Source organism: Perognathus longimembris, chromosome 3, assembly GCF_023159225.1.
Source record: "Perognathus longimembris pacificus isolate PPM17 chromosome 3, ASM2315922v1, whole genome shotgun sequence".
Classification (NCBI taxonomy): Eukaryota; Metazoa; Chordata; class Mammalia; order Rodentia; family Heteromyidae; genus Perognathus; species Perognathus longimembris.
Window position 1 is genome coordinate 54,627,754 of NC_063163.1, and position 144,179 is coordinate 54,771,932.

At 42.6% G+C, this 144,179-nt stretch overlaps 2 protein-coding genes across 3 annotated transcripts; one reads left to right on the plus strand and one right to left on the minus strand.

The window, feature by feature from the left end:
• Positions 1 to 9,828: 9,828 nt before the first annotated feature.
• Positions 9,829 to 33,889, plus strand: Hsph1 (heat shock protein family H (Hsp110) member 1). 2 transcript variants are annotated; one of them, XM_048341556.1, is made up of 18 exons: positions 9,830 to 10,335; positions 12,724 to 12,781; positions 14,479 to 14,619; positions 15,439 to 15,561; positions 17,113 to 17,212; positions 18,856 to 18,989; positions 19,410 to 19,654; positions 20,263 to 20,491; positions 22,268 to 22,374; positions 22,600 to 22,733; positions 24,543 to 24,751; positions 26,507 to 26,638; positions 29,510 to 29,647; positions 30,742 to 30,867; positions 31,524 to 31,631; positions 31,731 to 31,850; positions 32,056 to 32,217; positions 32,991 to 33,889. In XM_048341556.1, exons 1-18 carry the CDS (start codon positions 10,229 to 10,231, stop codon positions 33,195 to 33,197), a joined length of 2,580 nt encoding a protein of 859 aa, XP_048197513.1. In that variant the 5' UTR covers positions 9,830 to 10,228; the 3' UTR covers positions 33,198 to 33,889. The 2 variants fall into 2 exon arrangements, with proteins under 2 accessions (XP_048197514.1, XP_048197513.1); XM_048341557.1 differs by lacking the exon at positions 26,507 to 26,638 and having other exon boundaries at positions 9,829 to 10,335.
• Positions 33,890 to 47,815: 13,926 nt separating this feature from the next.
• Positions 47,816 to 117,371, minus strand: LOC125347610 (WD repeat-containing protein 49-like). The gene is made up of 24 exons (XM_048340604.1): positions 117,270 to 117,371; positions 115,619 to 115,665; positions 113,431 to 113,549; positions 106,727 to 106,949; positions 101,452 to 101,569; positions 98,249 to 98,318; positions 88,816 to 89,059; positions 86,526 to 86,631; positions 78,018 to 78,169; positions 74,059 to 74,161; positions 70,516 to 70,622; positions 70,350 to 70,429; positions 69,453 to 69,507; positions 68,680 to 68,725; positions 66,980 to 67,039; positions 65,474 to 65,639; positions 61,784 to 61,879; positions 60,023 to 60,081; positions 59,599 to 59,740; positions 57,767 to 57,806; positions 57,125 to 57,213; positions 54,463 to 54,653; positions 51,972 to 52,069; positions 47,816 to 48,035 (listed from the first exon to the last, which is right to left on the minus strand). Exons 1-24 carry the CDS (start codon positions 117,369 to 117,371, stop codon positions 47,816 to 47,818), a joined length of 2,733 nt encoding a protein of 910 aa, XP_048196561.1.
• Positions 117,372 to 144,179: the final 26,808 nt, after the last annotated feature.

Genomic DNA, 144,179 nt, shown 5'->3' on the forward strand with positions numbered 1-144,179 from the left:
AAAAATATTAACACAGACCTGCTTTTTTGATAGATGTAGATTGTATCAGCATATTAGCAACACATTCTGAAAAATGAAGGTGAATATACAGTTTCACTGTTTACTTATTAAGTGGCCAGGGGATTAGAAATCAAGGGACTCTCAGACATGACTGCCATTTTTATGGTAGGCACTTGACTTGTGTCCCTGTAATACTGCAATAAAGTGGCTGGGATTTTTTTGTTTGTTTTGTAAGTGTGGGGGGGGTGGGTAGTGGGCTTGAACTAGAGTGTTAGCTCCTGCTTGACTTTTTCGTGCAAGACTTGTACTCTTCTACCTGAGCTATACCTCTACTGCTTATTTGCTGGTTAATTGGAAATGAGAGTCCCACAGGATTTTCTGCACAGACTGGCTTTGAACTACTGCTCTCAGATCTTCGTCCCTTCAGTTGCTAGGATTACAGGCATGAGATACCATAGCCTAGGCTTGTTTTTGTTTTGTGTTTCAGTGCTAGATGTCAAAGTCATGGCCTTGTACATACTAGGCTGGTGCTCCAACACTTGAGTCCTGCCTCCCTCTCAGCTTTTTGCTGGTTATTTTGTAGATGATGTCTCAAAGACTTTTCTCCCCGACTGTTTTGAGCTATGACCTTCTGATCTCAGCCTCTTGAGTTGCTAGGAATATAGGTGTAAGCCACCAGTGCCCAGCTCTGGCTTATTGCTTAGGCTATCCTTGAACATAGCTGTGATTACCAGCCTGATATTTCTTCTCTACATTTGACTAGTGGGATTTTTAAGGAGTTAAGAAATTTTGTCAAGAGAAGAATTAGGATTTAACAGCCTGTTCCATCTACACCCAATAGAGACCAAGGTATTGTCCTGTAATGACCATTGTCACCCAGTACAGAGGGCAGTCATGGCAGGCCCATAACCTTGCTGTGGAACTAACAGCTGGGCATTTCAGTGTTCTGAAGGTAGAGCTGTGGGCTGTTCACAATGATATCCCTGGCACAAACCAATGATCTGTCTACCACCTTGTCATCCAGGCGACTCGTGCAATGATTTGAATATCCAGAAAGTTACACCTGCTGGGCTTTTGGTCCCAGAGTGGAAGTATTAAAAAGTGAGGCCCACTGAATAGGAATGGGTTCCCTTTAACATTTCTCTGTTCTATTGCAATATATCCAAGATCTTGGACCTCCATAACTGTGAGATGAAGTAACTTCCTGCCTTTATAAATGACTTATTCTCAAGTACTTTTGATATAGTAACACAAAATGGACTAATAAAACTGGCTACTATATCATATACTTTTGATATAGTAACATAAAATGGACTAATACAATTGGTTTTTTTTTTAAATCATATGGCTCCAGTGGTAGAGCACTCACCTAGAAAAACAAGATCTTGAGTACAAACCTCAGTGCCTCCAAAACAAGAAAAAAGAAATTTTAAAAATGAGGAAAAGGTTTTTAGGCAATTTCTTTATGTAATCTATATAGATGAATTTAAAAGGATAACAATTTGACAGTTCAGTGCCTTGGTTGCTAATTTCATGAAGACCTGTAGGTGTTGAAAAAAAAAGCCACAGATTAAAGTTTCTCAGTATCACAGTCTACTCTCCACCACACTGCTTTCTTCCTTCCTTCCTTCCTCCCTGCCTCCCTCTCCTCTCCTCCCTCTCTCTCTCTCCCTCCCTTCCTCCCTCCCTCCCTCCTTCCCTGCTTTCTTTCTTTCTCTTTTTATTGTCAGTTGTGGGACTTGAACTCAAGGCCTGGGTGCTGTCCCTGAACTCTTCTGCTCAAGGCTAGTGCTGTACGACTTTGAGCCACAATTCCACTTCCAGTTTTCTGGTGGTGAATTGGAGGTAAGAATCTCACCAACTTTTTTGCCCGGGTTGACTTTGAAGTGTGATCCTCAGATCTCAGCCTCCTGAGTAGCTAGGATTACACCCATGAGCCACTGGTGCCTGGCTCTACTGTCCCTTTTGAGCACACTACAGGGCTTTTCCCTCAGCAACAGACACACTTCCCTGAGTAAGTTCCTGGCTCCACCTTCGAATGAATGGATGAATGAATATTGTTGTTGGAGAGTGCTCTGGGTCTCCTTGAAGAGTGGAGTCCCATACTTTATTTTTCCCAGGGAAGAGCTCTGAGTCTATTCAAAAGTATAGTTCCCCAACAGCAATAGGTGAGGCTTCTATTTCTCCAGAGAAGCAGAAAAATCTTTCATCTCTGCTCCTTCCTGGAAAGCCAAGCTTCCCATTGGAAAGCTTATTTATCCTAGCAAACAGAGGCTAGGACTTTTCTTGCTGTCCTGAAGCTGGGAGCAAAAAGAGGACAGGATCACTCTGCTGGGTGAGGCTCTCAGCCTTTAGCAGGCCAGAAGGAAATCAGATCAAAACAGAACCTACAAATATGACTTAGGAACCCTGGTAAAGAAATGTCAAGGTTGTATTTGGAGAAATTTAGGAAGCGCAACCAAGAGTCAATGATTAAGAAATGACAGAGAGCATGGGGAAGGAGGGAAGGAAAGAGGGGAAAAAGGAGAAGGAAATGGTCATTCCCTGATTCTTGTAATTGATGTTTATCAAATTTCCATAAAGAACAAAAGAAAGCAGACTTTGCAAGTAGCTCAAAGTCTCTTGGGGAATTCATAAGCAGCCTTAACCTGAAAACTCAGAACCCTAAGATTCTCAGCAGAGTTCCTCTTCCTAGGGAGTAGGGGCAGAAAGGAACCTCAAAGAGGCACCCTGTGTATAGGAGGCCCCATAAAGAGGCCATACATGCCTTGGTTATCTTCTCTAAGCAGCCTCAATATGACCAACTAGAGAGACACTTATGGTGGAACTTTTTGAAGTCTTTCCATTCTCAGAGCAGACACTTAAATCTGTGTGAATTTGTTTCCTCTCCTAGTCTGGAAGAATGGAGGGCACCTGTTGGGTGAGACTGTAATGCTGGCTTGGGGACCAACAGTACCTGCAGCAACTACATTGTGAAAGTCAACTCAACCAAGGGTAGCCATGGCAATAATGGCAGGAGAGGAAGGAGCAGAGGCCCCAGGGGGAGGGGCTGAAGGAGATGGAAAGCAGCATCTGGCTTCTGGGCAAGACAAAAGGGGGAGAAATAGGGAAAGGCTAGGGGATTAAGATACTGACTTTTCATTGCTGTTGTTCTGGTATTGGGGCTTGAACACAGGGCCTGGTCACTGTCTCTCTTAGCTTTTTCATGCAAAGCTGGCACTCTGCCACTTGAGCCATATCTCCACTTCTGGCTTTTTGCTGGTTAATTTGAGATAAAAAGTCTCATGGAATTTTCCTGCTCAGGCTGGCTTTGAATCATGATTCTCAAGTCTGAGCCTCCTGATTTGCTAGGATGACAGGTGTAAGCCACTGGCACCCAGCTTATATCCAGCTTTCTAACAGTATTTTTTCTAGAGAGTTAGGGTTATGTCTCTCCAATGCCTTACTCTTATTTAACCTTGTGTTCACTGGCGTAGAAGCACTGGGCAGGCACGGGTAAGTATCTTAGAGTGCCTCTCCACTCAGAATTGGCAAGATACTCTGTTTGCTATTTCTTCTTTATGCCAAGGAATTAAATAAAACAACCTTAATTGTGTGGCTTGTAGCAATTTCTCTTTCCACATTATTCTAGCTGTTTACCACCAGAGAGAATTAACCCTCTGTGAATAAGACCCATGCTTGCCAAGATTTGATTTTGCATGTAGGTAGTCAGTACTCTTGAAGGATCTGCAAAGAAAATTTTTATTTCACTTCGCACAGATAAGGTAAAAAGTATGACTTTCTTTAATAAAAACAGATCCTCAGATGTTGAGGCCATCTGACTATAGCATCTGTCAACTTATTGATCACCAACATCAACTGAGCTCATCTGGCTGGCTAGGTGGGTGTCCCCCCAAAGCTGCACACATGGTCAAAGAGGATGACCCTTTAGGATACAGGACTGTTCTTTGTCAAAGGTATAGGAACAATGCTTGGTTCTGTTGGCTCATGCCTGTAACCGTAGATATCAATGAGGAAGCTGAGATATAAGGACTCTAGTTCAAAACCAGTCTGGGCAGAGAAGTCCATGAGACTCTGATTTCCAATTAACTAGCAAAAATCCACAAGGGGAGCTGTGGTTCAAGTGGTAGAGAACCAGCTTTGAGTAAAAAAGTCAAGCAAGGACATGAAGTCCAGGGTTTAAGCCCCAGGTCTGGCACCAAAAGAAAAATAAATAAACAAGTAAGTGTGCTCCTTTTCTAGTACCACCTAATAAGTTTCCAAGATCCATTTGCAGATGAGCATAGGGAATCAACATTCTAAGATTACAGAAACCTCCAAATGTGCTGCATGTGACAGTTTGCCTTTCTTGTAAATATAAAATTCTCAAATCCTGCTGCTCCCACCTTTATAAATGGATTATTAATTACTTTGGGAGAACTAAAGGGCTTAATTGCTACCCAACAAAAACATCTATAATGATGCTCATATGTGCAGACATATCATGGTTCCAGAATCTATCTGACCCACAGAAAAAATTCTAACTCTTTGGTGGTTATTTCCCCATCAAAATGAAGACATTTTCTTTCAATAGGGCAAACCTGAATAGTCTGAACCAAAATGACTCCTCTACTATCTACAAAGACTTTGAATTTAGCCTGTTAAAAGTTCAGAATAGAAAAGACACCACATACCAGCCTTCTCTCCCTTTCCCTTTCTCTCACATTCACTGAGGAAACAAAGAATAGATGAAAAGAAGAATCTATTTCTGGTATATGATTTTAGTTCTTGGGGAGGAAAGCCAGAATATTATGTATAGCAGTAATGATCCTGGTTATCTGAAGACTCTCTGTAATAGAATGTAATAAAGATAAGAATTGCTTAATTTTCTTTAACTGTACAGGCATTTTAATTACTATTTCATAAGTAAGGGAAATAAGGGGAGTAACTACTGAAATAGTTGCGCATTTCTAAAGGAAATAACATTTTTTGATGGTCTGAACCCAGGTACTCTACCAGTTGATCCAGGTCTGCAGTCCTTTTGGGTTTTGTTACTTTTTAAATTTTCCAAGTAGGGTCTTGCACTTATTCTCAGGTAGACATGGACCACAGTCCTCTTATTTCCTTTAATGCTAGGATGATGAGTGTGAACTGCTGCATCTAGTTTTTTATTGGTTGAGATGCCTTGGCTGGCCTTGAGCTACAGTCCTCCTGATCTCTGTCTGCCTCTTGATTAGCTAGGATTATAAGCATGAGCCACCATGATTAGCTAGGAAATAATGACTTATAATAAAAGTTGCTTCTCAACCAGTCAATATTCATCCTCTCAGATTGTACAGTGAACTTTCTCCAACAGTGGGCATGTCCAATAGCCAGAAGAGAGTTATTTGTCCTGCCTCTTAGAAGGGGTCTATGTAGGCTGAAAGTTTCAAGCAGGTTCAGAGCTGGGGTACCTCCTCATCTCTTAGCTTCTGATTTAGAAAGCAAATAGGGTTCTATTTTTTCCCTCTAAAAACACATCTCCAAATTGCCCATTTTTACAAGACTTAGACTTAAGTTAGAGTTTCTGTAAGACCAAGAGCCATCTCTCAGCTACAGTTTTGTGCCTTAGGAGCATTTGTCCATTTCTGGAGCCATAATTGTCTGTTGCCACTACTAGATGCCAGTGTTTGTGAGCTGTACCCAACTTTGGGCACCTAATGGTAGTGGGCAGGGATGCAAGTAAGCATCTTAAAATGCACATGTTTCAAGGTAGATGACTCAAAGGATAAAGTTTTATAGTAAGTTTATAACTCAAACCTCAGAGTTCAAAGCCATAATCCTAGCAATCATCCTGGATGGGCTGTCCAGGTCACGTATCTATTCCTGAACCAATGACTGTGACCAAGGGAAATGGGAGGTGCTGATTGGCCCAAGGCTAACAGTGAACACTTTTGGCACTGGAGCTGGTACCAGCTTTTCTTTAATGACAGTAAAATTAGGTGTATCTTTGGGAAGGATAAGATGCTGACCAAGCAGGCAGCCAGAAGTCCAATTCCAAACACTTAGATGTAGGAAAGAAGTTAGTGTGCTTTAGTGTAGTGTTCCACAGGAAAAGCAGTTCCCAGATTGAAGGACAGCATAAACAGTTTCCTGTACATTGTATTTATTTATTTATTTATTTATTTTGGTGCCTGTTCTGGGGTTTGAACTTATCAGGACCTTATGTTCCTGCTCAGTTTTTTCATTTGCTTAAGGCTGGGAATCTACCACTTGAGCCACACCTCCACTTCCAGCTTTTTGCTGGTTAAGTGGAGGTAATAGTCTTTAAGATTTATCTTCCTGGCTGGCTTCAAATTGCAATTGTCAGATTTCAGCCTCCCTGAGAAGGCAGAATTACAGGTATGAGCCATCTGTATCTGACTACATTAGTTTTCTTCACCATGTTTGTTATAAAAGATAGCAGATTAGGAGAACAAACACTTCATATATTTTCCTAATATCCAGGCTGCTAGAAGATAAGATAAGGTCCATCTAATATTATATCTTTTTTTTAATGAGTTTCTGCTCCCAGCACAATTTTCCTGTGTTCCTATTCTTAGATGTTCATTCTAACATAACTTAGTGACAAAATAGATTTTAGCAGAAGCAATTAACCTTTAAAGTACAAGTTTAAGCATATGAGAAGAGAGCCAAAATCCTTAATAAAAGACTGGAAGACATTCAAATGGACAAGATTTTAGATATTTGAGCATTCATGATACATTGACATTATAGGAACATATAACTCTCCACCATCTGCTGCAGTGTTCAACACTGAGGACAGCAAGATACTGTGCACACGAGAAGCAGAAGGTCATGTGTACATGTGTGGTTATCTACACAGCCAATCCTTTGTCTATCTTTTCCTTTCAAGGAAGCTAGTCAGAGCTTTTTATAGCTACTGCCCGCAACTGCTTTCAGTAGCGTTTGGTTGGGGGGGGGGGGAGGTGCTTTCCTTCTTTCAATTTTACAATGTTGTTTTATTTTGGGGAGAATCTGTCTCTGTTTCTAATGCTGAGGGCCTTCTTACTCTCTAAAACCAATGGACTAGGACTCAGTAACTGCAATGATGACCGTAGCACAAACGATAAATTCACTTTAATTCTATGCTTACCTCTGGGTCTGCACTTACCAAAACACGGCTTTGTGTAGATTTTTAAAAAATTTTACTCTGCGTTTCAATTAGCAATTTCATTTTTGTGCGTGTGTATGGGTCCTAGGACTTGGACTCTGGGCCTGGGCACTGTCCCTGAGATTTTTTGCTCAAGGCTGGTGCTCTACTAGTTGAGCTCCACTTCTGCAGTTTGGGTGGTTAATTGGAGATAAGAGTTTCAAGGACTTGCCTGCTGGTACTGACTTTGAACTTCAAACTCAGCCTCTTCAAGCAGCTAAGATTATAGGCAGGTGTGTAAGAAAAAAAAAAATAGAATACATAAAGAAATAAAATGTCACAAAGTTGACCAGAATGGCAAGTATTTTAATTAAATAACAAATATGGCATCCTTCTATACTCTCATCACTCACCTATATGTACGTTAAGATGAACCAGTTATATAAAACAGACTACCACATTCTTGTACAACTCAGCATTCAAGACAGGAGGAGTTAAGATTTAGTTTCTGATGTTGAGTTTTCCTGAGCCAGTACTACTATCGTTAAAAGAATTCACCAAATTCTCAATACCATACTGTTTCATTTATATCCACTCTCCAAAAATTCTAGCAAAAATAGGTATTTACTAGGATTATGCTGACAGTAAGCAACCATAATGATATATATGCTTTACATACATTTTTGTTATTATATAAACCTTGAGGTAGAACACAGGAAAGATTAATAATTATCTTAAGGTCTTATAGCTCACAAATTAATAAGGACAAGCAAGACTAAAGCCCATGAACTTAAGCTCCAGGAAGAGCTGGTGCTCTTATAAGCTTGACTTTTATATAGTGCATCTTAGCAGTGAGTGCCAAGATTTGAACCTGACCCAAATCTGTGTGGCTCTGCTCTTCTTTCAGTTTCCTCATATAAAATGTGGAAAGCAGACCAAGTAATCGCAAAGGACTTTCTATTCAAAACTGTTGTAGTCCTATGTTTTTCTTTTTTAAGTTTTTATTTCTGAGGATTGAACTCAGGGCCTCATGCTTGCTAGGCCCACATTCTCCCACTTGAGCCATGCCTCTAGCCTCTTTACATTGGTTATTTTCAAAGTAGAGTTTCCTTTCATGCCCAGGTGGGCCTCGCCTGCCATCCTCCTACTTGTGCTCCCAGGTGTCCCTTGGTATAATAGGAACACACCACTGTGCCCAAGGCTTCCCTGTGGCTGAGGTAAGAGGCAACCACTACCATGATTAGGCCTTGGTTGAGATGGAGTCTCAAACTTTTTACTCTCCTGAACTGCAATCTCTGCCTTCCAAGTAGCTAGGATTACAGGAATGAGCCACCATACCAATTTCATGGATTTTTATAAAAGATTTCACACGGAAAACCTAAAAGGTTGTTTGGGGACTGTATAACAACAACAGCAGCAACAACAAAATCATTATAACCATATTTTCCAATTTAAGAATACAACAAACTGGAGATAGCTACTATTATGTCCATTGTAAACATGAATTAAACGAGGTAGATTAAGTAATTTGTCTAAGAAGCAAGTCAAACGATCATGAAGAAGCATATACAATTAATGTATGGTATAAACCTGGGCTTTGGATTTGCCTTACATTTAAGTCTTGTTGAAGGAGGACTGCCATGCTTTTCATTGAGTGCCATTTTCCTAACTCTGTATGACAACTCATCCAATTACATTTATTCATTAACACTATTGGAACTGTTCTCATTTCTAGGGGTGAAGGTAAACAGTGATCTCAGGCTAACATAATAAAAAGATTAAAAAAAAAAAAAGATATAAAAGACTTGGTAATACCAGCAGCCCAGTTCCATTTTCCTTCCTCTGCTTGTCTCTCCACTGAACACTTTCCACGCCAAGCCACCACAGCTGTGTTCGACCAGAGAAGTAAAAAAACACTAATTCATGGCTAGGAATGGCAGGATTGGAACAGCAGGGTCGTCTTTGTGCAGACACACCAAACAAAAGCAGAACGTGACACCACAAGCAGCCTTCCAAATTAGATCGCAATTAGAAATCATTTTCTTTTAGAACAGTCAGAATGCCTCAGTAGCGGGGGCAATGTAGATAACAGGAGCGCACACAAAACGAACAAACCAAGCAATAAAACAGACAAAACCCGGGGCCGGCCTGGGCCTTTTTCTGGGAGCTTACAAGACAAAGCCTGAGCCCAGCAGGCATTGCGGTCTGGCGGGCAGGTTGGGACTACATATTCCAGCATGCAAAGCTCTCACGTCTCTCGCTCCATTTTGACTACATAGCCCGGTATGCAAGGCGTCCACGTCTCCCGGACGGACTACGTTTCCCAGCATGCTCTCCAGATTGCTGGGTCAGCCTTCCCCTCCGGAGGGGGGCAGAGGAGGAGGGGGCAGGCCTCTGAAATGTATGTTCTCTCTCCTCCAGATCAGCCTCCTTTTAGGGAAAGGGTCGGACGCCACCTCTCAGTAGCGAATTTTAAAGGTAGCGAATTTTCCAGTTTCTGTATCCTCTGCTGTTTAAAGAGGACAGTTCCGGTGCAGGGCGGGGACAGGGCAGGGAGGGTCAGCCGGGCTTTTTAGCCAATGGCGTTGGAGCGGTTGTCCCGCTACCATGGCAACAGGGGCCTTGCGTAGCGAGTTGGGAGGGGGGGAACCATCCACCCATTGGGCAGCACCTTTCGAGAAGGCTCCAGAAGCAGGAAGCGGAAGTGGCACGTGGAGGGGCCAGTGGAGGCGCCGGTGAGTAAATGCCGCAGATTCTGGAAAGTTCTGATCAGTGCACTACATAAGGCCGGCGGATAAGGACCTCCCCTTCCTAGGTCTGTGGCGGAACGCTGGTACCTGCGCTCCCGTGCGAGCGAGCGAGCGGAACCTTGCGTGGCGGTCAGCGCGAGCCACAGAGCCACCCGGCGCCGAACGCCGCGTCCTCCCGGGGCCGTTCTCCCCTGCCAGTCGCCACTCTACTCCGTGGAGCCGGCGCCGCCGGGTGCCCGCGCGCCCGCCCGAGTGACAGCAGAGCGGCGGGACCCCGAGAGCCGGAGCCGGGCTGGGACCAGAGGCGGCCGCCGAGCCGGGAACACGCACAGCCAGACCCTAGCCGGAGGAGGACGGCGAGCCGGCCATGTCGGTGGTGGGCTTGGACGTGGGCTCGCAGAGCTGCTACATCGCCGTGGCGCGGGCCGGGGGCATCGAGACCGTCGCCAACGAGTTCAGCGACCGCTGCACCCCGTATGTACTATTCATATGTATGGGAGGTGGTGTCAGGACTTGGAGATCGTGGGAACCCCCCCCCCCCCCCCACCGAGAGCCGCGGGCTGGCCACTGAGCACGGCGGGGCGGCGGCGGGTGGGGGTTAGCAGCCGCGGATGGGGAGGGTCTGTCGGGGGCGCGGGTACGGGGCCGGGCGGGCACTCGGGGCAAGGCTGACTCGGGGATGGGCTGCAGTCGCTTCCTTCCGCGGCCGCCTAGGCGTCCCCCACCCGGCTCTTGGGAGCTGGAAAGAGCCGCCCCCGGGACCCCCTCCTTCCGTGCTCATCTTTGCGCGCCGGGGAGCCTGGGCTGCTGAGTCTTTTTTTTTTTTTTTTTTCTTCCGCATTGTGAATCTCCAAATGACTGGAAGCTTCTAGAGCCTGGGTGCTTCTGCTTGTGCAGGGAGCCGGCGGACTGTTGTTAGCGACCACAGACAGACTTCCTAAGAAAAAGGAACCATGTTCTTGCCTCTCTTAACGTTGTTGACCATCGTGTCCAGAATCATTTTCAGAAGTAAACATGCCCTCCCCCCCCTCCGCACTTTTAAATTAACTCTAGGAGCCATTTGTGAAGAACGTTGGACCTAAGTTTTTATTTCTTAATTTGGCAGTTTTGGAGAGACAATAGAAATGACACTCTTGTGCCACAACTCCTCCAGAAGGATGTTGTCATTGATGAAATGTATTTATTCTACAGCTGGAAGGGGCAAACACTTTAAAAAGCAACTTGTAAAGAGAGGGTTGTTTTCTGAACAGAATATGCACAAACGTGCACTGATTAAAACATTTGCTTATTTTTCAAGGAAATTAGGAGCTAATTATTTTTCAACTGCACAGAGCTCAAGATGACAAATGTAAAATGACCCCAAAGGTGAATGGGTATTATGTAATTACTTAGATGAACATTTGTGAAAGTGAATAGGAAAATCAGAAAAAAGAAAACATTGACTGCTAGTAATTACTATTCCCTGAGCAACCCATGCATATACCTCTTTGCAAATCCACCATGATCTGTTCTTTGGTAATATTAAAAACTGTAATTAGAGGTTAGTAAGAAAAATGACAGTATTTTAAGCCTTTCCTCTCTAGGTGCAGTTAACCTCTCTGTTGTCTTTGCTCCAATTAAAGGAAGAAAAGCTGTTTAGAGGAGGGTAGGCAGAAGATTGTCTTACGTGGAATGGTGACCAGGGTGTGCAACTAAAGCCTTTAGGTTTGGCTCTGAAAGATTTAAGCCGGGGGTAGTATCAAGTCACAACATGTTTGATAGGTGCATTGGCTCTTAATTCTTGCGTGTTCCAATTAATTTGATTGTCCCACTTGGAAAATGAGTAGGCCCATTGTGCAACGATTAGTTGATCTGAGCTTCAGATACTATTTATAGCCTGTATCTTACAGATCTAACTTCTCTTTGGCTTTTAGGATGCTGTTTAGCACCTCCTTCCATTTTCTAGTTCTAGAAAGAATGTTTCTATTACAGCAGATTTAAATGTCCTCCGTATATTCCCATTTACTCATCTCCTGGGCCTATGTAGGAGTAAAACAAAATTAGATTCGATTTGGATTAGTAATGCACAATTGGATTACTGCTCCAATCTAAACCTTAATCACTACCTCCTCCTCAGAAGACTTGCTGGATCCCTCTACTGTTACTATGCATTTCCATTTCCATTACTCAGAAAGCTGTCTCACAGTTACAAGTCACTTTTCATCTGTCAGTGCAGATTAATGTAACTGATTATTCACTCTTTTCCCTCAGCATTTATATTCCGTTCTGCTGTGACTTGTCCTGTATCATTTTTACTTGATTTTCTCTTCTGTGCTGGGGAGAAGCAAACTCTAAAGCATACTCCAGAGACATAACTTAGATCCCTTTGCTTGGGTTTACCCCAAACCTTGAATTCTAAAGAGCAGATGGCATATCAGAACAAAAGTAGATGTGGCAGTGACATTTAGATCAGTAGAGAGTTGGTAGATGAGAGAGGTAAGTTATACCATATTTTGTGTTAGTCATATGTGTAGTGCCAAGTTTAATAATAAATATCCTTTAAGTATTCACAGTATTTGCAGAATTCGTGTTCACTTTCTCATAATTGGAGACCTGGCAGATTATACCAGTACCTGAGGTATAGGAAAATGCCCCTTGAATCAGGAACAGTTTTTTGGGGATGATAGGACTTGGTACCTAGATTGGATCTTGGGAGGGTTTAAGTGTCTCTAGATGGATACCTGATGAAAGCTGTAAGCTTCCAAATGGTGCTAACTTGTCCTTTTGTTCCTTTAAGAAATTTTTATAAGAATTTTTCCACTTAAAAAGTTTATATTGTCAGTTTTTAACATTTTTGAAACATGTAGCTTAAATTTCTTTTAGATCAGTCATCTCATTTGGATCAAAAAACCGAACCATTGGAGTGGCAGCCAAAAACCAGGTATGTTCTCTAGAACTCTGTTAAGGTTTAAAAAGGAAAATCTCCAGAAATATACCAGAGTGTGAAATACCTAAGCTTAGCTAATTTTGAGTTTTAAAAATGTAAATAGAACATTTATCAACCCTCAAATGGTAATTTTCCCATTCCTCTTTATCTCTTATCCCCTCAAAAGTCTACTTCATTTCTTTCTGCTCTACCAACTTTTAATTTTTAGATCCAATTTTTAAAAATTATAACAAGACTTGGAGTTTTTCCACGTTCAGTTTCTCATGGTATTCATTTAAGATTGCTTTTATAGAAGGAACTTCTAAGAGGTTCTATGTTCAAAAGCTTTCAGGTTATTTACTAACTGAAGTGGGCCTAGCATGACTTTTGTCCAGACAAATGCTGTAAGATTAGAACCAAGAAAGCAAACTATTCTATAGAATGTCATCTGTTTTTAGTTTGTCTACCGTTAATATATAGATCTTATTTATGGTTCACATTGTAATTCTGTTGTAGAACACTGGTGTAAATCCTTTGGGGATTAAGAAAAGAAGAAACATGAAATACTTTTTGTGGGAAACTTTTAAGAAAGAAAATGAAAGTTTTTCCATATAGAAAATAATAATGTTAAAAAGAAATAAAGGGTTGGGAATGTGGCATATTGGTAGACTGCTTGCCTACCAAAAGCCCTGCCTTAGATTCCTCATTACCACATAAACAGGGGGGAAAAAAAAGGCCAGAACTATATTCTAATATTATAACTAGCAAGGTTAGAAGAGATATATGACAAGGGAAGGGGTAGGGGACCAAAGAAGAAAACACACAATCAAAATGACTAGCTTGGAAAGGAAAGTGACTTTGAGTGGATCAATAGCTCTCCTAAAGTGCTTGTGTTGGATATTGATAGCTGAGGCCTAAATTTCTGTTGTAATTTTTTTTATGGTTATGTTGGGGGAATGAGTTGGTTTGAAGACAGCTAGACAAACTTCATCTCAGTTTTTAAAATCATGAGGAATACTTTGTTTGAATTACTGGTATTGACAAGCGATGTTACAGTTAATGAAATAAAAAGAAATAGTAAGCTGTTGTGGTATTTTCAGGTTTTAGTAACTTTAGAAGTCAGCTTTTTTTTTTTTTTTCATGTATATGTGCCAGTCCTGGGGCTTGAACTCAGGGCCTGGGTGCTGTCCTTGAGCTTTCTCATTCAAGGGTAGCTTTCTACCACTTAAGCCACAGCTCCATTTCTGGCTTTTTGGTGGTTAATTGGAGATAAGAATTTCAGAGACTTTCTTCTCTGAGCCTTTGAACCACAGTCCTCAGATCTCACCTTCCTAAGGAGCTAGGGTTACAGGCGTGAGTCTGGTGACCCAGCTTACTTTTATTTATATTTTTTAAAGTTTTTTTAAAATTTTTATTTGTGTTTTTTTTTTCTTTAGTTTTAGGGCAGTCTCCTTATCTTTGAATTTAGTATGAGGAACTTGAGAACTGCTTTAAAGTCTGTGATAATACTGTTGCCTGTCTTCTTTCACTGTTTTCCTTCTGACATCTTCCATAGAGGAAGAATTAAGTAGAAATAAGATCTGTTTATTGATGGGAAATTGAGGGCCTCGAGGGAAGGTTTCGGTAGAGTTGAATTGTACATATGACCCTCTGTAAAATTGCCAGTGATGATGAAATTTGAGAACACTTAAGTCTCAAAACTTCTCTTGCAGCAAGTTACTCATGCAAACAATACTGTGTCAAACTTTAAGAGATTTCATGGCCGAACATTCAATGACCCTTTCATTCAAAAGGAAAAGGAAAACTTAAGTTATGATTTGGTTCCACTGAAAAATGGAGGCGTTGGAATAAAGGTAATATACTTGAGCCAAATGTGGGTTCTAATGGAATACTATTTACTTCATCTCTGAAAAAGACCACATCTTAGTAAATATTTAACTGAAAATGTTCTGGTTTTTAGCAGGTTAGGGGATAATACTGGGTTTGAACTTAGTGCCTTACACTGGCCAAACTAGTTATGTTTTACTTGAGCCACACTACAGCCCTTTTGCTTTTAATCACTCTTCAGATAGGGTCTTATTTGTTAACTTTTGGGGGTTAAACCACAATTTTCTCATATGTAGCTGGGATTACAGGTATATACCACTGTACCTGGCTAACTGAAATCTCTTAATTAGACTAGTTCCTCCTCCCTCTCAGCTCCTTTTAAGGTACAGTAAATACAGACTATATATGTCTGAAAATGTCCCAACTAATGTATACTACTGTAACTTAATTTCTTTCCCAGCTTTCTGGCAATTTTAAAATTGAGGTTTGTTTGATAGTGTCTATAAAATCTAAATAGTGTTCTTTACTGAAACCAATATATGTTCCAAGACAACCCATTTGGAGTTGTGTGGAGAGCAGTTGTATGGTAACAATGAGAAAGCTTCCACTAACTGCCACAGGCATTCTGGTCTTGTGATCAGCACACAGTAATACTCATTCCCGTGTTTCTCTTGGCAGTGGAGACTTACTGCCTTCTATTGTGTTTTGATTGACCGCTTGAGTAGAGAGATGTCTGTCCTAGCAAGATTTTGTGGAGGAAATTATGTACTTATAGTTGGAAGTTCCAATTACCATTTAGCTTACAAAGTATTTCGGTTCTTAAAACCTTTTTTCCCTTATTGTAGGTGATGTACTTGGATGAAGAGCATCTCTTTAGTGTGGAGCAGATAACTGCCATGTTATTGACTAAATTAAAGGAAACGGCTGAGAACAATCTCAAGAAGCCAGTAACAGATTGTGTCATTTCAGTAAGTAGAACTGAGCAATGTAGTGTGCTTTAATCTGCCTTCTTTATATTACTCTGGCAGTACAAAGTATTGCATGTGTATAAGCTGTTTTCTTACCATAAATCAAAATTGTCTTAAACTGTACTAATAATATTAGTTCCAGAGATTTAGAGCAGTTTGAGTGATATTTTTAGCCAGAAGCTGTTGCAGGTTCTTGACTAGAGGTAAAAATCTCCTGTGGAACTTTTTGGAATATAGATTGACTGGTTGCACCTGTAATAAGTGTTGTAATTATACAGCTGGTTTACTTAACATGTAAGCTTTTCACTGGTGGAGGTATTTACCCTCAGGTGAGAATTGGTGTTTCAGGAGTTTTTAAATGTAGCCTATGAGTGGTGAAACCTCTTAGGTTTTTACTATTGTGTTCTCTCTGTGGAAAACTGCTAGGGAAATTGTCAAAGAGGGCTTGACATAAACAAATGTCATGTTTTTATTTTCATATCAAATGGATATTTATAAATTCTACTATCTTAAATGACTGGGTCATTTGGAAGAGGTGTGGTTATGCTGTGCACTAGGATTGTCTCAAGGCCCCAACTCCAGCACGGTTCTGTGTTGATGGGGAAGTTGTGTGGCTGCTCATACCACTCAGAAGCCTTGATGGCAGCACCTCCTAGGATAAAAAAGAGTAAAGGAACAAGGGCTGATGTTTCCCAAGAGCCTTGGAAGACGCCGAGTTTTTTTCTGCTGTTTGCATAGATAATACTGATATGTTCTGTAAAATTGAATAACTAATCACTGGTCATTGGGTATTTCCTCCCATTTTTCCTCTTGCTTCCTTCTCTGCTCCCCTTCCCCTTCAATATAACTTTTAAGAAAAAGTTAATGAAAAAGATGTTGTGATTTGAAAGAGGATCAGAGACCCAGTTTTGTCTTGACTTGTCTCCTGGAAAAGTCTACAAATACTTTTTAAAATTTTAAAGTCAGGCAGGAGTTTGGCCTAGTGGTGGATTGCTTGCCTAGTATGCACAAAGTCCTGGGTTCTATTCCTTGGTACCACATACATAGAAAAAAACGGCAATGGCACTAAAGTGTAGAATGCTAGCCTTGAGCAAAACAAGCTCAGGGACAGTGCCCATGCCCTGAGTCCAAGCCCTCGGACTGGCAAAAAATAAATAAAAATTTAAAGTTACTCTACAAAGTTTTCTCTTACTTTGACATTAAGTTTCTTTGCCAATGTTTTGATACTTCTGTCTTCTTAACTTGTTAGAAGTCAGAATGACCTCACCTAGAAGCCTAATTTATAAGTCAGTGCCTTCAGAATCATTATCCTTGAGCTGTTTGATTCTTCTTCCTCTTAATGAAAATCAACAAGCTTTTCTAGAAAGTATTTTTAAAACCTTGGTTGACATGCTGGATTACAAGGTATCCCATTGTCAATGTCTGCATTCAGTAATACAGAGGTGGAGGGGCATATGTAGAAGAATCTGTATTACTCTCAAGTTAAGTAAAAGTGATTTGTAAGTATGTTGATATTATTCACAAGTAATTCTCTTTCTTGTTTGATTATAGGTCCCCTCCTTCTTCACAGATGCTGAGAGGAGATCTGTATTAGATGCTGCTCAGATTGTTGGCCTAAATTGTCTCAGACTTATGAATGACATGACAGCTGGTAAGAAGTGACTGTAATACAACTGTAGAGCTTCCTCACTGGTTGTTCTTAACCACTTCATATGGAGGTAGAAATATAGCCAAGGGCTGATGACCCACTTTTGTAGTCCTAACTACTTGGGGAGCTGAGATGTGGGAACACATTTCTAAGCCATCCCAGGCATAAAAGACTATGAGATTCTTACTTGCAATTAACCAGAAAAGGCCAGAAGTGGAGGTATAACTTGCTATCCTTGAGCAAAAAAACTAAAAGGACAGCATTCAAGCTCTGAGTTCAAGCCCCAATGCCAGCACAAAAAATAAAATCTAGCAAAAGGTTGGTGGATTTGAAAACAAAAATTTTACCTGTTAGGTCCTTCTTTTTGAGAAATGATACTTTGTCAAATTTATGAATCTATTTTCACTAAGAAATCTTTCATTCGTATTTTTTTTTAATTCTTCAAAGGAAGTGCATTGGGTTTAACTATTCCCTTATGGTGCTCTTATGGTTAAGAAATTGTTTTTTGCCCAAATTCTGCAGTTCTTAGTATCACAACCACCTTAGCTACAAAGTTCATTTTGTTTAAAAATTTTCTGGATTGTACTTAGGAGTTGATAGTGACTTTAGCCTATACTACTCATCAGGTTAAGTACTATGTGTTAAGTACTGTGATATTGTGATGAGTAAAGCAGTCATTTGTTTTTTTCCTTCTAGAGTTCTAGGTAAACAGAAAATTAGGAGAACCTCAGTTCTTAACTCTGAAATGTTTTTCTATTATGTTTCCATTGTTTTTTTGTTTTGCTTTATTTTTAGGCTTGAACTCAGCCTTAGCTTTTTTGTTCATATTTATGTATGTTTAGAGATGCTCATAAAAATAAGATACTCTTTAAGGCTTAGAGTTTGTTTGTTTTTGTTTTGTTGGTTGTGAGACTTGTACTTATGGCTTGGGCACTGTCCCTGAGCTTTTTCGCTCAAGGCCAGCACTCTTCCACTTTGAGCCACAATGCCACTTCCAGGTTTTTTGTTTTGTTTTGTTTTTGTTTTTGTGATACTGGGTGATTGAACTTGTGCAGCTGGTATTTTATTTACCACTTGAGCCATACTACCAGTTTCTGCCTTTTTGTTGGTTATTCTGGGATGAGATAGTCTTGGAATTTTTTCTGCCTGGGCTATTTTCAAACCACCATCCTCCAGATCTCAGCCACTTGAGTAGCTAGAATTACAGGTATAAGCCACTAGTGCATGTGATAGGGCTTAAATCTTTACAAAAGCAAGAGAGAAGAGAGAAGGGTTCTGTAATTGTTATATGTTACAGTTTTCATTTTGGGGTGTCGTAGCAGGTTGTGATTTTAAAAATACTATATAAAATAAATATTGTATAATAAACATTGTATAATGAGCCGTGTTACAAGTTCGTGACCATGTTTTGTCTATTATATCTCTTGGTATGTTGACAACTGATAGAACATTGTTATAAAGTAAAAAAAAAAAAAGGAATAAATTGATTCAAGAAAAGCCAGTGTAAAGTCAGGTATAAAAGCAGTGTGTTTATCTTTTATTGTCTCAAGTACAGTCAACTTTTCTGCATGTGTAATTGTATGTGACAATGAAATTCCCAAGAAAATGTGAGCCAAATAATCAAAGTGAGTTTTTTTATTTCGTAGTTGCATTGAATTACGGGATTTATAAGCCGGACCTTCCAAGTCCAGATGAGAAGCCTCGGGTAGTGGTCTTCGTGGACATGGGACACTCGGCTTTTCAAGTGTCTGCTTGTGCTTTTAACAAGGGAAAACTGAAGGTAACCTCATACATTGGCCCTAGGAAGTGTTTGTTGTGACTTAAACCTAGTGAAAATTGGACTACTACTATTCTTGTTAATAAAGAGCTGTAGGTAAAGATGCTGCCAAGAGTTGTTGCTAACATTGATCTGTGTGAAGTTGGTGTGACTGTCTTAGAATGCTCCTCAGATTTTTTAGCAAAGTAAAAACATTTTAAGGTTGTGTTGTCATTAAAGTTAGAATTATGTCTTAAGCCATTTAACACTCTTTAATCACATTCTTCTAACCGACTTGGATTTTGTGTTAACTATTTTAAATAGAACTTGTGAACCTATTAGTCTTCCATTGTTTGAGTAGCAATAGCTACTCAATTTTACTACGATTTATTACAAGAGTGATTGGAAAAATTTTCTGATTCTCTGTTGTTTTGACTAATTTAGGTTTTGGGAACAGCTTTTGATCCATTTTTAGGAGGAAAGAACTTCGATGAAAAGCTAGTGGAACATTTTTGTGCAGAGTTTAAAACAAAGTACAAGTTGGATGCAAAATCAAAAATTCGCGCCCTCCTTCGTCTCTATCAGGAGTGTGAAAAGTTGAAAAAACTAATGAGTTCTAACAGCACGGACCTGCCACTGAACATAGAATGCTTTATGAATGATAAGGATGTTTCTGGAAAGATGAACAGGTGTGTATGAGTTCTGCCATTTAAGTAAATGAAACTTGTCTCTGAAAACAGTCAGATTTCGGTTTTAAGCCAGTGTGGTGAGTCTCGGATTACATTGCAAGGCTGTGTGCTTCCTGCCTATGGCTGGAGAGACCTCTGCTTACCACTGTTAGAACTTGGGGGCACTTCTGTGACCAGGACTTTAAAAGTAAATATACAATTTTACTTTTTAATATTTCTGGGCCTCTAATTGAGTAATTGTTTCATAGGAATATTTTGAAGTTAAATACAAATAAGCCTGGAAATAATTAAGGATCAGATCTTGTATCACAGTACATCATTTGGGAGGTAAAATGCGGTGTCTGAATGTAGAAACAATTTTATCTAGTAATACCCAAAGAACTGATTTGTCTCATCCAACTCCTTTCTGCACTTTTTAAATACATTCATAAGAAACAAAGTTTGAAAGTATAAAACTAACTTGCTTATGTGAGATCCCAGTGTATCTGAGCAAGATAAAAACAGTTCACTGAGTTAAGCATTAAATTATCTTTAGAAAAATATGATGAGAGGATAATAGCTATCAACTAATTCTAATGACTTACGAAGTGTTTGTCTCATTTGCGAAGGTCACAATTTGAAGAACTCTGTGCTGACCTCCTGCAAAAAATAGAAGTACCCCTTTATTCATTGATGGAACAAGCTCAGCTCAAGGTTGAAGATGTCAGTGCTGTTGAGATAGTTGGTGGCACAACTAGAATTCCAGCTGTGAAAGAAAAAATTGCCAAATTCTTTGGAAAAGACGTTAGCACCACACTCAATGCTGATGAAGCAGTAGCAAGAGGATGTGCGCTCCAGGTACCTCTGCTCTGCTTGCTCTCTCTTGGTGGATATCCCCTAAGTAGCTTCCACTTTGTCATCCTGGTGGTTAACAGAAGTGGGGGGCTGTCACCTAGCTAATTGGATTACAAAGCAGGTTACTCAAATAAATAATTGGGGAAGGGAGAAGGAAATCTTGAAGATAGAGTAAATAGGAGATTAAGACTATCAAGCCGAAGTTCCTGAAACATGTTACATTAGGCATGATTCTGAGGAGATCACAGAAAACCCAACCACGAAGCACCAGTGAGCACTAATGAGCTCTGGTGGGTCAATTACTGTACAGCATGTATGAAGGAGTGAACCAGAGTGTTACTAGAGTGACGGAATTGATTTGAAGAAAAGGATTATGAATGTTAACAAATAAATGGCTTTAAAAAAACAGCTTCTCCTTCCCCAAGTTGATAGCCAGCCTGCTCATCAGATAAGCATATCCCAAAAACAGAACTCTAGAACTTATTGGAAGTTATAATCAAGTAAAGTCGAAATAATTTTAACTGAAGTTTCACATTTGCATGTTTGCATTGATCTGATTTGTAGTCTTTTAGGAACAAGATTTTATAAGCAAGGGTCTTAAAGAGTGACTGTCCTTTAATTCTTGTGGAAGGTAGATCATGTAGATGGTACCTGCTAATGCTATCTAGCATATTAGCATGTACCAGCATGTTCTGTGGGGGTTTTTAATTAGTGTATAGTGTAGAAAAATCATTGATTATAACATTTTCATTATATAATGTTCTTGTGTTTATCTTCCCTATTCCATTTGTTCCCCTCCTTTAGTCCCCTTCCTATTTTTTAGTAGTCGTCCTTTTGTGGAATTTTACCTTTAGTCCCCTTCCTATATTTTAGTAGTCCTTTTGTGGAATTTTAAATTCTTTCTCCTTCATGAGGGAATATATCTCCTTACAAATCCTTTCAAGTTCACATAATGTTGAGAGTTTATCATTTCTTAATTTGGGCCTTTGTTTTGAATGATACCACTAATTAGATGATTTGACATTTTCCTTTCTTGTTGAATCTATCCAGTTCCTGATCTATTTAGCAATTTTTATATGCCAGTTCCAAATATGAACTCTCTCTCATCTATAGAATGATTTCTGACCCAATTTTGGATTTTCTAGTGGTTTTGATTCAAATTGGAAATAAAAGCACTTGGGATTTACCCTTTTAGGGTCAACATTTGAAAAGTGATATGGACAGAGGTGTTTATAGATGTCCATATATATATATGGGGGGGTGTACATATGCATTCATGCATGCCTGTGAAACTGTTGATTAAAAATCATTGTCTTAAGATTTTGTATGTATGTTATTGTCTTTGTGACTAGTGGTAGGATTTAGGCAGATTTTGTTGTTGTTGTTGATGTGGGACTTGAATTCAGGTGCCTAGGTGCTGTCCCGTGCTGTCCCTGAGCTTTTTCTGCTCAAGGCTAGTACTTTACGACTTTGAACCCCAGTGCCACTTCCAGTTTTCTGGTGGTTACTTGGAAGTAAGAGTCTCACAGACATTTCCTGACTGGGCTGGCTTCAAACCATGATCCTTAGATTTCAGCCTCCTGAGTAGCTGGGGTTAGAGGCATGAGTCACCAGTACCTGGCACAGCAAATTCTTTATATTTGAGATGACATAGGCTATAAAGTTTATAAAATTTTAGTTTAAATCTGCCCTCTCATTAGAACTGATTTATACTATAAGAATGAGTGGAAAATAGTTAAATGCTTGTGCTAATCTTTGTAATCTATGTATTTTTTTAAGTGTGCCATTCTTTCTCCGGCATTCAAAGTTAGAGAATTTTCTGTCACTGATGCAGTTCCTTTTCCCATATCTCTGGTCTGGAACCACGATTCAGAAGACACAGAAGGGTATGTAGGAGATAATTACTTGCTTGTCTTTACTATAAAGATCAGTTTTTATGGTAAAATGCTTACCTGAGACTTTTCAACTACCAAACCTATCAAAATATTTCTTTGGTTTTGGTATTGTAAATGTTGAGATAATTGATAATGATTTTAGAATGCTCCTTTTCTGTTTGTGGGGTATAGAAAGATTAAGTACTTGATCTGTATTGGATATCTTTTCTCCTCTAGTTTTCATGAAGTATTTAGTCGAAACCATCCTGCTCCTTTCTCCAAAGTTCTCACCTTCTTTAGAAGGGGACCATTTGAGCTTGAAGCTTTCTATTCTGATCCTCAAGGAGTTCCATACCCAGAAGCAAAAATAGGTAAGCAGTTAGCTAAGTGTATTTGGGGTTTTGAATTAAGAACTTAGCATTCATTGTAGAAACTGAAAATAGTTTTCTTAGCAATGTTGAGTAGAATCTAATTCCCTGAGAAGCCACTGTGTATTTGTAACAGTGGTGACATAGAAATCTCATTCATTTTATTAATGATTACCCTGGCCTATATAGATTAAGTGACTTGCAGATTTTGCTGTTACTTCTAAATAACATATTTGGGATCACTTATTTTCCTGTTTTGATATGATCTGTTTTCTTTGTTGTTGCTGTTGTTTGCTGCTCATTTTGGGCTTTAACTTGGAACCTGGTCCCTGAACTTTTTGCTCAGGTCCTAGTGCTTTAACACTTGAGTGAGGTACCACATCTGACTTTTTGTAATTCATTGGAGATGAGCTTCTCAAGGACTTTTCTGCCTTGGGCTGGTTTTGACCCTCTCAATCCTCAGATCTCAGCCTTCTGATTAGCTTGGATTACAGGACTGAGCCACCAATGCCTGGCCTGGCTGCTTTTAATGTTAACCTGTCTTTATGTGAGATGTTACTTAAAATTAAAACCTGGCTCAAACTACTGTGAAAATGCTTCACAGATGTACCTTTGAATTGTACATTTTCCTCAAGGAAAAACTTGGACATTTTGATATAACATTTTCCATCCACTTTTACTAATAGTAATTCATTCTCTCTCTTCTCCCTCCCTCCCACATCTTTCTTTCCCTCTCTCCCCCAGGCTAGATGTGCCAGTCTTGCCTTTTCTTTTCTTCTTTTCCTTTTCTTTTTTTTTCTCTATCCTTTTCCTTTAACATTTATCATAAAGTTAATGTAGGAAAGTAGTCTTGAGAAGTTACTAAATGAAAAAATCGTAAGATTTTGGTAGATTTGAGTTCTTTGTAGCAGTTCCTCATTATATAGAAAATAACCATTAGTATATTACTTCCTCAGTTAGTAGTTTGAGAAGTGATCAAGATCTAATTCAAGATCAAGATCTTTAACTGACCGGGTAAATTAAATCTGTAACTTACTGTGTGTTTATGTAGACAGCATCTTAAATACGAGGCTGTTAAGTCTCATAGTACTTTGCACATAATAAATTCATAGTGCTTTTGGATAGTGGTGGAGATAAGCTACTCTTAACTCTTTTTTTTCTGTGGTGTGTGATCATTATAAAGAGTGCAGAAGCATGGACATCCTAAGTAACATGTAGCACATCACACAGTCAAGATTCAAGTATTACTATTTGCAGTATTATTTAGTAACACTGTGGAACCATTCTGTTGCTATTAATAGTGTCAAGCATTGATAAAATTTTGACTTACCTTCTCTGTTTAAAACATAATGGAAAATGTTTTGGTTATCTAGTCAGAAAAATAATACTCCTTAAAAGACTATATAGTATTAAAATTCAGTATATGGATATCAAATGCTTAAGACTTGGTAACAGATTTCCACATCAATTTGTGTGTTCATCCATCTGGAGAAACAAGCGGAAGAGGCAGAGATTGCTTTCTATCAGATATTATGCCCAGTTCTATCTAATGCATAGTAGTCACAAAAGTACTTTGGTTTTTGAAGGCTTTTACAACATACTAAGACTAATCCCAGTGAACTGTAAATTCAGTGCATGTGTATAAGTATACTCTATAATTGAGTTACATTTATAATATCCACTAATGGACATTATGCTGGTCAGAAATAGGAAAGTCTTGCAGTACTACTAGCAAGCTTTATTATATTTTCTTATTTGTCTTTACAGACATTTGGAACCAACTCTTAAAACTCAGTTTTTTTTCTGTTCCAGGCCGCTTCATAGTTCAGAATGTTTCTGCACAAAAAGATGGAGAAAAATCTAAAGTCAAAGTCAAAGTGCGAGTCAACACCCATGGCATTTTTACCATCTCCACAGCATCCATGGTGGAGAAAGTCCCAGCAGAAGACAGTGAAGTATCTTCTGTTGATGCAGACATGGAGGGTCCAAATCAGAGACCACCAGAAAACTCAGATACTGATGTAAGTTAGGGGATTAGTCTTGGTATCAATATGTAGAGTTGTCTTGATTTCTAAGCCAGAGGATAATTTTTTATCAAGTTTTGTGCAGTGGTAGTAGTTCTTGCCAGTTAATAGCAATATACAGGAGTTTAATGTATTGTGATTGAGGTCTATGTTACTGAATTTAACTAATATGATTTAATTAGAGGAGGTAAAAACTTTTTGCTCTTGGCAGGAAAGATAAAAACTTGTTTTTCTAAGCCTGATTAATTTTGTAAATTGTATGGCCTAATTACAACTTTAGGTTATTTCAGGAGTGTAATCAGATGTTGCTTAAATGAAGAGATAGGCAGTTCAGTGTTTTAGTTAAGGTGAGTCAGTGTAGTATCACTGTTAACCACACTGAAACTATTAGCATTCTGACCCTTGGTTTTATTTTCATCTAGAAACGTCACAGCAATGAGTTAAATGGCTAGTGTTGTATACTTCTTAGTCTCAATTCCTCTTGGATATCAGTAATGCCTTCTCAGTCCACTTGTCTGAAGCTTTGAAAGAAAAATATGAATAGCCTAGGGATGGACAAAGAGTAGTTGGTTAACTTAAGGCTTAACCTTCTCCCAAGGATGGGAACAGATCATGGCAAACACTGATTTACTGGGACTGTGAGCTACTAAAAACAAGATGAAGAAAGCCATTTGGTAGGGTTTATTTTCTTTCCCTTTTATTTTTGGCAGTATTGGGCTTTGAACCTAGGGCTTCACACTTGTTTAAGCATTCTACCTCTTGAGCCACACCTCCAGTCCTCTTGAGATAGGTTCTTGCTTTTGGCTTTGGCTGGCCTAGACTGTGATCTTCCTGTTTACACTTCCCACAGTAGCTGGGATAACAGGTATGCACCACCATACCCATCTTTTTTTTGTTGAGATGGGTCTTATAAACTTTTTTGTCTGGGTTGGCCTGGAGCTACTCTCTTCCTTAGTTTAGGACCTCCCATAACTGGGATAGCAAGAATGTGCTACAGTGCCTACCTATTACATGAGTTAGGGGTCTTATGAGCTGGACTCAAATGGGATGGTTCAGATCTCTGCCTTCCCAGTATTCTCCCAAATTGAGTGTACTGTCTTTGGTACTCTATAACTTTAAATTTATAAAAAAAAATAACTAGGATGATAGGTATGAGCCACTGACACCAGACTTCTTTCCCTTTCTTAACTTGATTTCCCATCAGCATTGTTAACATGTACCATTTATTCTTTATCCTGAGAGCTTTTAGGTATAAATAGCTGAATTACAAAATGAAAATGGACAGAGAACTGCTCAAATATCTATAAACTAGCGTGATAAATTCCAGAGCATCTGGAAGTTGGCCATTTTTTATAACTGTTCAGTAAATCACTATGGAGATGAGGTTGATAGTCATAATAATGACTGCTGGCGAAACTAGGGTTTGGAATTCTGGTTTGCTTCTGGGATAGTAGCCTATTCCTGTTTGGGGAAAGTTTCTTAAAGGTTGCTCCTGATTGTTACATCAACCACATGCCTACTTGTATCATTTAACCACATTAACTGCTCTCCTTCACAGGATTTCTCACAGGTTTAAGAGGTCTAGGTTTTTTTCAAGTGTTTAGTGTTCATTTTGTTTATAGTCCAGTCTCTTTTCTGCCCACCTATTAAGATTTCAGAAACTGAGTACTGTCTTTGGTGCCCTATAACTTTTTTAAATTCATAAAAGTACACCTGCTTTCTACATCCTTTGTGCCTGGGCTTTCATTTCAGAAAAATATCCAGCAAGACAGCAGTGAGGCTGGAACTCAACCCCAGGTACAAACTGATGGTCAACAAACCTCACAGTCTCCCCCTTCACCTGAACTTCCCTCAGAAGAAAACAAAATCCCAGATGCTGACAAAGTGAGTGACTCTTCCAGTTCATTCCGTTGGACAATGTTGCAACATATCGTTAGTGGTATTAAATCTATAGATGCAAGAGCAAGCTCCAAGTGATTTTATCCTATGTAGAATTTTTTGTTGTTCATTTTCAATGTGTTACTCAACTAAAACCAGTTTGAGATACTCAAGCTCATCCAAAAGGAAATTGCATACCTTGCTCTTGACCTGAAAGTGCCTCTTGATTAAATGCCATATGAGTAACAAGAACCTAATGCAAAAGCATTTGTTGTCTTCTAAAGGGCAGAGATACCTGCTAATGCCAGAGGCAGAAATAGACACATTCTGGTACCACTTGAACTAGTTAGACGATAAATACATGGGCTATAGGAGTTCAGTAAACTTTTTCTCCTTTCAAGTCACCTGTCATATTTAAGTAAATTAATTATGATCACCATGTGGTGTTTCAAAGTAATTGTTCCGTTGTCTTGCTCTCATAGCAGATATTGGAAGCTAAATAAAATTGTGGTATAGTATCTCTTGACAAATCAGAGTCCAATCAGATCTTTAAAGCTCATGGCCAGATGGATATTGAGAGGTTCCCATTATCCATTATTCCTGCAGATCATTCTGCATTTTCTGAATGTTCTCTCTCTTCAAGTTGTTTGAGATTACTAACCTGCCCTTGGTACTTTGGTTTTCACTCACATCTGAAGATGGGGCTCTTTACCATAAAAAGCATATTACAGAGTGAATTTTACACTACTACATAAGACTTGCAGGTTTTAATTTGCCAATGTCTTGTTTAAAATCCTTTGGAGCTCTTAATATGAACTGTGAGTCCTGATTGATTTCTGAGATCTCTCTTCTCTTTTTCCTGCTAATAGGAATTATGTGGTTGTGGTAGTTATTTAGAAGAATAGGCACTTCATTTCAGCATTAACCCCCTTGTAAGTTTAGGGTTATCAGCTTGGCTGATAGTCCTAGTAACTGTCTAGAGCTTGATACTGGGTAGAAGCTCGTGTTCGTAGTTACAGGTAGGACTGCTAGGCTCAGCTCTTTAACTTTTGGAGGGATCCTCATTCATTCCATGTCAAAATACCATTTTGTGGCGTATTGTTTAATTTTGTAGTGCTTTATCAGGATGCATATCATCATCCCTTTTTAATTAATTTTTAATTATCTTTAAATAGTTGTACAAAGATGTTTCAGTTTATCATGTCAGTTTATGAGTGCAGTGTGTTTTGATTAGTGTCACCTCTTCTATTCTCTCCTGTCCATCATTCTTTTTGTTCAAGTATCTGTTGCATTCTTGTGTCTTGCTAAGTGTCACCTGATGCGTCTTTCTTTCCTGTGGATCATGCCTTCAGAACATGCACTCTCCATTGCAGGATTCTTACACAGTAGCCTAGGAAAGAGGAAGGAGACATGGGGACTAGAGGCTAGTTGACTAGGTGATCTCCAGTGATATAGCATAGCATGTTGCACTTAGGATGTAGTTGTGATTCCTGCTTAAAGCAGAAAAACAAGTTTGGGAAGCAGTCTAGTGTGTAATTTAAGTCAAATTGTTGAGCTTCTGTAGTCTTTGTTTCTTGAGTAAAGTGTCTAGAATTGTTATATCCTTTATAACTCAAATTGCCCATGGCAGTGATGTACCATTTTGACATCATAGTCAGAATACGTGTTATTATACACTGTGTTATTACCATCTAATCTGTCATACAGCTCAGTCTCCTCAATTGTTGTCATTTGTGCTAGGAAATATGCCAGGAACTTGAAGAAGGGGAAATACAGAAAAGGTTTAGAAAATTAATGGCTGTAGGAAATTCTTTAGCCCTGTATTTACATATTTTGAAAAGCCTACAGTAAACTACACTTGGAATATCCTTCATTCATCAAACTTGGGACCAGAAATGTTTTGATTTTGTACGTTTTTAATTGGAGTATTTCCATATACATCATAAAGTATGTTGGGAATGGGAAGCAAGTCTAAACACTAAATCATTTGTGTACCCTTTCTATACATAGCCTGGAGGTAATCTCTGTAATGTGCTTGTATTTTGACTCTGACCTATCCCATGGATTCAGCTGTGGAATTTTCCACTTGTGTTGTAAACATCGTGTATTTCAGATTTTAGAGCATTTTTGAGTTTTCTCATTACTACCTTAAGAAATTATGTCTTTTTTGGAGACCGGGTTTTATGTAGCATAGGCTGGCTATGTAATCCAGTGTGGCCTTGAACTCATAGTCCGCCCAAGTGCTGGGTATAAGCATCTGCCACCAGGCCCACCCATCTTTTATTTCTTTTCACTTTGCAAAACTTACATGTAAGAAATGGTAAGATCCAAAGGCAGGTAGTAGAAACATTATATTTGTACACACAAATACTCAGTCTCCCAAGTTTAGTAGGAATTTTTAATAGTTACTGTGGGGCTAATAGCTAATACAGGAGTGTGTGTGTGTGTGTGTGTGTGTGTGTGTTAAGGATTGAGTAAATCCTTACATCTTTAGTGTTGAAGTTTTTTAAGTTTGCTTTCAGATTTTAGACTAAAGGTGTTGAATATGGAATTTTGACTTGGGATTCACAAGATGCCTAGTGGAGTTAGAAAATGAAGGCCTGCCTGTGAGGAAACGCATAAGCAGAAAAGAATACTAGGTTCAGTATCAGAAGAGAAAAATGTGCTGGTGGATTGATGAAGGAAGATAAGACACTTGAGGTTTTATTGCAGCCCTAATTTAAAATGGACAGTGGGGAATTAGGAGACCTTATATGATTCTATCTTGATTTAGGGATTTATTTTTGTTTTACATAATCAGTAAGTATGATAGATAACTTTGTTTCTCATGGATTGACAATTTTCCCCTTGTTTTTTCTTTAAATCTTCCTTCCCAAGGCAAATGAAAAGAAAGTTGACCAGCCTCCAGAAGCTAAAAAACCCAAAATAAAGGTGGTGAATGTTGAGCTACCTGTTGAAGCCAACTTGGTCTGGCAGTTAGGGAAAGACCTGCTTAACATGTATATTGAGACAGAGGTAAGTATTTTAAGTATTTTTATTTTGAAGTATATTTAGTTCTGACATTTCTAATACATAAAATGACTGTAATTCTTCCTCATACCCTAGTAAGTTTTATCAGTTTTTGCATATGTATGAGAAGTCTGTGCTGTAGATGGTTCAGCTTGGTATAAAATTAACCCAAGTTCTTATAAAGAAATTGTGACAGTATGTCTGAGTAGAGCACAGTGGAATCTAGGAAACCCAAACTGTTCCTATGAAAAGCTGGGTACTTGTGACCGATTCCTATAATCCTAGCTGCTCATGATCCTTGCGAATCAAAGGTCAGAACCAATCTAGGTAGGCAAATCTTTGAGAGTCTTAACTCTAGTTAATCAGCAAAAGCCAGAAGCACAGGAATGGCTCAAGTGGTTAGAGCACTACACTGAACAAGAATATGAGGCCCTGAGTTCAAAGCCCCAGTACCAGCACACATAGAAATTCCTATTGTACTTCTTTTTAGTTTCTAGGAAAATAAAGTAATTGATTATTAATTTTTGTTCTGGTACTGGGGACTGAACTCAGGCCAGGGCAGAAGAGTGCAAGACTCCATCTCCCACCATGAATATCTCAGGCTTAGCCTTATAGGCATGAGTCACCAGCACTCAGCTGGGTTTTGTTTGTTTGTTTTGTTTTTGCCAGTCCTGGAACTTGAGCCACGACCTGGGCGCTGTTCCTGCGCTTCCTTTTTTTTTTGTTCAAGGCTAGCACTCTACCATTTGAGCCACAGCACCACTTCTGGCTTTTTTTTTTGCTTATGTGGTGCTGAGGATTCAAACCCAGGGCTTCATGCATGCTTGGCAAGCACTCTGTTGCTCAGCCACATTCCCAGCCCCAGCTGTTTTTTTTTAATTGTTTAATATTAAACCCCAAATATAAAGTATGTTATTTATAATGAAAAGATGAAACAACTTTCACCTGTGTATTTATTGAAGGAATAGCTCTATAAAATTATGAACTAGAAATTGGAACAACACTTAAATTTTTTTATATCATCATTGTCTTTTTTAAAAATTCAAGTCTAGTGGAAATTAGGTTTGCTTTTGGAAGTAACATTTTCTGTTTCCTAACAGGGGAAGATGATAATGCAGGATAAATTGGAAAAAGAGAGAAATGATGCTAAAAATGCTGTGGAGGAGTATGTGTATGAGTTTAGGGACAAGCTGTGTGGACCATATGAAAAATTTATATGTGAGCAGGTATGACTTAAAGCTCTTATTCAGAGCATCATAAATGTTTAATAAAACTTGGTGTGCATGCCTTTTCTACATTATTTAACTTGATATTTTTGTGAACACATGATAGTTGGGGAGAAATCGCATAAACAAAGCCAAGAATGAAGTTATAGCTCATTTAAACTCAAGTTAGGAGTTGTGCTAATCTGGAGATCCTTGGGCTGTCTTGTAATATGGTGTATTCTAACCCCTACTCTGACATGTGTGTGACTTTTTTCACGTGTTTAGTTAGTGGGTTGTCAACCTGAGTATCTGCCCTTTTGGTATAATTGAGATGTACATAAGAAAGGAACATAACTTCTAATCCATAACCAAAACTTTCCACTATTATGATTATTTGGAACTGGATAAAATATTGTAAGTCAGGAGCAGTTTACTACAAACACTGAAATGTCTCCATGTAACAGGACAGAGAAGCCACAAAGGTCCAGAGGTCAGTCCCTATATTAAAGACTCTATAGAACTAATTAGGAGAGTGTTGGAATTTTCAGTAAAGAAAATTTTCCAGCTTGATCAGTACCTTCCTGGGCAAGATTAGCTACTTCAAGGATGCTTCTTTGTTTTGTTATAATAACTACTGAAGAAAGATTGCTACTAATTTTGTTCTGTTTGCTGTATAGGAACATCAAAACTTCTTGAAGCTCCTCACAGAGACTGAAGACTGGCTCTATGAAGAAGGAGAGGACCAGGCTAAGCAAGCATATGTTGACAAATTGGAAGAGTTAATGGTAGGCTCTTCTCTTTGTAAAGAGTGGTACTGTACTTTTAAATTGTAGACGCTTAAAACATAATTGTAACAAATATTAATTCACTACATCTGATTTTAGAAAATTGGCACACCCATTAAAGTCCGATTTCAAGAAGCTGAGGAACGGCCCAAAATGTTTGAAGAACTGGGACAGAGGCTACAGCACTATGCCAAGATTGCAGCTGACTTCAGAAGCAAGGTAAGTTGTGTGCACAGTAAGGAGTCAGCCTAGTTTTAATAGCTAACATTTTGGTTCAAAAGTTTTTATTGTGAACAGAAAGAAATTCTTAAGCAAAGAAGTTTTGGTATTTGACACCACATTTACATTTAAACTTTATGGAAAGTTGGGTGAACTAGTAAACTTGACTAATAACTATTGGTTTTATTTTTTTTTTTCTATTTAGGATGAGAAATACAACCACATTGATGAATCTGAAATGAAAAAGGTTGAAAAGTCTGTCAATGAAGTGATGGAGTGGATGAATAATGTAATGAATGCTCAGGCTAAAAAGAGTCTTGATCAGGATCCAGTTGTACGTTCTTATGAAATAAAAGCAAAAATCAAGGTGAGTGATATTTTTGGCTACTGTATTGACTTTCATGAGTTCAACAAAAATTATTTGAGACTGCCTTATATGTAGCTCTTTTCCCCATAAATCTTACCTCATCCTTATTAAGACTTGACCTGCTTATTCACTTATTAAGACTTGCTTATTAGTTCATTATTATATTGCAAAACACAGAAGGCCTCCCTTGTAAGTTTAGATGTCTGCTTATTCAGCCCAGCAATATAATATGGTTGATCTAGAGAATACATACTTTGTGTAAAAACAAAGTACCTGCCCCTATGAACTAACTCACGTTCTCACAGAGGGGAATTCAGCCACACACAAGTGTGAAGGTCATGTGTCAAATGGGGAAAAATTCCCATAGGGTGTAAAAGGTTTAGAGCACCCAGGTGATTATTTTTTATTGGGAAAGGCTTTTTTGCACATATGAGAAGAAAATAAGGCTGGGCTCTTTGTCTCAGATAATGTTCAACATAGTGAATGAAGGCCAAGGGAAAGCAGAGTTTTAAGATTTAGTCTCAAACCAATTTTTCTCTGTCTCTAATCATTTTCTTTGTATTGTAATATTGGAATCATAGTGAGGACAACTACAACACTATTTATAAATACTAACCAAGTCTGAATCCTGAAAGAATTTTGATCAGGCTTCTGTGCTTTGGGGCAATGAAGAAATGGCATTTTCTCATTGATGTATGATGAGAGTTAGTAGAAAAACAGTGAGGCAGTATTTGCAAATAAACTAATAGACCTGAGTTATTCTGTTTTCTTAGGAATTGTATAATACTTGTGAACCTGTTGTAACTCAACCCAAACCAAAAATCGAATCACCTAAACTAGAAAGAACTCCAAATGGCCCAAACGTGGACAAAAAGGATGATGATTTAGAAGGCAAAAATAATTTTGGTGCTGAACCTCCACACCAGAACGGCGAATGTTACCCCAATGAGAAGAGCTCTGTTAATATGGACTTGGACTAGATGACATTAAGCTGGCCTACTCCTCCAATCAATGAAATATTTTTTGCCATAGTATGTGATTCTACATAACAGACTGAGACTATTTATATTTTCTTTTTTAAGGATGTCTAGAAATTTTGTGTACTATATGGGAACTAAACAAAGCTTAAGTCTGTAGCCTTTATGATTAAAAAAAAAAAAAAGGAAGATTGCCTTGGTAACTTTCAGATTCCTGTGGAATTGTGAATCCATACTGAGCTTCTGTGCAGTATCACCATTTGCATCACTGAGGATGAATTAATTCACTTTTGTTTTTGGAAACAAACTGTACTGCTTGTTCAAGAAGGTTATGGTTAAAATCTTTTAAACATTTGTTCTTGCCAAGGTAGTTTTCTTGCATTTTGCTCTCCATTTCAGCATGTGTGTGGGTGAGGATGTTTATCAACAGTGCTAAGTCTGGTTTCATAAGGGCTTTCAAAAATTAATTCTGTCCAATAGAATGATTTTGCTTTCATATTAAAATTTCAGTGAGTGAAACAACAGCTAGTGAAACGTGTTAGCAGCATGCAGACAAAACTAAAATTATCTCATTATACCATAAGCACATTGTCATGTGAAGATGTGACATGGAATAAACAGTGATCCTGTTGTAACTGATTGTGCGAACTTCATGAGCTTTAAAATAAAGTTCATCCTATGGTGTCATTTCTAAACTGTTGGTATTCACATTGATTGAAAGATGGGACTGGGGAAGAGGAGTCAATTATTGTAGCAGAAATGAAGTTATTTAGTGTGAAAATCACTTTTCTAAATGAAAATCACTTCCATTTAGAAAGTGGTTGTATAGCCTTACTGCATTTCAAACTATGTTAAATACAAAGTAGATATAACTTGAGATACCAAGAAAAAAATTAACGTCTCCCAACATTGCTTATCTTTGTAGTCGTTTCCATAGTGGTGGGCATATTTGTGTGGGTGTGGGGTGTGTATTGTGTGTTATAAATACTATTCCAGGGGAATTATCAGGAAGTACATCCCAGTACTATAACGTCATAGTTGGGGTAAATTCTGTGATAAAGATATACTTCAAGATACTTCAGCTGATCATACCACTGGTAAACTTAGGTGTTTTTGAAGTTTTTCTCTTTTTTTAAGTAGTTGAACAAAGGAGTTGCCCTTTAACAAAGCAGTTTATGAATACAATGTATCTTGGTCAGTGTCATCCCTTTCAACATTCTCACCCATGATGATGATCTTCTAAGAGCACTATTGAAAGTACCATTGTAGGGATAGGATGGTAAGAGGACATGCATCCTTGGGTTGTTAGATGACTGTGCTGCCAGCAAGAGTCTAACTGTTGCTTCAGTGCCCCTTGAGTTTCCTAGAGGGGTGGAGAAAATCTCTGTAGCCACTCTATTACAGACTAGCCACTATGTGCCAGAAACTTCACATAGGTAACCTTGTACTGTCACCCACGAGGTGCATAGGAACTTAGGATACTTTAGTAGCAGCTGCGAAAACAGTCCCCAGCTGAAATAATCCATAGTTTAAAGCCTATACCTACAAACCAGGTATCTGGCTCTTTGTATATCTGATATGTCCTTGTCTGAAATTTGCCTGTTTTTATGAGTTACATACTCTGTATGTACACTTATAACATTGGATTTTAAGGCCCAAACATGGAAAATTCTCTACCATTTGTCATTTATTCAATTTTCCCAACTTCATGTCATAGCTAGAACCTTTTTATATTTTTCTCTAATGTGATGGGCTTGCTTTTCTCTAATGTGATGGCCCATTTAAGGCACACTTATTGGGTGTCACACAAGAACTCTGCCCATTGAAGGTAGAAATAGATAACTCCCAGTACACCTGGGGCCCACATGTCAGCTTCCCATTGCTGTGACAGAGTAACTAGGAAATCAACTTAAAGAAGGAATGTTTTGGCTTGTGGTCTCAAAGGTTTCAGGCCTTGGTCATTTTGCCCTGTTGCCTTTGGGTCTAATGGCACAGCACATCATGACCAAGTATGATAGAGTCTGCTTGTCAAATGGCAACTGGGAAGCAGATAGAAAAGGGATGGGAGTCCTGATAGCCTTTCGAAGGCACATCCCTAGTGATCTTTTCTTTCCATGACTCCTCTCCTTCCAGTAGTGCCACAGGCTGCTAACTAAGCCTCTAGTACATGGCCATTAGACATTTAAGACCCAAGAGAAACAGGTATTAAAAGTAAGGATGGGAACACATTCTTTTCCCTTCTACTCCAAAGTAGGACTTGATAATGGAGGAAGCATTATTAGCATCAGGCCAAAATAAGTCTTTCAACGGTTAATAAATTTTCTATAGCATCATTGTACAGAATCAGCATTCTCCTATTAATTTGATTGTAAAAATGACATACAGAGGGGTTACAGCTACAGAAGTAAGGAAATGAGTATAGTTCTTGTCGAACAGTGTTACCCCTTCCCTCATTTTCTCCTGCTTTCCCTCTCCCCCAACACTTTCTCCCTCCCCGCCCCAAGTTGTTTCAAACTGGTTTAAGGGAGGGCTGGGTGTGGTGACACTCTTGTAATCTCAGTTACTTTAGAGTTGGAGTTTAGGAATATCCCAGTTCACCTCCAGTCTACAAAAACACAAGTCTGGTTTCTCAAAAACAAGATGAGTATAGTGGTACATGCCTATAATTCCAGCTTTTCTGGAGGTGAAAGAGGCTCCAGTCTGAGTCTCTCCTGGCAAAAAGACCCTATCTAAAGACAAATCAAAAGGCTTGGAGGTATGACTCAAGTGGTGAGTAGACTTGCGATTCTAGCACCAGTGGATAGAGATAGTCTGAGGATTGTAGACCTGCATTTTTCAGATGGGGAAAATACATTCTTAAATAGATTATAATACACTGGGACTTCATTAGCTCAAATAATTGTGGCATTACCTGGTAATCATGTAGAATCTCAGACATGTGCTAGTTTAGATAAATACTTTGCTTTGGCAAAGTATTGAATGTTACATTTAATTTTCAGTCAGATTTTCACATCATGACAGTATTTCTAAAAATGCCCCATTGTGTTGGTAAGTAACAAGGAACAGAAGTGAACTTTGTGGTTTTGTCCTGATCCTAGAGCTTAAACTCTTGCCTCACACTCTTACTTGACTTTTTAAGCTCAATGTTGGTACTCTACACTTGAGCCACACCTTCACTGCTGGCTTTTTGCTGGTTAATTGGAGATAAGAGTCTCTTGGATTTGTCTGCTTTGAACTGAGAATAACAGATCTCAGTCTCCTGAGTTCCTATGAATGACAGGTGTGAGCCACAGGGCCTGTACAGACTGAACTTTGAATCTAATGTTGCTCATGTTGATTATGTCTGGCCAATGATTTACTTTTCTTGGGTAAAACTTACAATGTTTACTTGATTTTTATTGCCCCGGATCCTCCATCAAAAGTAGGAAAGTCACCGGGCACTGGTGACTAAGTCCATATTTGGAGAAAGAAATTCACTTTTTCACAAAGTGTTGTACAGTTTAGGTATAATTAAGCTCTGCTAGCATACTGGATGGGCAGAAAACATTCCTTTCTTTGCTCTGTGTTTTCTCCTAGTCTCATTTAGCTAGCCTGGAGGCACAGTTCACAAGGCAACCAATCAACATTGCGTCTGTATTAGCATGTGGTTTGTACAGTCTGTGTGACATTCTTGAGAGCTCTCCTCCGATAATTAGTTTTTCAGGCCATTTAGCTGTTTTTTTTCTTCTCAGAATTGTGCAGCTTTGGAACTCTTGACAGCTCTTACTCTGATTAAGGGCAGATGGCAGTGTGGCATAGTAGAAAGGGTAACTATGGGGGAGGAAGGGGTTTCATTGCCAAGCTCTCCTGTTCCTCCAGCACTCTGGCTTTTAGGCAGGTAGTCAACTTCTCTGACTCTCCACATTCTCACTCAACTATGCCAATCTCTCATGGGTCCCTTTGGGAATACCAATTTTGAGCTGCAGCTATGTTGACATTTGCAGGTGGCTTGGGAGAGGGGCTGCGTCCTGGGCATTGTAGGATCTTTAACAATAGGCCTGACTTTTGCCCATCAGATGCTAGTGGCCTACCTAACCCCAGAATGGGTAACCAAAAATGTTCCTTAAGAGTCACTGGCTCCAACAACTTGGTTTTCTTTTCTAAGTATTGTTGATGTCTTTTGTGCACTGAGTCAGTGAGTTGGTATTCTCCTTTGTTTAACCATTTAAAAAATATTCTATAATTAGCCTTTTCATTTTGACTACAGATGTTCCATGCGCAATTATATAGTAATTCTACATCCTCTCCCCCGGCTTCCCTCTAGAGGAATTTGGGGATGGATGCAAAATATGGTTGTGCCTTTCCATAGTTTTGTGTGCGTTGTGCTCTCTGCAGCCAATTTAAAGGAATAGTGTCTCACTGTAGTGCAGGTGGTCTGGTGCTTTAGGGAGAAACTTTCCCATCATCCACTGCTGTGGTTTAGATAAATGTCCCCTTAAGGTCCACATGGCTTAAAGGATTGGTCACCAGGGCAGTGTTACTAGGCAGTGTTGAAGCCTAGAAGATCTGAAGATCATTATGGGTAGTCTTTGCCAGTGGCCCAGAGCAATGAATCCACCCCATCTTATTTTAGAACTTCCAAAACCATGAGCCTATATATATACTTTTCTATTTATAAGTTAATTATCTTAGATATTTTGTTATAGCAATGTGAAGCTGACTAATACGCCCTGTAACATCCTCTTACACAGACAGATGCTATCCAAAGATTACCTACTGTAATCAGTTTTCTGTTGTTGTAACCAAACACCTGAGGTGTAGTATATTATAAAGAAAAGGTTTAATCAGTTCATAGTTGGGGCAGCTGAAAGTCCAAACAGCATGGTGCCAGCTCTGGCACTGGCCCCTGTGGCTACATTCCATCCTGGGCATCTATCTTATGGCCGAAGTGTGTATAAGGCTTGGATTATGGGGCTGGGAATATGGCCTAGTGTAAGAGTGCTTGCCTCGCATACATGAAACCCTGGGTTCGATTCCTTAGCACCACATATATAGAAAAAGCCAGAAGTGGCTCTATGGCTCAAGTGGTAGAGTGCTAGCCTTGAGTAAGAAGAAGCCAGGGATGGTGCTCAGGCCCTGAGTTCAATCCCCCCGGACTGGTTAAAAAAAAAAAAAAGACGGGTTATCTCTCACTGGTAAGACAAGAAGCCAAAGGGAAACTAAGGAGTGGCCAGTTTCTCAAGAACTAACCTGAGTGCCTCAAGAACTACATTAAATCAGGCAGTAGTGGTCACACCTGTAATGCTAGGGGCTTATGAGATTGAGATCTGAGGAGGATCAAGGATTGAAACCAGCTTGGGCAGGAGGTCTGTGAGAGTCTTATCTCCAATTAACTATCAAAAAGCTTGAGGAGGAGGTGTAGCTCAAGTGAGTGCTAGCCTTTAGCAAATAATCTAAGAGACAGCCTCTGGCTCTGAGTTTAAGCCCTATAACCCATTCCCCACTCACACACAAGAATCATACTCATTTCTCTAATAGGCAGCACCTAGGCTGACCTCTTAACCTCACCACACTGGGAACCCAGCCTCCAGACATAAACTCGGGACAAACCCCATCCAAGCTACAGCACCTACTCATGCACTGCTTTAGTTTGCTTTTGCCTTTATAATTACAGAAAACATCGAGACTGGACTGGAGAGACAGCCCTGTATATACCTAGCACTGGCCTGGCTAAATAGGGAGGGGTACTGGACAGGATGGGAGGACCAGACAGAAAATCAAGTACTTACTTGGCTTTCTAGCCTAGCCCCACTTTTCCCAATCCACATGGCCTTGCCATTAACTTCCCTAGCTGAGTAATTCTATAACATCAGTTCCTACCTTTGCAAGGTGTTTGCTGAAGGTTAAAGGAATTTGGACACACTAAGTGTTTGTGATGGTGGCGCACAGTGGGCCAAGAAGATCTGATTACCACTGAAGAGCTGTTCACTCCAAAATCAGTGTCTGCACTGTACTCCTCCCTTGCAGCCTCCACCATCCCACACACTAGCACACCCTCATCTTTTATTTCTTCCTATTGTGTATCCTGTGAAAGTGTAGCTTTTTGAAAATCCACACAACCTGGCATTTGGGCATGCCTTTCTTCCTACTTGGCAAACCAACTAGCTATTATGGGCTTGGTGGCACCCCAGAGTCTGTCTGTTATTGTTGGGTGCTCACGGCTACCTCTTTGCTGCTTCCCACTTCTGGGTTTGGGAACATTCTGTCAGCCAGAGGGTGCCAATGTTTGTCTCTGGAGAACCTATAACATCATAGTCCAAAAGCAACAGGCAACTTTCCTACCCCCTGAAGACTTGCTAACTCACAACAGAACTTATCTCAACCTGACTAACAGAGACTAAAGCACCAGGGGCACAGGTGATCAGAACCTGTGATTCTAGCTACTCAGGAAGCTGACATCTAAAGATTGAGGTTCAAAGCCAGTCTCAGCAGAAATGTTTGTGAGACTGTTATCTCCAGTTAACCACCAAAAGGTTGGAAATGGAGTGGTGGCTCAAATGGTAGAGTGCTAGCTTTGAGAGAAAAAGGTAAAGGAGGCACACAGGCCCCGAGTTTAAGTTCCATTACCAGCATACAAAAAAAGAGGAGATGGGGTATATTTTGGAAAAAGCAGAAGGTGATATGCATGGAAGATACATGGCACAGGAACCATGGATGTATTCAAAGGGAATGCTATAGAGACCTTTAAAAGAAAATGAGAAGGAATCTACACTTCATTTTGAAACAATAATCCTTGGCCTTTAAAAGGATAATTAGCAAGGATGTCGAGGGGTCAATAAGAGGGGTGAGGCCATCCAAGATGGTTGACAGTTGCTGGACAGATGTTCTGTCAGTAACATCCTCTGTTATAGTATAAAGGTTATAGCAGCCTTTGTGCCAGGTTGGGTTGCCGTGTCTTTTGTGGTAGATCTTGTCATATAGCTTACATCTATGAGTCTATGAAACCCTGCATGATCTTTAGGCTTTCTATTTATTTCTTCCTTTTTCTTTCTCACTACAAGCATCTCCATGTTGATCCTGACAGCTTTCACACTGATGTAAAACCATTCTGAAAATGTCTTTAACAATAATATCTCCCTTTAACAAACAACAACATATACCAAGTCAACCTTTTTTGTAATGCCTCCACCCTTTTTAAAAAAATCTATGGAGTAGGGAGAATAGTACAGTAAGTATGTGTCTAGTCCCTGCAAGGCTCCACTCCTGGTCTTCATGGAGTAACTTGTCAGAACAGAACCTTTTCCTACTGAAACACAGGTCATCATTACCCCCAAGAAAACTCTCCCTGACACCATTGTGTCATCAGGTCCTTTGTCCCATAAAATGTCCTTTACAACCATGGTTTTTTTTTTTTAATCCAAATACAGTCAACGATTATACATTTCATTTGGTTACCCTCATCAACTCAACACCTTTGTTTATGAGTCTGTATACTTTCCAGCTAGTAAACACAAGCATTTTACTTTAAGCATAGCTTTATTAAAGAACTTAGAGCTAAGTATAATGGTACATGACTGCAGTAGGAGGATCTGAGGGCAGCCCTGGGCAAAATAACAAGAATCTATTTTTAAATAATAATAATTAAAACAAAAAGGGCTGGAGGCATGGTTTAAGTGGTAAAACTCTTGCCTAGCAAGTATAAGGCCCTGAGTTGAAGCCTTAGTCTTGGCAGAAAGAAAAAGAGAAAGAGACAGACAGACAGACACACACACACACACACACACACACACACAGAAGTGAAAGAGAGTAAAAGAGAAAGAAAGAGGAAAGAAGGACGGAAGAACTAGAAGTAGAAAATTAGTAGTCAAATAATTTTTGTTAGTATTTGCATGCATTTATATGTGACAGCGGCATAAAATGTAGCCTGTCAGTCAGAAAGTTAACATAAATAATTCAAGAAGTATTTGCAAAAATTTCCTTCTGCTTAGTTAGCAGAATATAAAATCTAGACCAGCACCTCTCATGCCTCCAATTACTCTCCTATTCATTGGTTGATGGCATGTACCTCAGTGTGATGTTTTGCATACAATTAAGACCATATATATTGCATAGCAGTGGCTACTGTGTTCTTGTTCCCAAAAGTACCTACCTGTGTAGGGTTTATCCAGTGGGTGTCCAGCCCTGAGACTGTGTGATTACTGACTGCACTTTTCTCACACGGCAGGAGGGTGGCTCAGCCTTACTCATATTTTCTGTAGCTGAAGCTTAGGTCAGGTCTCAATCAGTATTTATCCAATGACTAACAGAGACTCAACCCAGAGGCCACTGTTGAAGATGTCAGAGGAAACAGGATTGGTGGAGAGCTGGGAAGAAAGCTGGGTATGGAGAGCTGTACAGGTGAATAAGCCAGAAAGTGACAGAGATGAAAGTTGCAAAGTGGTCCAAAGAGACACCCGACATGACCATACCACATTCCTAATGATTTCTTTAATCCTGAACTACACAGTGTAAAGAACCAGCGCAGAGTGCATTTGGAGAACACATGTATTTCTGTTCTCTCCTCCCCTCTCTCCCCAGCCCCTCTTTCTTTCTTTTCCATACTAGAGCTTCAACTTAGGGTTGCGTGTTTGCCACGAACGTTTGCTTTTTCAGAAAGGGTCTGTGCTTTTGCCTGACTTCAGACTGTGATTATTCTATCTCCACCTCCTGAGTAGCTGAAATTACAGACATACACCACCATACTTGGCTCTAGCCTATTTAATCTAAGACACCTGTGATGGTATTTATGATCCACACGAAAGAACAAACAAACAAACAAGAGTAGTCTCTCCAATTTCATCTTAAGATCTTAACCTTAATCATATCAGAAAATCATTTTTCATATTAGGTCACATTCATAAGCTTTGAGGACTAGAACTTTCATCTAGAATGGTTGTTATTTAGCCAACCACATGTTCCATGTTGAATTAGTTTGGATATTGTCTAACCTTTCTTGCAAAGTTCTCCTGTCTGCCTTGGACCAGAGAAGATCTTTCAGGTAAAATCTGCTTGGCTGGTGGTTCTCTTAGGACACAAAGACAGTCATAGAACATTTAAGCCTGTAGTAACACGTCTGGTGAGAGCTTTGTCATGGGGCTCTCTGTGATGAGAGGCAGAAATGGGAGGCTGAGAGGCACCATTCAGGGTGGGAAGGGGAGAGACATGATTTCTCAATCCAGCCAAATGAGCTCAGACCACTATTGAAGGCACAAAATAGACGCTGGGGTTTCCAAGAAGAGGGAGGATGAAAGGGAAGTCTCAGGCTTAAGCAGAGCTCAGAAAGGGCAGGGTGGGATGAGGGACAGGAGATAGAGACCTCAGGGATGGTCAGAGTTAGAGGAGGGCACAATCTCCAGTTAAAAAAAAAAAAAAAAAAAAAGAATCTTTTTCCCATTCTGGTTGCTGAGGAATCCAGCCCAGCTTCTAGGAGCTCTAGACTGCCTCCCCTGAGTATGGAATAGAGAAAAGACCATGCCCCTCCCTAGCCCCTCCCCCCACACTGAAGCATCCCACAAAGGGAAGCTGCCCCAAGGGGTGGGAGTGGGGGGTGGCCAAGCAGCATCACATTGCATTGTCTAGACCTGAGAGAAGTAGGAAGCTCCATTCCTCAAATAGCATCCCTCAGATCCCAGGATCCTGATGAGATTTCACTTATTCACACATGGGATCATGCATACCAGACCTTCAGCCTGCTGATGGTAAGCTTGGGCCAGTAGGAAGGAAAGACCATGCTGGAGTGCTGAGATCTTCAGCAGGTTTTGGCTCCATTCATGGGAACATCTTAGCTGAAGGACCTTCAAGGGTCTCTGCTCATGATGAAATGGCACCTTGGTTCAACCTAATCAGTCTCTGGAGTCTTCCAAGGAGAAGTGGTCACCTGCAGGACAGATGCAGATGCACCTGGGACTTCTGCATTCTGTCTTCTTCTAGACATCAGCCTTCTGAATCCCAGCCTGTCTTGTCCTTCCTACCACAGCCCACAGCCCTCTGGCTCTGCTGCCATCTTGGTTCTCTGAGCCTCCATTTCCTTATGTGCTCACTGGAAGTCTTCAGATGGACCCAGCTAGCTTCTAGGCTTCCCAGAGACCTGTAGCAAGAAGATGCTCTGCTCTGAGTTCTAGTTTCCCCATCTGAATATCTCCAGGACTAGTATTTATTTGGGAAGGTGAATTGGAAGAAGCTGCATATAAGCTCATTCACATTGAAAAGCAAAAGAAGGTGGCAATTAGAAAGAAAAGACATCATGTAAGAGGCTGAGTGTAAATAGGCTGTAATTCACATACTGTCTACCAAAGTATACTCCTTGGATCATATCCTAGAAGCTGTGCCTTGGAGAAGGGGTTTCCTTCCAAGTAAGTGTGGGAAGCAGTTCTTTCCTTGATGATTTCCTAGACATGAGAAGATGTAAAGTGATCCAGTTCTGAAATAAACCAACACACTGAGGTGTCTTTAATACAACATTCCCCAAACTTATTTCTTCAGGAGCCCCCTTACCACCTCAGAAGCTCCCACTTGGATTGCAGGAATTGAGGGTAGTGATTGGACTTTGTTTCTGCCCCTCTTTTTCTTCCAGGTTGACTGGTACCTAAACTCCGGGCCTGGGTACTGTCTCAGCCTTTTCACTCTGTAAGAATCGCACAGACTGCTGTGCATAGACTGGCTTTGAGCCTCGAACCTCAGATGTCAGCCTCCTTAGGATTACAGCTATGAGTTACTGGGTGCCTAGTTTCTGCCTCTGTTTTGGTGGACAGGTAAGATGCAGGATACTGGCTGGTGAAAGGTAGAGGAGGGAGGGGATAGAGACTGAAAGAGGATCAAGTCAGACATTTTCACTACTTGGCCTCATTTTCTTCCGTTGATCAGTTGAAAGTTGTGTTTGAAGTTCCTAGAATTCTGCTTGATATGATTTATAGAGATGGGCTTTGTTCTGAGCACCACTGGCTTCCTCTAATGGTATTAGTTCCTCAAGGGACTAGTTAATGGAGGTAGCAGCACTCTGAGCATGGAAGTGTTCATACTCATCTCTCCAATGAAAACAGCCTTGGTAGGCAGCCTAAACATGTGGATGAAACTTAAATTGCAGTTGTCCAAAATAGAGGACTAAAAATAAATTTAGCTAGGCACCACGGGCTCATGTCTGCAATTGTAGCTACTCAGGAGGCAGAGATCTGAGAATCTTTGCCATCCCAGGCCAGAAAGTCCATGAGATTCTTATGTCCAATTCACCACCAAAAACCAGAAGTGCAGCTGTGTCTCATGTGGTAGAGTGTCAGCTTTGAGCAAAATAGCTAAGGTACAGTGCTAAGGCCCTGAATTCAAGCCTCAGGACCAACACACACACACACACACACACACACACACACACACACACACAAATAAATGCTTAGGATTATAAAGATCAAGGTAGGGAAATTTAGGATGAATTATTTAGGAGGCTTGAAGACTCAGAACAGAGGGAACAAACTTCCCCTTTAATAGCTGAGAAAAATAATGATCATGGGACAAAGTAATATGCATAGGCCTGTCACCAAGTCAGAAGCAGAGCTTGGCCCAGGTCCTCTCTATGCCTATGGAAACTGGAAGCAGCAGAAAGAACAGCTAGGATTCAAAACCATGTCAGGAAGGAAGGAAGAAGAAAAGGAGAGGGGAAGGAGTGTGGCAAAGGAAATAAATTGCCTAGCCTCAGGAGACATATAAAAGGTTGCTATGTACCCATAATCCTCTTCTTTTCTGCATTATGTCAGAGTCTCTCCATTCCCATGGCTTTTTGAGAGCAGTCATGTTTAACGGAGCCAGCCTCCAGTTCCCTGGGTCTACTTAAGTACTGACTCATGATCCACTATCAAGCTTTTTCAGTGGGGATTTGGAACTTAGAACCCAGGGGAAGCAAATCAGTCGCTCTGTGGAGTAAAAGCTGCTATGACTAGCTGGAGATTGTTGTGGTCATATTTCTTGCATTGTGGAAAGAACTCTGGAGAGAAAGAAGAGGGCGGGGGGGGGGGGGGAAGATGGGGCAAGAGCCCCATGGTTCTATGCGTCAATAATTTTCTCCATTTGCCTAGGCTTGCCTAGCTTGGATTTTCTCACAGGGCATCATGAGTCCTCACTGATAGGAACACTCTCCAGGGGTACCCACCTGGAGGGGACAAGGGCTGGATTCCGATGGTTTCCATCTGGTCAGACAAGTCCTGGGGAATGAGTGAGCCATTTAACTAAGACACATGGAAGCAGGTTGCTTGCTGGAAATCCAGACATACTTCCAGAGTCAGCCACACTGGAGGTAGCAGTGAGGATGTAGGCACTTTACACGTGACCACTAAAAAGCCTCAATTCTTTGCAAAGGTGGTCTCTCCAGAAAGAATAGGAATGTAGGAGACTGGAAAAATCTAAGCAGTGAAAGAGAAGTAGAAGCAGGCTCATCCTCAAAATTTGTTCTTTTTTAGGTCCAAAGGAAAGCCTACTTTAGATAGAGACCCAGAATTTAGAAGTTAAATAAGAAGCTTATTAGTTGTTCAATTCACATTGAACAGATGCAGAATGTTCTATCCTTTTTACCCTGGACATGCCAGAAGGCACCAGAAGGCTAGTTTGGATGTCAAGTTCTTTGTGTCCTTAAAGCTCTCTGCCACATGGAGACATGCAGGGAGAACCTTCCCTGGCTCATAGCACCCTGCTTTTTCTCCTTCAGGAATCCCCAGATTCCTCTGGGACCAGGGGCCCTCATTGTTCTTGCCTCAGATAGAGTGCTGAATGTCTGTCACTCTTTAGCAAACACCCACCCCTCAGCTATGCCCCTGATTCTGGGACTGTGGGGGCCTTCGTTGGGTGGATGGGTCTGGGAGAAGATTACAGGGGTTCTGGAAATGGACTTGGGGCCATATATACAGGCAATTTTCAGATCTCAAGGCCTGGACTGTGATCTAGATAGGTCTGCCATTGAGTAGACCTCTCTGACTCCTGAAGACTCCTTGTCCAGAGCCAGGGAAGAGCCTCTGGCCCAGGTCCAAGGTTGGTACCAGTCATGAGCTAACTAACGAACAGAACATAGGCACTGGGAAGTGAAGGTGTGGCTCAAGTGAAAGCACCAGACTTGAGCAAAAAGCCAGAGTGCAAGTTTCTGTGTTCATATCTCTGTACTGGCAAAAAAAAGGAAAGGAAAAACTCTAAACAGGTGTGAGGGCCAAGTGACTTCTTAGCTATGTGGTCTCAACTCTCCCACCTCAAGATCTCCATTTGTTAAAATAAAATAAAAGGCCTTTGAATCAAAGGTAGAGATTTGTGGCACAGTAAGGATTGAATTTTGATTTTTTTTGTCCATATAACTTTATGAGAAACACTTAATCTCTTTTGAGAATTAGTTTTCCCATCTGTGGAACAGGCTGTCTCTCCTCCGGATGTAATGGTGTTATGAAGTGATTTTTCCCAGGATGCTCAGCACACAAGCAGTGTTCAGTACTTGGCAGCAGTGCTGTAATTCTCTTCCTACTAGTGTTGAAGACTCTGAGGTAATTTGCTTATAGCCTGACAATGGCTGCCTTAGGATGACCCTCGGAAAGGAGAGAGCTAGTGGCCCTCAAATTTTATTCTCAGTCATGTCAGTGGTTAAGACAGTGAGGGCTGGGTTGTAGCTTTGGTAGAGAACCTGCCTAGCATATACAAGTTCTAGATGTGATCCCCAGCACTGGGAAAACCAAAACAAACCAAGACAAACCCTAACACTGGACCCTTCTGTGTCATTTGGTAATTTGATAACTATCAACAAATCATTTAATTCTGAGGGGAGAGGCGCCGATTCTAGAGTTTGAGCTCAGGGTCTCACCCTGCCAGGTGGCTTCTACTGCTTAAGGCTGATGTTCCACCACTTGAACCACACCTCCACTTCCAGCTTTTTCCTGGTTAATTGGAGATAAGTCTTACAGACTTTCCTGCCTGAGCTGGCTTTGAACCATTATTCATTTTCAGATTTCAGCCTCTGCCTCTTCACTAGCTAATTGGAGATAAGAGTCTCACAGACTTTTCTGTCTGAGCTGCCTTTAAACCATTATTCTCAGATCTCAGCCTCTTGAGCAGCTAGGACTACAGGTATGAGCCACTTGGTGCCTGACTATCACTTCACATTTTGGAGCCTTCGTTTTCTCATGCGTCAGATGGGCTGATAACAGAACCTATTCATAGACTGTTATGAGAGACAAATAAGAGTGCATTTCATCTCTTAAATAAGATCTACCTAGCAGAAATAAAACTTGCCAAGCTGCCAGCTATTTTTACCCATCGTCTAACTGTCCTCAGCCCACCTAGAGGCAGATGTCATCAGTAGTATTTGATTTATGGGGAAGCACAGGGCGACTGGCTGTAGTCACCCATTTGGGCTTCTACACAAAGAAATAACAGCCTCCAGGAAAGAAAAAAAACACACCTCAAATCCGATTTGTTCTCTTAAATTCAAGCTCTAATTGCTTTGGGAAGAGAGTCGTGTTGGCTGCAGTCATTTCTTGTTATGTTCTTCTTTGCTCCTCCCGGGCAAAGCTTACTCTCAGTCAGACCTTTTGATTACACGCAAAAGAAGAATTTGCCAAGAAAAGAAAATAGCAGCGGAAGCCCTTTCAACACTCAGACAGAGGATCAGTGCTCCTTCTGGATAGCTCCACTTCTTCCTGCGGGTAGAAGTTCACATCGAACAAATCCGAGCCCATCATAGAAAAATCTGGCTTTTCCCCAAGGGCAGACACACAGTCAATCCCATGGCACCGGAGGCTCTGGTAAATGCTGGGCCACCCGGGATCTGGCACTTTCTGGCGAGGCCTGTTCAGCGCTGGCTGCAGCCTGGTGGGGGAAAAAAAAGTCAAATAAGTATGTGGATTCTCCGTCACCCAGTGGCCCCCTGCACCCTCCTGGAATTACCTGGGGCTCCACACCCAGCATCTGTATTGATTCCAAACCTTTGATCCGTTGCCATGGATTCTTTCCACCCTCCTGGTTATTTCTGACACCTTGCAAAGCTGTCTACTTTCACCCTGCAATTTCTTTGGAAGTTCTGTTCTGGTTGCTGGGGGTCCTGACTGCCCCCAACTCTTTCAACCACATCCAACTACTCAAAGTTCCCAAGACTTTCCTCTTTCTCTCTCTTGCTTTGATCATTTCATGTCCCCTGCCCCAGAGCCACACTCTTTATTTTTAATTGTGGTAAAATACACATTATATAAATAGACTACTTCGTGTGCATGTGTGTGTGTGTGTATATATGTGTGTGTGTGTGTGTGTGTGTGTTGGAGTTTGAACTCAGGGTTTTATGCTCTTACTTGACATTTTTTGCTCAAGTGGTGCTCTACCACTTGAGCCATAGCTCCACTTTCAGCTTTTTTGCTGGTTAATTGGTAGCAGAAACCACAATGGGGACTCTATATCTGCCTTGCCACCTTCCAATCATCCTTCTCCTCCTTCTTTCTTCCTCATCCTGAATCCTGAAATTGAGCATCCCAGAAAATGCTTGATTTGATTTCCAGGGAAAATCTCTGTTGTTCCAAGGATCGCTGTGCCAAGTGTTCTAATAGAGTCCATGGTATGACTGATGCCCTGTCTGGACCCTGAACAGCCCTTGGGATGCCCATGCCTGTGCCTTGGCAGTGATTGGGGTCAAGTCACAGACTCAACCAGAATGAACTGTGTTTGTTTTCCAACCTGCTTCTGCCATTTTTACATTTTACTGTGATTATATACCTATTCAAAAAAAATGAGGATGGCTGAAATGAATATGAAACTAATGAAGAAAAATCTCTAGAAAGGCTAAGAGACATATTCTTTGAAAGACTAGCCAGAAGGTAATATGCACTGAAGATAAATAAAACAACTGTTGAAGCTCAGAAAAAATGATAAAAATCTGAAAGGATAAAGACTCTCTTACTGCTTTGGGAATCTCTCTAAGATCTTGCTGTATGCTTTAAAAGCAGAAATTGAAAAAATCATTTATAATGCATTATGGAAGACCATGGTCAACACCAGAAGTCTGGCCAGTGAATGTACAACTTCATGTTGCAAATTGAAACAATGTCTCTAAAATGTGCATAGCCTTTTAAATGGTTCTTGTCTTAAAAGGTATATGCATTTATTTATTATTTGTTTTTATGTATGTATGTATGTATGTATGTATGTATGTATGTATGTATGTATGTACTGATACTGGGGCTTGAACTAAGGGCCTTGCACTTTGGCTTAGCTTTTTCACTCTAAGGTGGCATTCTACCACTTGATTCACAGTTCCACTTCTGACTTTTTTTTTTTTTTTTTTTGCCAGTCCTGGGCCTTGGACTCAGGGCCTGAGCACTGTCCCTGGCTTCTTCCCGCTCAAGGCTAGCACTCTGCCACCTGAGCCACAGCGCCGCTTCTGGCCGTTTTCTGTATATGTGGTGCTGGGGAATCGAACCTAGGGCCTCGTGTATCCGAGGCAGGCACTCTTGCCGCTAGGCTATATCCCCAGCCCCATTGACTTTTTGCTGATTAATTGGAGATAAGAGTCTGACTTGATGTTGAATTCTGATTCTCCGATCTCAGCCTCCTGAGTAGCTAGGATTATAGGTGTGAACCACCAGTGCCTGGCAAAAGTTGTATATTTTAAAATTAGCCCAAGGACCTCAGATATAGATGAAGTTAGATGTTAGCCTCTGTGCTGCCCCTGGTAAGGCCCCTCTAGGGACACCCTCTGCTGCCTTCCTTCCAGGCATGTCTCTCTATTCTCTTCATTTAGGCTCTCCACAGTCACAGAGAATAAAACCAGTTCTGAGCTCAGAGCCACCTTTCTTGACACCATTCTATGTTGCCTGTATTGAGAGTAGACCCAAGCCAGTCATTACCTCCTGCTACTTTGTTATTTGGGTTATTTGGAAGCTTTTGTCTACCTCATACCCTACAGCGGTATAAACTCTAGTGGGGAGACAAGCAATTAAAACCAAAACTGGTCCTGTGAAGATGCTTCAAGAATGCTGCTCATTCTGCTGTTGCTGGAGTTGCTCCCAGTACCAATGAAGATGATAGTGACCTCTGACCTACTACTATCTGTGGAAGGAAAGCCCTCCCTGTTACAGTCTCCACCTGAAGCATGCCAGTACATTTACCATCCAAATTCCATACCTACCTGGAAGATCTCCAAATAAACAGGAAGTTTAAATGACTATCCTACCGTCACATTTTTCCCTTCCTTCCTTCCTTCCTTCCTTCCTTCCTTCCTTCCTTCCTTCCTTCCTTCCTTCCTTCCTTCCTTCCTGTTCTTTCTCTCCCTCCCTCCCTCCCTCCATCCCTCCTTTACTTCCTTCCTTCCTTCCTTCCTTCCTTCCTGTTTTCTCATTTATTCTTTCTTTCTCTCTTTTTCTTTCATCTCTTTCTGTTTTCTTTCTATTTATCAATTATGGTTGTACTGGGATTTGAACTCAGGGCCTTATGCTTGCTAGGTAAGTGCTCTTACCACTAAGCCATGCCTCCAGCAACTCATGTTGTTTTGGATGGCAAATCTGTGACTAGAACCCAAGTTCATGTCATTTTTATAACAAACTAACCATCCTCCCCAACCAAAGTTTAGAGGCATGGCCCTGTGACTAAGTTCTAGCCAACCAGATGTAAAGAGAAGTGAACAGAAGCTACTGGAACTTTCCTCTAAGAGTGCTGACCTAGCTGGAAGATGCACTCTTTTATCCTGGATGGACCCTACGCTCTAGGCCCTGTTGGCCCATCCTAGAGCATAGGTAGAGGGTAGGAGGCCCTGTAATTGCCTGTACTGGTGAGTGACCATGAATATAGAAGGAAGACCTAAGGTGGTGGGTGGGCACCATGTGGAAAAGCAGCCTGGGTCCTTGATGTCCATGTAGCTACTGCACTAAGGTGCTGGGAGAAGGGACATGCCATCACTCGACAAGAGGAGCAGCAAGTGACAATGAAGGAAATATTTCATGGGGCATGTTTGATGACTGCAATGCAGGAAGGCCAGTATGGAGTCTGAGGGACAGAGCACCTTGTAAGAATGGTAGAAGAGGCGGCGTTCGTTTGCTCTGCTTCCCTGTAGAGTCTGCCATCCATCATCCAGTGCACAGGCATCTGGTGTACACACAAGACTTTTGGGGGTAACCCAGGGCCTGTCCCTGAGTCTAGGCCCTCAAGAAGGCAGAGTGGCTATACAAGGGTCCTATGGGAAAGGCAGTGAGGCTGTCCTGCCAAGAATGTGCTTAAGATAGTAACATCTGTGACAGAGCTCAAGGTACAGAACCAAGAGTAGCCTTTGGCTATGTGTGATGTCCAGACTAAATTGGGGCCATCATAGAGTATCCTGAGAATCATGCAACTGGTGAGACTTGTGTTAGGACCTCAGTTTTACTCCAAAGGTGTGCAAGTTTAGGCACAAGTGACACATACAGATGACGAGACACCCAGGATGCCTCTGCCAAGAAAGGCTGTGTGATTTCAGAACAGCCCCACTTGGACTGGGCTCTTCTCTTTTCTATTTTCTTTCCCTTTCTTTTCTTTTTGTGCCAGTACTGGGGCTTGAACTCAGGATGTTGAGCTCTTACTTGTTTTTTTCTGCTCAAAACTGTTACTGTGCTACTTGAGCAACACCCTACTTCTAGATTTTTGATGGGTGATTGGCAGTAAGAGTCTCACAGAATTTTCTACCCAGGCTGGCTTTGAACCACAATCCTTAGACCTCAGCCTCCTGAGTAGCTAGAATTAGAGGCATGAGCCACCACTACCCAGTTCTGGTTGCCTTTTCAAACTGACCTGCTGTGGAAAAATGCAAGCTGCTTGTTCATGCCTTCTTTCACCTCATCATCAACAATGGAATCTTCTGGAGAATGAAGGTTACAAATCTTTTCAATCTGGAAGAAGGAGGTACAGATATGAGAGTGGAAGCCCATGATCACTCTAGTAAGGGGGCACAAGAATCGCACTATTGATAACAAATGTTTTCTGTGTTAGAACAAGATTCAACTGAGTTAGATAACTAGAGCATTTTCCTTTGTGCTTTTGCTCTATCTTTTCAGCTATCAACTATAGGAGGTATTTTCCAGGCGAATGCTTTTTTTACACCCAGGCAACTTATTTTAGCTGTGGTGTTGTTTGATCTGCTGGCATCATAGAAGAATCACTACTGGCATCCAAAATCCAATCAACACATCCAGTTTTTGTGAATAGACGTTCAGAGAAGCATATGATTTGGAAGGGTTGGCAGGAAAACCTGAGATCACTCTAAATCCCATTTCTCTCTGTGTTATAGCTCAGCAGAAGTGACTGCTGGTGGAGATCCCATGGATAATTAAGGTGAACTTCAGAGGAGAACTCTGGGAGCTGTAACTCATAAACAGCCATGAAACATTTTGTTATTTGTTTTCCCATCCAATGGACCAGACTATATTACATGACAGACTATACTACATTAAAGACTCCAGTTCTTGGTTTTGAAGCATGTTTTTTTTTTTCTTGAAAAGAATTTGGTTTGTTTTCTGAGATACTTGCAGCCAAATGGGCAGATTCATAAGCACAGAGTCACCTTGTGATTTCAAGGTGTCAAGGTCACAGGTAAAGATTTTTCTCACCCTTAGAAAGAGAGCAGGCAGTAAACAAGAGTATCCTCATTTTGTTGGTCTATCTTTCTTCTTCATCCCTCTTCCTCCTCCTTTCCCTCCCCTTCCTCTTGCCCCATGCCCAGCCTTTCCCACCTTGCCTTTGAACTTGCAGTTTGATTTCTTTCAAAGTCCTATGTTTTCAAACATAAGGTCCAACCAGGGCTTATGTCTCCATCCTCACATCCCCCTCCATCTTTATCTTCCTTTCTCTCTTCCCATCTCTCCTTGAGTTTTTATTTTCCAAAGGGCAGCTCTATCAAAATTGCTGAATTGGTTCATTTTCTCCATATTAAACGGATGTGGAAATCACTATGTTTCTAAATCAGCCAGTGGTGTGCCAGGTGCCACAGTGTCCTGAGAGATGCCGATGCTGGGGGTGGGGGCTCTTGATAACTTGGGACCGAGACTGGAAAGATGGGAGGGGCTTCAAATAGGACAGAAGCATCTCCTCCTGGGCTGTGTCCTCTGGCTCCTTTGTTTTCTCTTTTCAGCATGTTTGGGGCTCTATGCTGGAGAGAATGAGTAGGTATTACAGTGTGATCAGTATTCTATGAAACCACCAAGGCAAAAACTGAACACACACAATTTTGCTGGCTGAGCAGATATCCTGCTTTGAGCTGCAACATAGCTGCCAAGCGATAGCTCATGAAATGATTTTTCTCTTTAATGTATTAAAGGGCAAGCATTTCTTGAAAATCCATATATTTCACCAAGCACTAAATCAAGACTGCATCGACCATGACCTTCTCCAAACCTCTTGCTCTGACTATGACTTTCATAGGCTTGGGCATTAAGCCAATCACATCTTCCTCTAGATATTAGGAGGCTCTGCTTTTTTTTTTTTTTTTTTTTTTGCCAGTCCTGGGCCTTGGACTCAGGGCCTGAGCACTGTCCCTGGCTTCTTCCCGCTCAAGGCTAGCACTCTGCCACTTGAGCCACAGCACCGCTTCTGGCCGTTTTTTTCTGTATATGTGGTGCTGGGGAATCGAACCTAGGGCCTCGTGTATCAGAGGCAGGCACTGTTGCCACTAGGCCATATCCCCAGCCCCATGGAGGCTCTGCTTTTAAATTCATCTCAGAACGTGCATTGGGGGCTGAATGTACAGAATCTGCCTTCCTCAGAGGTTACACCTGGGTTGATTATGCTGCCAAGGCCAGAGGCAGCTGCTTTTCTCTTGGTGAAAAGGAGGAAGACACCAGATGCTAGTAGCTCATGCTTGTAATCCTAGCTATTCAGGAAGCTGAGATCTGAAGATTTCAGTGTGAAGCTAACCTGGATAGACAAAAATCCCCAGGACTCTTACCTCTGAGTAACAAAATTCAGAAGTGGAGGCATACATAACTCAAGTGATTAGAGTACCAGTTGGAAGTGCCAGCTGATCCAGAGTGCAAAGCCCTGAATTCAAGTCTGAGTACCAGCACACAAAAACCAAGGAAAACCTTTGCAGATGGGTTCCGATCTCCCATAGATAGGTCCTAGGATGCATCTGGTCCTGGTCAGTATCATGAGCTCAGAATGATGGGAACACACTTGTCTTATTTTACTTTTTTGATTGACTTGGCTTTCTGGGCCCTGTCTTGATTCTCCATGCTCCATGCTGATCTGCCAGAAGAAACACTGGTGACCCAGATGTGTTAGCACTAACCTCATCATGGACCTTCGTCTCCCTCTTGTTGTCCTGCCCCTCCTGTCCTTTGTACCCAGCAGGAGCATCTCCTTCCAGCACAGGGTGAGCAGCCATGCTCTGGGAATCTGTCAAAATCTCATCCGGGCTTCTTAGATGACTCCAGGTGGCAGGCATTAAAATATCCCAGGGTCTACTCTGCCCAAAGGTGCCTGGAAGAAAAGAGATAAATGAATGCTTATGATAGGAGATAACTTGTCTTCTAACTGAAATGAATCTTACTGCTAGCATAGTTAGGTCTGGCGAGAAGATACTTGAATCACTGTGCAGGACAATTATTCTTGGAGATAGAAATCAAAATTTCTTACAAAATTTTACCAGGTGGCTAAATAGGCTCAATACTATGCTGAGAACTCAATAATACACATTGCTATTGAATGTATACTCAAAAATATACTGTTAGTAAATTCAAAATAGTTTCATACAAACTTCTAGAAACATAATCTGTGGGACAAGTTATTCTGCTGAAATAAGCCTCCCAAAGCAGTGGCCAGGTGATTTTGATTTATTTTTTGCTTTATGATTCAAACTTAAAATAAAATTATAGTATTTAAATACTTGTATAAAAGAATATCAATTCACTAGGTAAGTTAGCAAGTACAGTGCATCTTGATTTGAATCACTTCTTCCATTGTTCTCTCCCATCTCTCAACCCACACTCATCCCTTCAAATCATCTGGTTCCCTTTTCTCACACACACACACACACACACACATATGTACACACGTGCATATATATATATATATATATATATATATATACATACATACATCCAGTCTGGGGCTTGAACTCAGGGCCTGAGCACTGTCCCTGGCTTCTTTTTGCTCAAGGCTAGCACTCTACCTCCTGAGCCACAGCACCATTTGTGGCTTTTTCTGTTTATGTGGTACTGAGGAATCAAACCCAGGGTTTCATGCATGTTAGGCAAGCACTCTACCACTAAGCCATATTCCCAGTCCCTAAATGGAGTATGTTGACTGTCTTTACCCATTTGTCTGCCAACCTCTGTTTGAGCCTCCTCTCCCTGGAAGAAAGTATGTTTCCGCTTCCTGGTATTCATTTTGTTAAACTGTAATTTAATTGTTTAAAGGAGTTACACCATTAGGCTCTTTCCCTACCTTTATTGTGTGTTAGTTAATTTGTGTATATATGCATATGACTCTGTATATGTCTTCACATATGCTTATAATTTTGATCTAATGTTCTACATACATATGAGAGAAACATGTCCTCTTCCTCTGAGACTGACTTCCTTCACTTGACAACAATTTGTCCATGTCTATCCATTTCCTTGTAAATGAGATAATTTTATTCTTCCTGACAGGTAAGTAAACTTCCATTGATATATTTGTACCACAAATTCTTTTTTTTTTTTTGGCCAGTCCTAGGCCTTGGACTCAGGGCCTGAGCACCATCCCTGGCTTCTTCCCACTCAAGGCTAGCACTCTGCCACCTGAGCCACAGCACCCCTTCTGGCTGTTTTCCATATATGTGGTGCTGGGGAATGGAACCGAGAGCTTCATGTGTAGGAGGCAAGCACTCTTGCCACTAGGCCATATTCCCAGCCCTGTACCACAAATTCTTGATCTACTCATATATTATAGGAGTCTAGGCTGTTTCCATATCCTGGCTGTTGTGAGTAGTGCAGTAAGAACCTGGGTATGCAAATGAGTTTCTTGTGTCTTGATTTGTAGTCTTTGGATAAATGCCCAAGAGTGGTATTGCTGGACCATAGGGTAGCTCTATGTTTAGTTTTTAGAGGAACCTCCAAACTAGCTTCCATAATAATTGTACTAGCTGTTTGAATTCCCACCAATTTTTTAATAGGGTTCCTTTTGTCCCACATCTCTGCAGGCATTTATTGTTGCCTTATTGATGATGGTAGAATCTGCATTGCTTTGATTTGCATTTTCTTCATGGCCCAGGGATGTTGAACATTTCCTCATGTGTTTATTAGCCATTTTTCAGTCAGACTATATTGATTACCACGACCTCATAAATGCCAAGCCCTCAACTCAGTTGCTCCCAGTTCTGAATTGTCCCAAGTCATGCCCAATATTTGATCCTCATAATAAGGTAATTCCTTCCTGAACTTGCTGCCTTGAGCTCACCAAATTCTTTAAGTTCAAATGTTTTGGTTTTGCTAATTTGGGGGAAACTAAGCTCACTTATTTTATGACTGTGGCCTGAGTTATGTATTTCCAAAATTTCAATCATGAAACTCTAATCCCCAATGTTAACTCTTGGGAAACAAAGCCATTGGAGAGGTAATTAAGGTTACATAAGATTGTAAGGGTGGGGCCCTGATCCTATAGAATTAGTGCCTTATAAAAGTATCAGAATTCTCTTCCCACAGTGTGCTGACACAAGAAGGTAGCTCTGTGAAAGTGAGGAAGAGAGCCCTCACCAGAACCCAGCAAGACTGAGATCCCCATCTTGGACTTCAAGGTTTCACACCAGAGAGAAAAATCAGTTCTGCTTATTAAGTTGTGGTGTTTTGTTATGATAATATGAGTGGCTGAACACATTTCACCTCAGGGAATTCATGACTTAGTGGAGTGACATCTTTGGCCCTGAATGAGGGCCAGATGTCCATCATAAAGGTAAGGTGGACGTTCCCTACCTATGCATGCCCCATCTCTGCTCCACAGACACACAGTGCAGTCCAGAGAGGATGATAGTAACATGTTTTCTTCCTCAATCAGCTCCAAACTACAGAGATAAAAGGAAGAAGAGGTTGTTTATGGCTGCTGTCTTGTGAAAGAGATGTCGGTTGGATCAATAGATCAGCACTGCTTTCACCAAAGGTAGAATAGAGAGACCATGTTCTTCTCCAGAATTTTCCTGAGTATTGTTCATTTCCCACTTCTTACCACACCACACTCCCTCCAGTCTCCCAACCCCAGCCTAAGACATCTAATGAGATGTCTAGGAAACTCCTTTGTGGATGACCAGTACGAGTAGAAGAGCAAGAAGTTGAAAACAAGACTCAAATGTTCTAAACGTGCATTAAACTTGCATTAAAATACCAGGGTCAATTCTAGGAAAACAATCATCCAGTTACAAGAAAAATGAAGACTTCTAATTTCTTCTTTAAGTTCTATGTGGACAATTTGTATCTTGTTTTCATTAATAGCAGAACTGAAATTCAGTTTTTCTCTTTTGATCAGTTTAAAGGTATTTTGAGAGGACTGATGGGATCTAAAACTGTGAAAACTACTTTCCCTCTACCAAATTCTTGAACTCTAAGAAGGATGGTACTCACGAAGTCACTGTGTTGACATGGGCTCTCCAGAAGGTCACATCTAAATGATGAGAGAGCAGGGGGGTGGGGGGAAATGGGGGAGAACGTTTGAGTACAATGAGGTGCACAATGGAGCTAAGTGTTATACAGAATGGTATCAAATCAGAATGCATGTCCAATAGGTAGAGAGGTATGATGTGGCAGGTCTCAGTCTTGCTGCACTCATTTCATTAGTGATTGCTGAGTGCTTAATATGTGAAAGAACCCATGCCAGGTTCCATAGCATCTGATATGGGATCCACGTAAGATATTTGTGGCACGCTGTGATTTTATTTAGCATGTAGGGTTCAGTAAGCATGCAGGAATATACAAATAAAGACATCAACAGCTGGGCACCAGTGGCTCATGCCTGCAATACTATCTACTCAGAAGTCTGAGATCTGAGGCTCACAGTTCAAAGCCAGCCCAGGCAGGAAAGTCCGTGAGACTCTTATATCCAATTAACTACCAGAAAATCAGAAATGGTGCTGTACCTTAAGCAGTAGAGCACTAGCCTTGAGGTGAAGAGCTCAGGGACAGTGCCCCGGCCCAGAGTTCAAGCCCCACAACCGATTTAGAAAAAAACAAAAAACAGCCTGACAAAATGAATACCAGGAAGCTGAAACATTTTTTTTTTGGTGGAGAGGATTCAAGGAGAGGAAAACAGACAAATGGAAAAAGAGAAAAGTGGGAAATATAATTAGTATATAAAATATACACATATAAAAATGGAATGATGTAACTGAGGAGATAGATGGGTTAGGAGAGATGAAGGAGAATAATGGAAGGGGTGACATTCATCAAGATGCATGGTACTCAAATTGACATGTTGAATTAAAACCCCTTTGTATAATTACCTGAAGGTAAAAAAAAATTTTAACAATAGTATAGTCAAAGCTATACTTCCTGCTATACTTTGGATCTAGAATGTTCATCCCCCCACACCCATACCTTAGTCTTCACTTTGTCACCACTGAAAGGTGGTGAAACTTTTAAGCAGTATTTAGTGGGAGATTTTAGGTCATTGAGGGCATGACCTCAAAAGGGATTGTGGGACCCTAGTCTCTTTCTCTTCCTCCTATACCTACTTCCCAGCTACAAGGTAAATGGCTTTGCTCTGCCACATGGTCCACCATGATGTTGTGCCAATAAGCCCCGAGTAATAGAGCCAATAAATCATGAACTGGAAGCTCTAAACTTGCAAACAAGCCAGGCACTGGGGGCTCATGCCTGTAAATCCTAGCTACTCAGGAGGCTGAGATCTGAGGATCACGGTTCAAAGCCAGCCTTGGCAGAAAAGTCTGTAAGAGTCTTATCTCCAATAAACTACCCAGAAAAAGCCAGAAATGGTGCTGAGGCTCAAATAACATAGCACTAGAATTGAGCAAAAGAAGCTCAGGGACAGCAGCACCTAGGCCCTGAGTTCCAGCCCTAGGACTGGAGCTACAGATTGCCTTTGTTTCTCTTCCTCTCATAAGTAATGTACTGATACACCATTTTCTAACTAGATGTCTGTTCACATTTCTTATTTCTTTCAGTTCAATCCCTTCCTTATTGTAGAATCTCCATTTAAAGCATTAGAAACATATTACCAACTTGCCCTTCAGTTAGCATCTAGCAATTAACCCCTCTCTTTAAGAATACCTCCCTGCCTATTCCCCTGCACCTGGCCAGTACCAAGTTTTTTCATTAAGATGTTTTGTTGTCCATCTGCTTTCCTAGAGTCCCACCTTACCAGTACAGTTCCATTTTACCAAGCAGACTTTTGTACTGACACCATCACAGTGATTAGCATGAAGAAGTTCATGGCTTACTTTTGGGAGGCTGCAGCTCTGGTCCCTGCAGGCTGTAGTCCTTGATGTCATAGATGTGCACAAAGCCTTGATGGTCAGCCAGGTAGGCGAAGGTATCTCCTGCTGTTACTGCCATGCGGCTCACCTGGGTTTTCTCTCTGGACTGAGACACACACACACACACACACACACACACACACACACACACACACACACCCCACAAGCAAGTACAATATGGTTCTTTGTGTAAAGTACATTTCCTGGATTAACCCTCCAATGAGTTAGAAATGCCAGAAAGATAAAGCAAACAGTTTAGATCCTGGCAGAATCTCTCTGTTACTTAGTTGAGTGACAAAATAAATAAATGAATGAATAAAAACAACAATAACAACAACCAAATCAAACCTATAGCTGGAAAGTTAATTCAATCAGCTGCCCAACTTACAGGAGTGAAGTCTGCCATGAGGCCAGCCTCACCAAATAGCCTCCAGAAGGTGACAGAACCTGAGAAGGAGAGAAGCGGTGAGGAGGAGGAGGAGGGGAAGGGGGAGGAGTGTTTGTACCTTACCCAAGGGTCCTGAGCCCCTCCAGGCTGAGGTTCATAACTCCTGCTAAGAAGCCCCCACAGTCTCATGCAAGCCTCACTTATCCTTTTGTGTCTGGTTTATTTTCAGCAGTTAGAATCATCAGGGTGTATTGACAGAGGGGGTCCATCGTCTTAGGGGGAGGGTGTTGGTTTCACTGGCTCAGTGGCTTCTCCTTTCACCAGTGGTTCAGGGCAGCCTTCCTGGCAGAGGAGGCCTTGGCTATAGAGGAAAGGTTTATGTCTTGGTGTAGTAATGAATGACATTCTGCTCAGAGTGTGTGTGTGTGTGTGTGTGTGTGTGTGTGTGTGTGTGTGTGTGTAATTTATTTAAATGTGTTATGGAACATGCCTAGTTAGAGACTCACTGGGGATTCTGCTTTGTCTCTTAGTCCTAATTCTTGCATCTGGTTTATGTGAGGGGTCAGGTAGCAGATCTTTGGGAAATTGAGACACCATGTGTGTCATTTCCTGTTGGGAACTCCTTCCATCAGAAATGTGGAATCTTGACTTGCTCTTCAGGAAGAGGAGTTGATCTGCCCTCCTACTCAAAAAGGCAGGAATGCTTCTGAGGTGGGTAGGGAGAAGGGGTGTCACTTGGTATAACCAGGCCTGCAGCTCTGGGGCTTGGGATGAACAGGTAGAGTGGTGGGAGGAGCTGGACTCCTTTATATAACCAATCAGATATCCCAGGGACTGAATACACAAAGCTCAGACTCTTCCTGCCATCAGTGCTTGCTATTTTTGCTTTATTTCCTTCCCCCAGTCCTGGGGCATGAACTCAGAGCCTCATACTCGTGCTTGGCATTTTTTTCTTAATTCAAGGCTGGTATTCTACTATTAGAGCCAAACCTCATTTCCAGCATTTTTGCTAGTTCGTCGAAGATAAGAATCTCCTGTTCTTTTCTGCCTGGGCTGACTTCCAACTGTGAGTCCCTAGATCTCAACCTCCTGAGTAGCTAGGATTACAGGTGTGAGCTACCAGCACCCAGCCAGTGGCTGCTTGTAACTTGCAGCTTTAGTTAAGATCCAGAGCTTGAGAGCTAGACTTAGGCTGGCTTGTTGAAGCCTGAAGTCATGTTACAATGTCCCCTAGCTAGTTAGCTGTGGCCTCAGTAGACCCCCAGCTCTCCTCCATAAAGTGAGGAGGCTCTGGAGCTGATGCCTGAGGTCAGCCATCTCTCCATGATATGGTTCTTTGCGCCTGGGTCAGCTGCTTGTGGCTGCTCATGGTAGTTCCTCCTAACAGGCTGCATTTGGGGTGTGTCTAACCTGATTAAATGATGTCTTCTGAACCCTAGACAGTTCTGGACTCCAGGTGGCCTAGGACCTATCTAGGCCCTGGGCAGGCAGCAGAGGTAGTGTGTCAGAGAGTATTGCTTTGGAGGAAGTGAGATTGGGGTCTCTCTTTTCCCATGCCACTTCCTCCATGGAGAGCAGACTCTGGCCAAAACCAGTTGAGGGCTATAAGCCTGGGTTCTAAAGGGAGTTCATGGGGAAATAGAAGAGGCAGCTACAGGGTGTGTACTGGAGCTTTGAGACCTTCCTCACCCTACTTGGGCCTGAGATGGCCTTATCTGAGAAGCGAGGGGTAGCTTCTACCATGGGGTAGTCTGGCCTTACCTCCAGGCCCATTGGCCATGAGGGAAGCAGCTACCGAGTCTAATCTGGCTGCCCGAGTCTTTAGGAAAGTGAGGCAAGAAATACTTTGGTCTGGACCTGGGGAAGAAAGACATCTTTTTGGTTGGTTTTGGGTTTTCCAGTGCAGCAGCTCACAGCTCTCTCTCTCTCTCTCTCTCTCTCTCTCTCTCTCTCTCTTTCTCTCTCTTTCTTCCCCCCTTTTCCTTTTCTCTCTCTTAATCTCTTTCTATGATTTCTGAAGAGAGACAGGAAGTGGGAATTTGATATGACTTACAGGGAAGGGCTGAGACCTCTGAAAAACCCCAACACATGAGCATTCAGGAGTTTAGCCTGAGATGGAGACACTGATTAACTAACACCTTTTACATTAACCACAGAGGAGATAGAAATTTAGACCACAAGATACTCATTCCCTCATTTGCTTAGTTTGCACTGGTATCCAAGGATGGCTTAGAAACAAGGCCTCATTCGAGTGTGGTGTGATTGGAGGAAGCAGAGATCTAAACCATAATAACACTGGGCTGAGAAGGCATATCAGGGGAGGAAAGTAGCAAGCCTAGACATAGACAACACAGCTAAATCCTGGACATAACACAACTCTATGTCCCCATCCTTCCACTCACCTGCCAGGCTTTAGGCACCATCAACAGAGGGCCCACATCTGCCCTTTGACTTCATATCCCCATCCCTCTGAGGGCGCTTAGCACACAAAATTCAAATGTTTGCCTAGAATAAAAATCCTACAAACTTGACTCAGTCCAAATCTCTAAGAATGTTGCTATTAGAACATAGGGACCCTGGGCCAAGAGCTATTCTCTGATCCTCCTGGAGCCAGGGCTGAAGAGAGAGTTCTGGAAGTCCATTGCCCACACCAAAGGGGAAATGGATGATTACATATACACAGGAAGGATTTCTCTGTACTGAATGTTTGGGTTTTCCAGTATGTTCCTAAGTTGAAAGCCTACCTCAATGTAATGTATTTGGAGGTGGTGCCTTTGGGAGGGAGTGAAGCCATCAAGGTGGAGCTTTATCATGCATAGGATTAGTGCTCTTTAAAAAAATTTTTTATGGGCCTGGGGATCTGGCTCAGCGGAGGGGTGCCCGCCTGGCGAGCGCGAGGCCCTGGGTTCGGTCCCTGGCTCCGGGAAAAAAAAAATTATTAAATTTTATTGACAAGGTGATGTACAGAGGGGGTAGAGGTACATAATAAGGTAGGGAGTACATTTCTTGTCATATTTGTTACACACTCTCTTATTTTTCTTTCCCTTCCCTAGTTCAGGCAAGCATATATACAATATCCAGTATACCAAAATCATATACAGTAACCACATAGAAAATTAAAAAAAAAAAACTACAAGCTGGGCATTGGTGGCTCACACCTCTAATTCCAGGAGCACAGGAGGCTGAGATCTGTGGATCATGGTTCAAAGCCTGCCTGGGCAAGAAGGTCCATGAGACTCTTATCTCTCCAATTAACTACCAAAAAATGTGGAGATGACAAGATGGCTCAAAATAGTAGAGCACTAGCCTTGAGCACAAAAGCTTGAGGACTATGCCCAGCCCCACCCCCCACGTGCACGGCCTCCAAAGAATTCAGAACTCTATTACACAGAACCCCAACTGCTCTGGCACCCTAAGCTTCCTGCTTCCAGAATGGTGAGGATTAAGTTTTTGTATCTTGTCAGGTATCCAGTTTGTGAAATTCTTGTTATAAAGACTGAATAGATAAAATGGGATTAGTGCTGGAGGTAGGTACAGAAAGTGATGTCTCATGTAGTGATCTTGCATTATACTCTGATTGTGTGTGTGTGTGTGAGAGAGAGAGAGAGAGAGAGAGAGAAAGAGAGAGAGAGAGAGAGATTGGGCTTGAACTTTGGGCCTGGACACTGTCCCTTACCTTGTTTAATTCAAGGCTGGAATTCTACCAGTCTACCACAGCTTCACTTCCATCGTTTTGTTGTTTTATTGGAAATAAGAGTCTCATGGATTTTTCTGCCTGGGCTGGCTTCAAATCACAATCCTTAGATCTCAAGCTCCTGAGTAGCTAGGATAACAAGCATGCACCATTGGCATGTGTCTGATGGAACTCTTTAGCTCCCTTCTGAAAGCTTTGTAAATCTCTATCAGATAGGGAAAATCCTGAAACCAGGCCCACCTTTCCCAAGTGCAAAGGCACAGAATGTAGAGCTTTGCCTCGCCAGGCTCAATCCTCAGAAGCTGGTGCACAGAAAATAAGGAGCCTGCCTTGGCGCAGGACGGAACTTCCTTAACAATGACCCAGAAAGGCTACAAATCAAAGAAAGGTTGGACAAATGGGACTGCATCAAACTGCAGAGCTTCTGCATGGCAAAGGACATAACTCGCAAGATAAACAGAAAGCCCACAGACTGGGAGAAGATCTTTACTGGCCATTCAACGGACAAAGGCCTCATCTCTAAAATATATGCAGAACTAAAAAAATTACCTTCTTCCAAAACAAAACCACAAAGAACTAATAGCCCCCTCATCAAGTGGGCTAAAGACTTACAAAGAAACTTCTCTGATGAGGAAATGAGAATGGCCAATAGACATATGAACAAGTGCTCTACATCACTGGCCATAAAAGAAATGCAAATCAAAACAACATTGAGATTCCATCTCACCCCAGTAAGAATGTCATATATCAAGAAAACTAACAATAACAATTGTTGGAGGGGATGTGGCCAAAAGGGAACCCTACTTCATTGTTGGTGGGAATGTAAACTGGTTCAGCCACTCTGGCAAGCAGTATGGAGATTCCTCAGAAGGCTAAATATAGAACTCCCCTATGACCCAGCAGCCCCACTTTTGGGTAACTATCCAAAAGACCACAAACAAAATCACAGTAAAGCCACCAGCACAACAATGTTCATCGCAGCACAATTTGTCATAGCTAGAATCTGGAACCAACCCAGATGCCCCTCAGTAGACGAATGGATCAGGAAAATGTGGTACATATACACAATGGAATTTTATGCCTCTATCAGAAAGAGTGACATTGTCCCATTTGTAAGGAAATGGAAGGACTTGGAAAAAGTTATACTAAGTGAAGTGAGCCAGACCCAAAGAAACATGGACTCTATGGTCTCCCTTATTGGGAATAATTAGTACAGGTTTAGGCAAGTCATAGCAGAGCATCACAAGGCCCAATAGCTATACCCTTATGAACACATAAGATGATGCTAAGTGAAATGAACTCCATGTTATGGAAATGATTGTTATATCATAGTTGTAACTACTTTCAAGGTCCCATGTGTATCTGTAGCTTCTATTATTGATGATGTTCTTGTATTACCTTCCTGTGGTTGTACCTACACTATCTCTGTAATCTTATCTGAGTATATTGGAAACCGTGTATACTGGTATTAGAAGTAGTAGGAAATTGAAAGGGAGTACCAAAATTGAGAGACACAGGGTAAAAAAAGACAAACAACTACAAAAGCAATACTTGCAAAACTGTTTGGTGTAAGTGAACTGAACACCTCAGGGGGGGAAAGGGAAAGGGGGAGGAGGGAGGAGGGTATGAGGGACAAGGTAACAAACAGTACAAGAAATGTATCCAATGCTTAACGTATGAAACTGTAACCTCTCTGTACATCAGTTTGATAATAAAAATTTGAAAAAAAGAAAATAAGGAGCCTGCCCTTTGCTTACCTTCTCCGTGTTCCAGACCATCCACATGGCTAGGAGTGTGCAGCTTGCAGTATATATGGCCTGAGATGACATTCCAAATGATAATCTCTCCATCGTAACTGGAGGTGGCCAGAAGAAAAGGTGGGCATTGAGCCACACAGAGAATGTCTTCCTTGTGCCCATGGTTCTGCAGAGGAAAAAGAGATGGATGGAGCTGAGAAATACAATCACATCTCAAGTCATCCACATCTAACTGGCCTTCATTTGATCCTGAAGATAGAAAGGACAGCAGCACCCCTCCCCTGCGGTTTCCTATGTGAATGGAACCTCCATTCGGCTGACCCGTCTCTAGATCAGTCCAAAATGCTGTATCTCTTTGGCTTAGTTCTATCAACTCCAAAGGCCTCACCTTTCCCAGGGAAGTGCCACTCTGGCAGCTTCCTCACCATGTGGCAGATAAGCAGGTTATTGGCAAGGAGCCCTTGTGGGGCCAGGGACAACAAAACTCAAGCCCTGGCAAGCTGGTTCAGTTTTGCAACAACCAGAGGCCTGTATGCTGAGGTAAGATGTGCCATGACTCAGACCCTCTGGGGATCCCATCTGTCACCCCGACTGTGGCTTACGTGTGTTGTCAGGAATTAAAGCCATCTGTTCTCCTCAAAACGGGGAGTTTGGGTTCTGTATCCTTAAGAAAGGTTTAAGAACCCAACATGGGTTTGTAAAGATTGGCACTGCAGGGTCCAAAAAGCTAGTAGTAGGAGCTTGAACTCAGGACCCCGGTGCTATTCTTTAGCTTTTTTGTTCAAGGCTAGCACTCTACCACTTGAGCCACAGCATCACTTACAGCTTTTTCTGTATATGTGGTGTTGAGGGCTTCATGCATGCTAGACAAGCACTCTACCACCAGGCCACATTCCCAGCCCCCACTTTTTTTTTTTTTAACTTTTTGCCAGTTAATTGGAGCTAAGAATTATCACAGACATTCCTGTCTGAGCTGGCTTTGAACCATGAGTATCTAGGATTACAGGCACGAGCTACTAATACTCAGCTCCATGAATGTTTTTCAGGGCAATTACTCTGTGAAGGGAACTGGCTTTTCTTGATCATATGAAGATTTTCCGTCACCTTTGCCCTGTATGCTTGCCACAGAATGTCCCTTGAGAACCTGTCCACGATCACCTAAGATAACCCATCTGCTGGAACACAGCTGATTTCTGTGAGATTGTTGAAAAGAGGAGGCCATCTTTTTCCCCATGATCCTGTTCTTCCAGATCCCCTTGCCAATTCTCCCTCCAAAATTTGTGAGTACTTAGGTCTGAGATCCTGCCACACACAGAAGTCCTAACCCCATGGTGATAGTATTTTGGAGATGGCATTTGGAAGGTTACTGGATCCCAATCACAAATCCTATGAGCATAGAGACTTCTGAGATGCTGTCCCTATCCAAGTTAGGCCTAGGAAATGTAACAGGGCCTAGAATAACAGAGGCCCTCATCATGTGCAGAACTAGACAGTACTACAACTTACCAGGTCATCCTGCCAGGGAGGCTGTGGCTTCCAGAAGTGATGAAAGTCGTGTGGGGCATCCTGCATCCAGAGCCAAAGAAGAAACATTGTACAAGCAGTAAAATAAGCTGCCAACACACAACTTCAGAGAGGAGGCATTGGCACATTTCATAACCTTACCCCTCACCCACCACTGATGCAGATTTTTGAAATGTCAAAGCAAATTCCCCTAGTGCCAGTGGGAATAAAAGGCAATCCACTCTTGACGTTTGGGTGATTGCATTCCAGCAAATCATATGTCAACTGACAAGCCTGCCTCTGATGGGCTACAGAGCTTTGCCTTCTTAATAACACCAGAGCTGTTGCAAGTGCTAACACCAAAGCCATCAGCCCAGGAACCTGTAATACCAAAGGACAAATTCAATGCCAAAATTTCCCAGGTAGCCATCTCTCAAATCATTCTGAGGACGCAAGGCTTGGCCTCTGAAATCTACTGCACTTCCCAATGAATAAAGGATTTGCAACATTTAAAGGCTTCTGGAAATCCATGACCACTCTGCCTAGCAAGATAGGCTATGACACGGCAGAGTGAGATTTAAGACTTAGTTCTAGGCAGCATTTTCAACTTCCCTTCTCTTTTAATTCCTTTCCTCATCTCTGGGCCATAAAAAAGAATTTTCTCTGCAGGACTACTTATGGATGTCATTTAGCTTCCCTTTTCTATTTAGAAACAGGTTAAAGATGGTACAGGATGAGGAAGAAAGAACCCAATGGTTGGATGATTGATAGGTTGATTAACCTAAAGTGGAGGATGTGCCCATGCACTGGACAGCTGGGAGACCCCCAAAAGCTGGTGAGGAGAGACCAGTCAGCTCATATACCAGATAGGGAAAGGGGTGAAAGGCAGGCAGGAAAGTATACATGTTCAAGACACAATCTGACTCGAATTCCTAAGGATTTTCTGTAGTGCTGACAGCTTCCTTATAAGAAACTATGGGGGGAGGGAGGGGAGTACAAAAATCCTAGTTAAAAAATAAAGTTTACCCTCTTTGCACAGCACCTTGTAAAAAAAAATTTTATGTTCAATTAATAATAAAAAAAATTTAAAAAAAAAGACAAAAAAAATAAATAAATAAAGTTTAAATAACTTTAAAGGAAACAATGAATAAAACAATGAATAAAAATGAATTAAGGGAGAAAATCCTTCTATGTATGTCCCAGCTTGATCTGTACCAAATAACTAAGGGATTGCAAAATCTCTCTCTCTCTCTCTCTCTCTCTCCCCCCCTCTGTGTGTGTGTGTGTGTGTGTGTGTGTGTGTGTGTGTGTGTGTGTGTGTGTACTGGGGCTTTAATCAGGGCCCAGATGCTGTCCCTTAGCCTTTTCACTCAAGGCTGGCCACTCTATTACTTGAACCATGGTTCCACTTCTGGCTTTTTACTGGTTAATTGAAGTCTTCTTATCTGTGCTGGCTTTCAGTAGTGATCTTCAGATCTCAGCCTCCTGAGTAGCTAGGATAACATGCGTGTGCCACCAATGCCTGGGCAAATCTTTTTCTAAATGGGCAGGTGGGGTGGAGAGAGAGTGAGGGAAAGGAACTAGGAGAGAAGGAAAGTGATATGGGAGAGGAGAGGAAGAGGGAAAGGGACGGGGGAGGGAGAAATTAAAAATCAACCCAGAGGAGGATTCTGAAGTATCATCATTTGGTACGTTTCACTTACAAAGTACGTATTTATTCTCCGGTCCCATCCGACCGCAATGACATACCTAGGACAATAACAGAATTCCGCATTTAAACACTTAAGCTATTCATCAGGTTACTTTGTGTGTAGAATGAATACTGTGACTTAATTTGGCCATGCCCACGAGATACATGAAGAAGGAATGAACAGAAAGCTTTTCTGTTTCTTGCCCAGCACGACAGTTTGGTTAGATGTTTTAACTGGTGCTTAAAGGATCAGGAAACAAGTCACAGGAAATCCTATCACTTCCGAGATTCAGGGATGCTTCTGTGTGAGCAGCTGTCTGGGATCTCCTGATCCCATGAACTTGGTGGAACCATGGGGGCAGGGTCTGGACAGAACCTGACCAAGAATGCTTCCCCCTTGCAAAGAGGGGAGTGGATTGAATTTTTGTTCCTTGACTTATGGTGGTTGGATTCAATTTCTCATGTTTCTAATCCCTAGTTTCTTAATAAACATTGGGTGGGAAGATATAGCACTACAGCACTTTATACCGCTAAACATTTGTCAAAATGCACAGAAAATTGTTCCAATATTCTGGAAGAGCCTAGTTGGCTAAATGATCCCCAGGAAGCAAACAGGGGCCTTGGGAATGCCTTGAAACATTTTCTTCTGAAAAATTCCCCTCACTAGTTTGTAATCTTTCTCCAGAGTAAACATATATATAATATATATATACATCTATATACATATATATTAAAGATTCCCCACTAAATACAACCCTTTTCATATCCAAGCTGAATATTTCTCACTTGTTTTGATTTACCACCAGGTAGGTGCAATCACAGACTTCACTTTGTTTCACATCTGGAAAGACAGTAATATTATCATCTTACATCAAACACTTGTCCTTATAAACTCTCTCTTTCTCTCTTTCTTTCTCCTTCCCCCCTCCAGTACTGGGGCTTGAACTCAGAGCCTGGGCACAGTCTCTAAGCTTTCTTGCTCAAGGCTAGTGCTCTTTCACTTCTAGTGCCATAGATCCACTTCTGGCTCTTTGGTGGTTAATTGGAAGTAAGAGTGTAACAGATTTTCTCTTGTCCAGGCTGGCTTTGAACTGCAATCCCCAGATCTCAGCCTCCTGAGAGGTACCATCTTCCTTATTTAGTCTTGATCAGTGCACACACATTGTCCTAATCTGACTGATGATGGTGATGACTTCCACACTTGGCTGATTTGGCCCTTGCTCGGATCCAAGAAGACACTGAGCATCTCCTGACAAGACCCAGCAGCGTGGGGCACTCAGAATCACTAAATGAATGTAGGAGGTCAGAGCAGAGTTGGGAATTGCAGGCTCATGGCTTTAGCTTCAAGATTCTGATCTGTCTTGTAACTTTTACTTTATCTCCCTCCAATATCAAAAGAATGTCTGCATCTTATCTATCTTGTGGAAGTTTTACCAACAGGAATCAGACACGTTGTCACCATCATCATTATCATCATCATTATTTCACCAAAAACAGACTCATGAGTTCGGCGAACAGCCTTGGGAAAAATTATAATGGTTTTGTTAAGCCCAGGCTTGCCTCTAATTTGCAATCCTCCTGTCTCAGCCTCCTTAGTGCTGGAATTACAGGCATGCATCACTGTGCCTGGTTCAAATGCTAACTCTTGCAACCATATTTTCTGAGGTCCCCACTATCACTTGCCATGTTTCAGGGTATGCAGGCAGTGTCCGTTGTTATAGCTCCAGATTTTCAGACAGCCGTCTCTGCCCCCAGTGACAAGCCTAGGAAACAGAATGTGGCCTCATGCAGGATGAAAAGGCAGCGGCCACCTTGCTAATGATCGAAACACTGGCGAGAAAGTACATACCTCCTTCCACTGGAGTCAAAGGTCAGACAAGTAACCCCGGCATTGCCATGATCTCCAATAAATTCAGACAAGTGTGTTCCTGTGTCTAAGTCCCACACTTTTACTACCTGTAGAAAAACGTCGGAAAACATGTGACCCGGAGATGCTGATGACCAAATAAAAGGGAACTGGTGTTTAGAAATCTGGTGTCAGACATATTAAAGATAAGTTGTTGCTTTTGGTACACATCAGTAAACCATTGTCTAGGGCTGAAACAACAAGATGCCCCAACCATGCGGCTTCAGCAACAGAGATGTGCTGCTGCACATTCTCAAGGCAGAAGTTCAAGGTCAGGTTGTTGGCAGGGGTAGTTTCTTCCGAAGCCCTTCCACCCCTACCAGCTAGCTTGCAGATGCAGAGTCCTCAAGTGACTTTTTCTCTGTGCAGGCACATAGCTGGTCTTTCTATGTTCTCTCTTCCTCTTAGATAGAAGCCACCCTAATGGCTTCACCACCTCCTTAATGAAGCTATCTGCAGTCGAGCACCAGTGGCTCACACCTGCAATCCTAGCTATTTGGGAAGCTAAGCTCTGAGGTCTCTGATTCAAAGCCAGACCATAGCAGAAAAGTCCATGAGATGCCTCTCTCTCATTAATCAGCAAAAAGATGGAAGTATGGACATGGCTTAAGTGGCAGAGTGCCAGACTTAGAAAAAATGTAGGAGACTCTGAGTTCAAGCCCTAGTACCAGCATACACACACACACACACACACACACACACACACACACACACTCACACACACACATACAATGGAGTAAAATTAAATGAAAATTTGATACTAAATTTTAAAATCTTTTCACTAATATTTATAGTTTTAGGTTCTACTGATAAAAGTGTATCTGTTATTCTTATAAAACAAACCCTCATAACTGTGTAGTAAATATTCAATTGATGAATATGTTGCTCAGTTTTCAAACATTTACAGAGGCACTGAAAGTTGGTGGTTCTTCACACTTCTGCATTCATGACCAAGTGGGCAATATGGTTTTGTGGTAGGCATAAGTTTGGGTTTTATGAAGATTTTTGGCTATATTCTCTCTACCACAATTATCAAGTGTGTAGTGGGGTTTGGATCATGATGGTAGCATTATGATGCTACAGAGATTTCACATAGCAGCAAATCTGCAAGATGGCACATACTGAGATCACTAATTTAATTCACTCGGTGTTGGGGAATATATTCCCAGCATGTGCCTACTACAATAATAGCTGTGAGAGTATTTATATCTCAACTCAATATCTACTTGCCACCTACTGCCAGAGGAGAAATGGGGAGGGAAAGCAAAGCTGTGGAAGGAGGTAGATGATGTTACCATGGAATTAACCCAGGGCTAATGGGACCTTTGATTGATTGATTGTGCCAGTACTGGGGCTTGAACTCAGGGCCTGGGTGCTTTCCTTAGCTTGTTGCTCAAGGTTAATGTTCTATCACTTGAGCTACAAGCTCCATTTCAGATGTTTTTGGTGGTAAACTGGAAATAAGAGTCTCATGGACTTTCCTGCCCAGGCTGGCTTTGAACTCCAATCATCAGATCTCCTGATTAGTTAGGGTTACAAATTTAAGCCACAAGTGCTCAGCAACTGCTGTTATTTTTAATGGCCAGGCATGCATGTTACATTATTTGCAGTTGTGGTCCCTTTCCAGAGCTGAGGCTCCTGTAGGGTCATGGTGGCATCTCAGCTGTCCCCATTGCTTTCTCTGCATTATCTGTCTCTACAAGGTAGTTGGTATATGTGTGCATGAGTGGGTGTGCACAAATGTGTGTGTGCCAGGACTGGGGCTTGAATTCAGGACCTGGGTGTTGTCCCTTAGCTGTCTATGTTGATGCTAGCACTCTATCACTTGCCACACCTCCAGTTCTGGCTCTTGGGTGGTTAATTGGAATTAAGGGTCTCACAGATTTCCCTACCTGGGCTGGCTTTGAACGTTGATCTTTAGGCTTCAGTCTCCTAAGTAGCTTGGATTATTAGTCATGCATGAGCCACCAAGGCTCAGCAAGAATGTTTCTTAGAGGAGCTAATATCTGGGTTGTGTGAAGAAGAAAGAAGGAAGGAGGAGGAGGTAAGCAAGGAGAAAAGAAGAGAGGAAACACAAATGCTCTGATCCTGACCTCATGTGCTTGGTGCCTTTGTTGAAGGTGAGCCTCCATCAGATGAGAGGTTGTATACATGGTGATGTGGTTTCTGAACACAGGTGCTCAGGAAGAAAAGTTTCATGGAAGATGGGTCTGAAAGGATACTCAGGTGTGTGCAGGAAAAGAGGAGACAGGAAAACTCCTGGGTGGACAGTGGAAGAGTTTCAACAGAGCCACGGGCAGCTTTCTGGGAGGCAGAGAAGTAGGAAAGATAAGCATTCCCTCTGAGCAGGAGATTCAACCATGCAGGAATGTGTCCTACTTTGAGCTATAGTAGGACCGACTGAGTCATTGTGTTGTTTTTTTTTAAAAAAACTTCTTGCTCAGGTAATCTATTTTTAATACTTAATAAAATCATGCTGATCATTCATCTCTCTAGCAGAAAGCTGTTCAATGGAGTCTCACCCACATGAGGCTGTAATGAGTGTGAGGAATACCAAGTAGAGGTGTGGGGTGGCTAGGGGTTGCATCCAAGACTACTACCCTAAAGAATGGTAGGCCTGGCTTGGGAAGGAAGCAGGAAAGAAGGTGAGGCCACATACCCTGGGCTCTCACCTGGAATGCTACCCAGGCCAGTGATTCAGAAAGTGATTGGATTGATCAGTCATGTGCTGCATACTGGTGGTTCAGTCAACATGCAGGCCACTGCTGAAAAATTCCTGTTTCCTCCTGGTATCCATTCTATGCCAATGTCCTGGTCTTAACACACCACTCGTGTTTGTGGCGAAATTGCCAGTCATAGATAAAAGGCTGGCAGTACAATCACATAGGGTACATGATACTTGATAATGATGAAAAACAATAATGTAACTGGATTTACTATACCATATTGCTATCTTGACTTAAGATGTATATTCCTATAGATAGGCAGATAGATGATAGATAGATCGATAGATAGATAGATAGATAGATAGATAGATAGATAGATGTCAAACAGAATATTGTGTTGATGGCAACCTCAATATCCTCTGCCTTGATGAGCTGACACTATGTGACTTGTTAAGGATGCAGGTAAGATAATCCTCACCAATCTGTGTGCTGAGATGCAGTCATAGAAATCTCTGCCCCTCCAACATGGCTAAGAGTGACAATATTTTAAGAGCAAGTAATTGCTTTACACCATACAGGAGAATCTCAATGAAATAATACTGCTAGGATGGATCTTCTGAATGGCTCATTCTACAAAGCTACTAGAGGAACTCTTTTGTTGGACTTGCAGAAAGAATTGAAGAGAGAACTGAATCCTCTATTATTTACTTCCAGTGGCAGAATGTCACCAGAATGTACTACTCGGCTCTATGGAAGAACGAGGGGCCAGGCCCAGTCTTGCAGACACATCAGTGCTAAGAGACTAGGACTGGATACTTACAGATGCTTCTGAGCAGCTCACCACGTGCCTGAAGGTTGGGTTATAGCCACAGCATACCACAGGCTCTTGGTGAGAAAGCGCCAGGTGAGGCTCTGCGGAAGACCTTCCTCATGAGAGAGAGACAGTGACAGCTGAGGGGACTGCAGGACACAGTATAACACTTCGTTGTTCTGAAGATTAAAAGAGAAACTATACAACGGCATTAGCACAGAACGTTATATGTGTAATTGGCGTGTGATAAGACATGTCATAGCTGCTGAAAAAGAAAGCAGAGTATATATCTCTCTTATCTTTCTCTTTGCCCCTGTCCCCTCTCTTTTTTATGCGAGGTGGGGGCGGAGAAACAGTACTAGAATTTAAACTCAGGACCTCCTGCTCTTGCCTGGCTTTTATGCTTAAGGCTGGTGCTCTACCACCTGAGCCACAGCTCAACTTCTAGCTTTTTGGTGGTCAATTGGAGATAATAGGCTTATAGACTTTTCTGCCCCAGCTGACTCCCAACAGTGATTCGTAGGTCTTAGCCTCTTGATTGGCTAGGATTGCAGGTATGAATGACCAGTGCTGTCCTTCTTCATTTCTTTTTTTTTTTTTTTTTTTTGGCCAGTCGTGGGCCTTGGACTCAGGGCCTGAGCACTGTCCCTGGCTTCTTCCCGCTCAAGGCTAGCACTCCGCCACTTGAGCCACAGCGCCGCTTCTGGCCGTTTTTCTGTATATGTGGTGCTGGGGAATCGAACCTAGGGCCTCGTGTATCCGAGGCAGGCACTCTTGCCACTAGGCTATATCCCCAGCCCTCTTCATTTCTTTTGATACAGGGTCTCACCATGTACCCAGAGCTAGTCTCAAACCCATGATCATTTTGGCTTAGCTCCCAAGCTCTAAAATTACAGGCATGGACCACCATGCCTGGTTACATATGTCCTCTTTATGGCAGGAGTGTGGTTCTGAGACTACAATAGATCTTCACTACTAATTGAGATCTTCCCCTAAACAAATATGAATGGATAAGTCTTCTGTGAATCTTCATGCCCAAAGGCAGCAAGGGTCACTAAGAGCAGAGAGAAAATCAGGCAGAGCCTGACAGATGATGCACACCAAGGTGAGAATGGCACACGAGCAATCACAGCCCTCTGGGCCACCCCCAGCCTAAGGCCAGGACACAAAGCAGACAGCAACCAGTCCCTTAGCATGAATTTCCTCATCTGCAAAATAGAAACTCCTGTGGGAACTGTGTGAAGAGACATGGGGGAGATGGAAATTTAGGTGTCTTCAGGAGCTTAGCATGCACTAGACTCTCAGTACTGAAAGTGAATTCTGCACTCACTGCTGGTCCACTGTGCTTTCCTCATTGACCTCTGCAGTGTGGCCCCAGATTCCACTCTGTGCAACAGCGGAGCCTCCCACAGATCTGAAGCTTCAGGCATGCTGCCAGGAGTCTTCTTCCAGGAAGAAGACAGTTTGGCATAAGGTCTGGGCTTGGGGAAGTAAAGGTGGGATCGGGCCCAGGCAGGAGGAGGAGGAAAGGCCATGGTGAGGAGAGCCCAGGGTCATAAAAGGAAGTACTGGCCATGGCAGCTACCCTAGGTTCCTTTCCCCAGCCTTGAGACAAGACAGTGGAGCTAGACAGATGTGGATTAGGTAACTCCATCAGGTCCTAGAGAGCCTGAGTGACAGCAGAGACAGGGTGGGATGGGGTGGGGATGGGAGACATGATCCAATATCTAATTGTTAGCATTAGAGATTGAAGCCATGTTTGCCGTGAAGTGGAATCCAGTCAGTCAAGTGCAAAAGAAATCAATCAAGCAGGCTGTTTGTTCAGCACAACGCTATCATGTAGAACAAACAGCAGGTTGATTGACGGAAGCTTCTGTGTTCAACTACTCCTGTTGGCATTTTGAATGAAGAGCCTGAGATTGCTTCCCAGCCTGGTGGCAACAAGCACTTGGAAGTTGCTCTGCTGTGAACAGGCCAGGAAGCTGCAGGCTCGAGCCACAGTTCCTCACAGCTCCAAGGGGATTTGAAGCTCTGGAATAGGATTACTAACTCTTCTCTACTCACTTTCTTTATTTCTTTCTCCCTCCTCCCCCCTTTCTTTCTTCCTTTTCTTTCTCTCCCTCCCTCCCTCCCTCTCTCCCTCTCTCCCTCCCTCCCTCCCTCCCTCCCTCCCTCCCTCCCTCCCTCCCTTCCTTCCTTCCTTCCTATCTCTTTCTTTCCTTTCTCTTTCTCTTTTTGTCTTTCTGTCTTTTTCTCTCCCTCTGTCCCTCCATCCCTCCCCCTTCCTCTTTCCTTCCTTTCTCCTCTCTCTCTCTCTCTCTCTCTCTCTCTCTCTCTCTCTCTCTCTCTCTCTCTCTGTGCTGGTACTATCTTGAACTGAGCTTACACTCTTGTTTGACTTTTTTTTTTGCTCAAGGCTAGCACTTTACCACTTGAGTTACACCTCTCCTTTCAGCATTTGCTGGTTAATTGGAGTCTTGGGGATTCACGGGTTAGTTGTGAGCCCCAACCTCCAGATCTATGCTTGCTGCTGCTAGCTAGTGTTACAGATGTAGCACCAGCACCCATCTATGAAGTCAATTCTTGAAATGGTGTTGGGTCCCTGATTATGATTTTTGCATTTCAGATTCCTCTTGTGCCTCTGTTTACCAATGAAGAGAAGCCATTTGTGATTCTGTGGATCATGACTTTGGGCTCAGAAAACCCAGTCACCATTACTACAGAGAAAAAATGACCTTTAATGTAAAATCCACTATCCTCACTCTACAAGCTCTCCTGTGCCCTTGTCTTAGATTCCAGATACTTTGAGTTCACAGAAAAGTAGCCAAGAGGTCAAGAGGGATGAGTTTCCATGGGCACAGCCAGGCAGGGGAAATGTGTGAATAAGAGGGGGCGATACCTATACTGTAGCCTGGCTGTAATAATGTGTTTCTCAAAGGCACAAGGCTTGAGGTTGTCAAAGCACAGGGCAAGTGACTGATGTGGGTAACAGAGAGTGCCTCTGTGACAGCCAGAGAGAAGGCTGTGACTTCTCCCAGGGCCACTGGGCCAAGAAGGGTGGCTTATGTGCAGGTTCTGGTCAAGGGAGACCAGGAAGCTGCTCATTATTGTTTGATTGGGTTTTTAGTTTGTGTGATATTATTTAACAGGGGTGCTGGGTAACTAATAGAAAATATTAGCTGGGCACTGGTGGTGGTGGCTCATGCCTGTAATCTTAGCTACTCAGGAGGCTGAGATCTGAGCATTGCAGTTCAAAGCCATCTGAGGCAGAAAAGTCCATGAGACTTTTTATCTCCAGTTAACCACCAAAAAGCAGGGAGTGGAGGCTTGATTTAAATGATAGAACCCTAGCCTTGAATGAAAAAGCTAAGGGACAGTGCCCAGGAGCTATGTTCAAACTCTACTAGTAGCACCACCACCTCTGAAATATTGAAGAGACTTCTGCAATATATTAACTGAAATGTGGTAGATTCAGGGAGAACTCAGTATAATTACTTAGGAAGGCAAAGTCAGAGTTTAGCAAAATAAAACACCAGGAAGCAAGTACTCAAAAGGGGTGGGGTGGGGTCAAAGGGAAGGAAGTGGACAAATGAAGCAGAGAAGGGGGAGGGGAATTCAGTCAATAATCTAATGTATATCCTACAAAATAAAGAAGAGTGAGGGAAGGGATAGGAAGAGGAGGGATGGATGAGAATGTTGAAAGGGGTGACACTGATCAAGAAATACTGTAGTCACAAACTTCTTTGTTAAATGGGAACTCCTTTGTAAAACTACTTAAAGGTAATTTTTTAGAAAGGAGAGAGAGATAGAGTTCTGCAAACACATGCAAGCAAGATACTCAGGGCTGTCTAAATAGCAGAAGTCTAACTAGCAGAACATAGTGTAGAAAGTTGATCATGGTTGTCTGGGCTTTATGAACCCTCTAGAGTGCCTGGCACATAGAACCCAGAGGATCGACATTGTCATACCTCAGTCTCAGCTGCAGGAGTGCCACAGCATCCGTGGCCACGCACAGGGCTCGGGGGCCGGGAAGGTAAAGGCAGGTTGCGAACTCCCCTTTAATACCACTGGCTTTGGAGGAGGCTGTGAACAAGCAGCTGTGGGTCTCCAAATCCCAGATCTGCAGAGAAAACAGGAGAATGTAGCTGCAGCTCTTGGACAACCTGTGTGCTACTTTGCTAGCAGTGATCTGCTGTAGGGTCTGCCTGGTTTGATCAAGTTTAAACATAGCCGCACACTGCCTCACTAGGAGGCAAAGTATTGAAAGGGGTTGCTTCTCCTCTGTTGTTGTGAAGGACGAGATGGCAAGGGCTGCATTTGGCCATGTTGGAGGGGATGCCTTTGACCACACACAGCTCTCTCAGCTTTTCTTCCTCTATAAGGAAATAACCAGTCACCTCACTTCCATGGATCTCCTTTGAAGTGTGTGATGTTGACACTCACTTGGCATATAAAGCTATTTTTGTCTTCTAATAATCAATCGATCATTCTTTCTTTTTTTCTTTCTCTCTCTCCCTCCCTCCCTTCCTTCTCCCTTCTTCTCTCCCTCCTTTCCTTCCTTCCCTTCCTTGCCTGCCTTCCTTCCTTCATTCCTTTCTTATTTCCATTCTCCCTCCCTCCTTCTCCTCCTTCCTTCCTTCCCTTTCTTTCCTTTTCCTTTCCCTCCCCTCTTCTTCCCTCTCTACCTCTCTCCTCTCCTCCCTTCCACTTCCCTCCCCTTTCATTCTCCTTCCTTTTTTTTCTTTTTAAAAAACAATTTGTGCCAGTACTAGGGCTTGAACTCAGAGCCTGGATGCTGTCCCTTAGCCTTCTTGCTCAAGGCTGCTGCTCTAGCACTTGAGCAGCATCTTTACTTCTAGCTTCTTGGTGGTTAACTGCAGAAATCCCACAGATTTTTCCATGTGACTTCCCATTATTATTACAGCTAGCTGAGAGCACCAACTGATAAAGAGGAAGGTTTATTTGGATTCATAGTTCTAGAGATTACCATCCAAAGCCCGGTTGCTTTAGGTATTCAGCAATATAGCATACCATGGCAGGAGCATGTGAGGGATAGAAACTGCTCCCATCATGGCCAGGAAGTGGGAGTGTGGAGGGGCCTGGAATCTCACTATAACCCTTAAGACCAACCAATCTGAAGACCTTACATTAGACCTCATCTCTAAAAGGTTCCACCACCTCCCCAAAACCTTTAATACAGGGCTCAATGTGCTCAATGTGTTAAAGCTAACTAAAGAACAGCCCTAGAAAATTAGTGTTCTCTTTAAATCCACTTTAGGAGGCAGGCATTACCCACATACAGAGCCTCAGCAAACTCACTCAAATTTAAGGGTCAGTAAGCAACTAAGCCAAAAGTTAGCCCTAGAAGACTCTCTCTCTCTCTCTCTCTCTCTCTCTCTCTCTCTCTCTCTCTCTCTCTCTCTCTCTCTCCCAAAGGAAAACCTAAGACTTATCATGACCAAGATATTCATGGACAGCTCTTTTTCTTCTCCCTAGAGTCTCCAGGAAACCAATTAGCTATGATGAGATTTGAGCCCTTTACCTATTACACCAGACCCTAATTTTGTTGAATTTATAACTGTGTTTATTTCCTATTAGCTTTCCCTGGAAGTTAGCAAATGGATTATGGAAGATCCAGCTTGTCATTTTATCTGTACCACCTTAGAGGTCAGCAAAGGGTCATAGTAGTGACCAATAAAAAATAATCCCATGAAAAGGTAACCCTGAGGGTGGCTTGCTCAAAGAGGACAGGTCCCTCTCTCCTTTCTGAAGTATTGATTTGGGAAGTTGTTAATTTTTCATCATTTTTATTATCCATCCCTAAACTTCCATGAGTACCAGATCAGTCAGTTGATTTCCTCTCACTTTGTGGTATAAGATGCTATGGTTTGAACATGTCTCCCCTAAAGTTCATGTTGCAAACTTATTCCCCAAATCTACATCAATGGCACTTGAAGGTAGGGCCCTTGTATGGGGATTAGGATTGGATGAGATCATGAGTGTGGAAATGGCATAGTGGCTTTATAAAAAGAGAAAGAGACTCTTGAGCTGGCACACTTGCTCTCTTTAGCCACGAGAAGACCTTCAGTATTTTATAATTCACCAAGAAGACCCTTATCAGACACCAAGGCTATGCTCTTGGACTTCCAAGCCTCTTAATCATGAAGTAAATAAACTTCCATGCCTTATGAAACTACCTGGTCTCATGTGTTTGCTCTAGCAAGCAACAGGAAGCTGGCTAATTGATAAAGCTACAGAGAGAGGAGAAGGAATGCATTGCTAAGACTGGAGTCTGAGAACTAGGGCCTCAGGTGGGATGTTGTACAAGGATATCTGTTAAGGCCCAAGAAGGAAAAGGTGAAGAGATGGTCTTCACACTTCAGGTTGATTTGTTAACTTGGCATCAAATCCCCCAAATAAAAACAGTGAGGCTCACAAATATTGACATCACTGAATACTCTGCTGTCTGTCTGGTATCCTCATTTTGTGTGCGTGTCTACAGATTTGCCTTTTGCAAGAAACAGGTGTAGCAGAGGTCTAGCCAATCTGTGTCTTTCAGATTTTTCTGGCTGATGCTGGGAGTGAAATCCAAGTTGGGATGTGAGTTGGGGGTTGGGGAGCATACAGTTGTTTGTCACTTGAGAGGAGAAAAGTTCGCTGTATGCAGTAGAAAATGACAAAGCTCATGTGCACCAAGGAGTGAGAATCACAGGCAGAGTCCCATCTGTGACCCCAGCCCTTGAGGCCATCTGTCCAATGATCTGGCTTGAATGACCATCAAACCCTCCCTTTATAGATCATCCTATTCAAGTGAGAGTTGTGTTTCTCACGTTCAAGAAAGTCTCACCTGTCAAAACCTCTCTATAGAGAGCAGCTTATACATGGACTTTAGTGAACCAACTATCTCTCAAAGTGGATCATGCCCCTAATTTGACGAAGAAACCAATACCCCAAAGCAGTAAATTAGCTTGGATAATTTACCCAAGGTCATCCAACTAGTTGTGGTTTCAGAGTTTAGACTCATGGCTGGATGTGTCTAACGCTTTTCACCCACACTTTTTTGTCCATAGGTAGAGTTGTTGCTGGTAAGTGGCAGACAAACTTTCACCCAGGGTGATCCTGAACTCAAAAGTGGACTGGGAGAGGTAGTGGGGTGTGTGTGTGTGTGTGTGTGTGTGTGTGTGTGTGTGTGTGTGCCTGTGCTCCAACACTGGGGTTTGAACTCAGGAATTGGATGCTGTCCCTTAGCTTTTTCTTTTTTGTTGTTGTTCAAGGCTGGTGCTCTACTACTTGGGCTATACCTGTACTTCTTGCATTTTGGTGATTAATTGGAGATAAGATTCTCACAGATTTTCTTGCCTGGTCTGGCTTCAAACTACAATCCTTGGGTTTCAGCCTCCTAAGTATCTAGGATTACAGGCATGAGCCACCAGTGCCTTACAATCACTTATTTAAAGAGGTGTCTGTGCCTTCTCTTTTTCCACTCCACTAGCCTGTGGATGAAGCATGTGGATAAGAACCTAAGGGAGATTGGGTCTTTCAGATGGATAGAGATGGCTTCTAATAGGAGAAAAGGACCATTAACATTGGATTGTTACAGCAGACAGAAACCAACTTCTATTGCCTTAGCTTATAGGAAGCATGGGCTTTATTTCTTACAGTAGCAAGTCTTATGCTACTCAGTATACCATGCTATCTTCCTTACAAGAAATAACTTCCTTTGCAGCCTAATTCTAGCTAAACAGCCTTCTTTGTGGTTGATAATGTTAAATTTACAGAAAATAAGTGAAGAAGGAAATCCGAATCTGTCACTTCACTTGTTGTCAGAGAATGCCAGAAAACCAGAAAACTCCTGGAGTGTTTTGTGTGTCACCATGATTTAAAGGACTAAAATATTTGGGCTGAAAAATCAATTCAAAGACTGAAGACTGTCTGATCAGGCTTGCTAGAACTCTAGCTGTTTGGCTCCCACTTGATTAGTTTTTATTTGAGAGGAATAATATATTCAGAAATAACTTACACACCATATTTCCATGATGGAATTTCAATACATTTTTAAATACACATTGGGAAGCTGTTCAATGTGTCTGAATCATCACAGGCATGATGCTAATCTTGTAATCATGAGTTTAGATTGGGAGGAAATGGAGAGGCACTGGGAAAAGCAAATAGGATCGAGGACGTGTTCTCACATACAGAATTATGGTTACCAGAGGACCACAAGTTTTGAAGAGAAAGCCAAGCTCATTAAACATAATAAGCCTCCAACTTCGTGACTTTAGATGATGCCATTGGATGAATTTGACTTTCAAAATAAATCAAACACCCAAATTCATAAATCTTTCCATTTGAATCAAGTTTACCGAGAGGATTGAATTGAGTCTGAGCCCCAGCTCTATCTCTGACTATGATTGCAACACCTAAGTGTTCTATAAAATATCCTCATCTTCCTCATCCTCACCAGGTGATGGGATCTATGGGTTCATGATCCAGAGTCATATTAGAGCCACAGATAGAGGAGAATCCCATTTCATCACAGGGCCTCAGCATCCCATTTTTGAAGGGTTTTATTTCCCCTCCTCTGGCTCATTGCCTCATGCCTTCCCTTTCCATCTCATCCTGTCCATGGCTTAAAATTCCATCTAAATGCTAATGCTTCCTAAATTTAAATATGAAATCCTCTAGACTCAGAACAACTCTGTTCAATGCATCTGCAACTGAGCTCCTGGACTTACCCATCTTATTCCCTCAGTTTTTGGCTCAGACTCCAAGCCTTGGTGTCATCGTTTGACTCTTGCTCTACTTCCTTAAAAACAATAACTTTATTGAAATTTATATACCACAACATTCCCATTTTTAATGTGTATCAATTAATAGACTTTAATGTCAATGGAGGTGTTCAGCCATTAGCAGCACCACCTGATTTCAAAGTATTACCTTCCCTTTCCCCTGTAGAAATTTGAATAATTAGGCATTCACCAAGAAGGGATCCGAAGTTTCATCATCCTGAGATGTTTGCATACCCACTGCAGCCTTTCCATATTCTACCTCATCTCAGCCTCTGGCAACGATGAAACCTGTTTCAGTCTTTGTGGCTTGAGCTCTTCTGAAGATTTCATACAAATAGAACAGAAGGTGGTTTTTGTGGCTCGTTTTCACTTTGAATAATTTCATCTCTTTATATATTATAAGTATACTTAATATTTTTCTTCTTGAGACAGTTTTCATAGTTTGTGTCTTTTTAGAAATGTATATAATTCTTTATAGGTTGCCAAATCTGTTGGCATTACCATTGTTTGTAGCATTATGTTAGACTCCTTTTTCATTCTTGAAGGGGATAGTAATGTTCCCTTTCTCATTCTTGATTTTTGGTTATTTGAGTCTCCTCTTTTCCTTCTCCTTATCAGGCTGGATCAAAGTTCATTGATTTTCTTGATATTCTGATAATGAACCAACTTTTACTTAGGTTGGTTCTTTATTTTATTTAATCTCTCATCTTTGTTATTTACTTCCTTCAGCTTGCTTTGGGTTTAGTTCGCTCTTTTTGATATCATAATGTGGAAAGTTACATTATTGATTCTAAAACCTTCATTATTTGCAGGTGCTCTTATCTAGAAACTTATCTGTAAGGATTTTCTTCAATGTAGCTTGTAGGTTTAAGTATGCCATGTGTTTGTGTTTCCTCTCTCAGTTCTAGAACTTTCTCTTCTACATCACCAAATCCTTTTGTTTCTCCTTTCAGCTACTTTTGATCCATTATCTGAAACTCTTTGGACTAGATGTGTTGTGGGACTCAAATGAGTTTGAATGTTGGATGGACACAGAAGACAACACTCCCAGTGGACTTTTTGGCAGATTCCCATAATCAGACACATTGCTGGAGTGGACTTCTGGAGCTAACTCTAAGTGAGATGGAAATACTCGAATAAACTCAATGAGTCCAGGTTGTGCCAAATAAATCTGGCACAAACTTATTACAAGAAATCCAAGTGTCAGGGCCTCCACTAATTGTGGAATTGTGAGGAAGGGGCTGTTGATATGTGTGTCAGAACTGCAGCCTCAAACAGGCTGGTGTAGAAACTTTCAGACTGTTCTCCCTCTGTCTTCCCTGGACCTCTACAATCTACTCAAAATCCTGTTAGAATGGAAGTCCTGTCATGTCACGTCCTGTGTACCCCAACTCCAAGTACCAAACAAATACACGATGACAAATGAAAGCTCTTATGAAGGCCTGTATGGCCCTCCACAATTCACTTCCTTTATGCTTTCCTATTTCTCCTCCAATCTCACTTCCTACTGGTCTTCACCTGCCTTCAATTTTTTTCTCTCTCTCTTTTATTTTGCCCATAAACGCATGGCTTCCCCCTTCATTTCTTTCAGATTGTTTTTCTTAACTGTCATCTTCATGTGGTCATTCCTAAACCAACCTGTAGAAAATACAAAATAATTTTCCATAATGTTCAGCTCTCTTACCCTACTTCCTTACTGAAATTTCCATAGAGTGCTCAGCCCTGTCTTTCCCTACTTTCTTCCTTACAGTTCTCAGAAGCACCTGTCACCACTGAGAATATTTGCTAGTTCCTTTATTTTGTAATTTTCTGTATGACTTCAACCTCTGGATTATCACTTCCATGTAAGCAGGGAATTTTTGTTTTTTGTTTTTTGCCAGTCCTGGGGCTTGGGACTCAGGGCCTGAGCACTGTCCCTGGCTTCATTTTGCTAGCACTCTACCTCTGGAGGCACAGTGGCACTTCTAGCTTTTTCTGTTTATGGGATGCTGAGGAATCAAATCCAGGGCTTCATGCATGCTAGCCAAGCAAACTACCACTAAGCCACATTCCCAGCCCTATAAGCAGGGACTTCTATTGCTTTCCTTATCTTTGAACCTGGACCACTCTTGGCACGTGATAAGCACTTGGTAGATTTGTAGATGGGATGAATGGTCCAGGTTTGAATTATCCCTAGGATCACAGAGTAGGCAAATCTATGGCGTCAGTTTCTAAGGTTGCTCAGCAACCTTGCCACAGGGTGGCTTAACAACAAGTAAAATATTTTCCCCAGTCAATGATCAAGGAGGCAGTGAAACAGAGTTTTGCAGGTGATCACGTTTGTTTTTCAGTTCTTACTGTGACTTCACAAGCTCACCCCTGGGTCTAGTTTTTCCTAGTGTCTTTTCATAGGGTTCTGATCATATAGCATCAGAGCCAACTGGACAATCTTTCTTCTTCAAGGGCTCAGTTTCTAAATAGTGCAAAATTCTAGGCACTGAGGGTTAGAACTTCAACAGATGATTCTGGAGAAGGGGACACAATTCAGGCCACAACATCCCTCAGTCATTTATGCTCTGAGGGATTAGTAAGCTGGTGTGACATGGGTCTCTTTCCCACTTCCTACTGATTCACTCACAATTCCTCTCTCTGGTCCCAGCACAGTCCAGCAGAGAAGATGGATGGCTGGTGAAAACTTGTCCTGTTCATGGCAAAAGGTGATCATAATGGTAGAGGAAGGATGTAATCAGTGAAACGTCTTGTTTGTTCAGAGTGTACTGCAGGGCTGGGGGTGTAGCGCAAGTGCTAGACAGCCTGCCTACTAAGACCAAGGTCCTGAGTTCAGATCCCTTGTGTCATCAAAAAGAAAAAGATTGTATTGCAAAAGGCATGGGAGAACTCAATTTTAAAGGTGGACAGAGCCCTTGGTATAAAGATAGGTAGGTATAAAGATAGGTAGGAAGACAAGCAAAACAGTGGTGTTATTTCTTCCACCAGAATGTTTATTACCTTTCAAAAAGGGCCCACTTGCTATATATATAATTTAAAATGAAATCTATTAATGGCTGCACACTGGTGGCTCACTCTTATGATCTTAGTTACTAAAGAGGCTAAGATTTGAGGAGCATGGTTCAAAAGCAGCTGGACACAAAAGTCCACAAGACTCTTATCTCCAATTAATCACCAAAAAGCAGGGAAAGGAGGTGTGGCTCAAGTGGTAGCATGCAGGTTTTGAGAAAGAAAGAAAAAAAACCCACCAAGTCCAAGCCCAAACTAGAGGCCTCAAGTTCAAGCCCCAGTACCAGCGCCCACACAAGTAACCCACCCCCACCCCAAATATCATATGCTATTATTGATGCCATAGGGTTTTTGGGGGCTTGAGGTTTCTATTCTCTCTCTAGTTCCCCTTCTCTACCTTGCAACACACAGAGTGAAGTTTGCACCAGGGTGTATTTGGTGCATGTGCATGCAGGGGCCTGAATGCTGGAAAGTCCACCCAGCCCAACACAAAGCACCAGGCATAGAGAAAGCCTGAAGCGTTCAGTTGACTACAGAGCTCCTCTTCCAGAGAAACTCAAACACATGCTCATGTACCATGTGGGGAGAGGCCCCTCCCATGGTCAAGGTCAGTGGAGCACAGGGGAAAGGGTGCCTCTCAGTTGAAACTGGCCTAAAGAAGGTATGCATGAGATGCAAAAGGAGAGAGACCTTAACAGTGTTGTCGATGGACATAGAGAGTATTTTGCTATCCTCTGAGGAGACGTGGATGTAGCTCACGGGCGCCGTGTGGCTTCTCAGCATACCCGTTGGTTTTCTAGAACAGAAAAGGAACTGATGAGCACAAGGCAGGTTGGTCTGCTCTATCTGAAAATGCAAAACACAACGTGGCCCAGACCTGGCAGTTCTGTTCGGTGTGGAAGAGGGTTGTGTTTCGGAATCACAGGGAGATGTCTTATGTGATCAACCATTATTGGAGAGCAGAGCCTTGGGCTTTGTTTTCTCTGACTGCTGGTGATATCCTTTTAAGAGGACTCCAGTGAGAGCCCAAGCAGGGGCAAGAGTGGTGATCACATCACCCTTCTTTGTGAAAGTGGAGTGAACAGTATTGAAACCCGGGCTTTGTTTTAGAAGCTTTTGTGAAGGAATCCCAAGGGCCTTTGCAGAAGCTCAGAGCTGGGTGCGGGAGAATGAGGAGGCAGCCAGAGGATGTGCAACCTTTTTTATAACTAAGATGGAGCAAATTGTTCTCTGTTACTAGACAAATGAGAATCTAAAGAAATAGAAGTGGGAAGAAGATAATTGTCATCTCATTATGTACCTGACACCGTGCTGAGTGATTCAGTTGGATTATTTTGTGTTAAATTCGAAATTGCTACCCGAAGAGGTAGATCTTCTTGTCACCATTATCTATGGCAAAACAGAGGCTGCAGCACCTGATCAGGGTGCCTTTGGCCAAGCAATGGGAGGACAGCAATCAGAGCCCGTGTGTCTGCACCATCTTGGCTAACTCTTGCATCCCTCAGAGAAACAGGCTTGCCTTGTGCATCCAGGAGAGTGGCTCAGCAGGTGGCTCTTGCCCTGCCCCACGCCCCACTTCCAAGACCGGAGAATGAACTCCTGTTTCTCCCTCTCCTCCCATCTTCAGCACATTGCAGTAGAAATGACAAAGCTGCCTTTGAACAACCCCATTCTTTCATGACCTCCACGAAGCCACTGAATTTCTCAGGGCAGCATTGTTTGCAAGTGAGCTTGACACAAGGATCAGAGACAGTGTAATAGATGTGTTGCACAGGTCCAGGAACAAAGTAAAGGCTCAGTAAAATGGTAGTCCTTATTATTATCATCAAGGAGGTACCTTAGAACATCCGCTCAGCTGGGCCCATCATGAAAGGTATGTGGCTGATTTCAGAGTATGACCACCACACACAGATAGCTATGCTATTTTCTACCTTGCTATCCAAATCCCAGGCTTTTCAGGGCAATCCTCAATTTCTTACAAGAAGAAATGATCCTTTACTGGGCACCTGTGGCCCAAGCCCGTAATCCTAGCTACTCAGGAGGCTGAGATTGGAGGATGGTAGTTCAAAGCCAGCCTGGGCAGGAAAGTTGGTGAGACTCTTATCTCCAAGAAATTACTAATCAACTATTAAAAAATGTTGGAATGGCTCAAGTGGTAGAATACTGGCTTTGAGAAAAAAAGCTCAGGTACAGTGCTCAGGCTCTGTGTTCAAGCCCCATGATAGGCACACATACACAAAAAAATAAGTACAGAAATGATCCTTCCCTTTTCTGCTAATGCTGCTATATTTCAGGCACGATAGCATTGTTAATTACATGAGGTTAAACAACCCCCTGAGTGTGCACTTGGGGCTACCTGATGGAGGGATCTAAAAATACATTGATTACACATCAAAATCCTTAATCACTCTCTTTAGTGCTCATGGTTCAGTGTAAGGAGAGTAGCAGTCTGCTGAGAGGAATGATGCTGAGATGTAGATGAATGATGGCTTTGCGAGGCATTTACCGTGTGTGTGTGTGTGTGTGTGTGTGTGTGTGTGTGTGTGTGTATGCGTGTATGCATTTGTGGGGGAGGGGGAGTGCTCACCAGTACTGGGGCTTGAACTCAGAGTCTGGACAATGTAGCCTTTCTACTCAAGGATAGTGATTTACCACTTGAGCCACAGCTCCACTTCTGGCTTTTTGCTTGTCAACTAGAGGTAAGAGTCTCTTGGATTTGTTTCCCTGGGGCTGTCTTTAAACCACTATTCTTAGATCTCAGCTTCCTGAGGTGCTAGGATTCTAGGCATGAGCCACTGGTGACTGGCACCAGGCATTTGAAATGAGGTGCAAGTAAGCTCAAGGAATGAATCTTTGAAGGGTATAAGCAGAAGTTTCTTAGACAGTGTGTGTGTGGATTATTATTCCATTACCGGATCTCCAGTTCTGCTTTTAATAATCTTGCTACATCATTGGTACTAGTGGATGAAAGCCATCTTACCCAGGCAGATAGGGATTCCAGACTCTAATGATCCGGTCCAAGCCACCCGTCAGCAGCAAGTTCTTTATCTTGCAGAATGAAAACACTTTGACTCCTTTATAGATATGAAATACTGTTTGATCCCATTCTGCTCGTTTTTGAGGCAAAGTAGAGGATGCTGGCCCTTCCCTGGTCTTGACATCTTTTCCAACATGCATCATCTCTCTCATCTTTTGCTTGACATTTGTTGTTCCCATAGTGCACCCTAAAAATATTCACAGAAAACAAAACCCAGGTTTTCTTTTCTTGTTTTGTTGCAGGGTGGATGCAGGGCTTAAACTCAGGGCCTCATACTCTTGCTTAGATTTTTTTTTTTCTCCAGGTTATCACCCTACCATTTGAGTTATAGCTCCATGTCTGGCTTTTTGGTGGTTCACTGGAGAGAAGAATCTCATGGACTTTCCTTCCAGGACTAGTTTCAACCCACACTTGTTATATCTAAGTCTCTTGAGTAGCTAGGATTACAGGCATGAACCACTAGCTCCTTAAGTGGTGGGTGGCTGCTCTCTGGATTCTGTGAACCCAGCTAGAGTGTAGAGTCATGTCTGAGTGCCCGGGATGGAATTTCCACATTATCTGTGGGCTGTAATCCAAGTCCTGAGCCACCTGGGGCCAATTTGTGGATGGTGAATTGAGCCAGTGACCCTGCTCAACTTTCCGCATTGGAAGGGCTATTTTGGGTAGGGTGACTGTCTAGTCACTCTGTTCTTATCCTTCCCCTCCTCCTTTAATATTCAGTAGGAAGGTAAAACAGCTTTAAAGTTGCAGGTCTTCTGCTGGCAACAGAGAGGAAGGTAGATAGATAATTACAGGATGACAGAGTTAGCTTGAGAATCTGGGTGAGCCCTGTAAGTATCAAAAATAAAGATTTAAAACAAAACAATGCAGCCCATGCACCTCAGAGAACAGTTCAACATGTTCAACCTTCTTGTGACCCAAAACTTCTAAGCAGGTGTATCACTTCACTTTTATTTTATTTATTTATTTTTCAAGTAAGGGAGAGCAGCCAGTTCATTTACACGATCTCTAGTGGTTCTATTTAAATAGAACCAGACTGAGCTACACGTTTACATGGTTGTCATGGAAACAGAGGGCATAGCGCTTCTCCAAGGTCTGAAGGAAGGATGATGAAAAGTTTAAGTAATTGCCATGGAAACCTAAAGCAGATTCAAGGCACACTAACTAGCAAGCAAATCTTATGGGGTCCTGAGGGAACATTAATTCTGATGGTCCAGTGTGCCACTAGCAACAAAATGACCAAGGCGACATCAACATACTTAAGAGCTAATACTACACTATGGAGTCGACCACAAGGTGAATACAACCCCTTTGAAGAGCAGAGCTTCACTCTGTCTGAATCAAGTTAGATTTGGGGGTCTCTCCTGCCCTTCTTTACCTATATTATATCCCTTTTTCTACCCCAGTTTCCACAAGTTGGCATAGCCTATGGATCTGTGGTCACAAAATCAGCCCACACTTACAATTTGCAAAACAGAAGACACTCAAAGCCCAGCCTTTCCCCATATTAATTACAAAAAAGGAAGCAAGAGTAGCCAGGCATTAGTGGTTCATACCTATAATCCTAACTTCTTGGAAGGCTGAGGTTTAAGGATCATGGTTCAAAGCTGGCCTGGGAAGAAAAGTTCATGAGACTCTTTATCTCTCACTAAAAAGCAAAAAGACAGAAGTGGAGATGTGTCTCAAATGGAGCTCTAGCTTAGAGTAGAAAAGGCCAAGGGAGGGTACAAAAGCTCTGAGTTCAATCCCTAGTACACACACACACACACACACACACACACACACACACACACACACACACAAATTGAGAGACTTGGCCAAATAAACAAAACTGCTGAAAGGAACTTTGAACTTCAGAAGTCTGTGGCATTCATATTTCAGTTATAGCTTTCCTTGTACAGGATAAGTGCAAAGGAGAGCAGGAAATAAATAATTCACCATAAAGCAAGTTGTGGAGTCCAGAAAGATATTAGAAGAGGATCTTTTGTGTGTTTGTGTGTATGTGCGCACACGTGCCTCAATACTGGGGCTTGAACTCACAGTTTTGCTTAGCTTTTCTGTTCATGGCCAGCACTCTACCACCTGAGCCACTTATTGCTGGTTAATTGGAGATAAGAGTCAAATGAAACCCATAAGAACACTAATGTTGATTTTGGGGCCAATCTTTGCTATAACATAGGTATCTAATGTTTAAGAAATATTATTCAATGAAATCATAGCAGTTTGAAGCTGTAAGCAATTTCACTTTTCTGTAAGCAGTTTTCACCCTTTTCTTGATACAAGAAGGAGGAAGGATGGACAGGCCTCTTTCGGCAGAATGAGGACTTGATGAATGTGAACTGGAGGGACCACCTTAGAGTTTCTGCCAACTTCCTTATTGCACTGGTCTGTTTTCTGTAACTGTGACAAATCACCTGAATCTAGGGACTTAGGAAGTAAACAGGTTACTGTAGCTCACAATTTTAGAAACTGAAAGCCCAAGATAAGGCAGCCTATTTGTTCCATTCTAAGAGAGCATCACAACCTGGTGAAGGGCATCAAAGTAGGAGCACATGTGAGAGATCAGCTACATGGACGAGATCAGCTACATGCACGAGATCATAAGCATGAGATCACATGAGAGATCACACATGAGAGATTATATCTAGAATTAAGAGAATGTGGAGGGGCCAATCTTGCTCTTTGTATAACAACTTGCTCTTAGGAACTAATCAGGGTCCTGTAAGACCTACATTAATCCCTTCCAATATGATGCCCCAATCACCTAAACTACCTCCCATTAGGCCCCCTCCTCAAAGGATACTGCGTCTCTCAACCCCAGCATATTGGGGACCAAGTCTTCAGGACCTGAGTTTTTATAGGACACACTCAAATCACACCCAAACCATAGCTCCTAACTGAACTGGAAGGAAAACAGGACATCACAGTTCTGTCAGGAAGCGAGCCAGGGCTAAAACTCCTTGTCCCTTTCCCTGAAGGCATTGCTTTTCATCTGCCCAAACAAATACTGAATTTTGAGCTGCCTCAGCCTCCAAGAGCTAAGTCTAAATTCTTAGAATTTAAACCCATTAGGATTCTAGAAAACCAAATCTTCTAGTTCCAAGAAAGTCTAATGAAAAGTTCTCAAGAAACTTCACCACTGCACATTTCTTTTTAACCTTTTGATGATTCAAATGTCAGTAAATCAGAAATTTATAAAGGAATCTTTCTTTGAAAGATGATGTGAGTTCTTAGGCTATGAATCAGGGAGCTGGAAAGGGCCTTCAGGAAGATTGCTATGAAGAAAGAAAGAATCAAGGAGGTTGAGACCTTGGCCTAGGCATTATTTATTTTCCATGATGTTCTGTGCTAAATGGAATTAGACTTTGAAGGATTAAGAAGGAGAAACTCATATTTCAGCCTTTCTGGAGACTTAGAGAAGCCTAGACCCAGTTCTATTGGAAGGTATCATAAAAGAAATGGCTGGCACACTTAAGCAAGTGATGACTTCTGAGCTACAGCAAAATGTCTTAATATTGCTTATAGATACCTTGCTTGGTGCACTACACCCAGCAACCTCCTCCACCACACTTTTGTGGCTTGAATTCAGGGCTTCATACTTTCACTTAGCCCTTCCCCTCAAAACTGGTGCTGTACTACTTGAGCCACACATCCACTTCCAGTTTTTGGTGGTTAATTGGAGATAAGAGTCTTTTCTTCCTAGGCTGGCTTTGAATCATGATCCTCAGTTCTCAGCCTCCTAAGTAGTTGGGTTTACAGGCATGAACCACCAGCTCCCAGCAGACATCAAATCCTTAAAGTGCAGGGTGGAACGTGGGGTGGGGCAGGGAGGAGGAGGCAAAGAGGGACACGGGAAAGTAGAAGGCACATGTTGCTTAGCAACAACATGCTCCTGAGAACTGCATCTTTAGGCATTTCCTGGGAACATCAAAGGCGAGTATAGGTCAGTCACTCCACGTAGTATCTTGGAGTCACTCAGAGCATGCACATCATTTAAAGTAAATATTTTGTAAGTAGGAGGAGTTTGTGCTAAAAACAACCATTAAAATGAGGTGTAATAAACATTGAAGACTTCCTATCACGATCGGGTATTATGTGCTGGTTAAGTGCACTGGCCTGCTCTTACTTTCGTGTAACACAGTGCGGGAGGTTGTTCACATCACCATCACAACTGCCTCACCACAACAGCCCCATCACTTCAGCTACCCGACAACTGTTCCATCACAACACCTTCATCGTGACAGCTTCATCACAATAGCTTCACTACAACTATACCCTGACAGCTACACAACAAGTACTTCATCATGGCAGCTTTACCAGGGCAGCTAAATGACAACATCCATTCCTGCATCGTCGTGACAGGTCCCTGAACACAGCTCCACCATGACAGCTCCAGTACAGCAGCTTCAACATCATGGCTCCATCATGACAGCTTAATTATAGCTCCATCACAACAGCTCCATTCCTGCAGCTCCATGGCAACAGTTCTATCACCACAGCTTCCTCATGACAGGTCCATCAAGACAGCTCCAATACCACAGCTCCATTACAGCTCCATAATGATAGCACCATCACTGCAGCTCCATGACAACTGCTCCATGACAGCATCTTCATCATGACAGCTTCCTTACAGCTCCATCATGACACAGTGATGACATCTTAGACCCACTGTAATCATTACAACCACTGTTGCACACATGGCCCATCCTAGATTGGCTGCAGGAACATGGCTCATGCCTTCCCACAGCTCTGGACTGTACTACTTTTTTTTTCTTGCCTGTTATGTGGGCCTGGCATCCAGCACACAGGAGTGTCTGATTTTGGGTTCTTCACTGGCTTCTTTTCAAAGCTCCTGAGGTTGATCAGGCCTGTGGGAAGCTCAATCAGATGCGGCTCAGGTTGGCAATACCAACTTCTTCAATAACCAAGGGATAATGATCCCATCTTTCCTCTGGGCCCAAAGACTTGTTCTGTTCCAAGCTCAGAAGGTTCCTTATGCTCAGAGATGATGTCAAACTTCCTACCAGCCCCAGTAAGAAACATTCACGGACTCTTAGCTCCAATTATACACCAAAAACTCCTCTGTCTCCAGAAGTGGTGCCATGGATTTAGGCTGTCCTAGAGCAGATGTAGACCTAGGGTATTACATAGGTTCAGATCCTAGAACTAGACAGTTTTACCAACCTAAGCTCAACAATGTCAGGTAATCTACTGCTTTGAAGTTAGTAGGACTGGAGTCCAGATTCAATTCCAACTTTTCCAGCTAAGGGACCTGCCCAGAAAACCTACCATGACTATATCTTCATCTGTAAAATGGAGATGTGTACCATTCACACCTTCTCTCACCACTGTTCTGATCCAGTAAGGTAGTGCATGTGATTAGTTCTTCACCTGGGCTGCAAATCAAGATTACCACAGAGCATCTGAGCAATGCAGATGCCCTGACTGTATCCCTGTGGATCATGTGTCCCTATTTGTGTATCCCTATCACTGTGGGGGCTTTCAAAAGTGGCAAGACCCAGCCTTTATCTCTGATCAATTAGGTCAAACTCAGGTAACCAGAGTTTGTAACATCCCACGGGTGGCTCCAATGTTTACCTCAAATGGAGAACCACTGGAGAATCTGAGATTACTTTCAATTACTAAGTGCCAAACTCATAGAAGCAATTGCCACCGCAATGGACTTGAGAATTAGATAGGACTGTGGTGATGTTGATTAATTGGATGGGGTTTTTAATACATTCTCAAGAGCTTCACAAAGTCATTATGAAATTTAATGAAGTAAGCATAAAGTGTTACAAAGGTATGCCAGATTTTAAACGTTAATGTTAAGCCAGGCATGGATGGCTCTCATCTGTATTTCTAGCTACTAAGGAGGCTGGGATATGAAGGATCAAGATTTGAGGCCAGCTTCAGCAGAAGAGTTTGTGAGACTTGATCTCCAGAATAATCATCAGAAACCTGGGCTGGTGGTAGCTCAAGTAGTAGGGCATCAGCTGAGCAAGCCTGAGCCAAACAAGCATGAGGCTTGATGTTAAGCCTAACTGTCTCAGAAAAGGAAATGTCTGTACATTCTCATGATTCCACAGTGTGAGGGTAGAGCTTCTGCATAGACAAGCTGAAACAATTCACTTAAAGGAGGTATGGACCACGGTCGAGAGGTTTCACTCCACTGTTTCTGGGCTGTGGTGAATCAGAATAACACAGTGGAGTCTGGGGATTTCTAGTGGGGCAAGGAGAAAAAGAGGAAACAGCAGGGACAAAATAAACTCTCCAAGGCCACACCTCTCTTGACCTACTTCCCCCAATGAGGTATCAATTTCTAAAATTTACCCTGCCTCCCAATAGCCCATGAAGGTATGACCCCATCAAGGAATTCATCCACTGATGGGATGGGCACCCTCATGGTCCAAACTCCTTCCAAAGGCCCCACTTTGGAGCACTGCTGTGCTGGGGACCAAGCCTGAGGCGTGTGAACTTCTAGAGGACGTTTCAGATCCAAACCATGCTGTGGTTCCAGTGGTGGGCCCTCCCTCTACACTTGGTGACTTATGAAGAAGTCCTTCACTGCTTCTGTCATGAGTAAATCTTCCTTCCTGTCCCTACTACTGTGAAAAATGCCCTCCTGTATGCTACTCACTGTCAGGCTCTTATCACCTTGCTGGGACAACATATATGAAGAAGTAACTTCAGAGAGAAGAGGGGGGGGGAGAGAGAGAGAGAGAGTGTGTGTGTGTGTGAGAGAGAGAGAGAGAGAGTGTGTGTGTGTGTGTGTGTGTGTGTGTGTGTGTGTGTGTGTGTGTGTGTGTGTGTTGCTGGGGCTTGAGTTCAGGACCAGGACATTGTTAATTCTTTTTGTTCAAAACTGATGTTGCACCACTTGAGCCACAGCTCTACATCTGGATTTTCAGTGATTTATTGAAGTTAGGGGTCTTGTGAACTTTCCTGCCTGAGCTGACTTTGGGTTAACCTTGATCCTTAGATCTTACCCTCCTGAGTAGCTAGGACTGCAGGTGTTGTCCACTGGCACCTGGCTTAGAAAAGGATTTATTTTGATTACTGTTTTAAAAGGTTTTTGGTGGCTTGTTGGGCTCCACTGCTTTTAGGTCTGTCCCAAAGCAGAACCATCATGGGGGAAGAGCATGGGGGAGGAAGGCTGCTCACTGAGTAGCTGCCAGGAAGAAGAGAGACAGGAAAGGCCAGGACAAGATACCTCCATTCAGACACCTCAAACTCTCTCTTTGGCTTAACTCAGTTTTCAGTTGGATTTTTGTTACTGTGGTAAAAGAAAATATCTGAACAGGGCTCTAAGGTGGGCGGGGGGGGGGGGAAGGATAGTGGGATTGGTGGGATATGAGCCATGGATGGTTATAGGCATAAAACACTATGCACAGAAGGCTTAGGATGGAGCTCATCTTAAGGAAGTATTCCAGTTAGGCAGCTCGGGGGCCAGGCAGAGGCTGCTTCTATTTCAGACTATGAGATGGAATGTGGGGAATGGTGTACCACAAAGGCATTGGATTCCTGCCTTAAATTTGGACCACTCTGACCTCTTAAATTACATCCAAGGCCAGGATGTTAAGTCCTCAGTTTTGGGCAGACCAATGGCCTCCCCCCACATTGCATCACATAGAACCACCCACTCACTCCATAGACCCAAGGTCAGCTTGTTCAAGTCTATTCATAGTTGTGGCTACTCACTGGAGACTATGGTTTGAATACGTCCCTCAGAAAACTGATGTGTTAGAACCTTACATTGGGCATAGTAGCTCATGCTTATAATCTCATTTACTAGGAAGGAAGAGATCAGAAGGATCAAAGCCAGCTAGGGGGAAAAAATTAGTAAGACTCCATCTCAATCCACGAGTCAAGTATGGTGGCACATGTCTATGATTTCAGCTACATGGAAGGCCACAGGGTAGGAGGATTGTGGTCTGAGTGAGGCTTGGCTTGAGCAAAAACATAAGACCCTATCTAAAATATAGCAAAAGCAAAAAGAAAAAGGAAAAAACTCTAGAAGTGTGGTTAAAGTGGTGAAATGCATGCTTAGCAATAGCAAAGCCCTGAATTCAAATCCCTGCACATGAAAGGAAGAGCAAGAGAGAGATGGGTCTTAACAAAGGTGTTTAGTTCATTGCTTTCTTGGGAGATGCCAGTTCTTTACACTGGGGTTTGAACCCTGGGCCTCGCACTTCCTGGGCTTGCTTATTTAACTGGCACACTCCTACTTCACCATGCCTATAGCCTGGCATTTGCTCATTTTTAAGAAGTTGAGCCTACAGAAGCTTCTGTCCAGGCTTGCCTCTCACCTCAGTCCTCCAGATCTCACTCTCCTTAGTGGTCATGATTTCAGGAGGGAGACACCAGCACCTGGCTGGGAGGGGTCCGTTCTAACAGCAGTGGTTTTGTTATAAAAGTGAACTCTTCTGACCTCAATTACATTTTTCTAACTAGATAATGCAACATGAAAGCTCTCTCTAGAAGCTGTCACTCCTACTCTTGGACTTCCCAACTTCCAGAATTATATCTAATAAACTTTTTTTCCCTTTACAAGTTACCTAGTCTGTGGCATTCTATTATAGCCTCAGTAAATGAACTAAGATGTTGGGAGCATCCTTAAGATTGAAGGGTGAATTGGAGGCTAAGCTCTCCTTTGGCCTTTCTTGAGATTCACTGGTTCTAAATGAGGCTCCTGAACTTCCCAAGTACTGGATCTTCATTTTTAAGTATATATATATATATACATATGTATATATGTATATATATGTACATATATATGTATATATACTTATGTGTATATATATATAATTTTATTCTTATTATTAAGGTGTTATACAGAGGAGTTGCCATTTCATAAGTCAGGTAATGAGTACATATCTTTCTTTTTTTTGAAAAATGTCACCTCTTTGTGTTCTTTGAATTCTTAAATTCCCACATTCCGTTTCAGGAATATGGTCCCTTATGGATGGTTTTATGTTGGATTCCTATTCGGTGAAAATCATGCATCTATTCCACATGAAGCCTGACATTTGAGTGAATTTGCTTCTATTTCAATTCAATATCTTTTGAGCTCTCGGCGTACAAATCTAAAGTTAGGCCTTCTCTGACCCTCTGTCTCTGTCTATCTCTGTGTCTCTGTATCTGTCTCTCTCTGTCTCTCTGACTGTCTCTGTGTCTCTGTCTCTGTCTCTCTCTTTCTCCAGCTGGCTTATAGTGGACTTGGAAACCTAAAGCCAAACTAAGCAGATATGCTGTCTGACTGGGCCCTCTCAGGAGACACTAGCAGTGTGCAATGCCTCCTGCAATGCAGAAACTATAAAGTTGGAGGAGCTTGAGGGATCTTACACCCAGAAAGAGAACATGGGCCACACAGTACCTATTACTAGAGCTGTAGGCTCATGGTTGGAGCTGGAAATGATGGCTTTCATAGAGTCATAGTAGTTCAGCTAGAAAAAAAAGGAAGATAGAAAACATTAGTTAACACAAAGATCACCTACCAGGTCAAGGAAGAGTTCCTAGCAATGTTTTAAAGCTTTCTTTGGAGACAGACTTGCTGAAGCAGAAAGGAACCATTTGTGCAGACATTAGGCACATTGCTCTCTCGTGGGCAGACTTGTGTAGGTGGCCTGGGCATGTGGCAAGATCTTCCCTCTCCACTGCTCAAGGCTGACATCAGAACGAACAATTCCTGGGCATCCTGTCTCACAGACCAGGCTGCACGTTCTTCTGCCAGCTTCATGTGGTTCTGAGAAAATCTGTAGAGCCTCAAAGCTTACAGAGAAAACCTTCATCCTTCCTTTGAAATCATCTTGAAATTGGAAACAGTGCTGAGCATCAGATTGAGAAGTGGAGACTTTTACTTTTTCATCCTCCTTTTCTTGGAAATGGAGTGCTGGGCTATGAACATCTGCTAGGGGTTGGGGAAGCAGGGTTTGTGGGCAGGGGCAGTTGTCATCAGACTCAGATGCAAGGCTCCAGATATGGCGGGATTCGAGTTCTCCTCTCCAGCCACCTTCTTCCACAGTGACCACCCTTATTAATAAGGTGAGCAAATAAGCCAGGGGCCAATGGCTCATACCTGTGATCCTAGAAATTGAGGAGATCTGAAGGATTGTAGTTGAAAGCCATTCCAGGTAGAAAAAGTCTAAGAGACTCTACCTCCAATTCAATAGCAAAATGGTGGATGGGAGGCATGGTTCAAGTGGTAGAGCACCAGCTATGAGCAAAAAGGCTGAGCCAGAATGAGAGCTTGAAGTTCTGAGTTCAAGCCCCACTCCTGTCACATGTGCACATGCATGTGTGCACACACACTCAAGTATGAGCATGTAGCCAATAGTATTGCATTTCTTTAATACCAGCAACTTGGGAGGCAAAAGGCAGGAAGATTGGAGGTTCATAGCCAGCTTGATCTAAAAATTAATGACACCCTATCTCAACAAATTTGCCACACATGAAGTTATACAACAGTGGTACTTGGTACTCATATAAGGTTTGTGTTCCAAGGCCAGCCTGGGCAAAGTTAACATGAGACCCTACTTGAAAAGCTAGCTACAGAAAAGCAAAAGGGACCAGGGGCTGGTGGCTCATGCCTATAATCCTAGCTACTCAGGAGGCTGAGATTTGAGGATCATGGTTCAAAGCCAACCCAGACAGGAAAGTCTGTGAGACTCTTATCTCCAATTAACCACCAGAAAACTGGAAGCGGCACTGTGACCTGAAATGGTAGAGTGCTAACCTTGAGCAAAAAGAGCTCAGGGACACAGCCCAGATTCTGAGTTCAAGCTCCATAACTGACAAAAGAAAGCAAAAGGGATGTGTGGCTCAAGTGGTAGAGCACTTGCCTAGCAAAGCATGAGTTCCTGAGTTTAAAGACTACCATTACTTTCTCCCAGTGACATTGATACAGCTTCCCCCACCTCAGCCCTATACAGAAGGTCACCCCTTGGACAACACTGCTTCTGTTGCATCGACCTTCTGGGTTACAGATGATTGAAGAGGGAAAGCAAAAGGTAGACAAACTGGGATTAGAACCTGAGTATAAATTCTAATCTGGACCAAACCCTCCACATTCAACAAGAAATATGGCTCCATTATTCTAAGTGGACAAGTGGAAATGAGCTGGAAGGATCTTATTGAGTGACAGGAATGTTCCATGTTTGACTCATAGTGATAACTGTGTAGCTCAGTAAGCTTACTAGCAATAAACTGTACATGAAAGTTTAATTTATGTGCATTGTAGTTCATAAAGCTAAAAAAGGGAGAAATTTATTTCAACTGCCCTCAATATACATATAGTACTATGTATGCACGCTTAGTCTCATTAGTGTTTTCTTTTTGTACTAAACTATTCAATTTGTCAGTGCAGAGGGTCAAATCCAGAGCTTTGCATATACCAGGAAGTGCTGTACTACAGGGAAATGCTCCCAGTCCTTGAGTTTTTGAGATAGAGTCTCCCTGAGTCTCTCTCAGAGACTCAGGATGCTCTTGAACTGGTGACTCTCCTGCTTCCTGCTCCCACATGATAGCTGGGATTACAAGAGTGTACCTCATCTCCATGCCTGACCTCGTTGAGCTTTCCTAATTACTCTTCTGTTCCACTGTGGGATTGGCATTTGCTTTCCTCAGTTTGTTGATCTTTAATTTCAGACAAATGCTATTTTCTTTTCTCGTTTTCCTTTTTTTCTTTCTATTTTATCTTTGGTGCCAGTACTGGGGCTTCCTGTAGGGCCTCAGCACCGTCCCTAGCTTTTTCACTTGAGGCTGGTGCTCTACCACTTGAGCCACATCTCTGCTTCCAATCTTTTGCTGGTTAATTGGGGATAATACTTTTCCAGGTTTGTCTGTCTGGGCTCTTTTTAAACTCAGCCTTAGCTCTCAGCCTTCTGTGTACCTCGGATTATAGGCGTAAGATAATGCTGTTTTCTTAGTCCAACGTTTCTCCTCATACATTTTTCTTTTTAAGTCATCAAATAAGTTTGGTGGGTTTTCTTCTACTTTCCCCCCCTCACTCAATAATAGCTCCTAGCATCCTTTCCTCACAAAAAAGCTGCTTGTTAGTTTAGAGTCTTCCCTACTTGGATTAAGCCTGATGTATTTAGAAAGGCAAAGGGGAGGTTGAGAGCCTGTGATCCTCTGTGGGGATGGGATGTCATCATTGGTGTAGCCCAAGGATTTCTGCTCTGCATCCTGTCCTGAGTCCTGTCCATGGGCCACCACATCCTCTCTGCATTCAGTTTCTAGGCTCTTCTAAGGACATGTTTTGCTTTCTTATAAATCGGACAAGCATCCTCTTTTAGCTTTTGTGGTGGATTCAGTCTTCACTCATGGATCCTAAGAGTCTCGGGCCACGTGAGCAATCACAGCAGGAAGCTCACATCCTAGAAGCATCCACAGCTTCTAGAAACCATTTACTGTGATTCTTTGCACTTCATGCAATAATTCTTTTTTTTTTATTATTTGTTTTGAGCTAGGTTGATGGATTTACCTCAGGGCCAGTGATGACTTGCTTGGGTGAGTCACCTGGAGAGAGTGGCAGGGGCAGCCTGATTTACTTTTAATTATCATCTTGTTTTGTTTTACCTGAGTAACCCAGTCTCCATGTACTTTCCAGCGGATGTAGTTTACACTGGGAGAGGTCAGAGCTTTGCAAATAGTAATTGTTGGCATGTTGTCAACTTTGGGCATCTTCTTCCAAGTTCTAAGGAGGAAAGACATAAAAACCTCAAAATGGTAAGAACAGCTGGAGCTCTGGCCTCTGGCTCCTCTCAAGCAGCTTTCTCTCCTTGGGCCATCTTTCCAGTTGGCATTTTCCTAAACCCTCCCCTTTTTTATTCCAATTCCTTCATTCCCCAAAGCCTTACCAAGTCAACTAAAGGGAGATGGCTGAATATACCAGGTCATCTGAGCACCCTCTGTCCAAGATTCCAGAAAAGTGGAGCACGGAGCTGCTGCTCCCTCCCCATGAGGTGTATATGGTGGCCTGAGGTGTATACAGTGGCCTGAAGGCATAGGTGCTTCTCTTAGAGCCTCATGACCTCCTGGGATGGAACAAGGGCTCAACAAATCCTGATTAGATGATAACTCCAAGGACCATCCTTGGAGTGTCCTAGCTGGGGCCTGAGCAGCCTTGTAGAAGATGATAGAGGCTTTCCTAAAGAACCAAAGCTTCCTCAGAACCATTATGCCTGAAGGTAGCAGAAGGCATGGTGAGCTCACATGTTCCAAAATCTCTGGAAGTATTGGGAAAGTCCCATGAGTGCTCTGAGAGGGAAACAGGGCAGCAGTTGATACCAGAAGGGACAACTGACCAAGTGTAGACAACTCTGTGGTTCTACTCAACAGCCATTCCCTATTTCCTCTCAGCCCATAGAACCCAGTACTTTGGTGAGGATGAAGATTATCTCTCAAGGATTCATGTGTGGGAATTATGGTCCTCAATGTGGTGATGTGAGATGTTGGGGACCTTTAAGAGGCGCAGCCTGTGGAGAGGTCACTGATTATGCCATCTAGAGATCGGGTTTGCTTTCTCCACCAATTAAAGCATTAAATCAGCCAGGTGCTGGTGTCTCACACCTGTGATCCTAGCTACTCAGGAGGCTGAGATCTCAGAATGTGGTTCAAAGCCAGCCTTGGCAGGAAAGTCCCGTGAGTCTCTTATCTCTAATTAAAAAAAGATAAAGAAACAAACACATTTTTTAAAGGACCAAAAAGTGGAGCTATAGCTCAAGTGGCACACCACTAGCCTTGAGCAAAAGAAGCTCAGGAGCTTCAAGCCACAGAACCAGCAACCCCCCAAAAAGGGAGGGAGGCAGGAAAGTGTTTAAAACAGACAGAGACTTGACTGGCTGTCACTGTACCTTTAAAAAATAAACAAAATGGACAGGTCAAGTTGATTTGAAAGAGAAAAATACAACAGACTCTTTGTTCAAGGAGGGGAATCCAGAACTAGGAATCCACTAGCTCTCTCCTTCCCCCTCTTTTCCTCCCTTCCTCTCTTCCTCTCTTCCTTCCTTCCTCTCTTCTTTCTTGTCCCTCCCCCTTCCTCCTAACAGCATGCTCCTGGTCTGATTGGTGGATGACTTGCCATGCGCTTTGAGGAGCCTCCTGATTGGTTCCCTTGCTTTTTGGAGCACGCACATGAAAGCAGCCTTGTGGTTGGATCCCCTGTCTCTGTACCCAAGGGCAGAAAGGACTCATGATAGGATAGAGGCTAGAGGAACACAACTCAGGACACGGCATTTGGCACCTGGAGCTCAATGGAAACAAGATGGATACTTCTTCTTGAATCATTCCCACCTGCCAAGTTGGAGCCCATCCTAGCAGCCATCTTCTATTCTTCTATCCACATAATCCCTCCCTCTCATACACACTTCTGCCATGAAGCCATATCATCAAAAGGTAATGAAACTAAGGGAAGGAGGCAGTGCCATACTGTCCGGCTTCCACTTTTCAAAACTGAGCTAAAGGAACCTCTAGCTTTCTAAAATTCCCAGATGGAAGAATTTTGACAAATCAATGGGAAAAAAAAACACACCCTAATATACCAACAGATAACTTATATCTGGCTAACAATATAAAGTAAAGGTGACATAGGAACTCTGGGAAAAGTTCTCCTGTATAACAAAATATGAAATTCGTTGTGATACAGTCTCAATGCCGCCACTGCCCTCATTTCTCCTCGTGTGTGTGTGTGTGTGTGTGTGTGTGTGTGTATTTCACCTTTCATCTGGATAAAGATTCTCAGTTTCCTAATGAAACATTCACTCAGCACTTTTTTTAATCCAACCTTGTTAGACTTTCTCCCATCCTGGAGGAATGACAGGAACAGGTGGAGGGACTCAAGTTCTATCCAAATAGACTTGACAGGTTCTCTTACATCTTTGAGACATTTTTCCACTAGGCCCCTCTCTGCCTGATCAAGTCTTTTACTTCTGTTATCAAACTTGCCACACAAGTTCCTGCATCCTCTTCCTACTAGCCAAAGAGAAAGTGAGCAGATTAAGTAGACTGTCATCTCCAAATCCCAAAACTCATGGACTCCCCTCCATGTCTTTCTTGTTCCTTCCTTCAGTAATGGTGGTAGTGATTTGATAAACCCCATTGTGCCAGGGGAAATGCCCTTCTCAGGGTTTATTTCACTGTGCAAATTTATTTGGCTTCTATAGAAATACCCCAAAGCAGCTGGTCAAGTGGAATATTTCTAAAATGACTCAAGAAACAGCTTAAAAACCTGGCAAAGTTACCTTCCTTGTGTTCCCCAACAATAGAGGAATATAATAGTAAGTCTTTTTCCTTAGCCTGCCCCATCTGTGATACTTTGAGAATCTTTCAGCTTGCTGCTTTTTGGGGGAAGAGGAGGAGGCAATCGATCTTTATAAATTCCCCTGAAATTAAACCCTTCTTGGCCTCTTCAACTAACCATTCCCTGTGGAATGTGTGTGGATTTTATCTTGAAACATTTAGAGTCAGGGAAGAGATTTCTAAGACAGGGTAAAAGAGAAAAGAACCAGCTAAGTTTACAGACTTTATAGAATCAAGGAGATGGTGATCAGAGGTCAAACATAACTGATTTGAAAAGAGTGTTTACATTCTAAGAGATAGAACTCCAGGGAACACCTTGAAACTCCTTGAAATGACCACTTAGATATATACAAATTTATTGTACCTGAATTAATTGCTAGGGACAAGACCTCTGAGATGTACTTGATTATTACTGAGCTACATCTCAGTATGAATGAAGCATATGGACATGCCTATGTCTTAGAATTTAGGACAAAAGCTTTTTTTTTTCTTCTGTACTAGAGATGAAGTTCAGGTCCTCATGCTAACTCTCTATTCCTAGTACATTTACTTTTTATGGGTTTTTGTATGGGTTTTTTGGATACAGTCTTGTCAAGCCTGGTCTTGAACTGTGAGAACTGTGATCCTCTTAGCTCTATTTCCTAAGTGGTTGAGATTATAGATGTGTACCACTAAGTCTAACATTAAAAGCTGTTCTCTTTTGGGGGTACCTACAGGAGAGATTTACAAGTTTCTCCTCTCCCAGTTTTTCAGGCTATGTGATATTGGCTTGGTGACCCCTAGATGATGATTTCTCCATGCTGCCACTTGGAGAATTTGAGCACATTTGCATCATCAGTTAATGTTTGTCTTTGAACTTTATCCTCTCTCTTCCTGGAAAAGGCCAGTCCACTTGGAATGCTCATTTCTCAGGGAGTGCTAGTTGAGGGTACTACAGAAAGAGAGAGTTCTACTTCTGTTCAATTCATTAGATAACATGCCTACCAGGAATTGTTTCACTCAATTCTTTGAATCTATCATTTAACCACCCCATTATAATTTGTATAACCTGAGCTCAGAACAATGCTCAAATTCAGATATTTCTGAGAATATGTGGTGGCTTTAGTTTGTTTATTTGATGTCCTCCCATATAGCTTGAATGTTTTTTGTGGAGAAAACTTTGGCAGAATGTTTATCTCTCCTGGTTTAGTCATCAGAAGATTACAAGTGACAAGAAATCAGCCTGTGGTTATTGTCAGAAACTGCCTCCTGGTGCCTTTCTAAAACCATCGAAAGATTTAGGACATATCTTTTGATTGTAATGCATGCAACCAACATGTTCAAGCATTTCTGAAGATAAGATAAGAAAAGATAATCCACAGTCATGTGCCAATGGCTCACACCTGTAATTCTAGCTACTCAGGAGGTTGAGATCTGAGGGTCATGGTCCAAAGCCAGCCTGATCAGGAAATTCTGTGAGACTCTTGCAATTAACCACCAAAAAGCCAGAAGTAGAGGAATGGCTCAAGTGGTAGAGCACCAGCCTTGAGTGAAAAGTCTAAAGGACAGGGCCTAGATCTGAATTCAAACCCCAGTACTAGCTCAAGAAAGAAAGAGAGAGGGGCGAGGAAGGAAGGAAGGAAGGGAGGGAGGGAGGGAGGGAGGGAGGGAGGGAGGGAGGGAGGGAGGGAGGGAGGGAGGAAAGGGCAGTTTTAAAATTCAAATTAAAATGAACTATGGGCTACATTAGACAAAACAAATAAGGAGTGCTCATGCAACGCAAAAAGACTTGATTTTCTGAAGGACATTCCTCACCACTTTATCAAGCATAAATCAAGCATTTAAGCTTGAATGATAGATGTGACAGAGGTTGATAGGGACAGCATAGTGTAAATGAACTTGACGATACACTGTGAACTACTGCTAATTGAATAACGTGTCAGAAAATAAAGCTTGTCTAAAATTATATTTGGCCAGGGGAAAAATAAGATGTCAGCAAAATTACTCTTTACACTTAGGAAAAAAGGAATCATTATATGCAGTACATATGCTTATGAGTAGTCCTTCAACCATTTCTTCAGAAACAGGTTAGGTTTTGAACATTTTAATAATGCTTAATTACCAACTAAAAGTGAAATTTCTTGCATATAAGTTCTGATGAAAGAGCTAGCATCCCAGCCACATATCTGTGTCTATCCATCCTCCATCCATCCTTCATCTGTCTTTCCTGCCTCCAGCATTCTCCTCCCATCTACTTTATCATCAACCATCCAGTCATCCATTCTGTCATCCATCTATCCATTTATCCATCCATCCAAAATTTAAAAGATACTCATGAATAAAGTTATAATTCCTATCCTGTAGAAGCTCCTAGAGAGGCAGATTCTGGACAGAATATACTGGCTCAGGGTTATAACTATAACCATGGAGACTGGCACAAATCACTGAGGATGCATGCTTGTAGAAGAGAGAAAGACTACTCCACTAAGAAGATGCTTATGGAGGTCCAGCAGGGGACCACAGCCAGGAAGATGCTTGGGAACATGAGAGATGGGGATGCTTGTTAGAAGCTTACCCACTCTTTAGAGCATGGGGGTCATCAGGGGTATGAGGCACCATCCCAAAATGGACCAGGACAATTAAGCAGGGCTTCCAATCTAGGATGATTTGTGGATTCCACTTTATCTTCCAGCTAGGGAGAGTCACTGATGAAGAGAGAGACACCACCACACCTGTCACCATCTCCTCTACTGCCCTTTGGTCTGTGTCACCATCACCAGAGAATGATCCTTCAGAAGCTAGAGCAAGTTATACAAGAGTCAAACAAGGGTTTGAAGACCTCATCACAAGCTATGGGTCACCTGACCTTCCTTAACGTTCTGACCTCATGTCCTGCTTATCAGAGAGCACCAGCCGGCTTGCTGTTCTGCTAAACTTCCAGTTCGCTTCATCTGAGTGTATATTTCTGACCCTTCCTTCCCTCCCTTCCTCCCTCCCTCCCTCCCTCCCTCCCTCCCTCCCTCCCTCCCTCCCTCCCTCCCTCCCTCTCTCCCTCCCTCCCTCCTTTCCTCCATCCTTTTCTCCCTTCCTTCTTTCCTTTCTTCCTTCCTCCTCCTCCTCCCTCTCTCTCATTCACCCTCTCTTCTTATGCCAGCAGTGGAGCTTGAACTCAGGGCTTTACACTCTAGCTTAGCTTTTTTGCTCAAGAGTGGCATTTTACCACTAAGCTACACCTCCACTTCTTTGGTGGTTAATTGGAGGTAAGAATATCAGAGTGCCAAGGACTTTCCTGACCAGACTATCTTTGAACCATGATCCTCAGATCGCAGCCTCCAGAACAGCTAGACTTACAGGCTTGAGCCACCAGTACCTGGCTCTATCTCTTCTTTCTGCAAAAATTTTCATCCTGCAGGAGGGCTTACTTCCTCGCCTCCCTTGATCCGATGCAACCTCTAATGAGACCATATTGGCTGCCCTATTGAAAACTGTACATACATGGGGACATGTGTGAGATTTGCACATCCTCTTACCTAACTTTTTTCCATAGCATTCATCAGCTTTGAAGATATCAGATGATTTAATGTTGACTTTTTTCCTTACTCAAGACTGCAACTTCATGACAGCAAGATCTCTGGGTTTTTCTGTTTTGTTTGATTTGAACTCAGGGCCTTGTGCTCGATAAGCAGGTGCTCTACAGCTTGAGCCACACCCTCAGTCTGAGACCTCTGCTTTGTATGCTGACATAATAAGTAAGCATACCCATACTATTGCCAAGACCCATACATAATAGATGCTCAGTCAATATTCAATGAGGGAAAACAGGATTTATTATTATTATTTTATATTTACTTTTTTATATTATTATTGCATTTGACAAAAGCCATCTAAGGAAAATAAGAAGAATGATGTAGGGATTTGATATTGGAGCCAGAGTAGCCAGTTAAAAGTCTATGACGATGATGATGACGATGATGATGATGAAGATGATGATGACAATGATGAAGATGATGATGATGATGATGATGATGATGATGATGATGATGATGATGGAGATGACAGTTTGACTGAGGAGAGTGGCTACAGGGAGGAGCCACAGATAGGAGCTATTAAGGAAATAGAATAGTCAGGATTTGGTGCCATGCTTGGAGCTAGGATGACTTAGCTCACACAGGCAACAAGGGGAGTTATGATGGAAAGAGGAGGATCATCATCATCATCATCATCATCATGATGCCAGTTCCAGGGCTTGAACTCAGGTCCTGAGCACAGTTCCTGAGCTTTTTTGCTCAAGGTTAATGATCTACTATTTGAACCATGGCTTCACTTCTACATTTTTCTGGTAGTTAGTTGGAAATAAGAGTCTCACAGAGTTTCCTGCCTGGACTGACTTTAAACTGCAATCCTCAGATATCAGCCTTCTGAGTATCTGGGATTATAGGCATGAGCCACTGACCCCTAGCAACATTAATTTCTGATGGATGGGAAACACAAGATAAGTATAACTTCTGACATCCTGTCCTTTTGTTCTCTGTGAGACAACTGAATGGATGCATATTTTAGTGTGCCTGTTGATTTTATGATGTTCCCCTCCCCATGACAAGACAGTAACTAACAAAAACAATTTACTTTGAATATTAACCAACCTGCTGGCACAATTTACTGCTTATCCTGTAATCATTCAACTTCCTCATGGTCTTTTTGGAAGCTTGAAAGAAAAAAAGATGGGCACTGGTAGCTCATGCTTGTAATCCTAGTCACTCAGGAGACTAAGATCTGAGGGTCACAGTTTGAAGCCACCCCAAGGCAGAAGAGTTCACATGGCCAATTAACTAGCAAAAAGTCACTAATGGAAGTTTAGCTCAAGTCTAGCTTCAAGTGGAAAATGTCAAGCAAAGATCTTGAGTTCAAGCCCCAGTATTGGCATAGAAAAGGAGGATAGGCAAAAGACTAAACATAGAACTCCCCTATGATCCAGAAAACCCACTCCTGGGCATTTACCCAAATGATCACAAACAAGGTCATACTAAAGCTACCAGCACAACTATGTTCACTGCAGAATTATTTACAATGCCTGACATGTGGAATCAGCCTCTCAGTAGATGAATGGAGCAAGAAAACATAGTATATATACACCCTGGAATCCTGTGCTTCCATTAGAATGAATGACATCACCCCGCTCACGAGGAAATGGAAAGACTTGGGGAAAAATCATATTAAGTGAAGTAAGCTAGACCAAAAGAAACAGGCTCCATGGTTAACTTCATTTGAAAAATTACTATATATCTAGGATAGTCATAGAGGATCACAATAGTTCAATAGCTAGAAACATCTGACCATATAAAATAATGCTAATTGAATGAAATCCACGATGTGGAAACAAGGGGTTTTTTTTTGTTGTTGTTGATGTTGTTGTTTTAATGTACTGTATGAAGTTCTTTCTTATTTTTTCCCTTTTGTTTATCCCCTATAGTCACTGTTTTTTATTCTTGTACCCTGTGTCTTTTATATACATTTATCTGATTTGGGGAAGGGAAGGGGAAATAACAAAATGGCTAAAAAAGGACAAAGGATGAACCAATGCAACATTAATACTCACAAGACACTAGGTTGGAAATGAACTTTATAACTTAGGGGAGGGGACTGATGGGGAAGGGATAGTGGGCGAAAAGTAGGGAAGTAACAATGTTTGACAAGAAATGTATGCATTACCTTATTTATGTAACTGTAACCCCTCTGTATAGCACCTTTACAACAAAATAAAATTAAAATTTTAAAAAGGGGAAAAAGAAGAGTAGAGACACAGGGTGCTGTTGACTCATGCCTACTACTCCTAGCTACTCAGGTGGCTGAGATCTGAGAATTTAAAGCCAGCCGAAGCCAAACAAAAAAGTCTAAGAGATTTTTTTTTTTTTTTTTGTCAGTCCTGGGCCTTGGACTTAGGGCCTGAGCACTGTCCCTGGCTTCTCTTTGCTCAAGGCTAGCACTCTGCCACTTGAGCCACAGCGCCACTTCTGGCCATTTTCTATATATGTGGTGCTGGGGAATCGAACCCAGGGCTACATGTATACGAGTCAAGCACTCTTACCACTAGGCTTTATTCCCAGCCCTAAGAGACTCTTATCTCCACTTAACCAGCAAAAATAAGCTGGAAGTGGAGGTATGGCTCAAAAGGTATAGTACCAGCCTTGAGCAAAAAAGCCAAGAGTGTGAGTCTCTGAGTTCAAGCCCTAGTAACACACACACACACACACACACACACACACACACACACACACACACACACCACTACTAAAAGACAAAAGAAAAAGAGAACTGCCTATGGGAAAATCTCAGTCTGCGGACCCATGTCTTGCTTCACAATGGCCTTAGTTTCTGCTCCATCATATCCTCAGATGCCTTCTGAAGTTCCTTAAAAGAAGGGTTGCTTCCACTACAAGCCCAGCAAATGCATTGCAACCCAAGCCTGGGGCAACCATTAGCTTTTAAATTGCAAAAGAGCTGGCAAGAGTCTGTCTTCTCTCCAGTTCCACAAAGCAGTACCTCCTCTCACCATAAACTTGGCCCACTTATTCAGGACTCAACAACTCCCTCTCCTCATTCTTCATGGTTCCCAGGTGGCCACCAGCTGGTCAGGGCTATTTCTTGCATTCGAATCCCTTTCCCTGTTCTCTTTGGTTTTCTTTTTGATCTCCCACATCTGTCTTCCTCCTCCTCCACTACCCACCAGCCTAAACCCCCTCTTTGGAAGAACCTATCTTCCAAAAAAATCCTGAGGATTTTTTAGAAGTATTACTTCTTTTTTTTATTGTTTTAATTTTTGGATTGTCAGCTGCAGAGCTAAGTAGAGGCCCCCTTTCCCTGCCTCTCCCTGCTCTCCTGGTCAGCAGCGGAACAGCTATCTCTGAACACAGGCACAAGGCAGGCTCAAAATGGACTACTTGCTGATGGCGCTATGGCCCCAGCCTTCACAGAAACACACTCCGGACTGCCAGTTGCATCCCCGTGGCCTTCACCTCATGACAAGGGACTATCTGTGCTGCCTGCTTCCACTTAGCCAGCCGGAGGGATAGGGGAATGTGGTCATGGATGTCATTGGAGCATTTTTTTTATATTCAATCTTCCTATGACTAGATTATTGTACTATAATCTTGGTTGTTGGTAATAAATGGCTTCTCTTGATTTTCCAGGCAGCCAGGAGCGGCTTTGAAATGACAAACTGTAGAAGAGGATGTGATGTCTGCATCTTCAGCTGTGTCAGTGAGTGTGCACCCATCATGGGGTTTTGTAAGGTCCCCTTGGAGTCTACCAGGAGGTTCTATGTTAACACTGCTCTGCCTGGGTGGTGGTGAGACAAAGCTGTGAGAAGAGGGGCTGCTAGTACACCCACATTGTGTCTGTGCTGTGTGTGCACAGGGGACATGTAGAGTGACTATGTATACACAGATCTCTCTCTGTGTGTGTATATATGTGTGTGTTAATGAGATGTATGGGGTGACTGTATACTGATGAACACATATGTGTGTGTGTGTGAACATGGAATCTGTGGGTGAGTGTGCATACACAAACAAATGCATGTGTATGAGTGTGTACACATGTGCAGGTGTGTGTTTATGTGTCAGATGCTGGGAAAGTTTTCTGGAACATGTTGGTGGCATGTATCTTGTGTGTCAGGTGTCACCCACAGGGGAATCTGATGTGGCCCAAGTTCACAGGGTGAATTTACAAGATACTTTTGGACATGCGAAATGAGACTCTGGGATGGAGGTGGCAGCTATGAAAGGCTTGGGGTGGGGTTGTCAGCCATGGAGGACCCTGGTCGGGGGTGTCAGCCATGCAGGACCTGGAGTGGAAGTGTCCCTTACTGAGCACCTTGGTGGAGGTGTCCACTGGGGAGAACATGGGAGGGAGTGTCTACCAGGGTGCAGGCCTTGTACTTGGGATGTGTTTTGAGATGCATGTGGGTTCCTGAGTGCTATGCAGTGTGAGGGTGTTTGTGAGGGCTCTGGGCATCAGTATAGGCAGTGACAAGGGCTGGAAGGAAGGTTTCTTCAGCTTTCCCTGGGTGTCTGTGTTTGTGACCTCATAGCTCACAAAGGACCTCTCAGCATCCCACCTGCAAGCCTGCCTTGCTGGTGTCATGGTGTCAGTGAATGATGATGGCGCATCCAAGGTCCCAGGCCATAGCAGCTCTCCCTTGAAGCTCTGAATCATCATAGGCTTTATGCAGAAGTATCTGCTGAAGCAAATGGCCTTCAATGGATAGCTTGACCTGGGTGGCAGCTCCTCCCAGAGGATGTCAGAGGGGAGCTACTGCTGATCCCTTTTGGGTGTTCAAGTGTCCCCATTTCCCATCATACCCATTTCAAGGGTGTGTACTAACAACTATAAGGATGTCTCAGCCCATAAGAGCTGGAGCTTCCCTTCTGCAGGCTCACAGAGGGAGCACTCTTCCTGAGGACCACCTTCCAGAAGAGGCCCTGGGGCTTCTGTTCATTCTCTAGAGGGAATCTTCCCCTTAAGCAGAAACAAGATGCTGCAAAGAGAGGGTGTTTTTAATAACTATATCCAGCAGCTAAAAATCAGTGATGCTTTCCTTTCCTTCATAAGAATCCTGGGTCTCCCCATTAAGAGTCCATTTTGGATTTTGTTTTTGTGTATGTGTGTGTGTGTGTGAGGCGGTGCTGGTCTGGCCCTGGGGCTTGAACTTGGGGACTGGAGACTGTCCCTTAGCTTTTTTACTCAAGGTTAGTGCTCATTTACTTGAGTCACAGCTCCACTTCTGGCTTTTTGGTGATTAACTGGAAATAAGAGTCTGACAGAATGTCCTTCCCAGGATGGCTTTGAATCCCAATCCTCAGATCTCAACCTCTTGGGTAGTTAGGATTACAAGTGTGAGCAACTGGCACCCAGCCCAAGAGACCACATTGAACAATCTGAAATTGCATGTACTGTACAAGGTCTGTGCTTAATATTAACAAGAAGAACCAGTGGGGTCCTCTAGGAGGCAGCTTATATTTTCCCAAAGGCTCCCAGCTAGGGAATTTGAAGGGCATCATACTCTTCTCAGACTCCTGTGTGGAACTGAACCACAGAGCTGCCTTCCATCATGAACACTCCCTTGCTCCCTCCATCCAAGGAGCCTTATGGGTTTCTGTGCTGCTTCCTGGGCACCATATGCAATATTTCAGGAATCATCCAAAGGCACAAGCAAAAGCAATGGTCCCCAGTGGCATGTGGATGGATTTATTATGGTCTGAGCAGGGCAATTGCATAGCTGACCCTTCACATCTGTAGGTTCTGCATCCACAGATCCAACTAACCACAGATTAAAAAAATATTCAGCAAAACTGGTTTCATCTACACTGAAAGTAGACAGATCCCTTTGCTTGTGATTATTCCTTAAATAAGGCAGTGCAACAATGATTATTCAAATAGCATTTTCATTGTTTCAGGTACTATTAATCACCTAAAGATGAGTTAGAGGATATGGAGGGATATTCGTAGGTTCTATGCAAACACCTTACCATTTTGTATGAAAAGCATCTGCAGATTTCAGTACTGGGGGTGAGGTGCAGGGTGGATTCTAGATACAACCCCCTGAGAATATTGAGGGATGACTATACTTCTCTTTAGGGCAGCTAAACAATGTTTTGAATACAGCTTGAATTCCAACTATAGTCATTTCAGTCAGTCTTTCCTTTCTGTTTCAAAAAGTATTCCTTCTCTAGCATGAGAGCCAAAAGCCAAGGGTTGTTATTCGCTGACTTACCTCTATTTATTTAGGAAAACTTCTCCAGATCCTAAGCAGCCGCCCAGGCAGCCACACCTCACTACCCTCCTATTGTCCTGCTAACACAGAGTAGGGTTTTGGTAGCCTCTTAGCAAGTATGGATTTGCTACCTGAGTCCCAAGGCCTGGAACACTGTGGGTCACCTCTTGGTGGTGAGTTAAATGACTGGTTTGTGCCTGCCCTCCTTCTGTATATACCATACCTGTGGATCTCAGGACCTTTTGGGTGGAAATGGGATAAAGATCTTATTGTTTTCAGGTTGTGAGTAAGAACACTGAGTCCAGGCAAGTACCTGGTTAAAGTCAAGCCTCAGGGAAAGTTTGGCCATGGACCACACCTTTAAGTGGGTGTGCCACATTCTCTTACTGTTACAGTTTGGATTCAGAATGTACCCAAAGGCCCACATGCTGAAGGCTTGGTCTCCAGCTCATGGCACTAATGGGAAGTGATGGGTAGGACATTTGAGAGGCAAGACTTAATGGGGAGAAATTGGGCCAATGGGGGGGGGGTGCTCTTTTCCTATCCCTCTCTTTGCTTCCTGGCCACCATAAGGTGAACATGTCTCCTCTGCCATGACAGTCTCCATGTCTCTGCAGATAAAGTGACCATGACCTGATACCTCTGAAACTGTAGGCCAAATAAACATGTTTTTCCTCTTAAGTCAACTTCTTCAGGTATTTTTGCCTCACACACACTACCTCCCCAACAATTATGGGTTGAGGGCCCATTAGGAAACAGGTGCTTTCCTGCCTGTGCATATTCTGTTTGAAAAAGAATCCAGGTCTACACAATCTGATGTTCAGGTGGTGAGTGGGAAAGGCCCTGGTGTGGTGCAGACCATGAGCATTATGGAGGGAGGGGCTCCTGCTGGGCTTAGACAGACTTTCCAGAAGAGATGATGCAGAATTAGATCCATCACTGTAGGGGAAAGGACTTCAAAGGACTGGGATGGAGGGAAAGATATACTTGTACTGCGAAGTGCAGTTCAAGTAGCCCATAACTAACTTCTGAATGCAGGCAGAAGTGATGTATGACACCCACAGTTATCACCTCTATAACCTTCTGCAAGATCACTGCATCCCCTGAGTTGGTTTCCTAAGTGCAGAAGTCTCAAACTTTTAGGGCAGCTTGGGTCCCTGAATCATCACATGCAGCCCACCCACCAAATGCAGCCAAAGAACTGTTAACTATAGTGGGAAATAAACTTTTGTTGTGAAAAGCCATCGAACTTGGGAGTTTATTTATTATGAGATTTATTGGCCGTGACTTTCAAAGGCCACCCTGTGATTATGTTCTATGTGACCCTCTGAACATTTTATGTGCAGTTAGAATGTTTATCCTGACCTGTGTTGGGATGAATTTTGTTTTCACTAGTCTATCCCCGAGACTAAAAGATGTTCTGTGATGTCATGAAGTGCTTTGTGAATGAATCAGGACCACAGTGCAGTGGGTTTACTGCCATGATGGGTGTATCAGCAAAGCCAAGAAATGAATGCTTCCAGGAGTAGAAAGATGACATTGCAATCTGACATTACAATCTGAAATCCTAAACTATCTTGAGCACGTTTTTGAGCTTTTAAAAAAGACTTACTGTAAATAGTTATATATAAATTCTACCTTTGCTTTATAAAACAAAGTGCTATTTCCTTTATTTTGATATTTCATTTCAATATTTACCTTAATAATTCACCTACAGACGCCAGAATCAGAATGTTCACACATCCCTGCAATACAGTTAAAAAGAAAAAAGAAAAATTTCTTTCAGAAATGAGAATTATATTTATCTCAGACTTGATAAAAGCTTGAATTCTCTCATCAGAGACAACAAACAATACTTTTCCATTTAAAAGGAAATGGAGCCCAGCGCTGGGTGGCTGATGCTTGTAATCCTAGCTACTCTGGAGGAAGCTGAGATCTGAGGATCAAGGTTCAAAGCCAGCCCAGGCAAGAAAGTTTGTGAGACTCTTATTTCCAATTGACCACCAAAAAGCTGAAAGTAGAAAGGTGGCTCCAAGTGTTAGAGTATTAGCTTTGAGTTTGAAAAAAAAAAAAACCCTCAGGGAAAGCGCCCAGGCCCTGAGTTCAAGCCCTAATACCAGTACAAAAACAAGCAAATGAACTCATAAAATGAAAGCTTTTTCGGCTTTCTCTCTCTCTCCAGAAAGAAGGACTTCTGCACTTAAGAGACCCTGGAGCTGCTGCCATAACCTCGAAGGGGAAGTGAGTGTGGCCAGACTGTGCTGTCTGAGTGCCAGACTTCAAAGTCCCAGGGGAGCTTGTCATTACACTTGATCCCAAACGGGAAGACTCCCATCCACTGCCATATGCCTCTCATAGTGATCGGCACTTGGCACAGCATTCAAAAACACTGCACAATGGCAAGCTCTCTATAAGAATAACATTCCCCCACCCCACCCCACCCTGTGTCAAAATTCTGTTAATTTGTTGGTGGCCATTACATGGTATTTTCCAGGATTACTGTGAATGACTGAGGATTATTTCCCTGAATAGGCAACTGGTATTGTATTCATTAAATGTTTTACATGTTGTTTCATTAGATCCTCACAACAATCCCACATGGTAGCACATACCTATAATCCCAACACTTGGTGGGGGTGCTGAGGCTTGATAACTGAGAGTTCAAGGCCAGCTTGAGCTACATAAGGAGACCATGTCTCAAAAATAAAAAAAAAATCCAGTGTGTGTGTGTGTGTGTGTGTGTGTGTGTGTGTGTGTTGGTCCTGGAGCTTGAACTTAGGGCCTGGGTACTGTCACTCAAATTTCTGCTAGTATTATATCACTTGAGCCACAACTCCACTTGTAGCTTCTTTTGCTGGTTAGTTGGAGATGTGAGTCTAGTGGACATTCCTGACTGGGATTGCCTTCAAACCATGATGTGCAGATCTCAGCCTCCTGAGCAGCTAGGATTACAAGTGTGAGCCACCAGCACCCACCTTAAAAATATTCCAATTTTTATGATGACTAATTGTTATACAGTGGGGTGGGCAGTTTTACTATTCCCATTTCAGACAAAGAGACTGAAATTGATGGCTTGCTCAAGGCAATAGAAATTGTAAGAAGCCGAACTGGACTTGCTAAAACTTGCTGTGGTCTTTGAGCTCAAGCAGATTAACCTTGAAAGAAGCCGAGGTCTTAGCTGAGTTCCTGACAAAGCAGTAGGTAGTATCATTTTTTTTAAATAATATCATTTTCTTACTTGCCTTCCTTAGTCTGGGTACCAACAGAATCTCAGCTGGATTCTCTCTCTCTCTCTCTCTCTCTCTCTCTCTCTCTCTCTCTCTCTCTCAGATCTCAATTCAACACATACCAAAAATGGTGTGTCAGGTGCCTTGTGTGAGATTTTTCCAGTGAGCACGCTCTTAATGGGAATTACATCAGCATCATTGGGTCTGTCACTTTTCCGTGTCATTATCATACCATTTAGGAACTCATTTTATTGCAAGGAATCACCCTCTCCTGCTCCCCTCCCTGCATACCTCTCCTCCTGATCGATGTATCATTTTCTTACTTGACACTCCATTCCCAGAGCCCTGCCACCCAGCTCCTCAACCTGTCTCCCCACTGCCACAAAATCAAATGGAGTTTTCTCAGCCTGTCATGTCTCAGATGATATTCACCTCTTCTCTTCCAGACATCTTTTTGCCTTCTCTTGTTTCCAGCTCCTCCCTTCTTTCAGCCCCTTGCTTATGCCCTTAAGCTTCCGGTTTCAGTCCTTTGCTTTTCCTTCGTGCTACTCTACCAAGGGTGGGGAATGTCCAGCCCACAAGGCCATTTAGAACATGAAATCATTTGGTCCATGCAAATCATTTGGTATATTTCCATTGGATACTCAAGACCATCTGCCTCTATTGGTAATATTGTATGGCCTATGAAAGATGTTATAAATATTCAAATGGCCATCTTGTCTCCACTCTTACCAGCAGGGGCCCTTGCTTGTTGCCCTTGGGCTGTTTCCCGTAAGCCAGGGAGGCTTATGTGTATATGGCTCCCCAAACTGGTGCTTGCTTCTTCTGACAGGAGCTTCATATTTGACCTGGGCTCTTCTACAGACCCATCATTCTCAACACTTACAATATCAAACCTATGGCTGTAGCTCAGCTAGCCAGAAAACTTGATGGCTCCATTTGCTTCCACTCTCTTGGTGTGTCCTAGGTTCTATACTCCTGAGCCAGCTAAGGAAGAATAGCTGAGAAAGCATCCAGCCTGGTGGTGTGTGGCATAGAGAATGGGACTCATCCATGTACTTTCTCTCTCCTTTGCTCTTCTGCCTGCCTAGTGTTTATGTAGGCCTCAGCTCTGTCCACTGCTGAAGGGAACACCGGCCTTCATCTAGGCCTCTCATTCACCTGCCTGTAATGGTGCCTAGCTTCAGACCCCAGGGCCCAGCCTGTATTTCTCCAGTGAACCACACCAAATAGTCCTCTCCAGCCCACAGCCCTCACTCTGCTGCTTTCTTGCTCATGAAATTAAAATAGTAATCAGTTACAAATTAGTTTGGGTTGAAACACCCTTTAGTCTGACTTTCAAGGTCTCTTGTCAGTGGTAGAAAAACTCATTCAAATACTTTAGGTTGACATTCAGGGTCTTTTGTCAGTGGTATTCACTTGAAATTTTCATTCCTATTCCTCAGATTAGAGCTCATTCCTTCATTCTTCCTGTCTTACCTTCTTCCTCGACTCTGCCTCATCTCTATAGTTTACTCACATTATCAATTCATCAGATACTCTCATTCTACCCATGTTTCTGTTTCCTTCAAGACTGATGTGATTGTCTTACGTCAAAAGATAAAGGTTAGCTGGGTGCAAGTGGTTCATGCTTATAATCCTAGCAACTCAGGAGACTGTGATCAAAGCCATCTTGGGCAGGAAAATCTGTGAGACTCTTATTATTAATTAACCAGGAAAGTCCAATACTCTTATGATTTTATTTTTGTCTTCCAAAAGGTGTTTTGTGTATATGAGTGCGTGTGTGAGTGTGTATGTGTGTGTGTGATGTGTTTGTGTAGGAGTGAGTACTGGGATTGAATTCAGGGCCTGGGAACTGTCCTTTAGCTTTTTTGCTCAAGGCCGGTGCTCTACCACTTGAGTCATAGCTCCAATTCTGGCTTTTTGATGACAAATTAGAGATAAGAGTTTCACAGACTTTCCTCTGTAGCTTTTTGAGTAGCTAGGATTACAGTATAAGCCATCAGTGCCTAGCTCCAAAAGGTTTTAATTGCAAAGTTCATTGACTAGGTTTTTCCAATGGGCTTAGCTACAATCTGAACACATATTTATTCGATAAACTCACAAATCTGGGCTTCTGGCTTTGAGACTCAGTATACTATAATCCCAAATGAGTTAAGCAATTTATGAAAGTAATAATAGTCACCAGATTTTTATTTATTTATTGCTCTGGTAGGTAACAGATGATCAGCCTCAGGACAAAGTAACCAGTGACAGCCTGACAATAAATTTCTTAGTTTTGCTGGTTTCCTTTCTCCTAGGTCCTCTTTTGATAGAAAACCCAGGTAAGACACCTGACAACTCATTGTTATTCTGAAGTCATTTTGCTTCTGACTCTTATTCAAACCATCTCAGGGGCTTTGTTGACATTATCTGTTGATGGCTATAATCCATCTTTCCAGGGAGGTTACCAGCCCATCAAACAACACTTTTCCTTCTGCAGAGATCCAAGGTTTGAGATCAACTCCTGACGACCAAGGCAAGCAGTTGCCAGGCCAGCTGCCTGTACCACACCCCTGGGCACATTTCTACAGAGTAATATTTACAGTGCTGGATGGCTGGGCACTGTGAAGCTTAATGAGATTCTTAATAAAAGCAGCCTTCATTAAGACAGGGGGCACAGGCAACGTGCCCTTGCTTTTGAGGAGAGGACGACTCAGTACAAGATGAATGCTCCCCCTTGGCTTGGAAATCATGCAGGTCAAGTGCCTTGTCATGCATTAACAGCCTTTTTAAGTTGCTAGGCAGACTGAGAGGAACGGCCTAGATAAATGAAGGCAGAGGAATCATGCGATCTGTCTTGGTAACATCAACGCTGAGACGCAGCAGCTGCATTTAAACAGAGCAATTTGCTAAATGAGGGCTTGGCTCCTTTCCAGGTAGCCAATGTGACACTGGGCTTGGATGAATCCTTTCTTCAATCATGCATCTGTCTAGACGGAGACATGAAAGGCCAGGTTACAGACACCATGGCAGCAGCAGCAGCAGTAGCAGCGGCTTTGAAAACCATACATAAAATACCCTCAGTATAGCCAAAGAAACTATATGTCTCCAGAGAAGCTTCTAGCCACATGACAGCAAGCATGGGACAGGGGTCCCTCTGTGTGCACATCTGCCTGATACATGGCTCACCAGGTGCACAGCAGGCAGCTGAGGTAGTCTTTGTACAGGATGCAGTAGAAGGTCAAGATTAGGGGGCAGAAATACTGTTATGCCCTATGTTGTTTTGAAGGCAGACTTTTAAATCATTTTATATACATTCTTGGCTTAATTTTTCTAGGTCAGTTTTAAAATTCCTAAGATAAATGAGAGAATCATCTTAACTTTCAGACATAATCCCTCTCTGTTTGACCTTTCCCCTATTCCTAATACTCAAGTCCATCATAATCATAGCTGTAGATGTGCTAAGTATACCATATGATCACTCAGTTCTAGGCCCTCAGAATCTACAAAACACATTGGTGGACTGATGACTAGAACATGGACTAACGTGACTGGGCCAGTTGGAATCACTGGAGGGGCATTTGTCATTTGTCCCAATTGTGATCAAGTAAGTGGCCAGCAGACTTTATTAGGCTGTAATGGGGACATTAAAAAATGCAATTCAACTGACTGGTTTTACTCTGTGCCCCAAGCTTGTGTTATTTTTTATTATTGCAATAGAAAGTTTCCAGGGGCAAGGATTTGCCTGAATTCTCCTGCAGCCCTGTGAGTCTCTGCCTCATTAGTGAGCAGCTCCACCCCACACTGGAACTCACTGGGTAGACAGTGGCCCTTCCACCCACCCTCCATGCTGGCCTCAGCTTCTGTTTGTTCTGACTCAGAAGGAAAAGTTTAACCAGATGAATCACCAGCAGCACTTCCTATGACATCTTGGGGAAAACTACAGTGTACTTAGGTAGAACTCAGAAGCACTTCACTTATTATTGTGGTTTCTGGGCTACACAGGTGGAAAAATTTAAGTTCTACTCTATGTGGGCCCAGAAAACTTTCTCTCCAACATCCTCTGTTCTGTTTTGGAAGTTTCCTATCACCAGGACAAAATCTGCACAGAGATGGCCTAAATGTAAACAAAGAAACTGGACAGATCTGTCCTAGGGAGTGGGTGTGACATTATTCTCCTCCTGTCTCACCTAGCTCTCCTTCCATTCATGAACTGCTCAGAATCTGGTTTCCTCATCTGGACATAAAGAACAGAACATTATCTGGGGGATGACTTTTCTCAGTTCTCCCATGGAGGGCACCTAACCAGCACGTTTTCCATAAATACAGGTTAAAATCGAATCCCCACATACGATGAATGACTAGGGTGTGGTTGGATCAGATTTTATCAATGAAGGTCTTAACAGCAAAGACTTCAGAGGATGGGAAGGGACTTGGTATGCCTTGGGGAAAAACAACCAAGTCATTACATTCTGAGAAGACTCCACTTCTGTTCAAATCCTCTCAATGAAGAAACGGCTCTGAAAAGGCAAAAGTTACCCAGAAACCCTCTTGAGAAACAGGGTTCTTACTACACCAAGTGTAATACAGATGACTATTTTTTGAAAGATCTTTGCATGATTCTGAACTGAGTGCAATAGTCTAAAAGGAGCTTCAAGAACATTCACTCATTGAAGCAGCCTTCACAATAGGTAGTGATGAACAAGATCCCTGGTTTTTGTCAGCCCAGGGAAAATGTGGCTTCCTTTATGCTAATTGAGATGAAGTCTGGGGTTCTAAGGATACAAGACAATCAAGAACATGCAAATTGTGAAAATCTGAGAGCTGCCAAAGGATAATTAGGTGACAGATTAGGTGACAAGGCAGGCAGTCCTTGCTTCTACTTATAAATAAACTTGTTTATTGCACACAACCCCGAGGCTCTGCAAAATGGCACCTGAGTTATTTAATACTACATTTGCTTTGAGCTTCCCCCCCCCCACCCCACCACCTGCCTTTCAGCCTAAAGAAAATGTGATTTTTAAAAACTGAGCATCCAGGGAGGTCTTAAATACTATTTGAAAATGTCGTGACTTTTTAACATTGGAATGTGGCTTTATAAAGAGGCCCCTTTGATTAGCATTTTACTCCATTTCATGGCTGTTAATGAAGCAGCACAGATACCAGCAACCAAGATGAAAGGAGCAGAAACGGAAAGTGATACTTGAAATAAAATGCAGCCCTGATTTGCTAAGACCCCAAATTCTAAGCAGGAGCTCGGTAAGTGCGTGCCTTATCCACACTGAGTCCACTAGGGGGCAGTAGATGATCGAGTCTCCTTCAGGCAGGCTTTAATGACTATGCACCTGAAGGATGGCAGGTCCTTTATACCAAGTGAGCAGTGCGGCAGGCAGCAATGACAGGTGTGGAGCGCCCGCCAGTTATTGCTGCCATTGCAGTCTGTCAGAAGGTGAAGTGAAATGGATCATTTGCATTTTTACTGGTGAACTTGCATTCTAATGAGCTGGCAATGTTGCTTGGACTTGCTCTGGTTTCTGCAGGGGCATAATGACCAGGCTGGACCACACCCAGGAGAGCACAGCCAGGAAGAGATAGAGCTTGGGACCGCCACTGACTAGGAGGGATCCCCCGAGAGGGGCTTTCTCCTGCCATCCTGTCTCTCTATCATCATCCATCGGGGAATTTGGGGGAAGAGGCCTTGTGACACAGATCTAGGGCAGAGTTCCCATCCTAGTCTGTGTGAATGGCGCCCCTGAGAGCTGGTAGTGCATAGCTCATTCTGGTTTCCCTGTTCCCTGGGCTCATCTTATTTACAGATATCTGCTTTAAGGAAAGTAGAGGTGACACCTGAGTGGAAGGAGGAAGTAAAATGAGGCAGGGGTTTGATGTCTCCAAGGGTAGTTGCCTCTCTTCCCGCTTTAAATGAGGGAAATCCATAGCCCTCCTTCACTGTCCTGTCCAAACCTGCTCTCCAGAGAGATGCTAGAACACTGTGTCATTCTGCTGTTCACACTCAGTTGTGTTCACATCGTTCAGAACCCTTCTCCCCCGGGGGAAATTTGCATTTGAGTCCAATTTCTCATTGTGAAGTGAGTTTCTTTCCTCCAGCCAGGTGAAGGGCCCTGTAGACCGGGGATGTGTCTTTAGTTGTGCTGCTTCCCTGTGCTCTGACTTAAGGGCTTTTTAGGTCTGTCCCTCCCCTCCCTTCCCCTCCCCTCCTCCCCTCCCCTCCTCTCTCCCCTTCCTTTTTTTTTTGCCAGTACTGAGGCTTGAACTCAGGTACTGGGCTCTGACCTTTAGCTCTTTTACTCAAGGCTGGCTCTCTACCATTTGAGCCACACCCCCACTTCTGGCTTTTTGATGGTTAATTAGAAGTAAGAGCCTCACTGATTTTTTTCTGCCTAGGCTGGCCTAAAATTGCAGTCCTCAGACCTCAACCTTCTGAGTAGCTAGGATTACAGAAGTGAGTACCACCAGCACCTAGATTTCAAGCCAATTTCTCCACACACAACTGGAACATTTCTTTTGACTACTTGATAATCAAAGCCCTAAGGCTAAATGTGCAGGCTGCAGTCATCCTGCACCACCAGTTCAAATCCTAGCTCTGCCAGCTCTTAGGAGCAGAGAATTATGGGCAAATTGCAAAAATATTCTAGGCCTTGGTTTCCCTGCTCTTCACAAACAGCAATAATAATAATATCTACCCAGGGTTTGGACACTAAAGACACCTGGAACAAGCAAGCACCACGTACGTGTTACTGTGAGTGAGTTTCCTTTCTGTTTCTATCTCAGTTTGCCAGGCCTATGCATCCATCTTCTGGAAAGGACACCAGGTGGGTATTGGTCCTCGATTCAGTTCTCCCCTCACACCTTACCTGGTCATCTCCGTAGAGGATCAGGCACTTGTCAGGATCCACAGAGCTAAGCAAAGAACATAAATGCAAATCACCATCTTCACACACAATACCAAGACAACAGGTTGGTAGTGAGGCCTGGAAAACAATTAATTCATGCCATGTCCTCTTTGTAACCATCTTGAAAACAGACACTGGATGTTGGTTTCTGATTCTCTTAAATCAGTGACTTCTGCTGTAAAGATTCATGGCTAAAATAAAGAACGTATGTCAAAACCTGTGTGGGAGCTGTGAGGCTTTTAAGGAGATCGCTGGGCTCTTGGAGAGGCTGAGATGTAACCTAAAAGATCTTTCTCCCTCCAAACTCCCTTGGTTGTAGGGCTTGAACTCAGGGCTTGGGGCTTGTCCCTGAGCTGGTTTTACTCAAGGCTAATAGCACCACTGCCGGTTTCCTAATGGTTAATTGGAAGTGAGTCCTATGGCCCTTCTTGCCCATACTAGGTTTGAACTGCAACCCTCAGATCTCAGTCTCCTGGGTAGCTGGGATTATAGACGTGAGCCACCAGAGCTGGTCTAAAAGACACTTTTGCTAGGTCTTGTGAATTACCCCAAAGTCCCTGACTTTGAATCAGTGCCCTTTGACTCCTCTGCTGTAGTCATTGTGTAATTACCATGGGCTCCAAGAAAGACTGGATTCACAGATTTCCATTTTGTGTGAAAGGCAAAACTGCTCCGCAAATAAGCCACATCTTACTGTCTTCAAGCAAACAGCAAGCACTCAGGAGATCACCTTGTTTCTGTTTTATTCCAGTAATAAAGTCATGGAAACCTCTTCAGAATTCCCCCAGAGACAAAGATTTGGCTAATGGTCAATCAAACCAGACAGAGACCTTAATTATACATAGCTTTCTTACCTCCTGCCTCCAATCCTCCTTATTTAACCTGAAGCCAATGCTTGTGTCTATGAAAATGGCTGGAGATGAACTAAAGTGCTGTCTTCCCATGGATGCCATGTAAAAAAAAAAATTCCTTTCTCTACCCTTTCACTATGTCTCTTTATTTGGTATATAGGGACCGGTGCTCAGATCTAACATGGGACTCCTAAACTTTGGGTCTTGGTTCTAAAACCCCAGTTTCAGGACCACTTTAGCAGCTTGATTAGAGGAGTAGGGACTTCCCTGACACCACCAGACATCTCTCCCATCAAGAAGAAAGGGGGAAGGCAAGATGGTGGCTCCCCAGCCCATGTAGGAGTGGAGAGGGATGGCATTCTTCGAGGAGTCCCTGCAACTCTCCCTCCCTCTTTGGATGGAAATCTGACTCCAAAGCTGAAGGTGGCACTGGCTTGTTCCAGGCTCAGAGTTGGGAGGAACAACTGTCCATATAGAGACAGACTGCAGCATAGCCAGGCTGGCAGGATGGGACAAAGGCCTGGAAAGAGGAAGAGCAGGGGTAGAGACTAGGAATAAGATAGGAAGCTATTTTGAGTGGTGCAACATTCCTCCCCAGCCCTCAAGTCATCAGTTCTGTCTACAAATGTCACAACATGCATGGATTGCTTGGATTATTCATCAAAAACCAGAGAAAAGGCTGAGTGGATACAAATGCTTTAGAGGGTTTGGCTAAGTGCTGGTGGCTCACACCTATGATCCTAACTACTCAGGAGGCTGAGCTCTAACAATTGTGGTTTGAAGCCAGCCTGGACAGAAAAGACTATGAAACTCTTATCTTCAGTTAACTAGCAAAAAGCTAGAGGTGGAAGCACGTTCAAGTGGTAGAGCACAAGCTGTGAGTGGAAAAAGGTGATCGAAAGTACAAGTCCCTGAATTCAAGCCCTGTTACTGGTAAGGAATGAGGAGGCCTGGCCTAAATCTAGAAATTATTGACATAACAACCACAAGACTTGATAGACTTGTGTGGTCACATTAAACTCAATGAATAATTGATTAGTATCTATCTGGGTTATTTACTGCTTCTTTATTTCCAAAGATAGGAATATTCTACTTAAAGTAGTTCTGTTTCAGTGTCAGAAATTTGTGTCTTTTAAACAGCTTAGCTATAATTATTTCACAGATATTATAACATATACAATACCCGTTGTTTCTTTTTCTTTCCCCCTTAGAATCTGGGCAGATCAAAGAGAAATGTGCTATTTGTTCCTTAAAAGTACTGAGGATATTTGGGGATGTACTTTGTTCATTGGCTTTATCTGCTTGTGTGTATTTCATGCTGATCTCCATTCACAAATGTGAGATCTCGATTCCATCCTACATTCTAGGTTATAACACAAAGACTCTTCCAGACAATACAGCCATTCATAAACAAAAACATAAGTAGATACATTTGACCTAACCTCAAAGCCCTGACATCATAGGTGTTTTCCACGCGGGAATATTTCTGATGTTTTAATGTGGTCAAATCTGTTCTTCACTCCTGGTTTTAGAATCCTGAATTTACGAAGGAGTTTCTCTACCTCTATCATACTGGGATGTTCTAGATATTCTAATGATAGTTTGCTTCTAAAACATTCAGGTATTGGTTCTACCTAGAATTGATTCTTATACGTTGCATGCTAAAATGACTTATTTTTCCCCTAAATAGCTAAAAGCTATTTACTGGATTTATTCCCTGTGGGGCACACACCCCCTCCCCCCATGCCTTGCATCATTAAGAGGCGGTTCTAGCTGGCACCGCCTCTTTTCCCAGCCCTGGGGCCTCATGGCTGCTACTGCCTCCTGCTATCGCCTCCTGCCTCAGACCAGGTGTGTGCCAAGATGGCTGCTGGTGATGAACCCAGAGGCGGTCCTTAGGGCCGTGAGGTAGATGTAGGCCGCCCCTTTGGGAGGTCCCTTGGAGTTCCACCCTGACGGACAGGTCAGGCGTCCATTCACAGCCCCTACGTAGGTGCATGTATCCCTCCCCTTTTGCTGCCCTGCGACCCATGTAAAAGAACAGCTCATTGCCACCATTAAACGAGTCTGAGCTCTGACTTTGCTCCCGGACTGTCTGTGGGTCCCCCGACAAAAAGGGGGGCTGGGGTGGCAGTTCGTTGGACCTTTCCTCTTCTTGGCCCGCCTGGGTGGGGCGTGTTTCCCTGTCTCTCCTGCAGGACAGGAGAGCATGGCAGGCTAAAAAACCCCGACAATTCCCCACTAATTTGAAATACCAGTTTCATCCCAGATTCTTTTCCATACACATAGAGCAATCTCACTGGTCTCTGTTGCTCTTCTTTGCAGTAGTATTTTACTGCAACTGTTTCTTTTCTTTTTTTATGCTAAAGATTAAACCTACAGCTTTGTGTTACAGACACAACTCCAGACCTGTTTACTGTATTGGGTTTTCTATCTGTCACTCCAGGTCTTCTTCATTCTTTTTCATCATTTCCTTGGCTATTATCAAATATATGCTCTCCCAAATAAACTTTAGAATCAACTCATTAAGCTCTAATTTCATTGAGGTTCTAATCATCTTTACCATATTTAAATTTTCTGTTCAGGAAAACTGTGTCCCATGAATTCAGCCATTTTTTTTTTGTCTTTAGTAAGATTATTGGTAAAGTTATTTCTGAGCATTTTCCATAATCTGCCAACTGATTTCTTCTTCAGGCAGGGATGATTCTAGAAAGATAGTGAGGAGCTGGGCTCCTGGTGGCCAATAAGTGCTCCTCAAAGCTACCTTCCCTCCCCTCTCCCTCCCTCCCTCCCTCCTTTCCTCCCTTCCTTCTCCTCTCTGTCTCTTCCTTTCTCCCTCCCCTCCCCCTCCCTCCTTCCCTCCTTCCTTTCTTTTTTCCATTCTCTTTCTTTCATTATCCTTAAATAATTGTAAAAGGGGTTTCAGTTCAACATGTGAGTTTGTGAGTACAATGAATGCATCTTGATCAATGTCACCTTTTCACCATTCTCTTCTATTTCTCCCAACTCCACAGTCCCTTCAATTTTCCTAGTTCCATTTTCACATATGTACACAGAACATTATAACTGCATTCTCCCACCCTTCCTCTTTCCAATCATCTGGCCCCTCCCTCTCCCTGACCTCCCCAACTGACAACACATGTTCCCCCTTCCTTGTATTTATTTTGCTAAGTTGTCAGTTGTTCAAAGTATTAACTATTGCAGTCCTCCATTGCATATACCATACTTTAGTCAATACAGAATGTTAATATAGTTAATTTATTTTAATTAATTTAATTAACTCAATTTATTTGATTGACTTAGTTAATACAGTGTATATATGCATGTATGGACCCTCTTCTTTCTAGCAGCTGCCCTTGACCTTGATCTCCCCAGGTTTACATGCCCACATGCTAGCCACTGATGGGCATGTCCTGCCAACTCTGTCTCTAGGAGCCAAAGACTCTCAGTCTCCATGCCCAGGGTGCACACTGTACTTTAAATTTCTTATGCTTTTACCTGGACTTTTTCCCACCCTAGCCCTTTCCCCTTCCAACACAGTGTATTATGGGATGGTGACTTTCTGGCAGCTAGACTCCACAGAGGCAGTGGTTTTTGCATGTTTGCTTCACCCACATATCCCAAGTGTCCACAACAGTGCTAGGCCTACCGCAGGCACCCTTGATCCTGTGGTTGGTGCATTGTCCACTTCCTGTTCCTACCATGTACATTCCACTACACAACATCTGGACTTCTCAGGCAGCCCAACACCACTGGCCCTCCAGGACCCACACTGGTACTTGGTTAGCCCATCCCTGTTCCCCCACCTACCTGCTGTCTAGTCTCTCCCTTCATCCTTCACTCTCCAACACAGTGCCTTCCACTCGACATGACACATCAGTCTCTTTCCACTTCAGTCCAGCATTTATTCCTCTCACTGCCATAGACCAGCACTGAAGATGGAACCCAGAGCTGTTTCTGGAGGGAACTTGCCTATTAGACAGTGTCCATTTAGAAAGTTATCTTTTATAGTGTGTCCTGATGTACTGTGGGAAAGTCCATCGTATGGACAGGGCAGTATCAGCATAGGGTTCTGTCTACCTGCACTATGCTCAGAGTCCTCAAGAAAGCCACCATTCACCTTTGGCTACTTGGCCTCCAGATCCAGGGGTGGACTCGTGCTATGACCAGCCTCAGTTATCCATCTGATCCTGGAGGCCATCGGCTGCCTCTCTTAGTCCTATTGTACACACATGTACATGTACACACTCACACACAATGCTTGTGGCCTTCTGGATTTCCAAGTACCAGCCTCTACACAAGAGCTGCCATCGGATCCCCCTTGCTTCTAGCTGAATGAGTGTGGGGCCTATCCCAGGGCCTGGTACAGTCTAGGCATGCTCTCACATCCTACACTTCATTCTACAAAGAGTGCCTAAGCATATTTTGATGCCTGGAACTGTTGGAAGCCCTTGGGATCTAATAGACTAAGTCCCCACAACCAAAGAACTTATACTTTGGTGGAGAAAAGCAGATGATAATGAGCCCAAGTCAGATTATAGAAAGTGCTGAGGGAGCAATGGAAACAGATTAGGATCATAAGGAATCCTGGGCCTGAGGGGTGGGTCGATGTGATGAGGGTCTTGATGGAGTGTCAGAGAGAAAGTATCTCTGAGCTGGTAACCCTGGAGTGAGCCTTGTGGATTTCAGAGGCAAAGGACATTCCTGGAGTTGCTAATGGTGTGTGCAAAGGCCCTAAGGGCACTAGGAAGAGTGTAGTGTTTGTAGAACAACAGGAATCACTGTCCTGGTGTGGACTGAATGGGCAGGAGTTGGGTAGAAGCAAAGGCAGAATGGTATGGTGGGAGCAAAAAGGGAGAAGGTCTTCCCCCCAAATGGAAAGGATCCGCTAGGCTGGGGGAAAGATTAAACAGAATTCCTACAAAGGAAGAAGAGTCAGAGAGGACTGAAGGATTCAGCAGTGAGTGCCCAGCTCAGCCCAGCCTCCTGACTACCCAGGATGGGCAGACAGTGAGCCCCCCAAAAGAATGGCTGTAGGGGCTCGAGTGTTATGGCTTGAATGTGAAATGCCCTTCACAAGCTCACCTGCTGATTGCTTGGTCCCTAACTGGTGGTGCTGTTTGGGGAGATGGTACAACTTTTAGGGGGTGAGGCTTAGTGAGAGGTCTTTCTGCCATTGGGGACTTGTCCTCCCAGGGGATTATGGGACCTCTGGTGTCTTTTCTCTTTGCTTTCTAGCTTGTCTTGTAAATAAGTTCACTGCCACACATGAATACCACAATGTGCTCCTTTGCCATAGGACTGCTAGCAACAAAGCCAACCAATCACAGACTGAACACTTCAAGGTTGAGACCCAAAACAAACCTCTTCTCTTCATAAGTTTACTCTCTTGGGTATTTTGTTAGAGTAATGGAAAGCTGACTAACATGCTCTGTGTGGTCCAGTAATCACGATCTGACAACTTTCCTCTGAAGGATGGCCCGATGTCGGCAAGGAAACCCCTGACATGACTGATACCACACTCGGTAGCAAGAGCTCAAAATAGGAGCAAACTAGAGGGTTGGAAAAGTGGAGTCAGTTCTATTTATTGCATATCTGCATTTGTGGGCTGAGATTCACACTTGCTACATTATTTTAAGTACATTAAAATAAGGCAGAACATACGGCGGTTGCATCTCTGGCTTGTCTTGTACAAAGCTTTGCCCTGGTATACTGACATGTTTTTCTTATAACTGTTGGGGAAAAAAAAATAGTGGAAAGAATGTCCTCAAGTAGAGATTTGTGCTCTGCAGTTCCTCACCCTGAAAGGAGACTGATTAGTCCTCCTTCAAAATGTGACATCACTAACTTCCCTTAGAGAGAGAGAGGGACTCCATGGGCAGTTCTGCCAATAAAAAATTAAAAATAAAAAAAATCCCAGAAACACATCCATTCTGAGTAACAGAGCCCAGAAGTTATTCACAAGACTCCATTGTTCTGGCAAAAGACCAGCTTTTGGGAATCTAGGCAGCTGAATTACTTCCAGCCACAGCAACACACTTGGACAAAACAGGACTGGGCTTTTCAAAGGGGGCTACCTTTGATTTCTTTTTAGGATTGGAGGAGGTCCAATTGGAACCAATAGTTCCCTCTTTCTGTGGAACTTTTGCATTTCTAGCCAGTTGGTGCATTTTAACATCAATGAAGTAAATAAAGTAAACCATCTTATTGGGGAGTTCGAAATAAAAAGGGAGGTTCACCTAACTAGTTTGAGATGCTGGTTATTCTTGGGAGCACTACATCCTATTGAGGAGCCTGACCATTTTCATACAGTGCTTAGGACGGGGCCCCAGACCCAGGGAAAACTTGGCATATGGCCACTGAGAAGAACAAGAGGGCTGGAAATTTTACGTGATGTTTGAACTGGATCCAATTTCTGTTTTCTTTGAACTTCCTAAATGGCAAAGTGTGGTGTTCACTTGGGCAACGCACATATGAAATCACAGAGTTGCGAGGACAATTTAGTTGACTTCTGACAGATCTTGCTGTTTAAAATTCAACTGATACCTCCTCCCCTTTCCATATTGGGTCTGCTTTTGATTTTTAAGAGCCTTTTTTTTTTCTTTCTCCTGTGAATACAGTAGGATGAAGCACAGAGCAAGATTACTAGTTTCTCCTTAAATTGGCGGAAATTGCTGACTCTCGGTATGGTGATGGGAAGATGGTGATGATTAACTATCTACAAGGAACACCTTGGTATTTTTTCATCTTTATGAATAAGTAAAAGCAGCAGTGGACATGGTGGCTCAAGTCTGCAACCCTAGCTACTTGGAAGGCAGTTTGAGGCTGGCCAGGTAGAATATAAAAGTTTGAGATATCCCATCTTGACCAATGGCTAGATTTGATGTCAAGATGGCATGTGCCAGTCATCCTAGCTACAAGGGAAGCGTGACTCATGCTTGCCATCCAGTCAATGAAAAGAAGCAAAAATAGGAGGAGAACAGTCCAGACCAGTCTTGTAATGAAGCAATATTCTAACTCAAAAATAACTAAGGTGAAAGGGCTGGCATAGTGATTCAAGTAGTAGAGCACTTATTTAGCAAGAATAAGAATTAGTGGTCAAACTCCAGTAGTGCACAAGAAGTGTGCATGCATGTGAAAAAAAGAAGACAGAGGTAGAAGAGAAAGAGAGGGAGAAGCTGGAAAGAGGAGTGGAGAGAAAAGGAAACATGGACAAAGAGAGGAAGAGAGAGATGGAAAGAGAGAGCGAAAGAAAATGACCATGTGATCATAGTTCACACTGAAGTGTGTCTAGTTATGACTTGGTAGATCTCTAGGCTTCAGCCTCCCAGAAACAAAGTAATGGGTCACCAATGCACCCAAGCCACAGCTTAGCTAAGGAAATAGTACAGATCGATTTTATTTTCACTGTGTGCCTGACTTGAACCAAATTATGCTATGACCTTAAATGGTAGCCAGGAATTGGTCAATATGCAGAAGGGTTCATTCTGGGGTGGCTAGACCTACTATGGGACTCCTGGACTTTGGGTTTGAGGTCTAAAAACTCTGATTTTGGTACTTCTGGGTTGGGGCATAGATCGGTAGTAGAGTGCTTGCCTAGCACATGGAAAGCAAATTGTATTTCTAGTACCCTGATCATTTTTTTCTTGCCCTCTTGTTTTATTTTTGTATCTAGAATGTTTCAGGCTAAGGCATACTTCACAGTGTGTCTACACTGGTGTGAAAGTAACAAAATAGAAGTTGTATTGTATCTGAAATCATATATTAGAGGTAATGATAGAGCAGGCACCAAGCCTGGTGATTAGTTTACAACGTGCTCCCACAAATACACTCAGACACCATGATTAATGCTCCCTGGAGCATTCAGCCCCTGCAACTAGCTATCATTGTGCTCACCAGAACTCCACTCTCTCTGGAGATTATGATAAATACCACGTTGGTTCTACTACCTCTCTACGTGATTAGGTCTGGGTGTGTGAGGGGTGGTGAGATGAAATGGAGATAAAGATGTAAGATTTATGTTCTGGTTGCTAAGCTAGAAATCAGTGAAGAACAAGCCAGTTAACCCTAAGGGAGGTAATGCGGGGGGGGGGGGGGGGGCATAGGAACAGAATTCCCAGCCCTCAACCCCTCTCATGTTCACTCCTTGGAATTCTAATGGTTATTATAAGTGTTGTCTCAAATTGGTTTTCTATTGGCTGTGTCTGGAATCTAGACCTAAGAAAGAAAAAAAGAAGGAAGGAAGCAAGGAATGTAGGAAAGAAAGAAAGAAGGATCTTGTTTCCACTTTTTAGAAGTATCCTGAACCTCACTCCTAGTCTCTTAGGACAGCCCTTCTACAGCATGCCAACCATAGAGGAGGGGCTCTCAGAGAAATGACATCATCGACAGACAGTTCCATTGGTTGATGGGACTGGTGTGCAGCTAATGCCATTGGTTCCATCCTAGATGCACTCCTCAGCAAAATAGAGGTAATGGGTATGTGTACAAGGCAGAGTACCAAGGCAATAATACTCACCAGTCTAGGTTGGATGTCTGAGTGGGGTAGGGACCTCCCCCATTCATATGTTGAGTCCCTAACCTTCCAAGTAGTGTTATTTGGAGATAGCGCCTAAGGGTTAGGTGAGGTCACAAGGGCAAGGCCCTCTTGATAGACTAGAACTCTTAGAAGGATGACTCATTCCCTTCCTGCACTCCGCACAAGGAAAGGCCTTGTGAGGACACCATGAGGAGAGGACCAGCTGAAATCCAGACAGGGGGGTTTCACCACAAACAGAATTGATGGCCACCTTGATCTTGGAATCACAGCAGCCTGAATAGACAAAAACATTCACCTAACTGTGCTGTCCTCTAGGCTTGGGGTCCAATTCCTGAATCCTTCATCTATAAATAATGTGTGCCCGCATGTTCGCATGCACACACACACACACACACACACACACACTTTTAGCACCAGAAGTGATGGTTGTGGAATAGAGTTCTCAGGACTTCTTGGGGTGACAGCTTCCCCCTAACTGTCTCCCATCCCTGTCACTTACTCATCTAGAATGCTCTCTAGCCAGCCTTGCCTTATCAAGAGTTCATGTAATCATTATCATAGTGGAAATCAGAGTTTACAAAGCTCCCTCTGTGTGCCAGAAAAATCACTGGGCAAGTATCAGCTCAGGAAGTTCACCCAACAACGAAATGAGGTAGGCACCATGTCTATTTTTCTATTCCAGTATTACAGACAAGGAAGCCAAGGCATAAAGACTTCAGATGACCTCCCAGGTCTCTAAGTGGGGTCTGACTTTAGAATTGAAGCTTTTGATTTTCCAGTTATTAAGAAAATATTGAGCCAGGCACCAATGACTCACACATGTGGTACTAGCCTTTTGGGAGGTGAGATTGAGAGGACTATGGTTTAAAGCCAGCTTGAGACTGCATCTCAATCAGTACAAAGCTGAGCACAGTGGTGCATGGCTGTTATTCCAGCTATGTGGCAGCATTAATAGGAGGATCGCAGTCCAAGGCAACCTGGGCATAAATGTGAGACTCCTACTGGAAAAAGGGCTGAAGCATGGGGGTGTGGCTTAAATGATAGCTCAACTAGCAAGTGAATGACACTGAGTTCAAACCCCAGTATATCGAACAAAGGAAGAAACAGAACAAAGCAAAGCATTGAATTGCTACGTGCCATGACTTGCCATAGGTTTAGAGTAGAGAACACATTGGATGCTCTTTCCTTATTGGCTAGGGAATGGGGCAGGAAACAGACAAAATGATTCACCATCTACTTTCATAGCTATGACATGCACAAACGAGGAAAGGACAAGGGTCAGTGGGGACATAGAGAAGGAAATTTTGAAAGGAGCAGCAGAGGAGGTGAGATTCAGATGAAGAGCTGACCAGTAGGACTGGTATAGTATTTTAGCAGAGGAAGCCACATGTGCAAAGGCCCTGAGATCAGAAAGAGTTGAGTGGGGCAGAAGGGCTGAACAAAGCCAGACTGGTTGACTCTTGCAAGTTGGTGGAGAAGCTGCTCCTGGAGAGGTTTGAATGACTAAGAGGACACACCCTGAAGGCTTTGAGAAGTCCTGAGAACCTCCAAGCAGGGCACAAGGAAATTGGAAAGAGAGGGAATTTCACAGTGTGTATGTCTTGCATTGGGGCGGGGGGGGGGGGGGGATCTTATGCTGTTGAATATTATGTGAAGCGGTTTATCTGCAGCATACTTTTACCTTGCCTGCTGTCCACAGAGATGAGCTTCATTGTGTTTGTTTTTCAAATGAGACACTTGAGGTTAAAGATGGAAGATGTAACTTGTCAGGGTCCCCAGAGATGAACTAAACAAAAGCTATGATTCAGATTCCCTCCCTACCCCCCATCTCCAGAGCCTTTAGGTGTCCACTAGCATGTCCCAGAAGCCCAGGTTCACCAGGAGAGATGCTCAGCTAGCCAGGCTGCTAGGGCTGACAACTCCAGAGGTATATAAGGGGCAGTGGTCAAATATATTAAGGCCGAACTCCGTCCCCATGAGTATTTTCAGAGATGATTTCTTTCTTTCTTCCTCAAATAGCCTTTCCCCATGGGATCTCAGGAAAGTGTAAATCAGCTTGCATGAAAGGCAATCAACCCCACAATTCACTAATTCACCCCTGAAAGTTGGGTGCCTGGGTCTCCTTAGCATAGGGAATGCCTACAGCGCCCCCTCTGGTCTTGTTGTGAAGTGCAAGTTGGGAGAGATCTGGCTGCTGGTGGGCTGGGGAGGACAAGGGGTCTCCAAGCAGATGTTGTGAATACACGGGAAGCTCAGGAGACAGTCCAGTGTTACATAACAAGCCCATCTTCTACTTTTAACTCTTCTGCACCCATGTGCGTGTGTGTGTGTGTGTGTGTGTGTGTGTGTGTGTGTGTGTGTGTGTGTGTTTGCTGGTCCTGGGGCTTGAGCTCAGGGCCTGAACACCACTGTCCCTGAGCTTTTTGCTGAAGGCTAGCACTCTGCCATTTAAGCCACATTTCCACTTTCAGCTTTTTTTTTTTTGGTGCCAAATTGGAGATAAGAGTCTCAGGGATCTTCCTGCCCGGGTTTGGTTTCAAGTCTCCGGTCCTTAGATCTCAGCCTCTGAGTAGCTGAGTAGCGGAGAAAAAGAAAAAGTAGAGTAATAAAATCCAGGTGCCACTGACTGACATCTCTATAATCCTAGTAATTGAGGAGGCTGAGACCTGGAGAGTCATGATTCAAAGGCAGCTTGAGTAGAAGAGTCTGTGAGATGCCACCCCCCCCCCCCCAGTTAATTAGCAAAATATCAGACTAGGAGGAATAGCTCAAGTAATAGAGCAAGCTCAAGGCCCAAAGTTGAGTTTCAGGGAAATTAATCCAGTCATAGCTAGAGTTTACGTGACCAAATAACCTCATGACTCTAAAAGAGATTTCATCTTTCTGGCTTCCCTGTCCATGCTAGCTGCAGGAAGGTTCCTCTTTGGAGGCACAACTCTGCGAGGTGACATGGGACATGTTCATGATAGGCTGTCTAGAACCCTGGAATAGACTAATTGAATACAAGTGTTCTGGCGGTTGGTGAGACACCACAGCTGAGTCTCACGGGGGTGGGGGTGGGAGGGGGAGGGTGTTCCTTCTTACCAGAAGTCCAGTTTCAGGGGAACAGCATCCAGGCCACCAATCTGACAGTAAGGCTCCAAGTTGGAGAGCTCATATAGCTGTAGCTCCCGGCTCCTGTTAAAAAAACCAAACACACTGGAGTAAACTACTACGAAGGCCCCACTTCAACCCTGCTGAAACACTTTTCATGGATCACAAAAAATGGTGGCACGGGATCAATATAAAGCCTGGCCTGCAGGGTAGGGCCTTTAGCTGGGCTCAGCGCCTCCCTATTTCTTCAGGTTCTGGGAACAGCCTGGTTTGGCAGGAAACCTGAGCACAGAGCTGGGCTTCTCCAGAGGTTGCTACAGTTTCCACCTAACCTGGGCTCTGGAATCCAGAAAGATGGGGAGGGGGCTCAAGTCTACCTCAGTCCCCTACCTGGTAAATTGCTATCCTAACAGTCCCTGTCTCACAGAAGAGAATTTAATGAGATAATCCATGAGAAAGGGATTTGTCCAATGCCTCTGACTTGCTAAACACTCAAAATAGTAGTGATTCTATGGTGTTGATAATATAAAGAGGATCACAGCTGGAGTTGGTGGCTCATGCCTGTAATCCTAGCTACTCGGGAGGCTGAGATTTGAGGATCACAGTTTAAAGCCAGCCCAGGCAGGAAAGTCTTGAGGACTCAGATGTCCAGTGAACTCTAAAAAGCCAGAATTGGAAGTATGGTTCAAGAGCTAGTGTGTCAGTCTTGAGAGAAAAGCTATGGGCCAGCACTCAGGCCTTGAGTTTAAGTCCAAGTGCTGGTGCACGTGCGTGCACGTGTGCGCGTGTGCACACGCACACACACTCACACAGATGATTAGACTGGCAAAGAGGAGATTGAAGGCCTCTTTCTAAACAATAAAGGGCTAACTTGATGCATCCTTCATCTTCCTCACTCCTAGGCTGCACCTTGACCCTTTCCCTGCTATATTAGGAGCCTACGTTGAAGTTGATTAGAGGAAGACAGTACTGAGTGGGAGAAAAACATCTTACAGCCTCTATTTATTCATCCTGGACATAACTAGGGTCACTGGCAATTCCTCAGCCTTTCCCATGATACAGTTGCATAGTGTTTCCCTACCTCCTGCAGGCATGTACTCTGCTTCATCCTGCCCTTTCCCAGCTCAGAGAGTCTCTGCATAGCCCCTCTGTCAGCTCTGAACTTCTGTAAGTGCAGCACATATATGGTTATGGAGCAAATTTTTACAAAGTCTAACTGGATAGGTCATTCTGTTAAATAAACCAATCCAGACATAGAAAGAGGGTTACTGAATGCTATCGTTCATGAGACTATAGAACAGAGTAGAGTAGTAGTCACGAGGAACTGGGTAGGATGAAGGAACAGAAGGTGGAAGAAAGGAATTTGTTCTGGTTTTCTGTGTCACAGGAGAGTAACTATTGGTTAAGACAGTCTGTGACATATTTCAAATTGACTAGGAAAAAGCGTGACTTTCCCAGCCCATGAAATGACTGTTTGATTAATCATTTAGTTTGATCAAATGATTTGATCATTACAGATTGTAAACATCTATCAAGTTATCATAATGGACCCCCATTAAGTTGTACAAATAGTAGGTCTCAAAACAAAGTAAAAATAATTTTTCAATGTCAAACTAGAGCTAGGCACTGGTGATTTGTGTCTGAGGATTGTGGCTCAAAGCCAGACTGGGCAAAACAGCACATAAGATAATTATCTTCAGTTAACAACCAAATATCAGAATTAGAGGCTGGTGGAGGACCAGCCTTGAGCAAAATAGCCAAGAAAAGCACGAGGCCCTGAATTCAAGTCTCAGTACTGGCACAAAAGTCAAGTCCAGTCACTGGACTGGATTTGTAAGTCCAAATTTGTTGCTTTTTAAATAGATAATATTAATTACAATAACATGTTAATGAGCATTATTAAAATTACATATTAAATTTACATAAATTATGAAAACTCAACATGAACTGAAGCAGAGCTCATAAAATGACCCAGCTTGGAATTGTTAATCGAAGTTCCTTAAACTATTCAAACCCTAGAGAAACATCTCTGGAAAGGACAAAGTGGAGTGGGAAAACTCTCAGAAATTGGGCTACTGATAGATGGCCCCGCAAGTCCTCTTCAAGCCACACCCACTCCTTCTCAGCCTGAGGCATGTCCATAGTGAGGAGCCATCTTTTTATTGTTAGTTTTTATTGTTAGTTTTTATTGTCAGTTTAGAGCACTCAAGACTGAATTAGTTCAGATAGTAAAACATGAATTCCATTTGGAATCTAAAACCAAGTGGGCTAAAAAAAAAAAAAAAAAAGGTTCGACTGGTATTTTTCTCATGTGGCCCATTCCTTGGCCATTTCCCCCAAAGAAGGCCCCATCCCTTTGAAGCAGTGACCATACCACAGGGATAAGCCAAAGCCATAACTTAGGCCACTGCTCCTGACTGATACATGGTTCTAGCATTTTCTGAGGTGAATCTCATGGCTTTATCTTCATACCACAAATATAAACATGTCTGTGTGAACTAAATGTGGAAATGCATCTCCTAACACCCCAATTTCTCACTTCTAAATGTGGAAACACATCTCCTAACACCCCAATTTCTCACTTCCGGTTGAGGAACTTCTGGCACTCACCCAGTCCCAATTATCAGCTTATTGTACTGGGGCATGCTGACAACATCTGTCACCCATCTGGGCTTCCGCCTGATGGATTTTCCCTGGAAGGTTAAAGGCAGAAATTAACCTACCTGTGCCTTTTTGGGGGGTTAGATTGTGGGGCTTGAACTTGGGGCTTGGTAATATGCCTGAGCTCTTTTGCTCAAGGCTAGTGTGCTACAACTTCTGGTTTCCTGGTGGTTAATTGGAGATAAGAGTCTCATGGCCTTTCCTGCCTGGGCTGGCTTTGAACCACGATCCTCAGATCTCAATCTCTTGAGTAGCTAGGATTACAGACAGGAGCCACCAGCGCCCGGCCTATGCCTTTTTAAAGAGAAGAAAATTTCAGTATTACATGTGGCTCAAGTGGTAGAACACAGCCTTGGGCAAAAATGCTAAGGGACAGCACCCAGCCGCTAAGTTCAAGCCCAACTACCAGTAACAACAAAAAAGATAGACTATATCCTAACCCATGTCAGGGATTGTATTGTTACACCCAAATGTGCATCCCAAATGATTTTTCTGTTTAAATTTCAGATTCAGTGATTCTGCTAGTTCTCAGATGAGAAATCCTAGCTAAACTGCCTCACTGATATAACCACAAATGGGGGAGAAAAGGAAAATGTCTGTTCCATTTGTCATTCATTAAGGCACATGATAAATTACATGACAAGATCCTGTGTCATTCTTCACTCCAGCTGATGTGAGAAGTGAAACAAGGCATTATCTTACACTCCATGTAGAGTTCATATTTTATTTTGCCTCTCATCATCTAGCAAAATCTAACATGAATATATTCTATTCCGGGGGCACGATTTCTGTAATCATGCCACTTAAGAAGCAGTTTAAAATAGCAAATAAAATCAAACTGTAGCACTCAGCAACCTTATCAAATGAAAATCACATACAAAAATCCACTTTTTTCTTTTCAACTTCAGCTGCAAGGACCAGAAATAAATAGCTCCATCTTCTCTGATCACGATTAAGGTGTCATCAGGCGCAGAGAGCATGCGCAGTATGGGGGCCCCATAGGACAGCCTCTGGGGCAGAGCAGGCAGCAGGAAGAAAGCCTCTTTCTGTCGTGCCAGAGCCCTGGCCTGCTCCAAGTACTGCAGCTGCAGATATGTGCAGAAGCCATCCTGGAGAATAGAGAAGGATTCATGAAATAGCTACTGGTCTCTGAAATTGTTTTCCCCTATACAAAATAGGTAACTCCTTTCTTGGACATGACACAATTGTTAGCATGTGAACTCGGTTCACATGGGGTTGGGGGGGTGTGTGGCACCTATTCAGCCAGGACTGGAAGTCTGTTACCCATCTGCTTGGCTTACCTCTCCAGGCCATTCTCCTTCTCTAAAGTGATTATGACTGGGGGACTGGGGGAACATCAAAACAATGATGATGATTATTATCTGGAACATTCCATGTTTCATTCAGCACGAATTTATGCCTTAATTTTCACCATAACTGTAGGAGTGTAGTTCTACTTCTTTGTTTTTGCATTTTGTGCCAGTTCTGGGGCTTGAATACAAGGTCTGGGTGCCGTTCCGTTTGTTTTTCACTCAAGGGTAGTGCTCTACCACTTGAGTCCATACCTGCAGGTCTAGCCTTTTAATAGTTAATTGGAGATAAGAGTCTCACAGACTTTCCTGTCCTGGATGGCTTCAAACCAAGATCCTCAAATCTCAGCCTCCTAAGTCCTGGGGTTATAGTGAGCCACTGGCACCCAGACAGTCATCACATTTTACAAATGGAGAAACTAAAGTTTAAAGACTTTCCCAAGAGAAAGTAAATGTCATAAGCCGGTAGACTTGGGGCCCCATCAGTTTGGCTCCATAGTTCATCTACATCAGGACTCAGGTTTCACTTAGAGTCTGAACTGTTCCTTGCAGCAAAGAACCTTTTTTTTTTTTTTTTGCCAGTCCTGGGGCTTGAACTCAGGGCCTGAACACTGTCCCTGGCTGGCTTCTTTTTGCTTAAGGATAACACTACCAATTGAGAACAATTGAGCCACTTCTGACATTTTCTATATATGTGGTGCTGAGGAATTGAACCCTCAGCCTCATGTATATGAGGCAAGCACTCCACCACTAGGCCATATTCCCAGCCCTAAGGGTGGAATATGTAGCAGGGATCTTTCAACCTGGGAAACTTCATTTCCTTTCCACTGTCCCCCAAATCTAACGTCATGAGAAGCTTCCTTTCTCTACCCCCGAACTCCAGAATCTTTCTTTTCATGTAAGATGACACTAACAGCACTTATATTTTATTTGGTTGGGAAATTGACCAAAGGTCTAAAATGAGGTGTCTTACTGCTCACTTTGTCATTTTTGGAATTAATTTATTCTAGAGTAAAGGAAGGACAGTGACAGATATGAAAGCCAAGAATGCTAAAATCAGAAGTCTCACTTACTTTTTCATTATTATTACAAGTTATGTAGTGTAAACAATGACAGAGATAATATTCATTGAGCTTGTACTGTGACAGTCCTGGTTCTAAATCCTTTACATCTGCCCACTGATTTTGCTTATGCCCAGGGACTTGTGCTCTCGCTTGGCTTTTTCACTCAAGGTTGATGCTCTACCACTTGAAACACAGTTCCACTTCAGGCATTTTTTGCTTTGGGGATAACAGTCTCACATATTTTCCTGTGTGGAGTTGTCTTCAACCCCCAACCCCCAAATCTCTTGAGTAGCTAGGATTACATGTGTGGGCTACTGGTGCTTAGCTTAAGACAGATCTTAAGACACTCGTGGGAGTGTCCTTTGGTCCTCAGTTCTAGGGTAGCATTCAGGGAACTTTCATTAGCTATGGAGATTCCTACCTGACATCTAAGATCCTGAAAATTGGGAGCAATCTTGTCCTGTGGTTCAGCCTCAAGTTGGCAAAGGTTCTGAGGAGCAAAAGGCATTCCAGGAAGGACCAGGCTAGAACAAAAATATGTCCTGTACATTCCAACTAACTTTCCATTGGAATCACAAAACATAGCCAAACTTACCCACTGAATTCCCCCCACTGCTTCACAGTCTATTTTCATGAAAAGTTGTTCTATTTGTCCAATACTCTAGAGAAGAAAAAAAATAGGCTTATGATTCACTAGATGGTTGGGAGAAAGGGTACAGAAGGAGAGGAAATCTTCATTTCTCCAATTTATGAATTTTATATTGTAAAAGAATCTCTGGAATGTTTACACTGTAACATTCATAAGACAATTCAGCACACTGACACCAAAACTCTTCCCTAGAGAGTGATGTGGGCTTCGAGCACTTTTACTTTTGAAACCAAGCCCTAAGGAGCAGATACACGTTGCAATCCTTGGTGCGTGTGCTCCTGAAAAGTTTCACTTCATGCTGGTCAGCTTTGCCCCAAAGAATGGACAGCTGACAAGCAGTTGATTCAGATGACTAGAAATCAGAACAGATGAACAGCAAAGGACAACCACAGGGTTGGTACTTACTTGGGAGCAGCCTGACAAATTGTGCAAATTTTGAAGTGTTTTTGAGTACTAGAAGGATGTGTGTGTGTGTGTGTGTGTGTGTGTGTGTGTGTGTTTGAGAGGGAGGAAAAAGGAAAGAGAGAAGAGAGAGTCAGACAGACAACGGGCAGACACACAAAAACAGAGACTTGTTCATGTGCCTAGGCACAAGACCATACATTGTCCCAGTCCTTCCTGCCTCCTGGTATTCACAGCTTGTGGAAAAGCCCTCAGCCCTAGTAACTTACTTGTAGACAGTAGAGTGTCTCACTATCGCGGGATGTCACTTCTGCAATGAGATCACATTAGATCACAACTTCTGTCCTTTTAGCAGACTCGGCTGTGCTGGCTTTAACTGCCTGCCTGCCAGGTTGCTAGCTGTTCTATAGAAGAGCCCAGCAAATGAGCAAGGAAGGGCAGCCTCTGGCGAACAGCTGCAAAGAACTGAGACCTGAATTCCAACAGTCAGTAAGAAACTGAGTCTTGGTAACAATATGTGTGCTTAGAAGCAAATCCTTCCCCAACTGATGAGACTAGTCAGCCTTCCCAGACACTGAAAAGATCCATTTGGCCAGGTCTGGATCCCTCACTTATAATAGTTTCAGGGATCTCATAACAGTTACATGCATATTGTTTTGAGTTTTTAAAGCTTTGTTACGTAGCAATGGATTACTAATATGGTGCCTCAAAGTCATAAAACTTGGTCTGCTGGATAGAATATTAATAAAATTCAACTTCCGCTCTTGGAAAGAAAGCATTTCTATGGGTGAGGGTAGGATAACTTTGAGTGGGTTGCCCTACAAAGTTCTGAGTTCTCTTTTGCTGAAGACAACCCATAAATGCTGATTTGTGGTTTAGCAGCAAAAAATAAAATTTGAGTATTGAAACAACTATGCATGTGTGTGTGTCTACACACACACACATAAACACATACATATATATGTCTATATATGTACATATATATGCCAATGTCTGTTGAGGGTAGTTTCATAGAGATGCTAAAATTATATGTTCATGTTGGATGTATAAAATCCAGGAGCATCTGTGAACATAAACAGTAGTGAAATGGAGAAAATGCTGGGGTGCATGGTACTTATGACAGCACGGCATTAAGTGAGTCAAACCTAGGGTCTGCCTCAGGATCATGAATGGAAGGACACTGGCTCTGGAACCAAGTTCCACCATGCTCCTTCTGAGCCATGGTCCAATGAAAACATGTTACACTTCTGATGTGTTCAGTGGGGTCAAGCAGACTTCAGACAATACCGTGACCACACTGTTTAAAAGTACTTTGGGAATCAATGTCCAAATAAGCCCAAGTGGCCTCAGGAAGGGACTGAGCTCGGCAGTGCTCAGGTGAGTGGAATCACAGCTGACCTTGGATCACTGTGACCATAAAACAGAGCCCAAGAAACCTTGGGCACAACTAGGCACTCTGGAGCTCTGGATAGGGGGCAGCAGCCTCATAAGCTACATCATGAAAGCCAGGACCAGCAGATAGACTCTCCTTGGTGCTGTTGCCCTGGGGCTGTGCCCAGAAAGACCT

Bases quoted from the DNA above. Each gene is read 5' to 3' on its own strand.
- Hsph1 (XM_048341556.1), top strand. From the start codon at position 10,229: ATGTCGGTGGTGGGCTTGGACGTGGGCTCGCAGAGCTGCTACATCGCC. The intron at 22,734-24,542 runs GTAAGCAGTTAG...TTTCTGTTCCAG, and splicing joins ATACCCAGAAGCAAAAATAG to GCCGCTTCATAGTTCAGAAT. The intron at 31,851-32,055 runs GTAAGTTGTGTG...TTTTCTATTTAG, and splicing joins CAGCTGACTTCAGAAGCAAG to GATGAGAAATACAACCACAT.
- LOC125347610 (XM_048340604.1), bottom strand. From the start codon at position 117,371: ATGACACGGAAAAGTGACAGACCCAATGATGCTGATGTAATTCCCATT. The intron at 59,741-60,022 runs GTAAGTTGGGCA...TGTGTGTCTCAG, and splicing joins TCATGGCAGACTTCACTCCT to TCCAGAGAGAAAACCCAGGT. The intron at 54,654-57,124 runs GTAGGGAACGTC...CTTTTCTTCCAG, and splicing joins CAGAGATGGGGCATGCATAG to GCACCTTTGGGCAGAGTAGA.